Source organism: Lissotriton vulgaris, chromosome 5, assembly GCF_964263255.1.
Source record: "Lissotriton vulgaris chromosome 5, aLisVul1.2, whole genome shotgun sequence".
Taxonomy (NCBI): domain Eukaryota; kingdom Metazoa; phylum Chordata; class Amphibia; order Caudata; family Salamandridae; genus Lissotriton; species Lissotriton vulgaris.
The window spans coordinates 1,425,097,080-1,425,198,461 of NC_141693.1; the positions used below are offsets into that span (position 1 = coordinate 1,425,097,080).

General features: G+C 45.8%; 1 protein-coding gene across 1 annotated transcript; it reads right to left on the reverse strand.

Annotated features, from left to right (window-relative positions):
- Window positions 1–11,257: 11,257 nt before the first annotated feature.
- On the reverse strand, window positions 11,258–73,068 carry LOC147712694 (11-beta-hydroxysteroid dehydrogenase 1-like). Its single transcript, XM_086919686.1, has 4 exons — window positions 72,669–73,068; window positions 60,297–60,482; window positions 56,573–56,716; window positions 11,258–11,643 (listed from the first exon to the last, which is right to left on the reverse strand). Exons 1-4 carry the CDS (start codon window positions 73,066–73,068, stop codon window positions 11,423–11,425), a joined length of 951 nt encoding a protein of 316 aa, XP_086775812.1. The 3' UTR covers window positions 11,258–11,422.
- Between the last annotated feature and the right edge of the window lie 28,314 nt (window positions 73,069–101,382).

A 101,382-nucleotide genomic window follows, 5' to 3' on the forward strand; every position in this document is an offset into this window, starting at 1 on the left:
TCCTAGGGGACCTCAACTTCCACCTGGAGAACAACAAGGACCGCAACACCGGTCGCTCCCCAAGCTGCCTGCTGCTTTTGGTATCGTAACTGCTTCTCTGTGCCTCCCGCTACTGCTGCCTGACATAACGCTAGAGCGTATTTAATTAATTAATTAGCGCGCTTTTGTACTCCTCTAGCTGCCGCTAGTCTCTACGCCTCACCACTCTTTTGCCTCATCGAGTGCTCTTAACTAATAGTGCTTGCCTGCCAGCTGCCACGTGTAATAGCGCTTTACTATTTAGAAGCTCTGCAGAGTGTTTGGAGCCGCTGCTGACGATTTCCCTACTCTCACTACTATTAGCAATCACTATTTACATTGTTGTGCGCAGGGCAAGTAGAATACGCGCTGTTGTGGCTTTGTCCCCATTTGACTGAGTTGGAACATCGATTTTTGTGGCGCTCGCTTCTCAGGGTGTTTATTTCTATCACTTACTCACTTTACCCCTTCCTGTTGCCTGTTTAACTGCAGCCGCCATTTTGTTGTTGTTGTTGTGCCTCGGAGCCCGTCTCCTACGACCCGATCCCGCCTCCCAGCTGATCCTCCCTCGCCCCTCCCCTCCCACCATCCATTTATGACAGATGCCTTTCCGTGCAGCGGTCGCGCCCCATGCGCACCGAAGGTGCGCCAAAGGTAAGCCCGTCTACGCCGTCCGCGCCTGGACCGCGCCCAGCGCCAGACCCCCTGGTCCCCGCCATACCCAGCCCACTAGACTCTCATATGATGCCGCAACTCTCCTCGCCCTCAACCCCGGCCGTACTCCACAATGCTGCGAATCCACCCCAGGACGTACCCATGGTCCCTTCGCCTGCCACTCCTGCAAGGTCACCTGCTCCAGGACCCTCACCAAATCCTCTTCCTCCACACACAACTCCTACTCTAACCACCTAAAGTGCATCCTGCTGAACACCCGATCGGTCCATAGACACGCAACTGAACTCTGGGACCTACTCGACACTGCATTACCGGACATCGCCTTCCTTACAGAAACATGGATGAACACATCATCAGCACCCGACATCGCCATAGCCATACCGGATGCTTACAAGATTACCCGTAAAGACCGCACCAATCAAACAGGAGGAGGCATCGCCATCATCCATAAGAGCACCATCAAAATCACGACCAGCTCCGACGATAATCTTGCAACAGCCGAACATCTCCACTTTCAGATCCACACCGACCATAGGACCACACTTAGAGGCACCCTCATCTACAGGCCTCCAGGTACCCGCACTCAATTCAGCGATGACATCACGGACTTCGTCAGCCCACATGCCCTCGCCTCCGAGAACTACATTCTATTAGGAGACTTCAACTACCACCTTGAAAACAAACACGACAGCAACACCACCACCCTTCTGGACAACCTGGCCAATCTCGGACTCAAACAACTTGTTGACACCCCCACCCACGTAGCCGGACACACGCTCGACCCCATCTTCACCTCCAGCAAGCACATCTCCTTCGATCGCACCACAGCTCTCCACTGGACGGACCACAGCTGTGTTCACTTCAGCTACAAAACCATCCTGCCCCACAACCGCCCACAACCGCCCACAACCTATCCCTCGAAGAAACTGGAACAAAATCACCTCCGATCAACTCCTCACATCACTCAACCAAAACCCTCCGACCCTCTCATCGGACCCAAACCAAGCGGCCACCAATCTCAAACAATGGATCACCCACAGCGCTGACGAATTAGCACCCTTGAAAAAGCACCAGATCAAATCAACCAGCAAAAAGGCTCCCTGGTTCAATGATGACCTTAAAAAATTCCAAGAAGCTATGCCGCACCCTGGAGAAAACATGGAGAAAAAACCCAACTACCGACAACATGGCCACCCTCAATGCAGCCACCCGCAAACACCACCAACTGATTCGATCCGCCAAGAAATCAGCATTCAAGGATCGTCTCGACAACAACACTCACAATAGCAAGGAACTTTTCAACATCGTCAAAGAATTCACCAACCCCACCGCAGCATCTAACGACATCACTCCCTCCCAAGACCTTTGCGATGCGTTATCCTCCTTCTACAACAAAATTGCCGACATTCACAACAGCTTCGAGAATACTCCCAGCATCCAACCCTCCCCACCCCCTCAGACTCTACTCCGCCAACCAACTACCTTAACGCCTGGAACCCAATCACCACTGAAGACACCATCCGCCTAATGAACTCAATCCAGAAAGCCGTCAACAGCCAGCTCGCCGCCTTCCTTGAATCCAACAACTCCCTTGATCCATCCCAATCCGGATTTCGAGCCAAACACAGCACCGAAACCGCCCTCATTGCAGCGACTGACGACATCCGAACACTACTGGACAATGGTGAAACAGTGGCCCTCATTCTACTCGACCTCTCCGCCGTCTTCGACACAGTCTGCCACAGCACCCTTATACAACGCCTCAGCAACATCGGCATACAAGGAAAAGCCTTGGACTGGATCACCTCATTCCTCGCTGGGAGAACCCAAAGAGTCCGACTTCCCCCATTCAACTCTGAGGCCACTGAAGTCATCTGTGGCGTACCACAAGGATCTTTACTTAGTCCCACCCTCTTCAATGTTTACATGAGTCCACTCGCCTCCATCGCGCGTCATCACAACCTTAACATCATCTCTTACGCCGACGACACCCAGTTAATCCTGTCCCTCACCAAAGACTCTAACACCGCCAAAAACAATCTCCACGAAGGTATGAAAGAAGTAGCCGAATGGATGAAACATAGCCGCCTAAAACTCAACTCAGACAAAACGGAGGTACTCATCTTAGGATCTTCCCCCTCTGCCTGGACGACTCTTGGTGGCCTTCCGCTCTGGGCATAGCACCCACACCCACAGACCACACACGTAACCTTGGCTTTATCCTAGACTCCTCTCTCTCGATGTCCAGACAAGTCAACGCAGTCTCATCCTCCTGCTTCAACGTACTACGCATTCTCAAAAAGATCTTCCGTTGGATCCCCCTCGAGACAAGAAAAACTGTCACCCACGCACTGGTCAAGAGTCGACTGGATTATGGTAACACACTATACGCCGGAATCACAGCAAAATTACAGAAAAAACTACAACGCATCCAAAACGCATCAGCGAGACTCATATTAGACATCCCTCGCCAAGATCACATCACCGGACACCTAGAAGACCTCCACTGGCTTCCCGTCAACAAAAGAATTACATTCCGCCTTCTCACCCACGCACACAAGGCCCTCTACAATCTAGGACCCGAATGCCTCAACACTCGTCTGTCCTTCTACAAACCCACCCGCCAACTAAGATCGTCTAATCAAGTCCTCGCCGCTGTCCCGCGCATCCGAAAATCCACCATGGGGGGCAGATCCTTCTCCTTCCTCGCTGCCAAGACCTGGAACTCACTCCCCACTCACCTCCGACTAACTCAAAACCACATCTACTTCAGAAAAGAACTTAAAACCTGGCTATTCGACAAATAACTAACCCCCTCCCCAAGCGCCTTGAGACCCTCTGGGTGAGCAGTGCGCTATACAAATGACCGAACTTGAACTTGAACACCCTGCTGGACAACCTCGCCAACCTCGGACTCAAGCAACTGGTCAACACCCCCACCCACTACGCCGGCCACAAGCTTGATCCCGTCTTCTCATCCAGCAAGCACATCGCCTTCAGCCACTCCACCGGACTTGACTGGACCGACCACAGCTGCGTCCACTTCAGCTTCAGAAAAACCACTACCCACCACCACCCGCAACAGGTTCCTCACAGAAGCTGGAGCAAGATCACCGCCGACCAGCTCACCACCTCCCTCAGCCAGAACCCACCTGCCAGCACACCGGACCCCTACGAAGCAGCCCGCAACTTCACGCAGTGGCTGACCGCCTGCGCCGACGACCTCGCACCACTGAAGAACCCTCCCAGGAAACCCAGAAGCAAGAAGGCCCCCTGGTTCACCGACGAACTCAAGGACTCCAAGAAGACCTGCCGCACCCTCGAGAAAGCCTGGCTCCTCGACCAGACCACTGACAACATGACCGCCCTCAAACACGCCACCCGCAAGCACCACCAGCTCATCCACACCACCAAGAAGAAATCACTGAAGGACCAACTTGACAACAACGCCCACGACCGCAAGGAACTCTTCAGCATCGTCAAGGAGTTCTCCAACCCCAGCACCGGCAACAACAACATCACCCCTTCACAAGATCTCTGCGACTCCCTCGCCTCGTTCTTCCACCGCAAGATTGCCGACATCCACAACAGCTTCGGCGCACCATCCTCGCACCCAACCGTCGAACCAATGCACCCCACCGCCACCCTCCGCACCTGGACCACGGTGACCACCGAAGACACAGCCCGCACGATGAACACCATCCACTCCGGATCTCCGACTGACCCTGCCCCCACCACATCTTCAACAAGGCCGACTCCACCATCTCACCCCAACTCCGAGACGTCATCAACACCTCCTTCAACACCGCCACCTTCCCGGAGAGCTGGAAGCATGCCGAGCTCAGCGCCCTACTGAAGAAACCAACAGCGGACCCCACCGACCTCAAAAACTTCAGCCCCATCTCGCTCCTCCCTTTTCCTGCCAAAGTCATCGAGAAGATCACCAACAGACAGCTTGCCGCCTTTCTCGAGGCGAACGGATCCCTCGACCCCTCGCAGTCCGGTTTCACAGCCAACCACAGCACCGAGACCGCCCTCATCGCAGCCGCCGACGACATCCGAGCCCTGCTCGCCAACGGGGAAACAGAGGCACTCATCCTCCTGGACCTCTCCGCAGCGTTCGACACTGTCTGCCACCGCACCCTAGTCCAACGCCTCAGCAACACCGGCATCCAAGAGAAGGCACTGAAGTGGATCATCTCGTTCCTCGCTGGAAGAACATAGAGAGTCCGCCTCCCCCCGTTTCGATCCGAGGCCACCAAAGTCATCTGCGGCGTCCCGCAAGGATCATCACTCAGCCCCACCCTCTTCAACGTCTACATGAGACCTCTCGCTACCATCGCACGCAAACACAACCTCAACATCATCTCCTACGCCGACGACACCCAGCTGATCCTCTCCCTCACCAGAGACCATGACACCGCCAGAACCAGCCTCCACGAAGGGATGAAAGACGTCACCGAGTGGATGAAGAACAGCCGCCTGAAACTGAACTCAGACAAGACGGAAGTCCTCATCCTGGGACCATCACCCTCCGCCTGGGACGACTCCTGGTGGCCCCCAGCCCTGGGCACCGCCCCCAAGCCAACAGACCACGCACGGAATCTGGGCTCCATCCTGGACTCCTCCCTCTCGATGACCAGACAAGTCAACGCCGTCTCCTCTTCATGCTTTCACACCCTCCGCATGCTCCGCAAGATCTTTCGATGGATCCCGACCGAAACCAGGAAGACGGTCACCCAGGCCCTTGTCACCAGCCGACTGGACTACGGAAACGCCCTCTACGCCGGAACCACAGTCAAGCTACAGAAAAGACTCCAACGCATCCAGAACGCCTCCGCCCGACTCATCCTGGACATCCCCCGACGCAGCCAGATCTCCGGCCACCTGAGGGACCTGCACTGGCTCCCCGTCAACAAGAGGATCACGTTCAGGCTCCTCACCCACGCACACAAGTCTCTCCACGACCTGGGCCCTAAGTACCTCAACGACCGCCTGACCTTCCACACGCCCACCCGCCAGCTGCGGTCTGCCAGCCTCGCCCTCGCCGCCGTACCACGCATCCGAAGAGCCACCGCCGGAGGCAGATCCTTCTCCTACCTGGCGGCCAAGACATGGAACTCCCTCCCCATCCACCTTCGGCTGACCCAGGACCACCTCGCCTTCAGGAGACAACTCAAGTCCTGGCTGTTCGAGCAGTAGCGAACCCCTTCCCCCAAGCGCCTTGAGACCCTTCCGGGTGAGTAGCGCGCTTTACAAGTGTTATGATTGACTGATTGATTGATTGATTGAGATGACATTAAGATCAGAACACCCACTGGCAGGGCAAGTTGGTCTGAATACAGTAGGCCCACTAAGATTACTAAATTGTTTAGGAATGCAGTCAAGACCCAGGAAGGAAAGATCTGGAACCTAGGAAGAGTAGTGAGGTATCACCCCCCCCGGGCAGGATTCCTGTAGGGAAGGAGGGCATGAAAGCAATTCCGAGGGGTGTGTGGCCCCCCCACCCCCCGGGAACAGGGGATGGTCCCTCACCCGAGTGGTAGGACAAGCCGGAGAGTGACCAGACCGCCCAGACATTTGGAGCAATATGTGATGATGTAATTTCTGTTGTACACCTTGTTTTCTTATGTTTCATTTTTGATGTCTCTTTCCGTAGGGAAGGGGGATGTGTGGTATCTCCCACCCGTTTCCCCCCCTCCCTGGCAGCTCTGCATGTAATGGAACTGCTCGCGGTGACATCACTTAGAATGTCACCGCGACCAGGGTTCCAAGGCGAGTGCCGCGGAGGCAGAGTTAAGCTGTCACCTGTTGTGGCTGTTGCGGTGGCTGGGGTCGCTTCATCCCTCTACTCACAAGCTTGAATAAACCTTTGTTTAACTTTCATCCGATGGTGTCCGACTTTCTTATTGACATTCCACACACACATCTTACAAAATTGGAATGTGCACCCATCAGGACCTGTGGCTTTAATAGATATAAATGATTTTATAGCCCGTTTAATTTCGTTCAATTGGATTGGCTGGTCAATCATCTGGAGTGTGGTGCCCTTCAAAAAATGCATCTGTCTCTCAACGGATTTGGGTTCTGGAGTGTACACGGAGCAATAGAACCGTACGAATTCAGACGATTTATAGCAATCATCAGTAAGTTTGTTGCCACCACTAGTGCAGATTTCTTTTACCTATTTCTGCCAGTGACCTTTAAGTTCTATCCTCTGCAAATTAACTAAATATGTTTATTAAACCCTGCATTTGCTCAGTTTATGGGAGGAAGCAACAGTTCTTGTTTGTGGGGAGAGACCACGTCACTTCAAAGAGTATAAGCATCAAAACTATTGTGTAAGTGGATATCACAGGAAGGGAGGGCAACCATACGAGATCACAGGAACGAGAAAATGTAATATTCATATTTAATAAACCTGTTAGAAATTAATGACAGACTGAATTGCAGTACTGGATGCTTCATGTGGTGTCATCACATTAACGACCATGAAAGACTGTGGGATGGTAGAGCCGGACTACGCTTGCTCTCTCGAGCTAGTGCTTTTAAAGGTCTCTTGCTTTGAAGAACATTCCACAGCACCACTTCTTCGGACGTAAAGAAACAGGTCATGATATTAACGTGGGCTTCGCCTAGAGCTTAGACAGTTAAGCCACAATGGGCTCATTGGCACAAGGGTGGGGAGGGCGATAAATTATCTCATGTGAAAAGACTTATCTTCAGGGTAGTAATATCTAAGAAAGGGCAGAATGCGGTTCTTTCTACTTTAATTATGTAATGTGATAGAAAATTTGGGCCACATTTATCAATGCTTCGCTTCGGTTTTCATCACATAGGTGATGCAAACCAGCGTGAATTGATTTTAGGACTTATTTTACAGTAGAAAGGTTTTTTTTGTAACGCAAACTATCGCTTTTCGCTACTTTGCTCAACTCTGCATTAAGGGGGCATTCCATGGGTGGTACACTGCTGCTCCAAACAAACACACATGGGTTTTGACGCAAACATGTTTGTTTGCATGTGTGCTATACTTTACAGCACACACTAAAATGTATAAAAGTATTAAACTAGGTCAAAGCATTGTATTTTGCAATGGAAGGGTTGCCTTCACAACAATACCTACGCTTGACATTACACACACACACACACACACACACCCTTGCACTCAGGTGCAAGGGTGCGTGAGTTGGCCCAAGGGAGTCTAAAGTGTGCTAGAGCAGGTAGAGAAAAACAGCACATCTTCATAGACATGACGCTGTTTAGCTCATTCCTTTTGACGCTGCACTGCAATTGAGCGAATTATTTGTACATTTGCCCCTTAGTTGGGAACCATAGGATCACTGGCACTCCTTTGATTTTTTTTTTTTTAATAACATTTTATTGGATTTCAATGCTTCAATCACCCGTACAAAACCATAGTACAAAACGTATTGGATCAGCACGAAACACATCAGGCAAGCAGCACAGTTCCAGGAAGACATTCCTTCCTCCGGTCACTTTCCAGGGCTAGAAAGGTAAACATTTTTCCCACTCTTTTGGTTGGTCACATATATTCTCCACAAGCATTTAAAAACTGTCTGTAGTAACATATCCACTCAGGCCACAGATTCTCCAATTACTTGTGAGACCTTCTAGCCTCATATATAACACTCTCAGCCCCCTCAGTCCATTTTGGCACACCATGTTCCACATTTCGGTTCCTCTTGACGGTCCCCAAGTTTTGCAAGATTCCAATTTCCAATACAAGCCACAGGTTCCAAAGGAGTTTTGAGGATTTGATGGGGCGCTGTCGACCCATTTAGCTAGTATTTTCGTTCGACCATCCTTAGTTAGTTTATTCAGTGATCACTTTTAGAACGCCCTAAACGGATGTCCAGAAACTATCAATTTTAGGATGGTACAGAAAACGCTGAATGTTGCATCTCCTAAGACATTTGTCAGACCTATCATGTTGAGAAGTGTTTTTGATATCAGATTCAAATAATCCCACCCTCCTTGGCTAAAGCCAGTAACAATGCTTGTCCCGTGGGGCCCCAAAAGGGATCTGAAACTGGTCCACTGATATTTAAATAGGAAGCCATGCATTTGTTCTCCGCAATCTATTCTGTGGTTGTCAAACTTGGTTCATATGAATTTGAAGGAGCTGTATTTGAGATTATTATCTCTATTCACAACTTTTGTCTTGTCCAGAAAGCCAACACATTATCAACCCTAAGGATTTCAAAGTACATTTTAAGGTCACCACCTAAGGCTCCTGGGGCTGTATACACATGCGCATTTTCCATGATTGTGCCAGGAGTACCTTTTTCAAAGGTGTGCCTGCCGCAATCAAGAAAAATGCGCTGTATTAGGATGAATGCACTGCCCCCAGGGATGTCGTGCACTTGTGTGGCTCCCAGATCAGCGCATTCATGTGAAACACGGAGCTGCTGCTTAGAAGCTGCGTCGTGTTTCACAGAGCAGGTGGCAACCCACCTGCACTTTTAAAGGGCATTAGAGATCCCCTTGCAGGTGTGTGCAGTAAGTGCACAGTCAGTGCGCCTCCTCATAACTTCTTTGCCTCTGCACCCACATCTGTAATATGGAGTGGGGACAGAGGAAAAGGGATTCACTTATTTGCATGGGGCCATGACCCCGTGCAAATGTGGGAACGCCTCATGATGATAGTGCTGGAGCTTTATGTGCACCAGCGCTATCAATATTACAGAAGGGGACACACAAGTGTCTGCGCCCCTTTTGTAATACCAAAATGCCCCGGGCGTACAAAGCGGGCGCTACCACCCGTTGCGCCCCTGGGACACTTAGATAATGCAGCCCCCAATGATGACCTGTTCTTAGGTCACCAAGGATCCACAAAAATGCCTTGACCTCTCTGGTGCCACAATAACTAGACTTTAATCTGAGAATCCTTAAAACTTTACCTGTTGAAGTTATGGATTCAATCTTCCATTGATTCAATGTTCTTGTTTTATGGAACGAACCGTGCTGCACTCATCAGGCAAGTGATGCTGGTGTTGCCTAGAAAAACATTTCACTCAAAAACGTGGTCACTCCATGGAGGCCTTCTTATAAAGGAATTCTGTAATATTTATAATAGTACTCATGGAGCACTATTTTATTTAGTCACGTGCCTTTATGAATTGGCACCAAAACATTTAAAATGTGACTATTTTTTATGGAATACAAGGTTTTTTAGATTTCAATACTCTCAAACTATTATATAATCTATCTGAAAATATGAGGTATAAACACCTACAGATACACAATTACCTAATTAATAAAAAACAATTATTGGAGGTCACTGAAAGCGATATCTGGACATGTTTATACTCCTCCAAAAATAAATCCACAATAAGCGAAGCTTACAAGCTCTTTGTTGGATTTAAATCAAATGATTGTATTAAACTGGCTGACAAATGGAGCAGAATGCTGGGGTCAAATATAACATCTAAACAGATTGAGAGCTCTCTAATAAATATCAATAAACGAGTGCGATCTTCAAACCTTAGACTACAACAATTTAGAACAACCTGTATGTTGTACTATACCCCGGAAAGAATCTCAAAATGGCCATCTAATAATAACATTCATAGTGATCGCACAAAATGCCCTAAATGCTCTGCCGAAGCAGCTGACTTAGCACATGTTTTATTCTCATGCCCGAATCTCAAAACTTTTTGGCATGATGTAGAAAAAGTTCTTAAACTGAAACATATTCAGCTACCTACATTTACGGCCACTTCTGTTTTGTTAGATACTTACTCGGCATCTTTTCCACAAGCTGCTTTGGCCACGATATTAATGTCCTGTGCTAAGCTAACTTTGGCCAGAGCATGGATTAGTCCAGAAATACCGAAGGTCTGGGATTGGTGGGCCCTGGTAGTCGAGATATACTCAATGGAGCTAGCTCTAGCTAAGATCAGGGGCTTACAGTCATTGAAAAAGCACCAAAAAATTTGGGGTACTTTTATAGATGTATGATGCTTTATTTTGTATATATTATATTTTCTCTTTTCTTGTGATTCAGGGGGGGGGGTTTAGAAAATGGTTTGAACTACATTATTCGCATCAACGTTGAAAAGAAAATGATATTATATATATATATATATATATATATATATATATATATATATATATATATATATATATATATATTTATTTTTTTTTTCTCTTTTTCTCTTTTTCTCTCTTTTTGCTGATTATCTATTTTCAAAACAATATTTCATGATTTAGCTGTATTTATTTTATATGGAAATAATTTATGTATGACAAAATGAATTACTTATGAATTAATTCACTCATCCCTTGTACGCCTGCAAACAATAAATGAAAAAAAAAAAAAAAATGTGACTATTAAGGTAATAGTTATGCACTTCAGGGTAAGGCTTGTACATGGACGAACAAATGAAGGCTCTCCTCTTGCTGTGACCCAAAATCTTCATATCCTTCTTTCATGGCTCCTCCTCCTGGGCGAAATCAGTAGGTATAAATTGAGGCTTTATACATCAAATGACAGTTCAAGAAACAACTCGCTCATTGATACAATTTGTCAACTTGCAGAGAAGTTCGGGCTTTAATCAATATTAGAATGTAAAACTAGTGTAGTCTAATTGTGTGCCACCTACCCAAGTAGTATGCTTCCCACAGAGCATGTATCTAGTGACATAGTACACTTGATTGGATGATCCTAAAATGTGTTTGGCTCAGGTTCTAACAATATCAGAAGCTACTGTTTGCCAATGTTCTCCACATTGTAATTTTTACGAAGAAGGTAGTCCAGGAACCCTGGTGCCCAGTCTCTCAACAAGAGAGGAATTTTGGTGGCTTGGTATTGGTAGTATACTTCTCGCTGGCGCAGGGCTCCTCCTTTGATGAGGGCAAGGGCACACTCTTCTTTTGGGGCGGCTGGCTGATTGATGACTTCGGCGACTACTTTTTTTGCTGAATCTGAAGAAAATGGAAAGAAAAAATAACTTCAGATTTGTTGAATGTTGACTTTTTTTGTCACAGCCACGAGTTGTCAACTACAGCTTTCTTAATGGAAATGCATAAGACTAGATGGGAATTTTTGTGGCAGAGTCTTTTCAGTCATGGCCCTACTCTCTCTATTTATGAACATGATCATTCAGCTACAGCACTGGTGCGATAGAAATTCAACATTCTGTGGACCTCGACCACAGCTGATACTTAGGATAGTGTGCACCTGGATATCCATTCAGATAAGGTCGTAGGGCCCTCTAAGCAAAGATGAGATCAGTGATACCAACTACTTGTATCTGCACAAGGAATATTCATGTTGAAGGGTTTTACTTTGATGTTGTCTCAGAAATATGGTGGCTCTTTTATATCGTAGTTACATAATTATATCAAAAATATCACAGGTATTCATTTTACAGGTACCATTGCTTTTTTGAGTGTTTTAATATTGTGTTTAAAATCATTATAGCCGCTTCGTAGTTATAGTTAGGATTCCTAGGTATTGGAATTCCTCAGATTTTTGCTTGCTAATAACTTTGCCCCATTTGATGAATCTCCAAGAAACTTTTCAGACCTCTAGCCTTTTCTATGTTGGCTGACGACAAAATGTTTTGTGGTAATTCATCAAGGGGGCACAAAGAAAAAAAAGGGGGGGGGTCCTAAAATCGCGTTTGTTTTCCCAGATCATTTGCAATAAACCTTCAAGTGGCACACAGCGCAAAAACAGATGAACAGATGTTAATGATATCTGGCAAGCCACTCCACTATATGCACCTCCATTATACACTGTACGCAACTCGGTTCTATGACACTACACTCAACGCTATTCCACTATAAGCCACTCCACTCTATCCAACTTCAGTGTATTTATATAACACTATACACCACTCCAGTCTAGGTCACTACAATATATGTCACTACAACTACGCTGTTCCAGTGTACAACACTCCATTTTACACTGTTCCACTATATTCCACTCTGAACAACTCTACTGTATGCCACCCACTCTAGGGCTCTCCACTCAATGCTATTTCAGCCTAAGTAACTCTACGCTATACCACTCCACTGTATGCTATTACACTGCACGCCACTATAGTCTACCCCACTACACTCTATCATGGCACACTCTACAGTATTTAACTGTATGCTACTCGACACTACACCACTCCACTGTATGCCACTGCAATGTATGCTTTTCAACTCGCTTACACTCCACTGTAAGACTTTCCACTCTACACCACTCGACTCACTATTGCAAGGCTACCTGTTCCCATAGGAGAGATTGGGGAGTTTGTATATAACATCTTATAAACATAACTGGCCCTGGGAACAAGGTAGAAAAATAAAGTTTAGTATGCCTGAACTCAGAATGTTAAAATGTATCTTTTAGTGAGGGTGAGTTTTACATTCTGTGTTTGACAATACCACTTTTAGAAAGTATGTATTTTCTTGCCTAACCACCCAGTATGGCTCTGCTAGGTTTGTATATTGGATATTTGACTTTTAGATGACAGGGGCTGGAGAGGGGCAGCAGCTCCAGAAGTCTGATGAGTCAAGGCTAGGATGAATAATCCTTGGCTGCATTTAGAGCAGGGGGAGGAGATTTCCTTTCACGTGAATGGGACTGGTCTGCCTTCAATAATGCGGTCTCTACCTCCTGCCAGGAAGCTGCACCAGTGAGGACAAAACTGGTTTTGCCTGGGTACAGACACTCTCAGCCTTCAGGGAACAAAGGAGTTTTGTGTATAAAAAGAGGGGCCCAGACTTTTAGATCACTTCTGGGAAATCAAGTGGAACCTTTGCGAAGGAGAAAAGCCGGAGAAGTTGAGTAGGAATACTGCCCCTGTGCTGTTTGCTGTCTGAGGTTGGCTTGCAGTGGCTACTTGCTGCCAAGGAAAGGAGAAAAATACTTTGCTGCTTGCTTTGACACCTGCTTGAAGAAAAGATCTCAAAGGGCTTGAAACTGAGCTTGCCTCTTGTTCTGAAGTCTCAGGGACACAAAACTTCACCACCAGCTCCCCTGAATTTCCCTGCTGGGAATTCGTACCTGCAAAGAGGTGCCTGATGCTGTGTAGGACTTCTAGAGCCTTTTGTCGATGGGAGCTGGAAAATTGACGCAACATGGAAGAAGAGTGTCACATCTGCACCGGTTTCCGACACATCGCTAAAGAAACTGTTGCAGCACCTGCCACAGGCACGAGAAATCACCGCACAACACATCGGATGCAATGTTCTCTGAAGTCCGAGGTCATTGCACCGATCCCAACGCAAGCCTGATATGCGGATGCATGAAACCACGCATCGTACCAGATTGACGCATCGCAGCGCCAAGACTGTTGCATCGTTGCGGGATGCAGTAAGAAAGCGAAGAACCCCCTCCCGATGCAGTAAGGAACCAACGCATTACCTCCTCTCCAGTAAGGACGTATCACCTCCCCTGCGTTGCAGTAAAGAACAACGCATCACCTCTCCCGAAACAAGGCACCAACACATCACCTTACCTGTGTGTAAGGAACTGACGCATCACCTTCCCTGCGGCCTTTTTGTTTGTTTTGCGTGACGTATCCAAGGAACTTTGTAAGAAAAGTGTCGCATTTACAACTTGCATTGAACTGAACCATTTCTACCATTTGAAATCCTTATTTTTAATACTGTATTGTGAATTTTTGTCGTTTGGTCTTGTTTTGGTTTAGATAAAGATTACTTATTTTTCTAAACTGGTGTGGTGTCCATTTATAGTGTTTTCACTGTATTACTGTATGTGTTCACACATGCTTTACACACTGCCTCTGAGATAAGCCTGTCTGCTCATGCCAAGAAACCAAGGGGGTGAGCAGGGGATATGTTAGGAATGTATCCCCCTTACCCTGACTAGAAGCAAGGGTCCCTATTTGGAAAAAGGTACCAACCTCTGCCAACTAGATACCCTCATTTCTAACATTGGTGGTCAGCGGTGTGGATCTGGACTTGCATTTGTGAATGACATACAGTAATTGTATACACTACTTGTATAGTGCAGACCATTACACGACCACATACATTTGGTAGAGTTTTTCCTGGGAATGTTTTGCATCTTGAGAACTGCCAATTTTCATCATGAGTAAACCAGCATCCATTGCATCTGTGGATATCAAATTTAAAGAGGAAAGCGTTGATACCTCCACTGTGCCACAACTTAAAGCTGTCTGCAAAAAAATGTAAAACCTCTGTGAGAGGCCTCACCAAAAAGGAGGAATACCAAAAGGAACTGAGGGTCTGGTTGGAATCAAGGAATGCCAGTGAGCATCCTGAAGAGCCTTTGATGGAGGGAGATAATTTAGATGGGCCGCAGGAGAGGCTGTTGGGCCTGACTGGTAGGGAGGGGGAGTTGCCTTCCAGGGTGGGCCGCAGTGTGTCTTCAAGGGGTCTGTCTCCAGAGAAGTTGGAGCTTGCTAAGCTCAAGCTTGGGAGCCAGGGTGACTTAGAGAATAAGACACATGAAATGAAAGGTCAGGGCACTCAAGACCTGCACTGGTAAATATATACTTTTGTAAAGTGTGGGTGATAGTGGTAGTGCAAGAGCTGGGAACCCAACCTCCCTAGTTCCCTCAACTTTTGGATGACCAAAAACACAAGATTCGGGTAAGCTCAGCACATACCCATATATTTAACTAGTCATCGAAAGTGTAGCAAGATTAGTGATTCTGAAATTAAAGTCATTCAAGATCAGAGAAAACAATCATTCTAGCAAATATATATACTAATAAAGAAATGTGAACTATCACTTTTTCCATTGGCATATATAAAATGATCAAAACCCTGTGAAACTGATGCTGTTATTTTCTCATCATGGAATATGTCATTGTACATTGAATATATACCACTGTATGGATATTATGTTTATAGGTCTCCTTGTATGTATTACCGTCAAAGGTAAAACCATGATAAGCTTGACTTTTGTATATATATTTGCTAATATGATAAATCCCCCTGTAGATTTGAAACTGTTCTTAATGATTGAATTTGTATATTTCTGAATGTTGTAAAACAATTCAGTCTGTATGAACAATGGATAACAAATTATTTTTTATATGCACACTTATAGTCTTGAAGAAGTCTAGTGGAAACGAAACGCGCTGCGTCGGCAATGATGGCTATGATTTTGTACTGTATTTTTAAAATAATCAAATGAATGATCATCTATCAAATAAAGAAGAAACCAGTATTTTCACAAAAAATTGGAGCTTCTAATATTTTCTTTGGGGGATTGTTTTCTCTGATCTTGAATGACTTTAATTTCAGAATCACTAATCTTGCTACACTTTCTATGACTAGTTAAATATATGGGTATGTGCTGAGCTTACCCAAATCTTGACTTACAGAATAAGAGGTTGGAGTTAGAGAGGAAGAAATTGGCCATGGAGGAGAAGAAGATGCTTTTAGAGCAGGAGAGAGGGTTGAGGAAGTTGGATATGAAAGCAAAGAGTAAAGAGATCAATCCCTCTGGTGGAAGTACACCATCAGTGCTTGGGGAAAGAAAGGTATACATTGCAAAAGATGTTATAAAAGATTCCATGAAGCATGAGGACATTGGGCAGTGGTTTAAGGCCTATGAAGTAGAGATGAGGTCCCACCGGGTCCCTGAGAGAGATTGGGGAGCAGGGTTGTAGGGCCACTTCATCAGTGAAGGGAGGGAGACATTGCTAGCTTTGCCCACTGAAGATCAGATGTCCTATGAAGGAACCCTTGATAGCTAGGTATGGCTTGACCACAGAGCTTTATAGGCAGACATTTAAGAACTGCAAGAAGCTGGAGTCAATTTCCTGGGTGGAGTATGTGTCCTACGTTTGCAGAGCACTGGATGGTTGGGTGAAGGGTAGCAAGGTGAATGATTTGCAGGGGCTCTATGACTTGGCTGCATGGGAGCACTTGTCAGATAATTGTTGTCCAGAGCTACGCCAGCACCTGATTGACTGTAAGCTGACTGAACCCATAAAGCTTGCTGTGGAGGAGACCGCTGGGTCAGCATCAGGGTCCAAAAGGGTCATGTGGGAGACTCCGACAAAGGTGGGCAGGGTCCCCAGCAGAAGAGTGGGGGGACAATGGTACACAGAGGAGTTCTAAAAAGGGCCCCAAAGTAATCCCCAAGGGAACCAAGGTAAGGGTTCCAAGCCCCCCTCTGAGAAGAAACCATGGGTCCCGACAGGTAAGCCTGTTCAGATGGGTCCCAAGACCAGTTTAGTTGTGGACAGTTGGGCCACTTCCAGGGGATCCTAAGTGTCCCAAACTGGCTACCACCGCACCCACTGGTGCACCGTCCTGAGAACTGGCTAGAGTAGCCTAGGGGGAGGAGTCGGGTGCCCAAGGTGGGTGGGGTCCCGCAAAGATGCCTCTGGTCTCTCTAGGAGACAGTGAGATGGTCCCAAGATGTCATCTACCCAGTAGCTGCCGCTGACAATTTAGAGTGCCTCTGCAAAGTGGCACAGGTTCCCTTGGAGTGGGGTAGGGGGTCTCAGGTACCTTGAAAATAGCTGTGAGGCCAGCCATGCCTGTTGACGGTCTGCTAAGCAATGATTTGGAAAGCTCCCCTTGGGCGAAGGTGGAGGTGAGGTCTCATTTAGAGATGCCTGAGAGGGCGTGTGTGACCACTCAGTCCATGGCAGCCGGTAAGTGCATTGAAGAGGCCGTGGAGCCTGAAAGAATGGCCCAGGTGCCAGCCAGAAAGAGAAGAGGCTGGTGGTGTGGGAACCCGACCCCCAAAGTCCCCATGGTCCAGGAGGAGGCCAACCTTGAAGGGGTGCCCTGGCACCTATAGGGGAACAAGTGGCTGCACTGGGGGACCTGCTTGAGCTGACCCATTGGCAGCAGGAAGGAGGCCCCACCAGGGAGGAATTTTGCCAGGAGCAGTAGAAGTGTTATGCTCTTGTTGGTTTGCGGCAGTCGGCTGCAAACCAGGCAGCAGATGATCAGTCTGGATCACATTGGATATATTGGGAGAATCGTCTCTTGTATAGCGAGCCTAAGGTTGCTGAGCCTGGGTCAGCCCATGTGCTGGTGTTACCCCAGCGCTTCAAAGCCTTCCTACTGGGTCTGGCTCATGATGTGCCTTTGGCAGGGCATTTCGGGCAAGACAAGAACTTTGAAAGGCTTGTCACCCACTTTTACTGGCCCCAGATACGCAAGAACTCTGATACTCATTGTAGGTCATGCCAGACTTGCCAAGCAAGTGGCAAGAGTGGGAAGAAGTGTAAGGCTCCTCTCTAACCTTTCCCTGTGGTCAGAACCCCCTTTGAGAGGGTGGATATTGACATTGTGAGGCCTCTGGATCCCAGGACAGCCATGGGCAACAGGTTCATCCTGGTCTTGGTGGACCATGCCACCCAGTACCCAGAAGCCATCCCTCTCCAGACTGAGATGGCCCCCGTGGTTATCAGGCGTTGACGGGGATTTTCTCCCATTTGGGGTTCCCCAGAGAGGTGGTGCCCGACCGTGCTACCAACTTCATATCAAAGTATATGAAGTCCCTGTGGCAGGAGTGCAGTGTTACATACAAGTTCACCACTCCTTACCACCCCCAAGGTAATGGGCTGGTTGAGAGATGAAACCGGACCCTGAAGGGCATGATTATGGGTCTTGGTGAACCCATGAGGTGTAAGTGGGACATCCTCTTACCATGCCTTTTGTTTGCTTACAGAGAGGTGCCCCAGAATTCCTTAGGGTTCAATCCCTCTGAACTGCTGTACGGACATCCTGGAAGAGGGCCTCTGAGTCTGGTCAAAGAAGGCTGGGAGAAAGCTCACAGTAAACCTCCCCAAGATGTATATAGCTACATGCTCGCCTCCAGAAACCAGACTAAGCGCTTCAGACAACTCGCTTAGGGGAATCTGGAACCCAACCAGGAGGAGATGAAACTGTGGTATGATCAGAATGCCACTCTGATCGAGTTTCAGCCTTTGGCCGTCCAGGATAAGTGGCCCGGACCATTTGAGGTGGTGGAGTGCAAGAGTAGCGTCACCTACTTGGTGGACTTGCAGTCTCCTAGGAACCCTTTGTGGGGCCTGCATGGGAACCACCCGAAGCCCCACTAAGTGAGGTCCCAAGTGAGCATGCTCCTGGCAACAGGTGCTGGAATGGAAGAGGAGACCTCCTGTCTGCAAAGGTGCACGATGGGTCAGTGTACGGTGTATCACTCTCCCCCGCCCTGACTCCTGAACAGCAGGGTGACTGTCGCCAACTGTTGGCTGCTCTGTTCTCCCTAACCCCTGGTGTCACTCAGTGGTGTGCCCATGATGTTGACACTGGGGACAGTCCTCCTGTAAAGCTCAACATTTACAGAGGGACTGACAGGGTCAAGGCTTGCATCAAGGAGGAGGTGTCAAAGATGTTGGAGCTAGGGGTGATTGAGCACTCAAACAGGCCTTGGGCCAGCCCCGTGGTCTTGGTCCCAAAGACTGCCGCACCTGGTGCCACACCAGAACTCTGGTTTTGTGTGGACTACCGAGGGCTCAATTCGGTCACCAGGACTGATGCGCACCCCATCCCCAGAGCTGATGAGCTCATTGATCGGTTGGGAGTTGCCCGGTACCTCAGCATGTTTGACTTAACGTCTGGTTACTGTAGATTTCCTTAACTGATGGGTAAAGTAGAGGTCAGCATTCTCAACGCCAGAGGGGCACTTCAAATTCTGGTTTATGCCCTTTGGGTTGAAGAATGCCCTGTCACCTTTCAGAGGTTGGTCAACCAGGTGTTGGCTGGACTGGAGGATTTCAGTGCCGCCTACCTGGATGACATTGCAGTGTTCAGTGCCACTTGGGAGGAACATCTGCAACACCTCTGGGAAGTGTTGAAGGCCTGCAGAGGGCAGTCCTCAGGATCAAGGCGAGTAAGTGCCAGATCGGGCAGGGTTCTGTGGTGTACTTGGGACACCAGGTAGGGAGCAGCCTGGTGGCACCCCTACAGCCCAAGATTGATACCATTCTGACTTGGGAACCCCTCAAGACCCAGACAGAGTTGAGAGCCTTTTTAGGACTCACAAGGTATTACAGGTGATATGTCAAGGGGTATAGCACCATTGTGGCCCCCTTGACAGAGCTGACTTCCATGAAGCAGCCCAAGAAAGTGAACTGGACTACGCCTGCCAGAGCTATTCCTTGAGGGAATTCATTGTGGAGACAGATGCTTCAGAGCATGGTATGGGAGCTGTGCTCTCACAGCTGAATGAAGAGGGCCTAAACCAACCTGTAGCCTTCATTAGTAGGAGGTTACTTCCACTGGAACAGAGGTGGAGTGTGACTGAGCGTGAGCCATTTGCTGTGGTCTGGGCACTGAAGAAGCAGAGGACATACTTGTTTGAGACTCAATTCCGGGTTCAGACACACCACAGGTCCCTCAGATGGTTGATACAAATTAGGGGTGAGAATCCAAAGGTGTTGAGGTGGTACATTTCCATACAGGGGATGGCCTTTATGGTGGAACAATGCCCTGGTACAGAACACGCCAATGCTAGTGGCCTGTTCAGATTTTTCCACCTTAGTGAAGAGAACTCCCAAGAGAGTGGGTAGTTATCCCCACATTTCAGCTGGAGGGGACATGTGTTAGACCTGGCACCACTGGCGAGGGTCTTCCTTGCTTTTTTTGCCTTTGCCGCCTGTGTTTTTGCTGTGTGTTGGACTCCGTTTTGCTGGTCTAGATGCTTTGGGCACTTTGCCACTGCTGTTCAGTGCCAAAGTGCAAGTGCTCCCTTTATACATTGTTTTATGGATTAGTGATTCCATGAGTGGCATATTTGATTAACTTGTCAGGCCCTAGTATAGTGCAATGTGTGCCCAGGTCCAGTACATCAAATGCTGCTAGTGGGCTGCAGGACTATGGTGCAACCCACAGAAGCAGCCTGAAAAATGTAACTCTGGCCTGCCATTGGTGAGCCAGTGTGCATTCTGGGACTGCCATGTCGACTTGGCAAGTGCACACACTTGCCTGTCACTAAACCTTCCCTTTTCTACATATTAGTTACCCCTAAGGTATCTTATATGTGAAAGGTAGGACATGCCCTGATGTGTGTTGCATGTCCGGATAGTGAAATACTGCCAATTTAGTTTTTCACTATTGCAAGGCTACCGGTTCCCACAGGACAGAATTTGGAGTTTGTTTATAACATCTTATGAACATAACTGGTCCTGGGAACAAGGTAGAAAAATAAAGTTTATTATGCCTGAACTCAGAATGTAAAAATGCATCTTTTAGTGTGATTTTTACATTCTGTGTTTGAAAATGCCACTTTTAGAAAGTAGGTATTTTCTTGCCTAACCATCCAGTGTGCCTCTGATAAGTTTGTGTGTTGCATTTCTGGCTTTTGGATGACAGGGGCTGGAGATGGGCAGCGGCTCCAGAAGTCTGATGAGTCAGGGCTGGGCTGAATAGACCTGGGCTGCATTTAGAGTAGGGGAGGAGATTTCCTTTCACATGAATGTGCCTGGTCTGCCTTCAACAATGCTGTCTCCACCTCCTACCAGGAAGCTTCATCAGTGAGAACAGAATTGGTTTTGGCTGGGTACAGACACTCACTGCCTTCGGAGAACAAAGGAATTTTGTGTATAAAAAGAGGAGCCCAAACCCCAGACTTTTAGATCACTTCTGGGAAATCAAGGGGAACCCTTGCCAAGGAGAAGAGCCCGAGAAGCTGAGAAGGAATACTGCCCCTGTGCTGTTTGCGGTCTGGGGTTGGCCAGCAGTGGCTACTTGCTGCCAAGGAAAGGAGAAAAGTACTTAGCTGCTTGCTTTGTCACCTGCTTGAAGAAAAGATCTTTAAGGGATTGAAACGGAGCGTGTCTCCTGTTCTGAAGTCTCAGGGACACAAATAATTCACCACCAGCTCCCCTGAATTCCCTTGCTGGAAATTCCAACCTGCAAAGAGGTGCCTGCTGATGTCTAGGAGCTCTAGAGACTGTTTGACGCTAAGAGCTGGAAAATCCACGCAACATCAAAGAAGCATGGCGCAACTGCACCTGTTTCCGACACATCACCAACGAAACCATCGCAGTGCCTGCTGGGGCTCACGAAATCACCGCACAGCGCATCCCTGAAGTCTGAGGTCACCTCACTGATCTTGACGCAAGCCTGCTGTGTTGCTGCACGAAACCACGCATCGTATCGAGACACCAAGACTGTCACATCGTTGGGGGACTTAGTAAAAAACCAACGCATCACCACCCCATGCAGTAAGAAACCAACGCATCACCTCCTCTCTGGTAAGATACCGACGCGTCACCTCCCCTGCGCTGCAGTAAGGAACCGAAGTATCACCTCCCCCAAAGCAAGGAACCAACGCCTCACCTTCTCTGCACCTGACGGATTCAAGGTATTTTGTGAGAAAAGTGTTGCATTTACAACTTGCATTGAACTGAACGATTTCTACCATTTGAATGCCGTATTTTTAATACTGTATTGAGGATTTTTGTCGTTTGGTCTTGTTTTTGTTTAGATAAAGATTACTATTTTTCCAAACGGGTATGTGTCCATTTGTAGTGTTTTCACTGTATTACTGTAAGTGTTCACAAATGCTTTACACACTGCCTCTGAGATAAACCTGTCTTCTCATGCCAATCTACTAAGGGGGTGAGCAGGGGTTATTTTAGGAGTGTATCCCCATAGCCTGATTAGAAGCAAGGGTCCCTATTTGGACAAAGGTACTTACCTCTGCCAACTAGAGACCCTCATTTCTAACAATCGGCCACCTTGAAAAAATATCAATCATGGCTATAACATACCTGGGGGGGTGACCTAACCTGTCCCATAATGTCTATTGCTACCTTATGCCAAGGTTTTTTTGGAATAATGGGTGACATGTTTGGTCTTAAAGTCTTAAGAGATTTGTTCAAATTGGCACATACTATGCAGGTCCCCACCAAACTCTGATAAATTTCCACTACCCAAGATATCAAAAATGCTTAGCTTAGTGAAAAAGGCGAATTGGTTTTCAACTATCGACCTTTCAGTGGCATACCACCAGGTTCGCCGTAAGGAAGAAAGCAAACACATCACTGCATTCATAACACCTATTGGTTGTTTTCAGTATAAAAGATTACCTTTTGGATTAGCTGCAGCAGCAGCAGTTTTTCAAAGAATCATGTATCAGCATTTTGGTAAACATCCTAAACTACGATGTTTTCAAGACGATACCTTAGTTTTTGATAAGGACACATCTGAACATGACAAAGCTTTAGAAGAAGTTTTAGAAAAGAATGGGCTCACAGTAGAACACTCAAAGTTTAAATTTGCAGTTAAGTCTATTTGGGACATGTTTTGTGTGTTGAAGATGTAGCTACCAAAACTAGTTGAAGCCATACCTAATGCACCTCATCCCTCAAGTACGGAAGAACTCAGATCCTTTTTAAGTCTTGTAGAATTTTACAACAAATTTGTGAAAGGTTTTTCCAGCAGAGTGTACAACATCAGACAGTTACTAAAAAAACAAAGTCAAGTTTGCGTGGTCCGATAAATGCAAAGAAGAATTTATTGATGTTAAGAAGGCCATTGCCGAAGCACCTGTACTTAGTGGGTTTGACCCTGATCTTGAAAATTTCATTTTACTGTGGATGCAAGCAATAAGGGACTTGGTGGTGTCTTTTCTCAGATTGATTGCAGTGGGAATGAAAGTATAACAGCCTATGCCTCACATGCCTTATCCCCTACAGAAGAGACATTTTCTGTTATAGAAAAATAAACGTTAGCTTGCGTATGGGGTCTGGAACATTTGCATCCTTTTGTGTGGGGTAGACACTGTACAGTCTGCACAGACCATAAACCCTTAGTAAGACTTTTAACCACTTAGGGACTTTTCAATGCTTTAGTCCGAATTGCAAGAATGTTCATGCGTCTCCAAGATTTCATTTATAACATACTCTATGTTCCTGGGAAAAGTAATGTATTAGCAGATTTTCTTTCTCGTATGCCTATTGAAATGCAAGAATACAAGAGTGTGAGGAAAATGAGTTGGACGATTTGAGTGTGGGACTCGTACAGGACCATTGGGCTACTAGGGTGTCAGAGGATGTTTGGAGAAAAGAAAATGTTCAGGATAAAGAGGTACAACAAATCATCAAGTGGATCAGAAAGGGTTGGCCAAACAAATCGGGTTTGTAAGACCAGATGAGAAATTTATGGGAGATTAAGGAGGAGTTATCGGTTAACCACCAAACTATTTTCCGAGGAGATAGTGGAATTCCCCTTTGTCCCTTAGAAATGACATTTTTCTTTCAGGAGTAATGTCTGGTTCAAATACATTACTGCCTAATTTTTTCACAAACTTTGAATTCCAAACTGTTTCATCAACTATGGTTAAAGGTGAACCAGAATCAGCATAAATGTGCACGTCCACACCACCAATATTCATAATGCATACAGGTTTCTTTTTCTCATCAACCAACTTATCGTTGATGTTCAAAAGAAATGAATCATGTTGAACTTTGTTATTTATGTCACAATGCATAATCTTCTTGACCATATCATCCTCCTCACTGGAAGTACCTTCATCAACACAATCGACTTTGATATCTTTTCTTTTCCTGTAAACTTTTGCAAAATGTCCAACTATATTACAGATTGAACATTGTTGTTTAGGTGCAGGACAAAACTTATAAGAAGCTAAATGTGCAGAACTGTCACAGCGGTAACATCTGAGACCTTCTTTTTTCATGTTATCAACAAATTTACCCTCTACTTTTGTTTGTTGCAATCTTGTGCCTTAGAACCTTCGTTTCTAAAATTTCTCTGAATTTTAGTTTTTTACCTTACAGATGACTTCATCACTTAAAGTTCTACTTTCAGCTTTCAAAACATTGGCACTACGACTAGAGAGTTTCGCTTTTCTTACAATAGCTAGAATTTCATCTAAAGCAGCATATCCATTAACCCACAATCTTTCCAAAATTGTTGGGTCACATGAATGAATAACAATTTGATCACGTATGAACTGCTCTTTCAAGTGATCAAACTTACAATCATCAGCCGATTTTTAAGTGCAGCAACATACTCATTAATGTTTCCACTAGGCTCCTGTTTCCTCTGAAAAAACTTACATCTGACAATATCAATGCACACTTTGGGAGCAAAATGGTTAGCAAAACCATGTAAAGCATCTTAAAAAACATTAGAATCCCCTGAGCATTTTTTCATGTGTTCATAAATTTTTAATCCTCTGGTCCTACAGAGTGTAAGTTTCTTTTTCCTTTCCGGTTTCATTTTCCCATCTTCATCAATGGCGTTAAGGAAATTGAGGAAATGAGATTTCCATTCACTCCACTACATACAAGGATTTGCTCCAGCAGGTCAACATGTTTGTGGAGACTGAATGGCAACATTTTGATTAGCCATGGTAGAAATAACAGTGTCCGCTCTTCACCCAGGGAGTGGGAACTAGTGCACTGTATTAAAAGTATTGTTTGTTACAATAATAATATGGTTAACCAGGAAATAAATGCCATCTTCATCCAGAAGAGAGGGACTAGTTCACTTTATTTAAAGTATTGGTGATTATGAGAATGTTGTTGACCATGGAATAAATGCCAAAAGAATAAGTAATGCCATGAAGAAGAAGGTTGACCAGGAAATAAAATGCCACTTTAAAACGTAATGCCACGAGTAAATTCCAAAATAGAAATGAATAGCTTGAAAGTTGCTTGAATTGTGTTATTCGCGTTGGAATTTAAGATTCTTCGCTTCCGGAGATACTTTGTGCTGCTCCTTAGCCTCTGGAGATACTTTGTGTTGCTCACGTTAAAATTGACGAGCTTGTGAAATTCCAAGATGGCGCCCGTACGGAACTTGATGACTTGTAGAAGTCTACATGTAATCCCAAAGCAGGCTGGCAATGATGTCAGAGCTGCATATCTATAGCCGCTGCGTGCATCGCGTTTGGAGAAGGAATGCTCAGTGTAAAGAATGCTTGCCACACACTCAAAATTAAGCGTTATCCTTTTTTAAAAAGATGCCTCATAGGAGGTTCTGAAATCTTCTGAAACTGTACGGAAAACAAATCGGACGGCTTACCGAGTGGAGGGAAGAGTCGTCTGTGGATGTTTCTTAATTGTTGAAATCCCAAGTTAAATGCAACTACAGATTCTTGTAATCTCAAAATAGACGAGAAGGCAAAAATTCCTAAAAATTGTGTCCACGGGGTTCAGGTGTGCCTTTCAAGTTGCCGCCAAAATTGTAGAGTCAAATAGTGCAATAAAACTTCTTTATTTGTAGGAATAGGAACACCTTTACAACCACAGGATAGCGTACCTTCCTTCCACTCCAACTGCTCCAGCTGCACTAGACACACACTCCAGAACCCGCAAAGGAGAAGATGGAATGGAAGCAAGGATTCACAAATAAACATATGCATGCAAGGTCACATGCCATAATATACAAAATAAAACATTTAGAACAACAACAGAACATTTTAATGAATTGGGATGGCCTACATTCACAGTTATTTAATGTGCTGTATTCGGTGTTGACAGGCGTGAAAGTCAATGTGAGAGTAACTGGATAGTTACAATGAGCAGCAGCTTGCACGGGGAAGACTAGGAGCAGAGTGCACTTCGGTGATAGGCACACCTGGACATGCTTACTGGACTGGGAGGTAACACATTTGTGTGCTGATTACGAGATGAAGCATAAGGAAGTCAAGAACGGAATTGTCCTGGTACTTTTTGGTTTCGTTAGAGTTGGTGAAACAGTGATAAGCACACCTTGGATATAAATGATGGTGATAGGAACACCAGGTGTAATGGAGCAGCAATGATTCGTTTTAGTGTGGCAAGGAAGAGATCATTGTTACTAAGTGCACTAAGCAAAGAAGGCCAGCATTTGTTTAAGTATTTGTCTTTAACTTGCTTAAAGAAAATCTGTGGAGTTATCACACTATTCATTGAGAGGAGAGTCTCCTTATTTTCTGATGAGGGGGAGAAAATGTTGTACCTTTTTAACTTCTGATTTTGATACCAGTCTTCACAAGAATTCTATGGCAGGACAGGAGGCTCAGATTATGCTTTCTCGATTTCTTTACTACAAACAGCAGCCAATAGGAACACAGTAAAGAAAAAGTAGACTACAAATCCCATGAGCACTTAGGCAACCATAGAGACTACATCCTATATAAACAACCATAGAGGGCAATACTTCCTCTTTCTTTGCTGCTTCGGAGCCAGTTAAGTCCATTTCTATGCTTCTTGTGCTATTTGCATGTTATTGTGTATTTTGCTTACTTGCATTGAAACGCCGCTTATCTGCTGCTTAATTGCCATCTCCTGACGCTTCGCCGTATTGCTTTGCCGCGTTGCCTTAGGCGTTTCTATCCCGTTACATTGTTCCGGTTTCCGGTTGTCTTTCTGCTGTAGAGAGCGCGGGTCGCCTCTCTTTTCATATCGGGCGCTTCGTGCCCATGTTTTTTCTTTGTTGAGTGGGACCGGGACTCGGAGGCTCGTGCGCTATTGTCGCGCGTTGCTCCTCTTCCGGGTATTGCAGGCGAGCCACCGCGCATGCGCGTTGGCTTTGTTGACGCTCCGTGTTCCTCACTGAGCCCGGACACGCTGAGAGGCGGCGTTTTCTTCACAGCCTCAGCCCACTGCCTGCCGGAGAGTCCCTTGTGACGCCCTTTACCTCAATATAGATTTTTGGGCTGTATAATTCATAGAGGTGTTGCCTAGAGTGGCTGACTATTGCAAGCCTGTCCCTCCACTCTTTACATTTACTGTTCTTTAGGTTGAGTTGTTGCTCTGCCTTTTTGGCTTGCTTGGGGCTGTCACTCCCCCTGACAGGGTCGCTTGTATTTACAATTTGACCTTTGCTATATTGTTTAGTGGGCATATTTTCCTCAATTGTGCTGTCATTTATTCAACCATGGCTGGTTATGACGATTCAGAGGAGTATTATTATGATGAAGAGCCTGAGGAGTCTTTTGAATATGATTTGGTCGACGCCCTTGACCAAGGGGTCCAACATTCGGTCAATACTGCGCTGGTCCACGCGTATTGGACCGTTAAAACGTCATTTGACCGACTATGCACAGCAACAAGGCTGGATACCGTCCTCTTCAGGCAAGCACTCCTCTAAGTCACCTAAAAACCTGCATAGATCTGACTTTGTTAAATTGGCCAAGTCTTTGTCTGCCTCCACTGTTTCCAAACAGTCTCGTCCACCTCCGCCGGACACTGATGACACCTCCTCCTCCTCTTCCTCAGGTCCCTCTGGTCCTCCCCCTGCTAAAAAATCTAGAAAAGAACATTTTTTTGATGCCTCTTCACTTCCGCCAGTCCTGACCTTTGAGCCAACTGATATAGTTCACCCAAATTCTAAGTCTTGGCTCCCTGCACCTGAGGTAGCGGAATATATCCAGGCACACATCCGTGAGCCCTTTGATCAAGAAGTGCGCTCTCGTCTCCGCTCTGAGTGCCCTCGCCCGGAGTTGGCGTATAAATTGGCTGACACCCCGGAGGTGGATCCCACTATTCTGACCTACCTCAAGAAATTCACCAAGGATCCCAAGAAGGGCATTGACCGCTCTTGGCACCTGTGTCAGGATAAGTTACTTGATCTTCTTGGCCCCCTGACCAAAATTTTGGACTTAGGTTATCAGGCTCAGGGGTCTGCATCTGGCATCGACCCCGATGAACTTATTGGTTGGGCCCAACGGGCTATTTGTCAACTAGGGAACGCGAACTGTGCTCTATCCACCGAGCGTCGGCGTTCCATCTTGTTGAAGATGGACCCCAGGCTGTCTGAACTTACTACGTCAGAATCGGGACCCCTTGCACAGGGTCTCCTGTTTGGTCAACCTTTCCTAATAGAGTTGACCAAGTTTGTGGCCACCTTTAGCGGCCTTGACAAGGTGCAGTCTTCCTTACGCAGGGCGTTCTGCCCGGTTTTTGGCAGGGCCGGACGTTCCAGGGGATGTTCGTTCGGCCGTGGTTCTGGCCAGCAGCGTGGCCAACAGTCCCAGCAGGGAGGAGGACACCAGCAGTCATCCTATTCAGGTTCAAAATCGAATTTCTATCCCTCCCGCAAAGGTCGTGGACAAGGCAACAAAGGAGGCTATGGTGGAAACCAGGGAGGTCGCCAGGATTTCTCCTCTACAGGTGAGCTTGATTCCCTACGACAGTGTTGTTCTGGGGGCAGGGTGCAATTTGTTCTGCAAAATTGGCGCACAATCTCAAACGATGCTTGGATATTACAGACACTTCAAGGGTATCGCATCGAATTTTACCACCCTCCCCTTCAAAGTCACGTCCCTTCTCCCCTTGTTTTTTCCCCAACTAGATCGAGACGTGATATCCAGGGAAATCGAGTCTCTTCTGCTCAAAGGGGCCATTGTGCGGACTTCCCTGCATCCTCAGGGGTTCGTCAGCAATGTGTTTCTGGTGGAGAAGAAGGGGGGAGGTTCTCGCCGAGTGCTCAATCTCAAGGAGTTCAACAACGGAGTGGTCTATCGCCACTTCAAGATGGAGGGCATCCATCTTCTCAGGGATCTCCTTCGCAAGGGCGACTGGATGGTTCGCCTGGATTTGAAGGACGCTTACTTGTCCATCCCCATCTTTCCGCCTCATCGCCGCTTTCTTCAGTTCCAATGGTCAGGGGAGTGGTTCGAGTACACGGTTCTCCCGTTCGGTCTCTCGTCCGCTCTGTGGTGCTTCACGAAGCTCCTGAGACCAGTCATGGAATCGTTGAGGGCGTGCGGGGTGCGTCTGATCGTGTATCTGGATGACATTTTGTTGATGGCTCAGTGTCCTGTACAACTACAGTCCCATTTGACATGGACGGTCGACCTGTTGGAGTCTCTCGGATTTCTAGTGAATCCTCAAAAATCTCATTTACATCCCACTCAATCGATCGAGTTCCTGGGTTTCCTAGTCGACTCAGTCTCTTGCCAACTGCTCTTGCCCTCCCAGAAAGTCAGGTCTATCAAGAGGGAGTTGAAGTTACTGTTGTCCACACAGAGTGTATCCTTACGATCGATCGCTCGGATTGTCGGACTGTTGGCCTCATCCATTCAGGCGATCTTTCCAGGTCCCTTGCATTATCGGGCCCTGCAACGTCTCAAGATCAGGCATTTGCAGAAGGGTTTTCGCTATTCCGATCTTGTTCCTCTGTCACCAGACGTGAAGTCTTGGAACGGGAAGGCCCTGTTCGGCTCGACTCCGGATGTGGTGCTGGAATCGGATGCGAGTCTTTGGGGCTGGGGAGCCAGATGCGGGAATGTGACGACGGGCGGCCGTTGGTCTCAGGACGAACTAAGCCTTCACATCAATTGTCTGGAGCTTCTGGTGGGATCGTTTGCGATCCGCAGCCTTGCTCCTCAGGCCACCAGCTGTTGCATACTGCTCCGCATGGACAACATCTCTGCGGTGAGGTATGTGAACAAACTGGGAGGAACGAGGTTGAAACTTTTAGCAGAGATTGCGAAGGACTTCTGGCACTTCTGCCTTCAGAGGAAGATCACTCTTATTGCAGAGTATCTTCCGGGTCGCCAGAATCAGGTGGCCGACTGGAACTCTCACCATCTGCTGGATTTCAGCGATTGGCGGCTTCCTCCCCGCGCATTTCGAAATCTGTCTCGCCTCTGGGGTCGGCCTTGGATCGATCTTTTTGCCTCTCGCCTCAATGCTCAGTTGCCCAAGTTTTACAGCTGGCGTCCGGATCCGGAGGCTCTTGCCACGGATGCCTTTCTCCAGACTTGGCCCCCTCATCTTTGCTATGCGTTTCCCCCATTCGCGATGATTCCGCGAGTCTTGGCCAGAGCAAAGCACTTCCAGTCGGAAGTCATTCTGATAGCTCCTCTTTGGAGGGCTCAGGCATGGTTTCCGGATCTTCTGTAGATGAGTTGCTCGACACCGTTCCTGCTTCCACAGAAGTGGAACTTGTTGTTGGATCCTCTGCTCCACCCGCATCCTCTGGTTCTGTCGGGCCAGCTCCTGCTGGTTGCGTGGCGCCTTTCGGGGAACGCTGGAAAATCCCTGGCTTATCTGGAGACGCTACGCGATTTATCGATGAAGCTTGGGCCCCCAACACGCACAAGCGTTATGCATCAGCTTGGCGGCGATGGTGTGGTTGGTGTTCTGAACGAAACTTGGATCCCGCTTCAGCGGATGTTCCTCTAGTAGTTAATTTTCTTGCCTCCATCGCTTCTTCTGGTTCTGCTTATAGGACAGTCAATTCCTTTCGCTCCGCTGTTTCTGCGGGCCACAATTTTGTTGACGGGAAGCCTATTGGGGAGCATCCCTTGATTTCTAAATTACTTCGTGGCATTCGGCTGGTTAAACCGCCTTGTCCAAAGTATGTGGCTCTTTGGGATGTCTCTATTGTCTTACGTTTTCTGGAGGCTTGGCCTCCCAATTCTTCCCTGTCTCGTAAGCAACTTTCAGCGAAGTAGACGATGCTCCTGTGTTTGGTGTCTTGTAAACGCATTTCGGATGTACGTGCATTAGACCTCGCGGGACGTTCGTTTTCTCCGGATGGGGTCACTTTTACGGTTTCCCGACGCACCAAAAGTAACATGTCTTCTGTGACTTATCCAGCTTTTCCTTAGAACCCAGAGTTATGTGTGGTCCAGTGCATAAAAGATTATGAGGTGAGTACTGCTCCTTTTCGACAAGATTTGTCTGAGCAGTTGCCGATTGCTTTTCAGAAGCCTTTTAGGCCTGTGGCGCCGGCTACCCTGGCCCGTTGGGTACGTTGGCTTATGTCTGAGGCGGGAATTGATATCTCCATTTTTGGAGCTCATTCCGCTCGGGGTGCCATGGCCTCTAAGGCTTTTACTGTTGGTGTGAGTTTGACAGACATTATGAAGGCCGCTGATTGGTCTTCCGATACTGTGTTTAAAACGTATTATTTCAAACCCATTGTGGATATTGCATCTGTTGTGGTGGACCAGCTTTGAACAAGCATAATCTGAGCCTCCTGTCCTGCCATAGAATTAAAAATTTGCAAACATTCGTGACAAGAATTTTCAATTCTATTAAGGACACAGAGGCGAGGATTATCCCACCCAAATGTATTCTACTGCATTGCTTATGTCTTGCATCATTGCTTTGCTATGACTCTGAAATGTTTTTGCATTGTTTTTTCCCTACCCTTTGTACTGTTACCTTCCAGGGTATTGAGATTGTGTATTACGGCTCTGATTTTCTTTCAGGTTCAGACCAGAAGTGAATCTTCGTCGCTGCTCTCCTGCCTCATTTCCAGCATTTTGGATTTTGGCTCTGGAGTGTTTTCCTGCTACGGTCTCTTCGCCCTTGGATGGTTGCAATGTCGCCTGTTGGTCGTTTTGCAGTTGCCTTCAGATCTTTTCCTCCAGGCAGTTCTTCGATACCTCTTCAATTGACTTTTGACTGTTTCGATTTACTGGACAAAGAAAGAGGAAGTATTGCCCTCTATGGTTGTTTATATAGGATGTAGTCTCTATGGTTGCCTAAGTGCTCATGGGATTTGTAGTCTACTTTTTCTTTACTGTGTTCCTATTGGCTTCTGTTTGTAGTAAAGAAATCGAGAAAGCATAATCCTCGCCTCCGTGTCCTTAATAAAATTGAAAGTTCTTGTCACGAATGTTTGCAAATTTTTAATTATGAGGATGTTGTTTGAAAAGTCAAGGAGAACTTGAATGATGCTCAATTGAAAGACAAAAAATATCATGATGAAGTGCATAGGACCAAATCCAAGTCGATTTGTGCAGGGGATTGGGTTCATGTCACAAAACCTATTTTACAACGCAAGGGGACTTCTACGTTTTCTGCACCAGTGCAACTTATCAGGCAGTGCAGTGTTTTCACATAAGAGAGGTTGGTGGAATTAAAGTTTCATAGTGGTCCTTAAACCAGGTCAAGAACATTTTTTTAAAGCCTCGGATTCTGATGATTTTTTTTATGATGTCTCAAAGGAGAAACATATAGAAGGGAGTCTGGGGTTGCCTGCTCCAGGGTCGGCCAATTCAGTTGTTAATTTTCATGACACTATTTTGTCATGAAATATCTGTATCCATCAGTTCTCTTGCTCCGAAGAAACCTGGACATCAAAAGGATGGCTGTTCTGTTCAATCCGAAATGATTGTTAAAATACGAAAGTTAGAGGACATTTTTGAGTAATAACTCTGTATCTGTTCAGTCTTAACGGGATTGTTAAAATACCCAAGCAGGTAGAGGACTTCAGTTTTAGAGTATTAAGTTTGTATATTTTCCTGTTTTGGTCGATCTTGACACGTGTATATTTTTCTTTTTGATTTTACTGTTATAGTTTGTCTTCATACCATGAGTAAAAAAAAACAGAAGGACATGTTGTATGGAATGGAATGCATACTATCCCCGTAAGTATGTCATTGTTAAAAATGTATATATGTAATCGGTCTGTTGTCAGGTGATGGTGTTGGAATGTAAGTGAAGGGAAGGGAGAGTAACGGTTTGGAGCTGGCTGGCTGAAGATTTGTACTCCGTTTGTCCTCGCCTGTGGGTGTATTTATATACTTGAATAAAACCCTTTCTCTATCAACTCTTCAGATTTGGCTCTTCATTACTCTGTGCCTGTGCAGGATAAAGTGCGGAAGGTCCCTATTTATTGCAAGGCATGAAGTGAAACATAAGTTTGAGAAGATGGTTGAACAGGGGATAATAGAACATATGGAAACTTCTATTTGGATTTCTCCAGTTGTTATCACGGTCAAATCTGATGTTAGTTCAATGGTGGCAGGCATGGCTCACGGGAGGGGGTGCAGGCGCTGGGGTCGCAATGCAGTGTTGTGATTGGTAGGCACCCAGGCTCCCATGACCAATCACAATGCTGCACTGCAGCTTTGTGATTGGTTTTGAGCATCCTGGTTCAATGCTCAAGCAGGGAATGGGGGAATGGGTATGTTTTCCACGCAGGTTGTAATGCAGCCTACATGGAGAACGGGGAAAGTGCTCATTACTGGTTTGGGCTGTCCTAGAGCAGAGCAGCCCCGCCCACCCGCAAAGCAGCAAAAACATAAAATGATAATAACTTAAAGTTATTATCATTTTATATTTCTACTTCTCGCACCGCTTGAACGCAGTGGGGCAACACTCCTGCGCGGTATACAACGTTTACCACGCATTTTTTACCACGCACTGCACTTACAACGCAGGCATTACCACGCATACCATTACAACGCATTGCGCTGGGGGGCGCTCTAGGATAGGGAATAAGTTTAATTTTATATCCAACACCTTCCCTAGTATCCACGGGGACTGGAGTTGGAATATAAATTATACTTACCACTATCCAGCACCTCAAAGCGCTATGCGTTGTAACGGTATGCATTGTAAATACCGCGTTGTAATGGTATGCGTGGTAATAGTATGCGTGGTAACGTCATACATCCCTCCTGCGCCATAGCGGGAGGAGGCGCCACTGTGGTAGTTTGAGGTTCTGTATGGACCTGCGCACCTTAAATCAAAATATATTTGTGGATAATTATCCACTTCCAAAAATTAACGAGTTGGTGCTACCATTAAAAGGAGGAACGTTTTTTTCTAAGCTAGATTTGCATAATGCCACCATCCGATTAAGTTGCACCAAGATTCCAAGGCCCTCTCTGCATTTATCACCTAGGTTGTGCTCCAATTCACAAGGATGCCGTTTAGCCTTGCGTCAGCAGGCAGTATATTTCAAAGGATGAGGGGTACAATTTTGAAAGGGTTGGAAAATGTAGTATATTTTCAGGACAATGTGTTAGTGTTCGGTGATGCGAAAGAAAAGACACATAATATGGTTTTAAAAGAAGTATTGGATAAAATGGCTGATGCAGGTTTAACACTCAACAGAGAAAAATGCTAATTTTATGTGGAATAAGTAGAGTATCTGGGGTACATATTTTCAGTGGCAGGATCTCTTAGAGGCCATAAGGAGCACGCCCACACCAATGGATAAAGCAGTGGCGTCTCCTCCGCTAAGTGTGGTTTTCTTATTTCTTTGACTGTTATTTTTTTGTGTATTCCGTTGAAAAGGAGAGATGTATTAGTTTTGGCAGTTTATTAATTAGTATGTTTTCTCTTTGTTAGTCTGATTTTCAATCAAGCAATCAATCAGTACTAGTAAGCACAGCTTATCACCCGTGAGGGTTTCTAGGTGCTGGGTTGCTAGGCTTAGTAGAAAAGCCAGGTCTTGAGTCTCTTCCTGAAGTCCGTCAGTGAGGGTGATGTTCGGAGTTGGAGGGGGGAGTTCCAGGACTTGGCGGTGAGGTGGGAAAAGGAGCGGCCTCTGCTTCGGCGGATGCGCGGTGTCTGTGCGAGGAAGCAGAGCGTAGGTTTCTGGATGGTTGGTAGAATTTCAGGCAGTGGTTCATATATGCTAGTCCTTCGTTGTGGAGGATGTTGTGTCAGTAACTTGAATTGCCATCTTTTCTGGGTAGGGAGCTAGTGGAGGTTTTTTAAGTGTTGTGTGATGTGGGTCTATCTGGACAGGTTAAGGATTAGTCTATCTGTAACATTCTGTCCAGTCTGGAGCCTTCTCATGAGTTCAGTGGTAGCTCCTGAATACAATGTGTTGCAGTAATCCAACTGGCTGACGATTAAGGATTGCGTGACTGTTTTCCTTGTGCTGATGGGGAGCCATTTGAAGATTCCTTGGAGCATGCAGAAAGTGTGGAAGCAGGTGGAGGAAACTGTGTTGATCTATCGTTTCATGGTGAGTTTGCTGTCAAGGATGATGCCAAGGTTGCAGATGTGGTCTTTTGGTGTGGGGTAGGATCAGAGTTCGGCAGATCACCAGGTATCGTTTCAGAGGGAGGCCTGGTTGCCAAAGATCGACACTTTGTTCTTGTAAGTGTTGAGCTATAGACTGTTGTCCTTAATACAGGCTTCAACATTCTTCATGCAGTTGTGGAAGATGGACTTGGTGGTGGGGTCTGCTGAGAGCAAGAGGATGAGCTGGGTATTGTCGGGGTAGGTTTGGATGTTGAGGTCGCGGGCTCTGACCAGGTCGGCTAGAGTCGTAATGTAGGTGTTGAAGAGGGTGGGACTGAGGAATGAACCTTGAGGGACGCTGCAGATGGTGCTCGTGAGTTCCGACGTGAAGGGCAGTAGGCAGACCTGCGTTCGTCCCATAAGAAATTATGCAGTGCACCTGGGTTCATTTCCTTTGATTCCAATATTGTGCAGTTTCTTGATAGGTGTGTGGAGGGATACAGTGTTGTAGGCTGCATAGAGGTCAAGGAGGATCAGGGATGCTGATTCTCCCTTGGAGTAAGGTGCAGATGTCATCTGTGACAGCGATCAGGGTAGTTTCTGTGCTGTGGTTGGAGCGGAAGCCAGATTGGAAAGTGTCAAACATGTTGTTTCTCTCCAGGTGAGCTCGCAGTTGATGGCCTTCTCCAGGACTTTGGTGAGGAAAGGAATCAGCGAGATGGGGCAGTAGTTCTTGAGTTCGCTTGGGTCGGTGGAGGGTTTCTTGAGGAGATGTTTTTTGTGTTTCCATAGGTCAGGAAAGGGGGCTATGGCGATGGATATGTTGATGATGGTGGTGAGTTGGTAGCTGATCTTGTTGCTTCCTAGGATGGAGAGGCACTTGTGGAAGTAGTCCGTGCGTGCCCCCAAGTGGATGGAGCTCATGGTGGTTGTGGTGTTTGGTGTGGTGAGCTGTTCCTATGCTGTGAATTGCTGGTTTATGGAGGCTTCCGTTGGAGTGAGGAGGCTGTGGAGGTTGGTGGGTAGGGGCTCAAAGTTTCAGTGGGAGTTGGATATCTTGAGGAAGTGATTTGCAAGAGTGCTGCAGAGTTCCTGTGAAGGGGGGGATCATGCTTTTTGTGGCTGTTGGGCAGGAGAACTCTCTGACGATAGTGAAGAGTTCCTTGGTGTGGTTGGCGCCTGCCTCGAAGTGGTCTGGAAGGGTGTCCTTTTTGGCATCTAAGAGTCGTTAGTGGTATTCGTTGAGGGCTGACTCGAAGGTGGCTCGATCTGTAGCGTCTTTTCTGGTGCACCATCTTCTCACCAGTTGTTTGCAGATGCTTTTCAAGGTCTTGAATTTTGGTGTTTACCAGCTGGCTTGTTTAGTGGGTCTGTGGGTTTGGCTGGTTTGATGGGAGTAACAAGGTTGATGGAGTTGGTGGTCCAGGTGTTGAAGTTCTGGACTTACTTGTTTCAGGTTGGTTGCGGCATTGGGATGGGAGATGTTGAGGGCATCCATCCAGTGGGTCTGTGTAACTTTGCTCCAGCTATGGAGAGAGGTGTTGGGGGTCGTGCACTGTGGTCCCGTGATATTGAAGTGGACAAGGGAGTGGTCGGTCTAGATGAGTTCAGTGGCATGGTTGTATTTTACTCTGTTGCTGGACGTGAAGATAGAGTCCAGTGTGTGTCCTGCTCTGTGTGTGGGGTCTGGAACCAGCTGTGTGAGGCCGATGTACATTTGTTCCAGGAGGTTGGTGGAGTTAGTGTCTGTGGGGTCTTCCCGGTGGAAGTTTAGTTCTCTGAGGAAGGCGAGTGGGGCGATGAACTCTGTGATGCCATTGCAGAGGCTGGTGTGTGGTCCTGGGGGTCTGTAGGTGAGGATGCCTATGATAGTTGGCTTCTCATTGATGTGGAGTCAACAAATTAAAGTGTTTCATGATCGCTACGGTGTTGTCTTCGGTGGTGGTGCAGCAAATTGTTTCTTTGTGGTCCTGGTGTGTCATACTGTAGTCTGTGGGCATTGCGGTGGCTATGTCAGGGGCAGAGGAGGGTGTGAGCCAAGTCTCTGTGATGAAGGTCACATCGGGGCGAGGGTGGAGATGATGTCCCATACTTCAGTGCAGAGAGATCAGGAGGCATCGAAGTGGTTCTGGGGTGGTCTTGGCCGGCGGAGTCGGAGTGGCATGGGTTTCTGTGAAGACAGGAGGTCCTAAGTTGCAGGTGAAGCAACAGTGTGCTCAGGGGAACGGTCCTGCTGTGGAGCGAGGAGATGTGAGGCAACAGTTGTTTTAGCGTCTAGGGCTCGAAGATCTGCGGGGAGGCTAGAGGCCAGGGTTCCTGGTGCTAGCCGCGGTCCAGGCACAGACGGGAACAGACGGGCATGCCTTAGGTGCACCTTTGGCCATTCATTAAGTAGGTTCTGGGAGACGGCAGGGCGGTGGCTGTCGGGAAGCTGGAGAGCGGGAAGGAGAAATCTACGTGGATAAAGAGGCAGAAAGCAGACACAATCACCTGATCATGCAGGCAGTACAAGGCAATTCAGGCAAACTCAAGGCAGGACACTAGGCAGAGTAGAGACCTCATGCAAAGTCGGGGAAGCTGCAGTGGGCCAAGCGGATCAGAATCTGCTTAATGGGGTCGTGTTTCGGCCTCCATTAAGTAGGTCCTGTGAGGAGGGCGGGGTGCTGGGTGGCAGGGTGGGGGAAGGAGCGATTGGCGCTGTAAACAGGCAGCAAACAGACACCAAAAAGAGCAATTAAGGCAGAAACAAAAGTTTATTAGGGGTACAGTGGCAGAAAAAGTTTTCCTTTTTTTCTATTATACGTTTTTGTAGGACTTACTTTTTGAGTGACTCTTTCCTGCAGTTGTGTCTTTTTTCTGAAGCATTTTGTTATACATTTTCGTGTCCTTTTTATACTCTTTTTTTATTAAGAAAGCGTTTCCATTTGTTAATGGTTTTTAAGTTTAGTTTCATAGGCTGTTTTTTGTGTACTATTTAACATTAATTATTGTTTTGGTTTTAAATGTTTTATGTGTTTTATTTATACATTGGTTATGCCATCTATATTGTTTTATTAATTATATTGATATTTTTGTCTTCAGTATTTTGGTTTATGTGGTTATCATGTTTAGTTAGTTTTATTGTAGTAATACTGAATTGTATTTCTTTGTTTACAATATTATTATATTGTTTTCAACTTTATTTTTGACGTCAATATAAATGTTTATCTTTATTAAGTATAGGCTTGCAATATCATAAGTGTAGATATTTTCTAGCTGATAGTTTAGTTTTTCGATATGATATTGGTTCAGAGAAGCAGTGAAGGCACAAATATCAAATAGCAAAAATACAATAAGGGCCCTACTGTTAAAAAGTATATAGATGCGGAAAATTTAAAATAATTCCACAACGAATACATGCATATAATTTGTTGGCCACCTGGTTGTAGCAGCAGAGTAGGGAGTACAGACTACAAGGAATTGCAATACCATGCTAAAAGCAGTGAGTGCTGTGGGGTCAGGAGGATGGATCATTGTTTACTTCTTGCTAGCTCCACGATGTAAAAAGGGCAAAACACATGAGTGAGAAAAATAACAATAGATAAGCTTTCACAGCCAAAAGAACAAGCTCAATTTTCATTATTGGCTCACTTACACTATGTAATACAAGAGGATGCTGATTCAAAGACAATAATGATAGACATGGCTATCAGTAAATTAATTCTGGCAAAACATCAGGGGCTAAAGATGTGGATGAGCCTTAACAAACTAGCTTAAGGCCATTAAAGTGGAAGACCTCCCCTTTCCATTCCCATTCCCATTCCTGATCATGCTGCCTTTAATGTATCATAATGATAGAAATGCTGGACGGTAAACTGGAGGGAAAAAAACAAGAAAGCCTGCCAGTCACTGCACTCAACAGAGGGTGCTGTTTTGGTTCAGAATAGGAATTCTATTTCTAGATCATCGACGACGTAAAAACACAATGTAGATTTATTCATATGAAAAACACATTGTCAACAAGTAAACCAAGGCAGAATTCATTTCAAGAAGAGGGACTTGATGGGAGTGACAGATTCCATGTATTTAGACCGTCGAAAAGTCTCACCTTCTCTCAACCCTCGAACGTAAAACAGTAATTTCAGATTGGTTTAAAGCTTGACTATTTTATCACGCGAAAAACCTGTGGCTTCATTTGTTGTAGGACAGTAATCACAGGTTTTATATTTTTTTTAGTAGGCACCTGGATGCAGCCCTACTTGAGTGCTGAGGGAGTGAACCAGGTACATCAACATCTCAAGGCAGCCTTCGTATTGTACAGTACATGGAGTAACTTATCAATTGAATCAAACTACCTCAAATAAAGAAGGGATCCACTTAAAGAAACTCAGGTGAGGTGAGTTTCTGAATCACAAGACATATAAGAGACACCCATTGGAAATATGCCACTATTCATGAACAATGCTCAGTTGTTAAATTCAAGTAAATAGAGCTACAAAACAAGTTTGTTGCCCCAGGATAAAGTTCTTAGACCATCACCGAAATTCAGTCTCTGCTTTTATTTCTCTGTTGGTATAACCTAGATCAAGGAGATTCATCTAACAGAGTTAGGAGTTGGTATCCAATAACATTTTTACCATCTGTACTTTTTGGTTTGAGCTTCGACCTGTTTTATCCTCTTCTGTGGACTTTTCGCACACGCACCTATCGCCATTGGCTATTGTCTGTGGCATTCAGAAATGCTGGCTTCCTGTTGGTGTTTGTCAGTGTTGATCCCTCCTTTCTGTGTCTGTTTTGCCCTGTGGCGAATTCACTAATGGTTTCCTTTGGTCGCGATGGCCATTCTCCAGTCTGAGCATGTTTTGCATGATTGTTTCCTGACGCAGAGGTTCCTGCCCAGCCTTATTTTAACTTCCTGCTCCGTTAGCTCCACACCCTCCCTGGCCTCTCTCCTGCCATCACTTCCCCCCCTTGTTGCTTTTTTCCCCTTTAGGAGTGCTTTTCACAAGTGCTGTTTAAACTCACAGCGCCATGTTGCTCTCTTGCACCACTATGTGAGGGGTCACAGGTTACTTTCCTGTGCATGTGCACACTAACAGACCACAAACATGTGCAGCAACACCGTGACCTAAGGGGCTGACTAGTGCCGCGTTTCTCTAGCACCAGAGCTCACGCACATCCCCAGTTGGGTAGGGCCAGAGGGCAGGTACGTCTGCATCTCGTTTTCAAGCTTGGGGTTATAACAAGCTAGTATAGAACAGAGCAACTCTTAACAAGCTACCACTCCCCCCTCCCATCTGCCCCCTCCCCCCAATGCTGCCGACACCCGCTCCCACCCCCCCCGAGTCACACAAGATCCGTCACGCGTCGCCCACACACAACACAACGTGCACCGATTAAATAGCTGCATACGCACACCCACCCTCTAGACCCCCCCCACACCCCATTCCCCTGCGCCTATCGACCCCGGTATCACACCCCGGGAAGTCTTCCAGCTCCACTGGAGGCTCAAGCCACAGGCCCCTATAATCAGCTCAGCGTTTCCAAATTTTATAATGTATTTGCAGGCACCCCCTGGCCTAAAAATCGGCTGCTCGAGCCCCATACAAAAATCCATCCCCTTTTTCCATACGGCCTCAGATGGCGCCCGTGGATCTTTCCACACTTTGGCCACGTCTCTCTTGGCCAACATGAGGCCTAGTTGCATCAAGTGCCTCTTCTAAACGTTGCCACCCACCCCTTCCATCACATGCAGCAAAACAAACTGTGGCGTACGTGGGAGCTCCCACCCCAATACATCGGACAGACAGGCCAATAACCCCCTACAGAGCTGGTCTAAGGATCCGTAACTCCAGAGTGTATGTAAGAACGCCCCTTCCTCCCTGCCACATCGAAGGCATTCCGGTGGTGCAATCATTCCCGCCCGCCACAGCTGAACCCTGGTGAAATAAACTCTGTGTAAGTATTTAAATTGGATGAGACGGAGGTGCCTCTCTCTAATCCTCCTCCTCAAGTTCGCCCACATCCTCCTCCCATGTCTCCCGGAGCTTCTGCAGTGTGGGGGAACAATGCGTAACTAGTAACTGGTATATGCGTGATATCTTCTTCGTCTCCAAATCCCCCATGAATACCTTCGGTTCTAAAGGGCCAAACTCAGGTAGGGACTCCAAACCCTCTATGCTGGGGGACAGTGCATGACGGAATTGGCGGTATCTAAAAAAATTTGAGCGGGGCACACCAAATTCCTTACAAAGATCGTGAAAGGACTTAAGGGTCATACCTTTCAGTACATCCCCCAGAGTCGAGATGCCAATGTTGTCCCATCCCCGAAAGCCCTGTAGCGTCGCGAGGCTAGGTAACCGCCCATTGTTCCACAGGGGGGGTTTCACCAGTAGGGTATTCCACCATCCCATGCGGCGCAGAGCCTGTCTCCAAAATTCGAAACACCACCTGCGTGGCCGATGGTGGATTATTGACTTGTCAGCAAATCACAAAGAATTGGAAAAATACCTCTAAACTCACATTTTTAGCTTGGTGGTATTCTGTCTGCCACAATCACAGGCTCGATACAACCTTTGTTTATCTCCTCTCCATGAAACACAAAAGACTACTTTTATGGTCTCCAATAAAATTGTTTTTAGATGAAAGTGCTGAAAGATCCTTTGCTCCAGGATCGTGTATTCAGGAAGTTTTACAGCCCCCTTGATTTCACAAAACTCATTACTTTCCTACTTTTCAGAAAATATAATGCACTGTTCTATATGCATAATTATTATGATATGGACTTATTTTTCTCTCTATTTATATAACCTTTATTTATTTATTTTTTCTCTCTAAATCCTATTATAAATCTGAGCCTTTTATATGATTATATATCTACTCACTATTCATAGTTCACTTTCTAATATTGATGTGGGATCGCTTGTATCTATTTAAAATAATTTCACTGGTAACCATCTTAGAAAATGCAGAACCGTATCAGACAATATCTAGAAGGCAGCACTTTCAACATGCTCCAGCTTTGGTATTTGATGGAGCGTTACACAGTGATACATTTATAGCCAAGGAGATCTATGCCACACTAATCTAAAATAATGTGCTTCATCACTAAATACTTCCACTTATTAGGACCCAAAGGTGAGGCCTATTGCATTGCAAATACTTGTATTCTAAAGGGAGTGCAACTGTGGGATAACTCTGTGGGTAAATGGATCTATTGCTTATTTCAAATTGGTTTTCTCCTTAGTGGCAGTTGCATTTCCTGTTTCTTTCTCTTTGATTAGGCGTTTGAAATGGCTATTTGGTTGACTGAATGCATTTTGCGTGTGCACTCAAGATCGCAATCCAGTGGATGTGGTCTTGCCTATTCATTTCCTGAATGTTTTTAATTTTTTTAATTTTAGTTTTTCATTTTAGTTTATTTTGAATGATACTATTTTGAAAGTCATGTGTTGTGTCTTAATTTGCAGTGTGACATCTTGTTTTCAGTTTGTGGTTATACATGTCTCGAAAACTGGTTTGTATGGGCTTTACATTTACGTTCTTAATGAAATAAAACAACATGCGTTTGAAGGTGTAGGGCTGTTCTCTCCAAAGGGATATTAGTTTAGTGCTGTAAGAAAATGGGTTATTAATTGCTGAGGATGCGAGTCCTTCATATGTAATAAGCCTGCAACCTTCCATTTACTAGAAGGTTGCACACATGAGCTTGTCTTTATAATTTTGTTTGCATAAATGATGGAGCACTGATTTAAAGCCCTATTTAGGTTGAGCTTCCACCTGTTGTATCCTCTTCTGTGGGCTTTTCGCACACGCACCTATTGCCATTGCTGATTGTCTGGCATTCAGAAATGCTGGCTTCCTATTGGTGTATGTCAGTGTTGGTCCCTCCTTTTCAATTGTGCCCCTTGGCTAATTCACTAAGGGTTTCCTTTGGTCGGCAACAACGCTCCTTCATAGGACACGATGGTCCCTCCTCCTGTCTGGGCATGCTTTGCATGATAGTTTCCTGCCTTAGAGGTGCGTGCCTAGCCTTGTTTTAACTTCCTGCTCCGTTAGCTCCACACCCTCCCTGGCCTCTCTCCTGCCCTACCCATTCCTTTTCTGGCATCACATTCCGCCCTGGTTGCTTTTTTAAGTCCAGTTTACTCGAACCTATTGTTGTCAACCCAAAAGCTGACTTTTTCCGATCCGGATTCTCAACAGTTCACGTGAAATCACGTGACCACAAGCTCCTTCGTGCACGAGCTTGCATTTCCCCACAGGCTTCCCCCTGCCAGCAGCAATTGCCACATCAAAGGCTTCCCCCGCCGTCACTTATTCACGGCCGCAGGCCGTGACTTCAAGGGGTTCCACTGCCCCGCCCCCTGCTTCACGGCCATCTGTTCCCCAGCACCTCCCCTCTCTCTCCCCTAATTATTCACTGCTGGCCAGCCGGCACATCTAGTTTTCCACGGCTTTCGTTTTCCGCTTGATTGGTTGCTTTGCTTGTTTTCTTTGCTGCTTGCAGCTGGCAGCTTCCTTAACTTACCCGACCCCGTTTATTTATTCACGTTTAATTTATTCATAATTAAATCACGCTTAAATGATGCAGCCCACGCCGAGGTTCGAACCCTGTTTTCCTACTCCAAAGTCAACAGCGTTATTTGTTGAGCCACCTCCTCGCACCGTTTGTTGTACTTGGTTTCAGATGTTACATTTGTTCATCTCAGCCGTGTTTTTTTTTTTGTTCTTCTCAGCCGTGTTTTTTTTTTTATTGTATCTGTCTCCCCCTCAGTGTGTATTATTTTTATTTTATTTGTTTCTCCCCACCCCCACTCCGAGATTGCGGTTTACTTGTTTAGTAACTAAATAACGGTGTCCACGCCGAGGCTCGAACCCTGGTCTCCAGCTCCAAAGTCAGCAGCTTCAGCAGAGCGCGCAGCTGGCCATCTGTTTTAGGTCAGGTAACAAATGGCAGCTTTGCTGCCGCGCTTGTTTTCCCCAGCGAGCGCACACCACTCGTTCACTTTCTTGTTGTCCTTTGCGGTCACAGAGATGCAGTAAACTGCCTCATCTGAAATAGCTGCAAACACATTTCCCGAATAAAGGCATTGTAGCCATCTATGTAATGTTAATACAAAAGTCAGATGAATGTACCTAATCCCGCGCTGTCTCGCGCTCTGCTCATTAGAGCCACCATCACCTCTTGATTAGAATGAAAGTCGTTGAATTCCATGAGCCAGTCACAACAGAGCCACCTTCCTGCCACGGTGTCATCCTGAAGATGACAACGTTGGCTATTATGAATGACACTCCAAAACCTGGGGCAGCGCGGGCCCAGTGCAGGCTCAACATTAACATCCGCGGAGCCGCAGCCTGGCCCTTGATGGAGCTCCAGACTGCGGCTTCTGCTAGGTTGGTGCTATATAGCTACCTGGTGCACACATAGAACAGTGTGCAGCCATTCAGCTTTACCACCACAGTCTGCTTTAGTTTGATCCCGCCTGACTCCCTCCTCACTCTGGGTCCCTCGCGGCAGTACTTGGGCTGAGATACTGCAGTAAAATATTCCCTGGCTCTACCGTATCAGAAGATGAACATGCCCGGGCTCCCACTTTGGAGAACACTTGTTTATCTCTCTTGGATAAGTAACTGTTATTGGTCTTTAGCCATCTAATGTGCTTCAGTCAGTTTGAGTGGTGACAGTGTTCTTTCTGCTGTTTCGTGTGAGAATCCTTTGTTCCACAGTCTGTTGCAGTGCCGTATCTGTCAGGCACCTGCAGGGCTGTGCGCACTGAAGGCAGCACTGTGCAGCGACCCCACTAAGATGGCTTCAGCAGGGAGGGCGTCCGTGCGTGTTACCCCAGGGATGGGGAGTGTTCACACATGTATCAATACCCAGGGCATGCTTGCTATGCACAAATAAATGGCTATATAGCTGCACAAGTATGTGTTTGTGCTTAACAATAAGACTGTAAATTCAATGTTTAAGGTCCAAGATATAACAGTGCAATTCAATTAACTATGTGCCTTGATTCACTGCTCTCATTCGCAGAACAACCTGTTTCCACATAAAGTGGTGCGGAGTGGCACCTCCTGTGTGTGCACGTTTACACTGTATTTAACTTTCCTGCTGGCAGCTGGAGGTTTTCTGTTTATGTTATTTAAGTCTGCTGAAGAAGGGAGGCACTGTTTTTTAGTGGCGTTGTCTGGCAATGTGCAGTACAGGCAATGGTAAAATGTGCCCTCTCCGTTCTGCACCACACCCTCTACCGCATACAGCCGTGCGCCTGCTCTGTGTATTGGTCTAGATGTTTGCCACAGATGTTTTGCTCAGATAGGAAGCTGTGCTGTCTGCGTTGGTCTGTGGTGTCTGTGTGCCTTTGGGAGGACCAGTGTGTATGTATTTTGTGAGAATGTGTTTGTGCGCACCTCCAGTGAACGGGTGTGTGTATCTCTGTGTCTCTTTTCATATGTGTGTGTGGGTGTAACTTTCCGGGAGCGTTCAGTATCAATGCTTGCAGTGCTGTTTGAGTTGTCTTTGTGTGATGTAAAAAACTAGCACAAGTGTGTACATGTGTTATTCGTGTATACATTTGTAGGTGCAGGTGCTATGTGTGGATTGCAGGTACTGGAAAGGGATATTCCACGGCGCGGTTTAAAATCCTCTTGAACTCCTCATATGTACTCCTGTGCTCTGTGAGGGTTACCAGCCTGTGATGGCTGGAAGCCGGTCGCCCCTCCATCAGTGGACGTAGCAGAGGGCACTTGATCGCACACAAGACAGGCAAAGATTAAATAGGGCCCTGCACCAGCCGGATACCCGAATTTCCAGGAGACTAGCTTAATTTGTTAAATAGGAAGTGCCAGGTAAGTAAGTTCTCAGGGGGCCACTGTACCTTGAGGCCCCAATGCCCCCGCCAGTGCTGCCAGTGACAATACCAACACAGTTACTAACCATTGCACTCCTACAATTTAGCCTATTCTAGGCCACCCACAACTATAAGAGTGGCATGGCGTCCGATATTATTTATTTGCAATGTATTGTGAGTTGTTAAACACTTGTTTTACTCATCTCAAAATCAAACACACAGCGCCACCATGGTCTGTGGCATGGGAATGAGACATTGTATACTGTCTGTTGCCATGCGATGACTTTTAAATGAATGTTCGTTTGGGAATTTTCTATCGCCTTTGTGGTGCATGTAAATCCCAGAACATTATCTCAGAGGTATAGTGTTTCTGCCTGCTCATTACTAGAGTACAGTACAGGTGTGCACTCAGCATTATAAAGGGTAGATAGCTGTTCGAAAATGATTGCACTGCCTGAAAATACTGTCAGACTCGTCTTGCTTAGTACAACTTAACAATGCTCTAATACACTCAAAAACTATGCTCCACTCTATTTACTGCAAACAACACTACACCCTTCAACTAAACACTATACTCCATATATATTACAAAACATAACATGCAAATCCATTACATACCATACCACTCATCTGAATCAACGCCACTATACTACACACCACTCCATAATACTACACTCTACTCAAATTTACCACACTCAACATCCCTGTACAACAAATAGGTATACACTCAATACCACATAATTACTATCCACATAATTCCACTGCACACCATGCCACATAATTCCACTCCACACCGCACAAGTCAACGCCACACAATTCCACAGCTAACAATTCCAAGACAACCCACATAATTCCACTACACACCACATACATACACTCCATAACACATAGGCAAAAGACATTGCCATTTACCGTGCCAATATCTCTGACTCAAACAAATGCGAGACCTACTGCATTTCCAATGCTTGTTCCCCTTTAGGAGTGCTTTTCACAAGCGCGGTTTAAACTCACAGCGCCATGTTTCTCTCTTGCGCCACTGTGTGAGGAGTCACAGGTTGCTTCCCTGTGCCTGTGTACTTTAACAGACTACAAATGTGTGCAGTTAAAGTGTTGGGTGAGTGTTGGACACCTGCACTCACTACAGATTACTCTGCACAGAAGTGACACCGATATGGCCACTAATTAGTACCTTCGGGTGAAAAAAATACCCTTGTTTCAACCAGACACCATGCAGAAAGACTATTTATATTTGAAAGTACTTTATGCGAGTCAATAAACCTTGGTCTTGAGACCTATGTTTACACATCTGGCTTAGTTCAGCATTCTGTGCCCAGTGGCCTGGTGATGCAGGCACATTCCTAGCACACGAGTAAAGTCTGTCTTTCCTTCCTTCAGCAGACAAGTCGGATCTTGTCTTTCGCTGTCTATAACTGTCCTGAAAGAGGCAAATATTGGAACACAACAATTCACATGCATTTAAGTGCAAGGTGGCTTGTAAATTCAAACACCATCATATTTGTTGTCACTCATTGTAACTAACTGATTGTGTCCTTTTAAAATGCAATAAAGATGATTGGTGAAACAAGAGTCCAGCTCGCCTGGGAAAGCACTAAACGTGCAACGGACATTGTTCAGCAGGACCGTCCTCACCTTTCTGAGGGAGGATGCAAAATGTTCTGCTGTGTTGTGCACATGGTAATGCTGACCGGGCACTAGAAGTTGTAGAACTTTTTGCAACATTCTGAGGACTTTTTAGGAATGCAGTCTGTGTTAAAACCCCTTGAAGAAATACCCTCCATTCAAAGGCAGTGTGCTAAATGATGGATACCAGTTCATAGAACGGTGATATTAGATAGAATAAGGGAACAGAATCTCCAGCAGCTCTCCATGGCATTCAAAAAGAACAAATGATGGACAGAAGGCAGAACAATGTCATACATTCACCCCAGTACAAAGATCTCGGCCTAAATCCATCCTTTTTTGGCTCACCATGCCATTCCATATTGGAACCAGCCATATGCTATTCAGTCTTGACCCAGCACCCAATGGGAACAGTCCACCCCGAATTGCCAGGCCAGGTCCTCCCTGGACTGGAAACAAGCATCCAAGGACCGGTATTTGGCTTTCAGCCCTCATCTGCAAGGAAAGCTTGACTCTAGTGGCATGGAGAGCACAGGACCCAGGTCTGGGCATTTCCGTCCCACTGGGGTGGCAAATGCAAAAAGAACAATTGATGGACAGAATGCAGAACAATCTCATACATTCACCCCAGTACAGAGATTTGGGCCTAAATCCATTGTTTTGCTCACCATGCCATTCCAGTTTGGACCCAGCCATATGCGAATCAATCATGACCCTGCACCCAATGGGAACAGTCCACCCGAACTGCCAGGCCAGGCCCTCCCTGGACTAGAAACAAGCATCCTAGGATGGGTTTTGGGCCTCCAGCCCTCATCAGCCAGGATAGCTTAACTCCAGTGGCATGGAGAGCACAGGACCCATGTCTGAGCATACCCGTCCCACTCGCGGTGACAAATGCAATAAGAAAAATTGATGGACAGAATGCAGAACAATGTCATACATTCACCCCAGTACAGAAATCTGGGCCTAAATCCATCTTTTTTTTTGCTCAACGTGCCATTCCAGTTTGGACCCTGCCATATTCAAATCAGTCTTGACCCTGCACTCAATGGGAACAGTCCACCCCAAACTGCCAGGCCAGGCCATCCCTGGACTGGAAACAAGTATCCTAGGACAGGTTTAGGGCTTTCAGCCCTAATCAGCCAGGATAGCTTGACTCCAGTGGCATGGAGAGCACGGGACCCATGTCTGGGCATACCCGTCCCAGTCGGGGTGACAAATGCAAAAAGAACAATTGATGGACAGAATGCAGAAAAATATCATACATTCACCCCAGTACAGAGATCTGGGCCTAAATCCATAGTTTATTTGCTCACAATGCCATTCCAGTTTGGACCCAGCCATATGCAAATCAGTCTTGACCCTGCACCCAATGAGAACAGTCCAACCGAACTACCAGGCCAGGTCCACACTGGACTGGAAACAAGCATGCTAGGACCAGTTTAGGACTTTCGTCCTCATCAGCCAGGATAGCTTGACTCCAGTGGCATGTAGAGCACAGGACCCACGTCTATGCATACCTGTCCCACTCGGGGTGACAAATGTAAATACAACAATTGATGGACAGAATGCAGAACAATGTCATACATTCACCCCAGTACAGAGATCTGGGCTTAAATCCATTGTTTTTTTACTCACCATGCCGTTCCAGTTTGGACCTTGACATATGCAAATTAGTGTTGACCCTGCACCCACGGGAACAGTCCACCTCAAACTGCTAGGCCAGATCCTCCCTGGACTGGAAACAAGCATCCTAGGACCGGTTTCGGGTTTTCATCCCTGATCAACCAAGATAGCTTGACTCCAGTGGCATGGAGAGCACGGGACCCACGTCTGGGCATACCCGTCCCACTCAGGGTGACAAATGCAAAACTGGTCCCAGGATTCTTGTTTCTGGTCCAGGGAGGACCTGGCTTGGCAGTTTGGTCTGGACTGTTCCCATAAGTCACAGGTTCAAGACTGATTTCCATATGACTGGGTCTAAACTGGGGTGGCATGGTGAGCAAAAGAACAATGGATTTAACCCAGATCTCTTGGCTGGGGATGAATGAATGATTCATTCAAGCATTCCGTCCATCATTTGTTTGCTTAGCACTTTTCGCCCTAAGTGGGATGGGTATGCTCAGACGTGGGTCCCTTGCTCACTGTGCCACTGGATTCAAGGTTGCCTGGCTGATGAAGGGTGACATACCCTGAAACAGGTCCCACGATGTTTGTTTCCAGTCCAGGGAGGACCTGGCTTGGCAGTTTGGTCTGGATTGTTCCCATGAGGCACAGGGTCAAGATTGATGTTCATATCGCTGGGTCTCAACTGGGGAGCATGGTGAGCAAAAGAACGATGGATTTAACACAGATCTCTTGACTGGGAGTAAATGTATGATTCATTCAGCATTCCGTCCATTTGTTTGCATAGCACTTTTCGCCCTAAGTGGGATGGGTATGCCGAGACTTGGGTCCCTTGCTCAATGTGCCACTGGATTCAAGCTAGCCTGGCTGATGAAGGGTGACATACCCTGAAACTGGTCCCAGGATGCTTGTTTCCAGTCCAAGGAGGACCAGGGTTGGCAGTTCGGTCTGGACTGTTCCAATGAGGCACAGGGTTAAGACTGATTTGCATATGGCTGGGGTGGCATGGTGAGCAAAAGAACAATGAATTTAACCCATGGGGTGAGTGGTGGAGTTTGTTTGCTGCTCCTCAGGCTGTTGTAATATTTTTAATCTTTTAAATTTCTGAATCTGTGTTCGGTATTAACTGCTGGTATTGCTGAAACCAATATTTACTGCTGCTGTTCACTTACCCGCACGTCTCCAACACGCATTTCAGGACTCCTTCAAGGATGGGGAAGCATTGGATTTTGCCCTCACCATCTCTCCACATTTTCTTCTTGCGGCCACTTTAATATTTAATAAATAAATCTTTGGATAATGATGCCATTGTACCTAGGGCCCTACACTACGCTAATTTTTTGTTACTTGACGATCTTAACATTCACTGGGACTGTAAAGAGATGGCCGATACGAGTGAATTGAAGGATACCTTAGATCTTGCCCATCTGATACAATGGGTCAATTTTCCGTCCCATAGTGGGGCCCATACTCTTGATGTGATATGTTCTAATTTCTCTTTAACAGTTCAAGATCCTCTGCCGGTCACTTGGTCTGATCACTCCTTAATCCATTTTTCTTGGTTAATTACATCTCCAGATCCACCATCGAAGTTAATTGAAAGTAGACCTCCTCCTCATCTAGAGCCGGTAGCTTTTGGCAGGGTCTTGTCAGAGTCACGTCCATTGGTGGGGGAGGGACTGTGAGGCAGTAGGAAGCTTTCACAATTGGATTGTGAGAGCAGTGGATCAACTGGCTATACCTCAGGATCATAAGAGAGTTAGAATGACTCCATCTAAGCCCTGGTTCTCCAAGGAACTTAAAGATAAAAAAATTATAAACCAGCTGGCGACAAGCATACTGCCCGCTAGCCAAATTAGCTCTTGGGAAATGTCAGAACTGTTATTATGATGCAGTTAAGAGCGCTAAAGGTCAGTTTTATGCGGAGCGCATCGCTCAATCCAGGAATAATTCAAAGGAAATCTTATTAATTGTCCAGAGCTTTTTAAAGCCAGTTGAAGAAAGTAAGGCTGCCCCTGCCTCCAATTCCTGGTGCGAACAACTCTCTGATTTATTTATCAACAAAATACAAGCAATTCAGTCCAGTTTGGGGCCAGCTCACCTGGGCCCGACTGAATATCCGGCCCATGCCGTTAGCGAGCCGGATCGCACACTTATGACCTTGACAGGATTGACGCCCATTCCGCTGGCCAATACTCTGGCCAATCTTAAAGCACTCAAATCAGGATCCTTGGCAGACCCCTGAATCACCAGGCAGTTGGCAACAGTGGCAACTGTAGTTAAACCAGAAGTTAATATTATCATTAACTTGTCCCTGCAGTCTGCCGCGGTGCCTGTGGAATGAAAACAGGCTAAGTTATTACCCTTGTTAAAAAAAACCCTCATTGAAACGAGACACCCTGGCTAGCTATCGACCAATCTCTCTCCTTCTAGCTGTGGCGAAGGTCTGTGAGAAGGCAGTCTTCAAACAGCTGTCTGCGTTTATCGAAAGCTCTGGTGCTCTTCACCCGGCCCAGTCCAGTTTTAGAGCCTCTTACAGCATCGAGACTGCTTTGGTCGCTACAACAGAGGCTATTAGGGACTGTTGTGATTCTGCTAGCAGAGCGGCCCAGATTTTATTGGAATTCTCTGCCGCATTTGATACGGTTCTACACCAACAGCTGTTACCTCGCCTGTCTAATATTGGAATTTCAGGCCAGGTGAGGGACTAGATTGAATCTTTTTAGGCCAACAGATCGCAACAAGTGTGGGTCCCGCCTTTTTCTTCTACACGTAGAAGCATAACTACAGGTTTCCCTCAGGGCTCTATATTGAGCCCTTTGCTTTTTAATGTGTATATGACCCCAATGAGATATTTGGCAGATGGATTGGGTGCCAAAATTATAGCTTACGCTGATGACACTCAGTTGCTTTTCACATGGAAGAAAGATGAGACTTTTGTGGAATCAGCTAGAAACTGCCTGATGGATGTTTTTAATTGGCTGTCCATGGCCCAACTTAAATGTAACAAGGAAAAATCAGAGTTTCTCCTTTATGGGACCTTCCCACCAAATTTTCGTTATGACTTGTGGCCAACAGGCTTCCCCAAACCAGAAACCCAGGGTAGTCCAGCAAAAAACCTGGAAGTTTGGTTCAGCGACGAACTTAGATTTCGAAATCAGATCAACAAGCTGGCAGGAGTCTGCTTTGGGACATTGAAGCTTCTTAGGAAATTCCTGCTGCTCCTGCCAAAAGCGGCCAAAGAAATGGTGACCCGCGCTCTTATTCTGTTGCGGCTTGATTAGGCCAATTCTCTTTATATTGGTCTTCCTTGCTATCAGATAAAAAAGCTTCAGACCATTCAGAATGCGGCCGCTAGAATTCTTTTAGGCATTCTGCGTAGCCTTTGAATCAAGCAGTCTCTTCGCGACTTTCATTGGCTCCCTGTTGACCAGGGCATTTTGTTTAAGGCACTATCACTCACAGTGCCATTTACAAGTCCGGACCCCGTTATCTCAAGAGGCGTTTCATTTCTATACACCATCCAGGCTTCTCCGGTCAACAGGTCAATGTCTTGTTGCCATTCCTCGCTATTTCCTTGCCAGAACAGGAGGGAGTTCCCCCTCTGTAAGGGCAGCTAGGGCCTGGAATAATCTGCCCTTTGAGTTTAGAAATAATCACGATTTGAGGACATTTAAGAAGCAATTGAAAACCCTACTTTTTAATTAGATGGCTTGGTTCCTACTTCTACTTCCGCTCACCCCCGTGCCGTGACACATCCGGGTAGCTGCGCGTTATAAATGTGTGGTAACATAACATAACATAACAGATCTCTTGACTGGGGTGAATGTATGATTCATTCAGCATTCCGTCCATCATTTGTTTGCATAGCACTCCATGGCATTAAAGCATGGAACACAGCAAAGGTGTTTTATGGACTCACAACCACACTTCCTGAGGTGTTGGGCGCTCTTCCAACCAAACCAAAGAAAACCTTGAATGTCCGTTGTTTACAAGAGTAACGCTTTACCAGTCAGTGGCTTTGCACCATCTTGCACGAGAACAGCCCGGCGCACTCTAGCTCAAACAGAGATCAGAAATAAGCACACATTTCCCATTGCACTTTCATCATCTAATGCAGAGGCTTACACTACACTCTCTGGCCAATTGAATGTGCACCACAGATTGACGTACAATATCCTGCAGCAAAGAAGTAAATGCTTTTTACCATGTGATTTGCACTTCATCAAAGGCAGTGGAATAATAGTGTGTTTTACTGGAAAGTAAATAAATCAAAGCACACCCATTCAATAGAGGAAACCGTCTTAGACTCCCATGTAACATTTGGTCACACTCATTCCCCCACCACTCTGGTGATTTTCCAAGCTCTCTACTTTGTGGTGAAAGGTTGTGGTATGAGGGGGAAGTGCACATAGGTCGCAGGAGTTCACGGAGAGCTCGGTTCGCTCCATGTGTGGGGCGAGAGAATCCCCAAAACGGCCTTAAGTTCCTCTTCACACATCAAAGCAACCGCAGCAGGCATAGGAATGCGACCATGCGTTGAATCTACAAAGTAAACTGTCACCGGTATGTGAGGGGCTGATATCACAACAAATGGGCCTAGCCTCCCCCAACAACACTCATCAGAGAGGAATAAACACGCACTGCAAAAAGGTAGAGCTGTCAGAAGGAATAGGGTGACAGTGGACTACTAAGGTGTGATTTTTTAAAAATCAATCATGGAACCAGAGAGATGGCGTTCATAAGTCTGGCCATTTCACAGCCCTGGCCTCAGCACTGATAAACTCTCCAATACTAATGATGTCCAGAACTCAACGAATGTAAGAACATGTGCGGATTTTTTGCAGCTTCATTTAGCTTGTCACCATGAAATAAGCTAGATGCTGGAACAATATCCTTTAGTGGGCTCTATTAAGGATGCAGTACCTTATGCGGCTAATAGAGGCCCCTTTAGAACTCCAGAGGGAAATCTAGAAACAGCCTGTAGTACTGCACCCTTTCCTTGCTTCGTGGATTTTATTTTATTGTTTATGCCACTGTTTCGTCTTTCCCCTTTCTTTTAAAGCACTATTCGTACCACCCCAACTTCCACTGTATCCTCACCATTCTCTTTCCTTACTATCTCTTTAAATAGGTCAAACAATCACTCCACTGCAAACTAAAAACATAACTATGAAACATTTTCATTTGCAACGTCAATAGCTCTAACTTTCACTAATCGGAGACCGATTGCATTGCAAATGCTTGTTTAACCTTTTAGCTTCTTCATTTTCTCCCAAATCACATATCAGAAGGCAAAACAGGTACGATTTTCTTTGAACTCATTTACTGGTGCAGTGTCACATCCCTTTAAATATATTTGACTGCTCCAGCCATGTAGTTCCATCACACCACTTAAATTGTAGCAGCAGGCTGGCTATTCGTGCAAAAGGCCAAGAGAGACGAGTACATTACCAAAGACATTAGCAAAAGAAAGACTAGCACAGAAAACGTTTATTAATTTTAAAACCATTGCCGTGAGTAACACCTGGTTCCCTGGTGACTGCACTTCTGCCCTACTTGAGCGGTCTACAAACATTATACATAACTGAGATCAGGTAAACGTACAAATTAAGGATCGGTGACTATTATTTATCAGGAGGGTTTGTGGGTTATCAATTGAAACATGGTGGCCAGGCATTATCTGATTCCCTGGCTACTGAATATATGCAGAATGCAACCGTCTATATTTCTTCAAACACCAGAAAAAGGTGCACACTCCTACAAACCAGCTATTAACTTGCAGGCGCAATGGAAATCTGGGTTTTCTAGTTCTTCTAATATCTTCTGTTGAAACCTTGTATAAGAGGTGAAGTAAGGTAATGTTTCATTGACATTACGTTCATGATACTTTTAGCCATATTTCTTCATTTCATTGAAAGCTAGCATCAAGGACAAGCTGTTTTGTAAATGCTCACTAAGGGCAGGATCTAAATTGTGGAGGACAGGTTTTATTTTATCAGGGGGTGGGGTAAATGACTGTATTTCCTTGAGGTATTACTCGTTCCCCTACATTTAGAATTGTCAGACAGCCCTGCAGTCATCTAATAACTTCGTCTTGTCAATGTGTTAAAAGTGAAATAGACGACTCTGTCAAACATTAGACAGGAGGGGAGGAGCGTCGCCTCACTTAAGTGCCCCCCAAAACCCCAGAGATGAAAAATAAAATAGGACGGGCGGGGCTTGTTGAGTGACAGCAGGAGAAGTGGTGTGCAGAGGACTTTGCACTGTTTAAAGTGCGTATGTCTCTTTGGCCAGCCGTCTTGCGACTGGCAGTCAGAAATGTACACTTAAACCTCTCAACCCAGCTGTCTTAACACTGAGAGGTTGAGAGCAAGTACAGGCATCCAGTGCACTTGGGAGTGCCGACAAAGGCCATTCCCACCGATCAGGGCACTGCTCACATGCTGGTTAAAAGCACGTGAGCAGACCAAGATTGGCTGAGGGAGTTTGCTAGGGCCTGCATTGCAGCCCCAGCTGAAGATGTCAGAGTGAGGAGGACGTCATCTGTCACAATCCGGAAGTGTTTTTGCCACGTGCTCACCCACCCATTTGCCTGCCCGCCCGCCCGCCCACCAATCAGTAGATGCCAGCTGCCTGTCAAACTTTGAAGTTGTTTTTGTTTTTTCAAAAACAAAATCCCAAAGTGGGATTTTGTTTTAAAATAACTAAAAGTAATGACCCCATTAGGATAGGAGTTGTCTCCTATGGTGTGGAGGTCATTCAAACATTTTCACTATCCCTTCCTGCAAGTTTTTTCACCATAGTGAGAGTTAAAACTGGCCATTTGACCGCCCATTCTAAATTGGATGGGCGGTAAAATGGGCAAAACTCCCCGGGCCATCAGAGGAGTATGTCGGGGATAGAGCCAGAGTAGGTCCTATTGCTGACATACTTAAGGTCTGACTGCCTGTAAATCCGGCAGGCGGACCGAAGGTGTGGTGCGACTAAGTACCCTATCTGCCAAACTCTAAATCAGGCCCTAAATCATCTGTCATTATAAGTGTTATATATACTCCTTTTAAGACTTCATGCATACAAAACAGCCCCTTCCACATGTACATACTCAGAAAGGGAACAATCCCTCTCTTCCCCGGTGCGTAGTCTTACCTGTGTCAATGTAGCTCAGGACACCGAGCGTGATTGAGACATTTGTCTTCTGAAAGTGAAACTCTTGTCTCAGCGAACTGAAAAACCCATCAAGGGCGAACTTGGTTGTGGAATATGGAACAGTAAAAGGGACTCCGATTTTCCCTGAAAAGAGCAAAAATGCATAATTTATTATAAATCATTAATCTTCCACGTACAACATAATTTCCAGTTATAGCCAAAAAATACAGTCAGAAAGTTCGCAGACTATGAAGCATGAACCAAATTAATGCTGGAACAGATTTTTTTGTAAACTGAGCCCACTTTGCATGGGAACAAGAGAGAGATTGTACTATTAAATATTGAACCCTAGAATATTGCGGTACAAGAATAGCAAAGACCGAATATGGTGGGACAAAATACTAACAAGTAAGTGCATATAGGGAAGTATTGTTACACTACTCCTAACTCCACAGCTACCTAACTTGAAGATATATGTACTACATAGGTAAATATATGTGGAGCTTAGAATAAAAAGATCGACTTACCTGTTGGTATTTTTTTTTATATTTGTTTTCTATATTGCCCTTGAGATTGTGCTCCATCAGTATTCTAGGATTTATATTCAGGGTGCACACTGTAGAGGGATATTCCCTGGGCAATGGTCAGTCAATATTGTTTTTTCCAAACCGAGTGGACTGAACTCAACGATATTCCCCAAATGTGAGGCTACCGCTGATCTCATTTGTATTGACCATGCTATAGTTTGCATTCTCTTCCACTGTTGAGACATTAGTCTGATTTCTTATCATTGACCATTACAAAAAACAATTTGATGGACAGAATGTAGATCAATGTCTTACATTCACCCCAGTACAAGGATCTGGGCCTAAATCCATCGTTTTTTGCACTCCACACCACCCTGGGTCAGATAATGGCTTTATGCAAATCAGCTCTGACCCTGTGCCCCATGGGAACAGTCCAGTCCGAACTACAACAGCCATATCTTTCCCAGACCGGAATCAAGCATCCGAGGACCGGACCGGTTTCGAGGTAACACCTCTCATCAGCCCGGCTAGCTTGACTCCAGTGGTGTGGAGGCTCTGGGACCCACGTCTGAGCTACCCCAGTACACTCAGGGAGAAAATTACAAAAAACAATTTGATGGACAGAATGTAGATCAATGTCTTACATTCACCCCAGTACAAGGATCTGGGCCTAAATCCATCGTTTTTTGCACTCCACACCACCCTGGGTCAGATAATGGCTTTATGCAAATCAGCTCTGACCCTGTGCCCCATGGGAACAGTCCAGTCCGAACTACAACAGCCATATCTTTCCCAGACCGGAATCAAGCATCCGAGGACCGGACCGGTTTCGAGGTAACACCTCTCATCAGCCCGGCTAGCTTGACTCCAGTGGTGTGGAGGCTCTGGGACCCACGTCTGAGCTACCCCAGTACACTCAGGGAGAAAATTACAAAAAACAATTTGATGGACAGAATGTAGATCAATGTCTTACATTCACCCCAGTACAAGGATCTGGGCCTAAATCCATCGTTTTTTGCACTCCACACCACCCTGGGTCAGATAATGGCTTTATGCAAATCAGCTCTGACCCTGTGCCCCATGGGAACAGTCCAGTCCGAACTACAACAGCCATATCTTTCCCAGACCGGAATCAAGCATCCGAGGACCGGACCGGTTTCGAGGTAACACCTCTCATCAGCCAGGCACTCCACACCACTTGGAGTCAAGCTAGCCGGGCTGATGAGAGGTGTTACCTCGAAACCGGTCCGGTCCTCGGATGCTTGATTCCGTTCTGGGAAGGACATGGCTTTTGTAGTTCGGACTGGACTGTTCCCATGGGGCAACAGGGTCAGAGCTGATTTGCATATCGCCATTGTCTAACCCAGGGTGGTGTGGAGTGCAAAAAAACGATGGATTTGGGCCCAGATCTTTTGACTGGGGTGAATGTGTGGCATTGATCCACATTCGGTCCATCACTTGTTGTTTTTGCAATTGCCGCCCTAAGTGCGCCGGGGATGCCCAGACGTGGGTCCCAGGCACTCCACACCACTTGGAGTCAAGCTAGCCGGGCTGATGAGAGGTGTTACCTCGAAACCGGTCCGGTCCTCGGATGCTTGATTCCGTTCTGGGAAGGACATGGCTTTTGTAGTTCGGACTGGACTGTTCCCATGGGGCAACAGGGTCAGAGCTGATTTGCATATCGCCATTGTCTAACCCAGGGTGGTGTGGAGTGCAAAAAAACGATGGATTTGGGCCCAGATCTTTTGACTGGGGTGAATGTGTGGCATTGATCCACATTCGGTCCATCACTTGTTGTTTTTGCAATTGCCGCCCTAAGTGCGCTGGGGATGCCCAGACGTGGGTCCCAGGCACTCCACACCACTTGGAGTCAAGCTAGCCGGGCTGATGAGAGGTGTTACCTCGAAACCGGTCCGGTCCTCGGATGCTTGATTCCGTTCTGGGAAGGACATGGCTTTTGTAGTTCGGACTGGAATGTTCCCATGGGGCAACAGGGTCAGAGCTGATTTGCATATCGCCATTGTCTAACCCAGGGTGGTGTGGAGTGCAAAAAAACGATGGATTTGGGCCCAGATCTTTTGACTGGGGTGAATGTGTGGCATTGATCCACATTCGGTCCATCACTTGTTGTTTTTGCAATTGCCGCCCTAAGTGCGCTGGGGATGCCCAGACGTGGGTCCCAGGCACTCCACACCACTTGGAGTCAAGCTAGCCGGGCTGATGAGAGGTGTTACCTCGAAACCGGTCCGGTCCTCGGATGCTTGATTCCGTTCTGGGAAGGACATGGCTTTTGTAGTTCGGACTGGACTGTTCCCATGGGGCAACAGGGTCAGAGCTGATTTGCATATCGCCATTGTCTAACCCAGGGTGGTGTGGAGTGCAAAAAAACGATGGATTTGGGCCCAGATCTTTTGACTGGGGTGAATGTGTGGCATTGATCCACATTCGGTCCATCACTTGTTGTTTTTGCAATTGCCGCCCTAAGTGCGCTGGGGATGCCCAGACGTGGGTCCCAGGCACTCCACACCACTTGGAGTCAAGCTAGCCGGGCTGATGAGAGGTGTTACCTCGAAACCGGTCCGGTCCTCGGATGCTTGATTCCGTTCTGGGAAGGACATGGCTTTTGTAGTTCGGACTGGACTGTTCCCATGGGGCAACAGGGTCAGAGCTGATTTGCATATCGCCATTGTCTAACCCAGGGTGGTGTGGAGTGCAAAAAAACGATGGATTTGGGCCCAGATCTTTTGACTGGGGTGAATGTGTGGCATTGATCCACATTCGGTCCATCACTTGTTGTTTTTGCAATTGCCGCCCTAAGTGCGCTGGGGATGCCCAGACGTGGGTCCCAGGCACTCCACACCACTTGGAGTCAAGCTAGCCGGGCTGATGAGAGGTGTTACCTCGAAACCGGTCCGGTCCTCGGATGCTTGATTCCGTTCTGGGAAGGACATGGCTTTTGTAGTTCGGACTGGACTGTTCCCATGGGGCAACAGGGTCAGAGCTGATTTGCATATCGCCATTGTCTAACCCAGGGTGGTGTGGAGTGCAAAAAAACGATGGATTTGGGCCCAGATCTTTTGACTGGGGTGAATGTGTGGCATTGATCCACATTCGGTCCATCACTTGTTGTTTTTGTTCTTATCATTGACCAGCAACAGCAACTGTAAACCACAGTTCACTATTATATACAAACTCACCTGCCACTGATGAAACGACGATGATGCTGCCACCACTTTCCTTCAACTGTGGCAATGCTGTGACAGTCATAGTGGCATAGCTCAGAAGATTGATCTCCAGCAGTTTTCGAACGTGGTCAACATTCCCATCAAAATAGTTGAAGTAAGTATGTCCAATGTGATTCAAAATCAGGAAATCTAACCCCCCTGCAAGGAAAGATATCGAGCATATGCAGTTTAGATATTCCCAAAAATTAGATTATCTACACGCACCGCAACAGAAGCAGTCAAGGAGTACCCTTCTTACCGTAACCACGCTGGAATTGACAGTTGGTTCAGTACTACATCTGAAACCCATTTAATAACCACGTTCACTGTAGTTCACAGACTTTCGACTGTAAGAAGACATTATGGGTCTGAGTCACAAAAGTAACTTACAAGTTTGAGTAGGTTTACTAATTTTTGGTATTCAGAAACCGCACTTTTGTAGTAAATGACAGTTTTGTCATAACTTACACTATTATAGTATGTCCTGCACTGCACAGAGCCAATGACTGGTACTTAATATAAAACCACATAGAAAATAATGTTAAATTAAATTAGTTAAAATTGCAAAAAAACTAATAAATATAAAGAATTGCTAATAAAAATATAAAAAATAGTACATATTTATTAGTTAATTATAAAATATGTATAATTAAATAATAAATATGTCGTACATATTTATTATTCAACCATACATATTAAGTATGTATAATTAAATTATACATATGTACTACATATCTATTATTTAATTAGACATATTTTACAATTAAATTATAAGGTTTTTAAATAAAACCCCCATATGAAATAAAGGTAAATTAACACAAATTCTTTAAAATAGCAAAATTAAATATAAATTTAGGTTTAAAAATATATAAAAAATAGTTCTTATTTATTATTGAATAATAAAATATTTTATAACTAAATATTTCCAAGTTGGTGGAGCATTTTGGGACCCCTCCCTTTTTCTTGCTCCATGCTTGGCTTATCACCCCAAAACTTCCAGTAAGGAGCTGAGGTGCATAAGACTTTTTTGGGGAAAGTGTTGCACAGATTTGTCAATCGGCACCAAAGTTATATGCAAGAGATTTTTTTTTATTGTGTATGGAAATGTGATTCTAACTATAACTACACACCACTATTTATTTATTTAAGTAGAGTGCGGAATCGCCTCCGCGAGTAGTGGCACCCATCACGAAAGTGGGCAGCGCGTCTTTGGCGACTTTGGCGACCTGGGAAAGTCGCCAAAGACGCGCTGCTCACTTTCGTGATGGGTGCCACTACTCGCGGAGGCGATTCCGCACTCTACTTAAATAAATAAATAAATAGTGTGTGTGGATTGTTGGTATGACCAAGCATATGAGGGTTAGATACTTTCTTTTCCTGTAACCTTCTTGTAAGGTTGTTTTTGGGTGACTGAGCGATTATCCTTTCCCCTTTATTTTCTCATTTCACAGACTATGGATTGTGTGTTGATCAAGGTATCTCTCTGTATTGGAAGGATCACATTCCACAGATACCGGAGGTAGGATCAGAGTGTACAACACTGGTCTGAATGATAATGGGCCATATGTGATCTACATTAATCAGGTTTGAGATTAATTGCACATACATGTAGAGGGTTTGTTTTATGCCACATGTGCCCGCCTACGAAAATGAGTCAAAAGAGACCCCTCTTGTTCTAGTTCACCCCTCAAGACGCACTGGGCACGCCGACTATGGCGTCCACCTAGAGGTACATCACACATACCTTGCTGTGTTTCTATCTAGGACCCTAATTCGATATTCCCAATTTATGGCCTTATGTGGTTATAATTAATAATATCCTTATAGAGGCATAAGAATCATATCCATATTCAGTAATAGCCCATGCATTCCAAAGCACAGCACAGCTACTCCCATCGACTCCTAGAAAGCACAACGCGTTCTTTAAACCAACCAAGCCTCCAGCAGCCTGGGAAATCCCCCCTGCTTTTGTTTTGATTTGAACAAGAACTCCTGGAGTCCAGAAAGAACTGTTAGTTCTTAGTGACGTCTTATGTCCAACCTTACGTCAAACCCGGCACCTTCCAGGTATAAATATACCAACAGTTGCCTTAAGCAAACACACAGTGGTTTGGAGCAGAGCGGCTATCTACTTGCCCGAGAGCCCAGCTGATGCGCGAGCCCACGGAAGCCGTCCCTCCCCTTTGACGCGCTGGAGAATCTGCTTTTTCTCACGCCAAGAAAATCCAGCTCCGGTTCCAGAGTCACCCTTGCGGGTTGCTGGGAGATGGAGTCCTGAAGAAAGAGATACCAGACCTCCCACATTCTATTACCAAGGTACGGAGCGGACTAAACCCTTAAGAGAATTCTTGATTCAGATTCTTGACAAAACCAACTTAACTTAAACTGCTACTTACTAGGCGTAGTTAAAAGCACCAGTTGAGTACGTTAGGCAATGTTTTTATGTATGTATATATTTTATCCATTTTAAAGTATCATATGGCTAAGAAACCATATCATTGCTTTTACAGTATTATTTCATAATACTACTTTTACTGTACGCACTTTACTTTATGATAAGTATTGCAATTGTGGCAATTCATTTCTCTTGCATGAGAAAGAAGACTGCTCAATAAAATACCACCTTTGATTGAAAACGCCCGTCTCTCTATTTCTCTGCACTCTGGTGAAACTAAGTATGCACGGTTGACTGAGTGAAGTAGCTGCCTATTGTTTTCACACTACTCTAGAGACACACTCTTTTCCGAGGGAGCAAAGTTGTCATGTTTGTATGGTTGTCAGAAGCTAATCCCTTCTTGTCTAAATCCGGAGAGTTAACTCTTTCCTGAATATTCAAGAAAGTTTCTAGTGACCTCTGAGCTAGCTGGCAAAACTAATTAAGTCTAATATAGTCAGTAGAGACCTAGTCGACCTCAGTCCTACGTCTACACTGCTGTTTATATTATTCCAATACGCAGAGCCTATTGGGAATATAGGAACTACACTACATGGCACCCAATGTTTGATAAGGTGATAATCTAACGCAAGAAACTAGAGTAACTCAGTCATGCTTTTTCACACAGAACCCTTTTCCCGTAAAAACTCCAAAAGACGTCTGGAGTGGGTGAAAGGTTTATATCCGCCGGAACTTAGTAGGAAGAGATTCCCATGTATTAGTTTTTGGTTTAGTCAACGTTGAAGGATACGGTGTTCCAAAATATTGTGCACCTAATCTTTGTTTCCTAGAAACTTGGCCTGCAACAAAGAGCTTTCTGTCAGTAAAAATGGTGGAAAGTGACGATGAAGCAGAAAGAGCTAGAATAGCGGCTCAGCTCGTAGAGGATGACACAACCATCCAAGACAATGACCCGAATGCTATAATCATTCCGGTAAATGTAAGAAGAACTATAACTCTTAAACTTATAGAGAATGGACTATCACCAAGAGGTGGTACAGTCATGGATCCATTTTCCAGCAGCACACGCTGTAACAAAATAATTCCACTATTACAAAATAGAGGAACCTCCGGATATATACACTCCTTTCGAGGACGTTGAAATCCCACTAAATTACCAAGAGCACCTGCTCTGGTTTAATGGCGCCCTAAAACATCAAAATCACATCACCAGGCACGGTCCACTAGGAAGACCAGGAGCAACGTGACCGGTTCCAGCCAGCTACACACCACATCCAGACATTGATAAAATGTCAGACCAGGAACTTTTAGTTCATCTAAAACTATTAATTAAAATACACAGACAATTGGTCCAATATGTCATGCGGACTTCAACAGTCCAACCCACAATTATTATTCCACAGCCGACCCCTCATCAGGGGAACACAAACAAAATTACACCACAGAACATACAATCATGTCTTGATAAAGTACCCACAAAACGGGAACAAATTCCATTCTGGTTAGCACAGAAAATTACTCAAATAGAGGCAGTATTTCCAGATACTACTCCTACTGAGATTGGCTATAAAAGAACTCCGTCTTTCAGGTGCAATGGGGCCTGATGAGCTCCCTATATCTGTCCTGAAGCAGGACCCAGCTTCCTGGAGTAAAATATTGTTCATCATATTTAGATTTTGTTTCCTAAATAAATCCGTCTCCTCATCCTGGAAAGGGAGCATTTTGGTGCCATTGTTCAAGAAGGGAGATAGGAACGAACCTAAGAATTATCGACAAATCGCCCTTCTCGATGCAATTGGTAACATTTTCTCCAAATGTCTCCTATATATGATAAATGACTGGGTCGAGAGGAATCATATTTTACCTTTAGAACAGACAGGTTTTCGCAAGGGCCATGGCACATTGGACAACCTCACTGCACTGCAGATAATCTCTGATAAATATGTTAGGGTTCGAGGAGGACGAGTATATGCGGCATTTATAGATTTCTCCATAGCGTTCGACAAAGTGGATTGGCCGTTGCTGTGGAGAAAACTAGCGGCTCTAGGTATGCCTCCTCTCCTGTTAGATTTGGTTAAGGCCCTTTATTCGGATACTTGGTGCCAAGTCCTGCAAGGGGGGAAAGGGAGTTTTACCAAATTATTCTGACTATCAATGGATTAAAACAAGGTTGTCTTTTGGCGCCTCTGCTCTTCTCCTTATACATCTCAGATCTCCCTATGGCCCTATCTGCTTGTGAAGGTATCGCTCCGTCATTAGGGGGAACTCCAATTTCCTGTCTGTTATATGCGGACGATCTTCTTATATTGGACCTCACGCCCAAGGGGTTAAATAATCATCTACATGCCCTACACCATTTTGCAGAACTTCATTATTTAAAGATAAATACGGCCAAAAGTCAAATTATGAGTATTTCTGGGAGGAAAAAAAACAAAATATGAGAACTTTGGTTGGTCCGTAGGGGGTCATGAACTGGAGGTGGTTAAATCTTATGTCTTCCTGTGGAAAATAATATCGGATAACCTAAGCGACAAGGCCCACATCGATAACAACTCCCGGAAGGCCCTGTACCAGGGTAAAAGTTTGAGTGCATTGTACTCTGCCACTGGGAGAAGACATTTTTCACATATGCTAGAGGTTTTCAGGGCAAAAATCCAGTCATCCCTTCTGTACGGTATTGAAATAGTTTATATAGGGCAATGGGGTTTTTTACATGTTGCAGAAGGAAAAATGTTACGGTTTTTAGCCTCCACTAACACTGCCTGCACAGTGGCATCCCTGAGACTTGAGTTTGGCATCCGTAGTAGTTGGATGCCGGGCTTGGCAGGGCTGGTGCGTTGGGCAACCAGCCTGGCCAGAGGGGATGTGGGTACCTTGAGATATTTAATGAAGTCAGAATTGTTGGGCACTTTAAGGGAGTTCTCCTCTATTGTAAAAAATTTCAGGAAAGCGGTTGTACTTCTGCAATTGGAGGAGAGCACTCTTTTCACTGTCTGCTGTACAGTTAAAATCACTTTTGAAACAGGCCTCGTGGGATCTCAGCTTTAGGCTGGACAGGGAATCTATACTTGCAAAGAAAAAAGTATCCCCCCTTACGGATACGTGCGTATTAAAAACGTATGCAACCCTATGTCGCCTGGAATATACCCCATGGCATACGGCGTTTCTGGCTTCTCTTGAGGCAGGATCTACTCCCTCTTAATAAGCTTATGGCTAAGTGGTATGGTTGCTCTGCAACTTGCAATTTTTGTAATTTGTCAATTCAGGACTTCATACATGTTCTTTTTATATGTCCTGCACTTCGTTTATTTCGTCGTTAGTGGTTTAGACACATTTGTTTGAAATTGAATATCCTTACAGCCAATTCTTTTTTATGTGCTTTATATAATCCTCCTAATGAAATGTTTTGCTTCAGCATTTTTTATTTTTTTAAATGTTTCTTAGATATCTATTAGAAGGTTTTTATCCAACTGTGTTGTGCTGATTACTTAGGATTTTGGTAAAAACTTGTTAATGTTTGTTGTATTTGTATGCGCACTTTGTATCATATATTTTCTTTTTTATGTGGACCTCTTTGGAGATCCAAAACATAATAAACAAACTTGAAACTCATGCTCCTACTGAGAAACACAGAATTCTGACTATCGGTCTATCAATGGGGATCGCACCACATGTGGAAGACTGACACTTGGGGCACAGTCTTTGCTTCAATATACACAAAAACACATGGTGTTCCGTCTATGGCGGTTATACCAGATGTACTAAGACAGATTCAAAATGAATACGGTCCAGAACCTGCTTTAACTCTGGGTATGAAATTATTGAAAGACTTCAAGCAGGTCTCGGCTATATTATTAGCCAACATAATAGGAGAAGCAGCATCTGTGGCGATCCGCCAGAAATTGAAGGAGACATATATAGTAGACCAACCATTTGAACTTGCCACAATCATAGAAGAATCCTATGAAGAACTAGGAAGAGATAGTTTGGGTGGGAAACCAGTAAAACCCCAACTAACTGAAAATCCTGAAAAAACCTTTATTAAAAATAATCTGAATACTCCAAAACGGAGTTGGGATGGTAATAAACAGTCCACTCCCAGGGAAAAACGATTCCAGTCCAGAGGAAGGTCTCCCCAATGGAGAGAAAAATCTCCCCAAAGGGAGCCCTCTGAGAAAAGATACAACCTTAGAAATAGGGATAATTTGAAAAAACCTGATAGATATCAAGATGTTCATACACGTCCCTCTTGATCTTTGCAGACTTCCTCACAGAAATCGGAAAGAAGAAGACGGTCAGAACACAGAGAAGAGCACGTCAAGACCAAAGACAAGGAACTTGCTCATCAAAGTAAAAAATTACAATATCCAAGAAAGAAGGTAGCTAGTATTAAAATTAAACATGCTGAGGATACTGAGGACACAACTGAGAAACGGAGAGTGGGCCCAGACAATGCTAGACAGCGCAGCAGAAGTGACCATAGCTCGCAAGATCGTGATGAATCTTCTGGAGACAGTGGACACGAATGAATACATTCAGGTGGAAACTGCAGACACCAGGGTTAGCAAACCTCATAAATTATATATACGAAATAACATTGCATATAGAGGGGGACAAGACAAGGAAAGTAAGGGTTCTCTTTTGGGATAACCATTCGAAAGGCTATGACATCCTGTTAGCTGAAAAAGACTGGCCACCAGAGTTTGTCAGGGAGTGCCCTCATGGCGAAGAAATGATTATGCCTGCCTTCTCTAATCATATACCAAGTCATAAAAAATATACACTTGCAACAAAATGGGCAGTAGCCCAAGCTCTTGCATTATATAAAAATCATGTAGGATGGGATGAGGATTCGCCTCACCACAAAATCCAGTTAAAAAATCAGCCCACTGCACAAAGGCAGTACCCAGTTAAACAAGAAGCTAAAAAGCAGGTCAAGGCGATCTTACATCAACTTGAATATCAAGGGGTGATTGAAGCATGCACCTCACAAATGAACAATCCTTTGTTTCCTGTCTCCAAGCCAGACGATTCATATCGTCTAGTTTTGGACTACAGACACCTTAACTCCTGTTGTAAAACATTTGCAGTACAAAACTCACACAATGCAGCACTAATGAATAACATCGTACGCAAAAAATATAAAACAACATTAGATATCTCTAATGGATTCTTCTGTCAAAACATTGCACCTGAAAGCAGGTATTTGACCGCTTTCTCAATAATGGGGTCACAAAAACAATTTTGCCGACTCCCACAGGGATTCAAGAATAGCCCAGGATTATTCTCAGCAAGGGTAACAGAGTTACTTCAAATATATGACGATGAGGCATTATCCTATGTCGATGACATCTATCTCACAGATGATGACCTGGAGACTCACTTAAAAAGAGTGAACACCATAATACTTGGGTTCGCATCAGAGTGTTACAAATTCAACTTTAAAAAGTCACGAATTGCCCATCTAACTGTCCTGTTTCTAGGATAAGAATTATCAAGTGAAGGCAAGAGCCTAGCTGACAATTTCTTTGAGAAATGTGCTGTACTCCAAGCACCAAAACGCTGAAGAATTTACAATCAATACTAGGTTTCCTGAATTTCGGAAGAACATACATTCTAAATTATGCAGAGAGGCTAAAACCTCTCTATGAATTAATAAAACCAGATTTCAAACCAATCAATTGGACTCAGAAACACACAGAGATATTGAGATCATTGCAAACAGACATGTTAGCTAAAACAAAATTATAAACTCGCGAAAACATACGCAACCTTGTAATCCGAGTCCTCCCAGGAAGACGCGGATTCACATACCTGACCTCCAATGAGGGAGAAACGGTACCTATTGCTTACAAATCACATTTGTACACTCAAGCTGAAATAAAATTCAGTTCTACTGAAAAATTCTGACTGTGGTTCAAACTGCTGTAGCAAAAGAAAGAGCCCTAGCACAAGGTAAACTAATAATAATCGTTACACCAGTACCTGCCTTAGAAGCAGTAACAAAAGCAAGCATTCCAAATGCTAAAGCATTACATCAGAGATGGATACAATGGGTTAATTCTCTTGCTGCAACAGACGTAGTATACGAATTTGATCCTAATTTAAAAACACAAGAATTTCTCCAATATGAATATGAATGTCCTCTGCAGACTGAAATCCTGCCTCTGGAACATTACGGTTGTATAATATATACAGACGGATCAGCACAACCCGCAGTTGGGGGTAAACAAGCATATAGTGCTGCATGCGCGAACGTTAAAGGTCGTTGGCACGAAGGGAAATTTAGACCAATGGTCACTAAAACTCAATCTCTAGGAGATTGTACAGCTCAGCGAGCTGAACTACTAGCATTTAAGATGGTGCTTGAAAATACAGATCGCGAATTCCCCACACTAATAGTGTGCGATTCATATTACTGCGTTCAGTCTTATAATGAATACTTGCAGAACTGGGTTCAAAATGGCTTCAAAGATGCAAAAGGTGGCACAATCAAGCATAAAACGCTTTGGGAACAAGTAGTTCTTTTACAGAAAGAACTACAAAAGACTCACGTGATACATACACTGAGTCATCAACGTGATGGCGTTCACGTTGCGGGTAATTCATTGGCTGATGAAGCCGCGAAGGTAGCTGTGCAAACGGCTTCCGTAGCTGCTATCACCCGGTCAAAAACAAAAATAGATATCGATATACTGCAAGCTGTCAGTGCTTCAGTAAAAGATGACAGAAAAACGCTCCCGAAAGGCTTTCCAGTAAAGTTCTCATACATAACTGATGCGAACAATGTTCCATTTGCTCGAATCCCTGGAGTGGGGGATAGAGAAATTCCAAATATGGAACACAGATTAGGACTTATTTCAGCGGCACACGAAGGGCTAGCTTCTGCACATGCTGGTATTTCCGCCACCACATCATTATTAAAACAGAGATATTGGTGGCTGGGATGAGAAATCAAACTAAGAACTATGTTCTAGAATGCAAAATATGCCAAAGAATGAAAGTATCAACAGTAAAACGACCAGCACAGACGCCCCTTGTAATCTCAGATAAACCATTAGCATGTGTTTACCTGAACCACTGTGGTCCCTTACAAAGGGATGGCAACTATAAATATATCATGGTCGCAGTGGATTCCTGTACGAGATTCATTTGGATGTGGCCCCAGCACTCGGCTGACGCGAATTCCCCACACTAATAGTGTGCGATTCATATTACTGCGTTCAGTCTTATAATGAATACTTGCAGAACTGGGTTCAAAATGGCTTCAAAGATGCAAAAGGTGGCACAATCAAACATAAAACGCTTTGGGAACAAGTAGTTCTTTTACAGAAAGAACTACAAAAGACTCACGTGATACATACACTGAGTCATCAACGTGATGGCGTTCACGTTGCGGGTAATTCATTGGCTGATGAAGCCGCGAAGGTAGCTGTGCAAACGGCTTCCGTAGCTGCTATCACCCGGTCAAAAACAAAAATAGATATCGATATACTGCAAGCTGTCAGTGCTTCAGTAAAAGATGACAGAAAAACGGTCCCGAAAGGCTTTCCAGTAGAGTTCTCATACATAACTGATGCGAACAATGTTCCATTTGCTCGAATCCCTGGAGTGGGGGATAGAGAAATTCCAAATATGGAACACAGATTAGGACTTATTTCAGCGGCACACGAAGGGCTAGCTTCTGCACATGCTGGTATTTCCGCCACCACATCATTATTAAAACAGAGATATTGGTGGCTGGGATGAGAAATCAAACTAAGAACTATGTTCTAGAATGCAAAATATGCCAAAGAATGAAAGTATCAACAGTAAAACGACCAGCACAGACGCCCCTTGTAATCTCAGATAAACCATTAGCATGTGTTTACCTGAACCACTGTGGTCCCTTACAAAGGGATGGCAACTATAAATATATCATGGTCGCAGTGGATTCCTGTACGAGATTCATTTGGATGTGGCCCCAGCACTCGGCTGACGCCAGAACGGTTATAAAAGATTTGCGAGTCTTTATCGGCACATACGCAATTGGCATGCTACATTCTGATCAGGGTCCTTCGTTTAGCTCTCGAGCTTACAAAGAGGCCATGAACAGCATGGGCATTGCATTGCGGTACTCTTCTCCCTTCCATCCTGAGGGAAATGCGGTAGTGGAAAGAAAAAACCGGGACATAAAGCAATCTATAACGGTGAGGGTATTAGGTTCGGGTGATGGGTGGGTCAAACATTTAACAAGTGTCCGACGTAGTCTTAATAATCTGCCAAGAAATTCTCTAAAAGGCCTCACTCCCTACGAACTATTGTTTGGTACTAGAATGCACATTCAGGATCTTGATTGTCACACTTCAGTGGTAGAAGAAAAATCCTTTGATATCAAAGACCATTTGGCTGTTTTACAGGATTTAAATGAAACAAGAATAAGCCTGAGTAACAAAGTTGAAACAACAGCCGACAACCACTGAAGAAAAACCATCTGTCCCAGCAAGACCTGTCTGGATTCTAAAGATTGGGGATCTGGTCAGAGAGAAGATCGCGGTGAAGAAGGAATTTGGGCCTTCTTACAGAAAAGCTGTACCTGTCTTAGCTGTCAGCGGAACGAGATCATTTGTACTACTGCCCCTTGCTGGTAAAAAGGAGAACCAAGTTGTATCCATCGAACTGGTAAAACCACAATCATGTGGCCAATAATAAGTAATAGGCCCAAGAAATAGCAGAATACCGAAATTTGCTACAATCCAAGAGGCTCATACTGAGAGACTAATCAGATTTGATAAACCTGCAGTGAATAAAAAAGGACTATACAATAATGCCATGGAACTTGTGCCTCTTGAAACCCAAATTGCAACAGTTCGTCAAGAAACACCAGTCTACAATGATGTAGCCTCTGACTATGCTAATGAAACAAAGAAAAATGCAAAAACAAATGAAAATCCGGAAATAATTCCAATAATTGACAGAACTGCATCTGGCTACTTCATCAACTTCGACAACTTTTCTGAAGATCCAAGCGAGCATGAAGAAACGCCTGCAACAAAAACTTTCAAAGACGAAGTAATTGAACTTTCTCTCCAAATAAAAGAAACATATCTGATTTCACCATGGATTGAATTTTGGATTGTGTTAGGTGTACTTACTCTCCTGCTTTGGCTCATCATGGTTCTATGTTTGGGAAAATTCATTGATGGAAAATATAGTACAATGGACACAGCAAGTCAGAACATCAACTTGGTCCTAAAGCCTCACACATCCTCCCACATCGAGAAAAGAGAACTGTCATCAGTAAACATCTCAGCCAATCCAATACCCGGTGGGGTAGCATGGGACAGAACTGATTTTGACATTTTTGGCCCGGTTGAGCTCTAAGTATCCACACCAGTTCAAGGTTTCATTAAGTGACTTTGTGACACCAAGTACTTTCTCTGATGATTGGGACTTTGAAAACATTAATAATATGATGTCAGATTTAGTAATGAAATGAATGAAATGAAATGAAATGGAAAGGGGATTTGTATAGCGCGGCTGCTGCCCAAGGGCGTCCAAGCGCTGAATAGAGGGCGTAGTACTCTGAGGGGGGATGGGGTGCTTAGTTTCTGAAAAGGAAGGTTTTTAGTTCTTTGCGGAACGAAGAGAGGATCTGATTAGATCTTAGAGAGGGGGGAAGGGAGTTCCAAAGCTTGGCAGCGTTGAGCTAGAAGGACCTGCCTCCTGCCCTGGATCTTTTGATTCGGGGAACTGTAGCAGGCAGGCGTTTGATGAACAAAGTTGTTTACCGGGGCAGTAGGGGGTGAGAAGGGAGTGGCTGATCTGGGGGCCAACTCTATAGAAGGCTTGGTGGGAGATACAGAGGGCCTTGAATTTTATTCTTTCCCTGACAGGGAGCCAGTGGAGAGATCGAATCCCTGCCTTAACTGATTCTCTGTGGGGTATCTGGAGTAGGGTCCGGGCTGCACAATTCTGGGTCCGTTGAAGCTTTTCTAATACGTATTCTGGTGCTCCCAAGTAGAGGGCATTGTTGAAATCAAGCAGAGATTGAATGAGGCCCTGAATGACGATTTGTTTGGCTTCAAGGGGTAGGATAGGGAGGATTTTTTCCAGCATCCGGATTAACCCAAAGCAGATTGCTGATGTCTTAGTTGCCTGAGTTTTAAGAGTCAGGGATTTATCAAGCCAGACTCCTAAGCTCTTGATGTCCTCCTTCGGAGATGGGGGTGGGCCCAAGCTGGAGGGCCATAGCTGGGTGATGGTGGTGGGGGAGGGGGGACCGAGGAGCTGGATCTCGGTTTTATCCCCATTCAGCTTTAGAGAAGATGCCGTCATCCAGCTTTTTATCTCTTCCATGCAGGATGCCATGTTGACTTGCGGGAGCCTGCTGTTTTTCTGTGCCAGGGAGACCACGAGCTGGGTATCGTCCGCATATGATATGATCTTGACACCATATTGACGAACGATCCCAGCCAGCGGTCTCATGTACACATTGAACAGCGTGGGGCTTAGGGAAGAGCCCTGGGGGCACCCCGCAACTCAGAGGTTTGCTGGTGGAGCAGGAGTCACCATCGAAGACCTGGAAGGTCCTTCCGCTCAAGAAAGATCTTAACCATGCAAGAGCATTTCCAGAGATTTCAAGATTGAGCAGTCGATGCAATAGAGTTTTGTGGCATACCGTGTCAAACGCGGCACTGAGGTCGAGGAGGACCACTGCCACTGATCCCCCTCTATCTAAGATCTTTCTCGATTCTTCCACCACGGCTAGAAGAGCTGTTTCCGTGCTATGTTTTGAGCGGAATCCTGTTTGGGTGACATACAGTAGGAGGTTTTCTTCGAGGTGTTTTGTTAGGTGGAGATTAACATGCTTCTCCAGTATTTTACTTGCCCAGGGTAACAGAGAGATGGGACGATAGTTGTTAGAGTCGTTCACGTTGAGATTGGGTTTTTTGAAAAGCGCTTTCACCATCGCCTGTTTCCATATGGGAGGTACGACTCCCTTTTCCAAGGAGCAGTTCAATAGCTCTAAGAGGGTGGGGAGAATGGTTTGGCTGGCCATGGTCTTCTTAAGGGGGGGTGCTGGGTCAGAGGGAGAGCCAGACTATCTGTAGTGCGAGAGTTTGAAGCGATTCCAGGTCTAATGGTGGGACGTTGCTCATGGTTACTAGGCGCGTAAGTGCTGTATCTGTTGAGAGCTGAGGCTCATTGATGTTTGGGTCGGGAGCGGAGGTGGTGATGGAAGAGTATATCTTATTGATTTTTTGGTGGAAGAAGTCAGCTAGATCATTGCAGCGGCCGATAGGGTTATCGGCTGGCACTGCAGAGGGGGACATTTTGGAAAGGGTTTTGACGATTTGATAAATTTCTCTGGGCTTGGATCTGGTGGAGAGGATTTTTCCTCTGTAGTAAGTGGATTGGGCTATAGTGATCCCAAGTTTGTATGCCTTTATGGCTTCCTTGTATCTGGTTTTGTCAGTGGTAGTGTATTCAAGGCGCCATTTCCTTTCCATCCTTCTGCACTGACGTTTAAGTTCCCTGAGTTCTTCTGAGTACCAAGGGGCCGTTTCTTGAGCTCTTTTTAATACTGTTTTCCTGATGGGAAGACCGGTGTCAAGGGAATCCTCGATCCATTCATTAAAGATCCCACTATCCAGTAGGGGGTCCTGGGTTAATGAGGCTGTTAGTTGGTTGTCCCACTGCTCTAGAGGGAGTTTTGACCAGTTCCTCCTTGTACGTGAGGAGGGGATATTAGGAGTATTTTTGTGGGTGGACCAGGTGAGGGGGATGAGAAAGTGGTCTGTCCACGGGAGGTGTGTGATGGACCCAACTGAGAGGTTGGGACAGTTACTAAAGACAGGGTCAAGCAGATGACCTTTGTTGTGGGTGGGGGTCTTAATTAGTTGCTCCAGTTGGATGGCGGCCAGGCTGGAGACTAGCTCATTGGCAGTGTTGTCAGACCGGTCGTCAAAGTGCAAGTTAAAGTCGCCAAGTATAGTGAAATTGGAGAAGGACTTGGTGGAAACCGCCGCTTGCGAAGGTAGTGCCATGTGAAAGTTGTCCAGAGGTCCTGGGGGGCGGTACAGGAGTACTCCTGTTAGGCTATCATTAGGGGTGAATTTAAGGCAGAAGGACATACTTCGCAGTCCGGGATCGGATCCGGCGTGTAGTGACACTGATATGCGGATTTGTATATAACTGCAATGCCTCCTCCTTGTCGCCGGGTGCGGTCTCTGCGGGCGATCTGATAGCCAGGGGGAAGTGCTTGGACTACATCTGGGTCGCCGTCAGGTGTTAACCAGGTCTCGGTTAGTAGGACAGCGTCGGGGTTTTGCTCGTCAATTAGTAAAACGATTTCTGCGCTATGTTTAGGTAGAGATCTGCAGTTTAGGAGTAGTATGGTGAAGCTCTGCTGCTCCGGGGTATGCCGGCGCAGTTTGAGACCAGTGTTACAATGAAGGCAGGAGATGGGGAGGGCAGGAGGGTGGTGGAGATGATGTCAGCCAAATTTACAGAACATGATTACTTACAGGGTTCATCAAATTATGAAGAGTTATACTGTTATAATCATTTTGGTGATCACTATTTTCATAAAACTGCACAGCCTAGAAATGTTTTATCTTATAACCTATGGGAACACTATCCAACACCGCCAAAAGGCAGCTCGAAAACATTTTATGAGAAATTCCAGTACTTCTCAGGGTTTAACAACAGTGATCCAGAAACGTTTTATTTTAAAATGTTAACTAGGAACGGAATGAAAATACTAAATTGATTTATTCTGAAAAATTTTATGACAAAATGTGTACATTTGGTTTTGAGATTTTGGAAAAACAACATTGAAACAAAGCCGATCTGGGGTACCAAAGATTGGCAAGTACAAGGCCTAGAAGCATTATTTAGAGCCTGCATGATCCCAGAACAAATGATATTCTTGAATGACAATTCAACAAACTACTTGTCTTGGCCTAGCTAAGATAAAAGACTTAAATACACCGTCTATTCCGAAACCCATAACTGATAGTGATAGTACTACAGATGTGGAGATAGACGTATCCCATATTTTACACCAAAACAGAACACATCCTGATTGGAAAAAGTGGTTGATCTGGCCAACAGATACAAATAACTCTCAAGATAGATTCCTGAACAAAACACAGGGGTTCAAAATGACCAGGCCAGACCCAAGATACTCCCAGAGAAAACATCCAGGGACCGTTACAACATACAGTGTAGGGAAACTATTCCTTGAGTGGCTACAGAAATCCACACTGGCTGAAATTAAGCAACACTTGACTTTACTTAAAGACGGTGCTGACTTGCGTGATTTCATTCTGGGACCACGCAAACAGCGTCAAAAACGTTTCATAGCGGCCGGTATATACGCTGCGTACAACGAAGCTTGTAAAGTAATGCAAATTGAAACAGCAGAAAAAATACGAGAAATGATTGTATAAATTTGGAAAAATCACTTTCTGTGGTGGACAATGGGTTAACGACTCTGTCCTCCAGAATATATTCATTGGACAGCATCGTATCATCTGCTATTGATATAATAGAGCAGGACATGCTAATGTTACAACATGGCCAGTCTCAATTACGTTCTATTGTACAGCTTGGTTGGACGTTGCAAAATCTGCGTTCAGGCTACGTACCATGGCTTTTAATCAACACAATGTCATTTTTCGGTATCTTTAACCTTACTGATAAACAAATCAGTTTGGCACAAAAAGGAGCAGACTATACGATTCTGAGCATTGAAAAACTTGAAAGATTATCATTGACAATGTCAGTGAGACCTGTCATTGAATGGATAATAGAATGAGAAAAACAAGTACCCCCTGGGTAGTAGTGTAAATAGACTCCTAGGGCAGGGTGAATAATTTATGTGAAAAAAAAAATTCCTAGGCAGTCTAACTAGTAGGCAAACAATTGATCTGACCCAATAGCAAAAGGAACATTCAAGAATTAAAACTATGAAACAAACATTTTTAATAAACATGATAAAAATCATATAGAGACCTGAACACAAATCAGACTATATGATGAGATTTAACAAATGTCATAACAAGTGCATATAATAATCAAAAACATATATATTTCATACATAAAAATTAAAAACAAAGGAAAATAGCACAATATAATTAAAAAGACACCCTAAATCATAAATGGTGTCTCAGGTGCAAAATGGCGAATAACTCTTTTTTAAATCTCATCATATAGTGATCAGCTTCCCTGGTACAGACAAGAACGGATTCAGTTTTCCAACAACCGTGCAACATGACAACTTTGCTCCTCAGATAAGAGTCAATCTCTAGAGTCGTGTGAAACAATAGACAGTTATTTTACTCAGTCAGTTGTTGTGCAGATTACTTTCACAATATGTAGAGAATAGAGAGACGGGCGTTTTCAATAAAAGTGTTATTTATTGAACAGTCTTTCTTCTCATACAAGAGAAATGAATTGCCACAATTGCAAGTCTTGTTATTATAAAAAGTACGTACAGTAAGATGAGTATTGCGAAATAATACTGTAAAAGCATTGATATGGTTTCTTAGCCATACAATGGTTTAAAATGAATAAAACATATATACATTCATATATACATTAGGCTAACATACTCAACTGGTGCTTCTAACTACGCCTACCCCAGTGTACCTGACCTAAGCCTAATACTTGGGAGGGGAGCAAGTAAGTAGCTTTAAGTTAAGTTGGTTTTGCCAAGGTTTGCTTCAAGAATTCTCTCCAAGGGTTTAGTCAACACCATACCTCTGGAATAGAATGTTGGAGGTCTGGTATCTCCTTCAGGGGACTCGATATCCCAGTCACTCGCAAGAGTAGGCTGGAAACGCCGGAGCTGGATTTTCTCGGCAGGAGAAAAGACAGCGTCTCTCTCAGCGCGTCGAGGAAGAGGAGGAGGGGCAGCGTCCGCGGGCAGCTTGCATCTGCTGGGCTCTTGCAGGGGACGGCTGTTCAGCTCCTGTGTTCACCACACCATCGTTCGCTCGTTAGCAGCGATAGCAGTAGCGATAGTCAGCATTAGCTTGACAGCGATAGCTTCAGCGTTTGCTTAAGGCAACATTGGTAATATTTAAACCTGAAAGGTGCCTTGTTTGACGTAAGTTTTTGGACATAAGACGTCAATAAAGATGTCACTAGGAAGTGATCGTCTATCAGTGCTCATTAGAGTTCTATTACTAATCAAAACATAGCAAGCGGGGCTTTCCCAGGTTGCTGAGTTTTTATCTTGTTGAAGAACTCGGAGTGTTAATCGAGGAATCTTAGATAGTAACTTCTGCTATGTCATTTGCACTAATGAGCTGCAAAGGAAGTTGCAGAGGAAGCGATTCTGAAATGTGGCTCTGTTCGTGTGAGGCCAGAGACGAGTTTCTGAATATTGCATTTGATCGGTTATGCCAATATAGGGAATAAATGGATTTATAGCCATATAGGGGCATAAGGTCACAGTATCGATCAGGGTCCTAGATTAGAACGCGACAGGGCCTCTGACAGGGGCAAAGTGGAGCGATCTAGTACTATTTCGGCCACACAATTAAAGTCTCCCCACACCCCCAGAAGCACATCCCGCACTGTAAGAGTACCGAGCCACGGAGAAAGACCATTGAAAAAAGCCAATTTACCCTGATTTGGTACACTGACAGAGCTCATCACCAATTGTTTACCATCCAGCCTTCCTTTGATCAGGATATATCTGCCCTCTCTGTCAATAGTAACGCTCGCCCCCACCATGTTCCAGCTCATCGACCCTCTAGCAAATGCAGAGTAATCCATAGTGTATACTTCTCCCCGCCAGTGCCTCGGAAGCCGCTGTGTCAACTTTAGTAAGGTGTGTCTCCCGGAGTAAGGTGCTCAAAACACCTCTGCTCTTGGCATTGTGATGCTTATCCGCAGACCCCACACCTCTGATATTCTACGTCCTTACCTTAATCCCTTTACCTGATACCGCCATGGTAAATCAAGCACCCAGTGCCTCCCCCCCTATCTCGGTCATTCCTCCCCAAGGCGGACAACTTTCAGACACACAACCCAAATAAACAAAAACACAGATCCCAACTCCCCAACCCCAGAGCAGGCCAGCAGCGGCTAGCCCCCCAAACACAGGCATGATAAATTATGAATATAAAATATTACCGCTATCCACTGGGTCATGTACAAAGGTAAGGGTGTGAGCCAATCACACTATCAGCGCACCCAAGCACCCCACCCCTGCCTGATCTGTCAACCTGTGCCAACAGCAGTATCGGCCATCTCAGTGGAAGAGCCCCTGCAATAGCACCGATCTCTGCAGCCACAAGAGCGTGGGATAGCCGCTCATGAGCCATAATCTAGCGGGTGTATCCCTCCTCCTCCCAAGGCCCAAGCACCACAGCTGGCCAGTCTAAACCATTCACATGTTAGGCCACTGCAATGCACAGGTTCCCCAGCAGGGCTGCCATCATTACAAGTGTGTTTCCCTCTTTCATTACACAGCACCATCCTACAGCATCCACGCCCCAAAAATATATCACTCACAGAGGTAATGGTACTGCATCAGATCAGTTCTTCCGCTGTCTGTGGGGTCCCTCGAGCATGCTCTCATTGCTGAAGGTTGGATCCTCCGAGGCAGGCCCCTCAGACTGGGATCTGTGTGACCTCCACCTGCTATCCTTGTCTTGCAGCGCTGCTGCTCTGTCCTCATCTGTCTGTGCTCTCGTCGGCTTCTGTACTGGGTCACGATGTGCTGTGTCCCATCGAGTTCTACTCAGTCTGCGCCGTGATCGGGTCCCTCCCTTTGCCACTCCTTCACATGGCTTTTCAGCCTGATATTGTTCATACCAGTCCCAAGTGTCAGAGGGGTTCAGAGATATGCGGGATTTCTTCAAGTATCGCTCAAAGGTTTGCCAGGAAGAAGAGGGAGTATCTTATCACCGCCTCCCGCAACACACTTTTCACAAATAGGAAGGAAGCTCTACTAGCCTGGACTGTAGCAGTGAAGTCCAGCAACGAGGTTACTGCTGCATTCTTGATGCAGAGCGATCCCTCCATGTGTGTTTTCTGAAGTAGGGTATCTCAATCCCTATAGTCAATAGCCTGGCTACCACTGGGTGTGCTGGATGTCCTGGGGCTGGGGCTTTGCCCAGGACCCTGTGTGCCTTTTCCAGAGCAAAGAAAGGAGAAAGGTCACAGGGTGCCTCCTCCCACTTCATAGTTTGCTCAAGGAAGGCGAGCATATCACTGCACTCCGCTCCCTTCAGGAGTCCCACAATCCGGACATTATTACGCCACCTGTGCCCCTCTGTATCTTCGGTGCGCTCAAGAATTTTAATGTGGTCCATCAGAGCAGCTAGTTGTTGCAAGGAGCTCTGCACTGGCAGGTTCACGTCCAAGATTGCTTCTGAGGCCCTCAACCTGTCTGCCAATTTATGATGATGTGTCCTAAGCAGGCCCATTTCTGTCACCACTTCTTCAATCTACTGACAGAGAGATTGTTTTGATTCTGCAATGGCTTCCACTATTTTATCCAGCATGAGTTGCAGGGCAGGGGTCCGGTGATCCATGCAGGGTCCCGGCAGTAGTCCCTCTGCCCACCGTCCCCTGGTTTTCTATTGTTTGGCCACATTCCCTGGGCTTGGCTCTACCCATCGCTTTAATTGCCAAAGGGTGCAGCCGGGCCTCCAAGTAGAAAGGCACCAACCCAGTAGGTAGACAGACCACTGTCTACCTACTGGGTGGATAGTGGATTACCTCTAGTTTTCTGGTCCGTGTCTGGCCCCATGTCCTTGCTCCAATAGTATACAGTCTCCAGGTTCCCAATAGTGGCACATTCTAGGTCAAAGTCGTTATCGGGCCAGAGTCTTGAGATTAGTTCGCCTACAAATCTGCTGCTGCCAAAAATCACACAAGGCGCGTGGTCAGGTCGGTTACTTAGTCCCCACACCCAGTCTAATAACAACTCCGGGAGGCTGCAGAGTGTGGCTAGGTTGCCTGTACACCCCCAATGTCTGTAGAGGTCCACTTGAGGTGCCACATGCAGTAGGTCCCTCACAATAGCCAGGTGGCCCGCGCCCCAGGGCTGTCAGATGTCACAGTCATCGCTCTGGCCTAGTGTTGTCCAGGTTAGGGCCTCACCTGAAGTTGGAGGGGGGGGTCACTCGAAGGCGTCCCAGAGGTGTATAACCCTCACAGTTCAGGCATTACCTGCACCTCTGTGCCCCAGTGGGCTAACAGTGTGAGCCAGTTAGGGTCCCAGCTCATCTGAAAGAGCATCAGGAGCTGCCATTCGTGCGTCTGCAGCCTTAGTATCCCACATGCAATTTGAACCACCACTTTGGGAAACAAGGATCAGTGTTTCAGCACTCGGGGGGGGGAGCCCCATATCAAGTTCTTTAAAAGCCTGCAAGGCCAGACATGCAGCTCTCCCAATCCTGGCTTCCAGTGCCCCTGTCCAGGGCTCTGCAATGTGATGATGCAGGCCGAGCTGGGCCTTGTGCAGCCCAGTTCAGTGAGATCTCTGCCTACTACATGCCTCACATCTGCCAGCCTAGGTTTTCAGGGTTTACGGGACCCATTGGCCCCCTCTGTTGCTGAGATACCCGGCCCAAGGCCTGGCTCACACGGGACCCTCTCTCAGCTCTTCATATGGGGCCAGTACTCTGCCACTCGGCTGCGCCTCCACTGTCTTTAATGGCAGCCGCATCCCCGTGATCCAACTCAGCATGGAAGGGGTAGTACTCCAGCTATATCCTCACGGCACCATGTCTGCCACTGCGGGGGCCCTACTGGACCTTCCAGGGAGTCAGATCTTGCTTTCTGCTGCCCACAGGATCATGAGGTCAGATACTGAAGCGAGGGGTTCACATATCCATCATGTTTGCCGTCATACCCTTGTCCCCTGGAGCAACTATGTCTATCCCCACCCACTCAAATTGAACACCTACAACTTGGTGAGGCATTAACTGTGCCTTTGTCCTCCTTCCTGATTTACCACTTACCCAGGAAGTGGGACAGGTTCTACAGAGCCACTATGCATCCCTGCACACCGCTGGCCAGTAGAACAGAGGTTCCAACTTGGGGTGGGCAGTGAACTCCACTCCGCCGGCGGAGTTCAAAGAGTTTTTGCTACTCCGCGTTCTGCTTGGAACACAAAGTTTGGCCAAAAAACTCTGCTCCACTGCGTAGCGGAGTTGATCAGATACCCTTAAACTGAGCAACTATACTTTCTTCTACTTTCATTAATTAGGATATTTAAGAAGAGTTTGTACCAATTGCTCTAAACAGAAAGATCTCAGACAACCAAATCTGTAGAAGGTGCCCACACTAGGAGCAGCTATCCAGATTTCTTGGTGTGATATTCACCCGCAACTGACTTTTGTGTGACCCATATTTTATTGAAGTTGTTACAGCAAGGTGGTATCACGTTGAAAGGTTCATGCACACTCAGGTGAGACTTTGGTTGAGACCATGGCCCTATCTACAGTTCTCCTTCAACGGCATCCCAGACGGGGGCAGTGACAGAGTCTACTGACGCCATGATGGGGAGCTACTGTGGCGGATGGGCCAAAGAGGTAAAGCTTCAGACAGCAGAAGCCGCTGGGTCTGCCCTTGGCATCCCAGCAGCTCCCCCACCTCAAGGCCGCAGTAATGTATCGCACAGTCCTGGTACCCAGCACCTGTAACTGACAGTTCTGTGTGGAAACACTCCAACACTACTGGGCAACGAGCATTCAGACTGCTTAGAATTGGGAATAATTGCATTGCCACAGCGTTCCACTCTATGAGCTATATTCCCAAGGGTTGAACACTCCCATTCTCCCCCTACCCCCGACCACCCTCCCTCCCTCCCACCCGCCACTCTGATTGAAGCAGTTAATAGGTGGGAGCAAGGGCTTCTCTGCTGGGTGGGAGTGATGACATGGGGGGTTTGGGAGACTACGAGAGGGAGGGCGGAAAGAGCCCTGGCAGGGAGAGCCTGGCATTCTGCAAGCTTGCCCTAGAAAGAGGTGGGACGTCGGCAGGGCAGAGGTTTGGCAGCCGAAGTCTCAAGCAATGTTACTGGCTGTTCCTTCTGGCCTGTAACATTGGGTCTGGTTATTTCTGCACCAGAGTCACCTTCACACGTGGCACCCAGACCAACGTGGGTCACACACTGACCCGAACAGGGGACTACATGGCAACTCCAGAATTATATATAACGTGCACCAGATTTCAGACACACCCTGAAAGGTGGCACACAGTCCCCAGCAGCCTTCGTACAAACGCCAGCAATTTTATATGCACAGCTCCGCAGATTGCACACACATCTGGAGCTCACACACTGCAATTTGCACACGCACCTGCAGTTTGCACATGCCTAGGCAACTATCACAGTGCAGGTTGCAGGCAGCTTGCACGCACAACTGCACTTTTCACACATCTCGGCCGCTAGGCACATACATGCTGTTTGCACACACCTCTGCAGCTTTCACGCATATCGGCACCTTGCACACACACCCCACACACTTGCAGCATGCACACACTTCAGCAGCTCACACACATCTCAGCAGGTTGGTGAACACATGCGGCTTGCACGCATCCCTGCAGCTTTCACACACATGGCACATTGCACGCACACACACCAGCAGCATGCACACACACAGCTCACATAACCTACATGCAGCAGCATGCCCACAATCGCACGTGTGCACACACATGAAGATTGCACATATAGAGACGCAGGCACACACACATGTACACAGCCAGCTCACAAACAAATACATACAGATGCATGCACACACAGCTTATGCACAGCTTGGGAGCTTGCAAGTGCACCCCGGCAGCAGGGCTGTCCACTTACCTTAGGGCAGAGGTCTTCAAACTTTTTGATGCCGAGACCCCCTTGTAAAACCTTTTTAGGCGTAAGGACCCCCTTCCGACAAAAGTTTCTAGAAACTGGTACTCCTCATCATCAACTTTTGACAACCATAAATGCGCCTGTTAGACCTCATCAAATCCCTCCATCATTCATCCACCCACACTTTCACACATCCATCCATCCACCCTTTCATCCTTCCATCCATACATCCATCCTTCATCCATCCACCCTTTCATCCTTCCATACATCCATCCTTTACCCATCCACCCTTCCTTCCATCCACCCATCATTCATCCACCCACCTTTTCACACATCCATCTATCATTCATCCATTCAACCTTTTATCCATTCATACATCCATCCACCCTTTCATCTTCCCATCCTTCACCTATCCACCCTTTCATCCATCCATCCACCCACCGTTTCATCCATCCATCTACCCATCATTCATCCCCCCACCTTTTCACACATCCATCCATCCATCATTCATCCATCCACCCTTTCATCCATCCATCCTTATCTGTCCACCCTTTCATTCTTCCATCCATACATCTATCCTTCACCAATATATCCTTCATCCATCCACCCTTTCATCCTTCCATCCATACATCTATCATTCATCCATCCACCCTTTCATTCATCCATCCACTCATCATTCATCCACCCACCTTTTCACACATCCATCCATACATCCATCATCCATCCATTCACCCATCCTTTACCCATCCACCCTTCCTTCCATCCACCCATCATTCATACACCCACCTTTTCACACATCCATCTATCCTTCATCCATGCAACCTTATATCCATTCATACATCCATCCACCCTTTCATCTTCCCATCCTTCATCCACCCACCCTTTCATCCTCCCACCCATACATCCATCCATCCTTCACCTATCCACCCTTCCATCCATCCACCCTTTCATCCATCCATCCTTCTGTCCACCCTTTCATTCTTCCATCCATACATCTATCCTTCACCAATCTATCCTTCATCCATTCACCCTTTCATCCTTCCATCCATACATCTATCATTCATCCATCCACCCTTTCATTCATCCATCCACTCATCATTCATCCACCCACCTTTTCACACATCCGTCCATACATCCATCATCCATCCATTCACCCATCCTTTACCCATCCACCCTTCCTTCCATCCACCCACCTTTTCACACATCCATCCATCATTCATCCATGCAACCTTTTATCCATTCATACATTCCCCCTTTCATCCTCCCATCCATACATCCATTCTTCATCCATTCCCCCTTTCATCCTTCCATCCATACATCCATCCTTCATCCATCCCCTCTTTCATCCTCCCATCCATACATCCATCCTTCATCCATCCACCCTTTCATCCTCCCATCCATACATCCATCCACCCTTTCATCCATACATCCATCCACCCACCCTTTCATCCATCCACCCATCATTCATCCCCCACCTTTTCACACATCCATCCATGCATCATTCATCCATGCAGCCTTTTATCCATCCATACATCCATCCACCCTTTCATCCTCCCATCCATACATACATCCATCCTTCATCCATCCACCCTTTCATCCTCCCATCCATCCATCCATCCATCATTTATCCATCCACCCTTTCATCCATCCATCCATCCATCCATCCTTCATCCATCCACCCTTTCATTCTTCCATCCATACATCTATCCTTCACCAATCTATCCTTCATCCATCCACCCTTTCATCCTTCCATCCATAAATCCATCATTCATCCACCCTTTCATCCATCCATTCACCCTTCATTCATCCACCCATCTTTTTACACATCCATCTATCATTCATCCATCCACCCTTTCATCCATCCATTCTTCCGTCCACCCTTTCATTCTTCCATCCATACATCTATCCTTCACTAATCTATCCTTCATCCATCTACCCTTTCATCCTTCCATCCATACATCCATCATTCACCAATCTATCCTTCATCCATCCACCCTTTCATTCATCCATCCACTCATTATTCATCCACCCACCTTTTCACACATCCATCCATCTTTCAGCCTTTCATCCATCCATTCACCCATCATTCATCCACCCACCTTTTCTGTGCCTCTCTCATGGGGGAGGGGGGGGGGGGTGGAAATCAGTATCTCTCTGCGTCGTCTTCATTCTTTTTTCCCACTCATGGGAGGGCTTCTCTGTGCCTCCCTGCTGGGGGCGGGGGACGTGTCACGGGACCCACAGCTCCAGGTGCGCAACATCCATTGAACTGAAAGGGCTACACTACAGCCTGCTTCCCCAGACCCCAGCCCCCTTCCCCAGCTCGTGTATGTGAGCCCAGCTGTAACAGCTTCAGGGACACACACACACAGTCACACCCAAGTACTTGACACGTCTTTAAAAGACCTTTTACTTCTTAATGAGGCGTTGATGTTTTTCACACCTCGGTGTGAATCAGGCCTCCGCCGTGAGCACCCTCAGTGCAATGCCAGGAACTGCACTCTGCGACCCCCTTCCCAGGACTCCACGACCCCCCTGGGGGTCGCGCCCCACAGATTGAAGACCGCTGCCTTAGGGGAAGATGGCCTGTATCTTGTGCCAGCAAGTATTCAGATGAAGCTAAATCCATACGTGTTCAGTGCAAGAAGAAAATTATTGTGGAAGTATCAACCACCATATATTAGCACGTTCGTAATACCCCAGGAGCTAACCATCACAAGACAGTGAACTGCCGAATTCGTACCTCACAGAGAGCCACAACACCGAGCCTGGCTTATTATTATTAAGGGTAGCTTATAAAGCGCATGGTTACGCCAAAGCGTGTCCCCGCGCTGCAACTGAAGAACTCTGACCGAGGTGGAGACCAGTGATCCGTTATCTGGCGAACAGGTGTGTTTTTAGGTTCTTGCGGAAGCTGGATTCGGAAGGATCCAGACGGAGATGGAGAGGGAGGGAATTCCAGCTTTTCGCTGCCAGATAGCGGAAGGAGCGTCCGCCCATACGGGCTCTTTTGACCCTAGGAACCTTAAGTAGGCCCTCATATGAGGAGCGCAGCTCGCGTGCAGGTGTATACCTTGTCACTAAGTTCTGGAGTGGAATAGGGGATTTCTTAGCCAGGATGCGGTGGCATGTACAGAGGGCTTTGAATTCCACTCTGCTTCTTACTGGCAACCAGTGGAGGGTTTTGAGAGCGGCTTTGGTGTCTGCTTATGCTGGATAAGCTGGTCACCTCCTGCGTGCGTCTGGCATGAAGCAGAACCAGTCGCAATTCTTGACGTGAGCCTGGTATTTACACATAAATAAAATGACAGCATGTTCACTACTTACATGGACCGCCTGAGAATGCAGCACAATGTTCGTAGTCCGTTGTTGATGTTTTACCTTAAACGGATGTCGTCATGTGCAGGTTTATCACTTCTGGGCAGTATACCAACCAATCCCACTGCTGACCATTTCTGAGAATCGCATGAGAGTGGGCGGCAGAGAGGTTGCTGGAAACAGAGTCCGAGGTGGATGGCACACAAGATCCTTTGGTGGGTGCTTGGCAGGGAGCTGCAGAATCGCCAAGGCAGGAAGAAGGATAGACAGGGGCTTCAACGCTTCCACAGGTGCTAAGGGAGCAGGAAACAGGTACGTGCCTAGCACTGTAAGAGCGAACAGGTCTGTGGCTGAGAAGAGGGCCTTAAAGCAGCATCTCTGATCTATGCAGTCCCGCCAGTACACAGTGCAGAGCGGAACTCCACAAGGAAGAGTGGAGTTTTGGGGGGCACTTCGCGGAATCCCACGTTGCGGAACTCCGCAAACTCCACCCACCACTAGTTCCAACCTATCTTGGGTATTTTTAATGACCAATGACAACAGTGACAACAGGAAATTCCTGTGCACCAATGGAATCACTAGCTTCTTGCTAGATCCTGGCTAAGGATTCACTGCTTCATGGTACAGTAGGCCATCCTCCCAGGCAAAAATAGTGTTTTCCAACCACTCTTTTGTTGACATATTCGTAAGCTTACTTCAGAAGTTCCACAAGCGTAGAGCACTCTTTCTGTGCCTTGTGGAAAATATCGCTGGTAGGCCTCCAGCAGCTATCAAACCTTGCACCTCCAGAAGTGAACCAGACTACAGCACATGGTCCGATTCACGAGCCTCATCTTCCCCTGCTTCTGGAGCATAAACAATGACCTCCATGGCTAGTGGCTTCCCAGAGTCTGCCCTTTCCTGCAAACAAATTTGTCTTGGCTCCTGCACACAAATTTGTCTCGGCTCCTGCAAACAAATTTGTCTCGGTTCCTGCAAACAAACTTGTCTCGGGTCCTGCAAATCAGGAATGGGTCTGGTCTTTTCCAGAGACAGTCATGTAGTCTATGCAGCCTGTGTTCTGGTCAACACAGCGGATGTGGTCAAGGCCATAAATGCTTTTGGTCCTGGTCCCAATCCAGGAGCAATCAAATCATTGCCCACTACAAGCACCTTGCTTTTCCCTTACACCAACGCTGACAATAGCCACCTTGCAGTTGAGGTCAATCTCAACATATGCAAGCCGGTTTGACATGCCCTCTCCACTTACTACTAAACCTGTATCCTTGGTAGCATGAATAATCTCCACAGGCTTAGAAACTTCTGCTCAACCATTATGCAGAAGGCTCCAGTATACCACAGGGCATGCACCTTTCTCCCATTTACACTAATTTTCTGCACAAAACTCATCATGTTGTTATAAATGTGCTTCAGAGCATCTGAATCCCTCTCTTAGGTGTCTATAGCAACTAGGTGAGGCACAATCGAAGCCTCCCAGGTCCTTCACCCACAAGAAGCATACTCGCAATCATGGGAGCAGCTGGTACAAGTTCTTGTACTTGACAGTCTCTTTGAAAATGTTCCACCTAGTGACACCTGTAACAAGTCACCACCTGGGATGTGGAAGAACTTCCCTGTCCACCCTTCTCATGATGATCCTTACTGGACACACCATTGCCACTCCCATTTTTCCTGAGCCCTCCTTAGATTCCATGTGAATTACCCTGGCCCTTGCGCTTAAAGTTGGTGATGAGACTTGGGAGAGCGCTTCTCTTCCTTTGGCTTGGAACCATGCTGTTCCACACCCTTGTTCATCCTGCACACTTTCCCGGATCCTTCTCTGTCTGATCAGACAGCTATTGCCTGAGTGAGGTTTTGCGCGCTTGTTTGAGTTGCTCTGTGACCATCTACTGACTAAGGGACTGAAAATCCTTGCCCACCATTACTCTCACCCATTCATATCAATCACACAATACTCCATGAATCCATGTCTCGAATGGAACACCATCTGCTCTCTTGCATTCAGTGAACCTTTGAAGGTATTGAGCTGGCTTCAGTCAAACCCTCAGAATTGGAGCTTCCTTCATTCTCACATAGACATTCTGGTCTGTCATAGGCATTCTTCCCATGACAGCTGTTCCTTTCAATGAAAAGGGCCCCATTACTGCAGCTACCTTGGATCCTCATTCAAGGCCTGAACCTTAAAAGCAACCTCAAAGCTCACAACCCATTCCAAGATGTCCTGACCTTCCACATACACATGTACAAGATCTCTTGGAACCTCTGTCATAACCTGGCCTGAACTGAAGTATAGTCACTTATCCCAGATGGAGCTGCTCTTTAGCCTTCAAGAAAGCCAATGGCACGGTCAGGGTCTCTGCTAAACTCAACCCACCCAAGTATTGACTCTTGGAATTAGTGACAGTGATACCCTAGAAATCCAAGGTGGTGTACAAACCTGGGGCATTCAAGAAACTAAAGGGGGTGAGTGTATCTGAGAAACTCTGGAAATTTCATTAGGTGGCACATTCGGCATGTGTCTGGGATAGATCTGTTCAAAGGGAACCCAAGATCCTCACTCCACAACACTCTCCTATCCCTCCTAGGCTCCTAATATAGTTCCCTCCAGAGTCTACCACAATCTTTACCCTTTTACCCATTGCCTCAAACTAGCCTCTAATGAAACCAGCAAGGACCTCCATGTCCTTACTCCCGGGAACCCTCCACCCTCTCTACCTACATAGATCTTCCATCTGATCTACCGACATGGCACTAAGGTTGAATTCCAATCCTGTGTGTTCCATTATTTAAGTGTGCAGATTTTGTGTGCTAAACTAGAAATGAACAATGCCACACCAACACCCTGGACTACTAATCGTTAGACGTTGCACCGCTTGCCACAAATTAACACAACCTAGTGGTGGAGGCCATTTACTCCTGGGCTTGTTTTACAAATAGGGCATACTTTCCCTGTTTGTGACACCATATAACTGGGTCTATTCTGAGGTGGCATGGTGAGCAAAAGAATGATGAGTTGGAATGTTACCCGACCAATTGTCAGTGTTTAGAGTTGTTGCATTCACCCTCCCATAACCGTTTGGTATTTAACTGTTGATGTACAGGCAGAGATGGGGAGTTCATGTAGAGGTAATGCTACAACTACCTACTAGCAATATCATTACTTCAATTCTACTTCATTGTCCCTGGTGTTGAATATACTTTGTTGGTCAGTTTTGATGCTATCCTCAGGAAAATTCTGGGTAGGGATTGACCTTAGTTGTTTTCATTGAGTAGGAAGAGTTCTAACATTTTTAGGTCTGGCATTAGCCAAGACCTTTTGATGTTACAAAAGTCTATGTATAATATGATTACTTAAAGGGGCTTTCTGTCAGCTCTCCTCATTCATTGGTTGGTTGGTTATTGTCTTACTCAGTTTTTTATTCTGCCCACTACAGTATAGAGCAGGGGACAATAGGTTAGCCTCTGGTTAACTTCACTTTGGGTGACTGTATTTTGCTCTGTCACAGTGAGCACATCCACGCACAAGGTAGTTCCCTTCAGTGCCAGTGGTTGTGTTTTTACTTTATTACTTTAGTATTGCCTTTGTGTTTAGAGCCTGATGTGATAGCAGTTTTCTACCAGCTCTTCATGCAAAGAGCACCTTCCGGCTTTATCAGTTCCTGTCCCCTGCAAATGCTGTTGTACATTTCTTTTGGAGTGTCCTTTGTTTATCTGACTGTCGCTTTTACACACCATACCAGATTGTCTCAATTTGAAACTGTTCTATATTAAGTTATCCTCTTTTTACTACAAACGCAGTACACAAAGCAGAACCCATTTATTCTGGACTCACTTTCACCAATTGTTCTTTAATAAACTTCGGCCAAGAATAAAGCAGCAGTTTATTGTGTTTAATTTGCAGCAGTTATAACACTTTTTTCTTTCTTTCTTTCTTTTCTTACTACTTAATTTTTTGCCTTCTTTTTTGCTTCCTTTCTTTCTTCTTTTCTGCTTCCCTTCTTTCTTGCTTGCCTACTTACCATTCTACTGTTCATTTCCTTCTTTCTTTTTCTTCCCGTCTTTCCGCCTTCCTTTCTTTTTTCTGTCTTTCGTCCCTCTTTTTGTCTTTCTTGCCTTTTTTATTTCCTTCTTTCTTTCACGCTTTCTTTTTCCTTCCTTTTTCTCTTGCCGATTTTCTTCCTTTCATGCCTTCTTTGATTGTGCTTTCTTTCGGCCTACCTTGCTTTCGACTTTACTTCTTTTTTCTTTTTTTCCGTCTTTCTTTCTTTTATTCATGCTTTCTTTCTTTCCATCTTTCTTTTTTCTAGCCCTCTTTTACTTTCTTTATTCCTTTCCTTCCTTTTTTATTTCTTTTATGCCTTGATTTTTTCTTTACTTCTCAAAGGCAAGAGGATGGGACCCAATGGCATAACAAAACACAACATACAGTACCAAGGTAGGCATGTGCAGCTGAAATGTACATGGAAACAGTTAGTTAAGCAAAGTATAGACAATGCACTAGACCCATCACATCATAATCTGGTCCAGGGCCTATTTACACCACCACCCAACACATCCCAACCCTCCGTACTCCAACTTCGGAGGGAAAATCCACCCACCGAGAATCTACAAAGAGGTATACTCTGTAGAACATGGCTCATCTGTGAACACAATTCAATAATTTAGAAAAAACAGCATTCCAATGTCAAACAGAGGAACAGCCCCACATGCTAACTCAATGAAAAATTCCCAAGGCCCGCCAACGTGAATAGAGTACTATGTGCGCCAAGTCCCTACTGAGCATATCATATACAGGTTTACATTTAGGGGTCGATTCCGATGTCGGACGGACTCAGGTCCGTCCGACATCGGTCAGGAGCAGTAACCCACCGATCTGTCGTGGGTTACGGCCCTGCTAATACGATTCGTATACTTCACAATGCAGGCATGCATTACGAGCGGAATGCATGTCTGCATTGGGAAAAGCAGGGGTGCAGTTCATCCCTGCACCCTGTGGTCAGCGCCCCAAGGTGCCTGCCACCGTGTGCAGGGATCCACAGAGGGGCTTCATAGGTGCCCCCAGGCTGCCATTCGGCAGCCTTGCACCCATGGGGGCCTTTCTGGGTGCCCCCAAAGACAGTTCCCGACTGCCTTTTTGTGCCGGACAGACCGGCACAAAAAGACAGTGAAAAACAGCCATCGTACTCCCTCGGTCGTAAAGAGGTGACCAGGGGAGTACTGAAAGATTTCTGGATGGCAAACGGGCTTTCCGAGCCCGTCGTAGATGATCCGGAAATCAGAGTCGGATTCAAATCCGACCGAGCCCATCGGAATGGCTCGGTCGGATTGGAATCCGGCCGGCACTGTCCGATTCGGTCGGTTGCGATCCGAACCTGGTCGAATCGAAATCGACCCCTTAGTCTCATAGCGAAGATGGTTGCAGTTCAAGTTGCTAATTAGTCTCTCCAGAGGCAAAATAGTCCAAAGATCTCAATACCAAAGAGTCAACAGAGGGCAGTCAAAACAGTGCCAGTTGTGGGTCAGCAGGTTTTAGGCCCAGAACCATCACTTTGGGCGTCAAAGGGATAGGTACACCAAGAATGGTTTGAGGAAACAGATAAAATCAGTAGCAAGAAAGCCTCTATTCGGAAAGTAAACTATAAGAGCACGAGTGGGAAGCGGGGGAAGAATCAGAAAGCTGTAAGAAAACTACAAGTCCCAGAATCCCCCATAACAGAAAAGGCTGAATCTGCGGAATCTTCTACCTCTGGTATAGAAAGTACCAGGCTCAACCAACAGGCTAAGGCTGAGGTTAGGGGCAAAAAAACCAAGGGTGGTCATCAAAAGGGGCCTAATAAATTAAGTTCAACTAGTGCCACTGGAAATATTACCCCCTTATTGCACTCATACTTCAAAGTTTTGCCCAAAGGTGTTGGATTTGTTACCTGCCGAAATCCCAGATAATTCCGTTCAATCACCTACATCTCTCCCGAATTCACCTACATCTTTGGGCATTCTCACTGATAATATCAAGAGTAAAATTCCAACACTAGCTCCAGAAATGGCTGAATCACCGCCTCTCCCAGCAATAAGTGATGAAGACAACGATGGGTGCGAGCAAGACCCAACAGGTCAAGAGAAGTTAATCGATCTAGAGGAGGGAGCTGATGAAGGGGCCAAAAGTGAGAAGACAACTAACACCGAGAGCGCTTTAGAAGCCTCGCAGCTTCAATAGCGTCAATGAGAGAAGAAATTAGGAATGATTTCCTGATTTCTAAGGCAAATCAGAATGATATTCGGGCATCTTGTGAGGTGTTGGAGAGGAAAGTAGATGGGCTGAGTGAAAGGACAGAAATACTTCTCGGTTCCGTTGGGTTGTTGAAGGTAAGCCTGGAAGTAGCTGAACTAAAGATCCAAAATGTACAGAGGGAAGGAGATGCCATGAAAGAGAGAGTCGAATCGTTGGAAAACTATTCGCGGCGAAACAATCTGAGACTCCTGAAGATACCAGAGGGGAAGGAAGGGGGGGACCTCAAGGCCTTTGCAAATAAAATATTGAAGGACTCCCTTAGTCTCGAGGAATCTGTTGAGGAGCTCGACAAAGACGTACAAGGCATTCATCGCCATCCATTTCGCTTGAATCCTGGCAGAACAAAGCCTAGGAAGATCTTGATTAACTTTCTTACGTACTCTCTGAAGGAGAACATTTTAAACCTCTCATTAAAAGCAGAATCGCCCTGACTTCTCTTTCGAAGTACCTTCTGACCTCTCCAAACCCACTCTGGATAGACAGTGGGAACTGGGCCAGAGGATGGACAAGTTTAGGTCTGCCGGTGCAACTGTTCAGATGAGGTTCCCCGCATTTTTGCGGGTTATGTACAATAATAAGATGCACAACGTCAGATCCCCTTTGGAGGCCGCTGAATTGTTGCAGTCCATTAGTAATCACTCTCAGGGTCGAGTTTAGTACTGGAATAATTAAAGCGGGCTGGGCCTTGTTGCCCATACTCTCCACTCATAGATAGGATATATTCGTTGATTGTGTTACCATTTCCCTCTTCACATGCCGGCTAACGTTCCGATATGTAATGTGTGTTGAGAACGCTAGGGTCGAGTATAGAGGTTGAGGGAGTGGAAAGGGAGTAAAAATGTATTTAAAAAAAATAAAACAAAAAAGGGAAAGAAAAGATGAGAAGGGGAAAAAAAAGGGTTGAAAGGTGAAAAATTAAGCTTGAGAAATGAAAAAAACAAAAAACTAGCCACGTGTGTTTGCTCCAGAGTGGTCCAAGGGGCACTTAGCGGTGCGAGAGGGAATGGTGTTATAAGACGCAAATCCGGCCTCACATCTGGTCGGAGTAAGTATGGGAGGGTTCTTCAAGGGTGGGGATGAGGGTGTGGGGGGCGGGGGGGGGAAAGAATAAAAAAATCAAAAATCAGAGTCAGGCCTTCCTATTTTTGTTTTTTGCCCTAGCTGGGTATACTGCCAACTTTGGATTAAAAACATTTTTTTTAGGTGGAAGGAAATGGGAAAGAGGATAAACACCAGACGATGACCTCAGTTTAATTCTTATCATGGAATGTCAATTGTCTGCGCGTGAGGGGCAGAAGAGAGCGCATTTTACAATACTTACGAGATTCCCCCGCACAGATCATTGTCATGCTGGAATCACATCTTCTGAAGGCAGAGGCCAATATTCTTTTAAAAAGGCAGAGATGGATAGACAAATTTATCAGTACTGACCACAATGCCAATATAAGAGGTATACTCCTAATATGTAAAAAATCAGCGAAGGCTCAGATCCTAGATTATAAGGAAGATCAGAGCGGAAGATGGCTTTTGGTGAAAATGTCTATTGACAGTTGGGTGTGTAACTTAGTCGGGTACTACGGACCTAATATTGATGACCCATCTTACTTAGAGATAATAAGGAACCACTTGTTGACCTCCCAAGTTCCTATCATCTGGGCCGGGGATTTTAACATCGCACTTAACCCAAAATTTGATAAATCTACCAATTCTAGAGCCTGCATGCCTTCCAAAGCCAGACAGTCCCTTATAGGAATAATGACACAGCTGGGTTTGGCAGATCTATGGAGAGAAAAGGCGGGTAATAAATTAGGGGTTTCTTACAGGAACCTCAAATACAAACACAAATCAAGAATCGATTATGCGCTATTTAGTTATTGTCTCAAAAATTCCCTTTCTGGGATAAACTATGTTCCCTCACACCTATTGGACCATTCAGCTCTTTCGGTTGTTCTCAAACTTGAAGCCCAGACTAAACATCCATCTTGGTCATTCGATCGTACTATCCTATTGGAAGAAGAGGAAGTTAGGTTTTTGGTAAGCGAGACAACTTTGTTCTTGGATGTAAATCTAGATTCTGCAGCACTAGACACGGTTTGGGAGACTCTGAAAGCATTTCTGAGAGGATGCATAACAAACAGAGCCTCCTACCGGCATAGTATGTATCGAAGGAAGATCAAGAATCTTGAGCAGGAAATGGAGATGATTGAGCAGAGGCTTGGGGCATCAATTGTATCACCCGACGACCAAAAAAATCTGGGCGAACTGAAAAATCAATTAGAGAGCATATTACAAGAAAGAGTCACGAAGAGATGGGAGGCGAGCAAGATCTCCCATTTTGATTTCGGAGGGGCAGCGGGCAAGATATTGTCATGGAAGGTTAAGGCAGACCAAGCCCAAAATTATATTAGAGAAATCAAGGTTGAAGGTGAGAGCGTAGCTAGGATTTCTAATCAGGAGATAGGTACTGCTTTTAGAGAGTTTTTTGAGGGGATATATAGCGAAGATACCCTGGATGATCAGCTGGTAAGGGATACATGGTTGGACCTGATCTCCCTACTGTCTATCTCATTAATACAGAGCGGAGGTATGGAGATGGAAATATCTGAGGCCGAAGTTAGGAAAGCTATTAGGCAACTCAAACATGGGAAGGCGGCAGGCCCTGACGGGCTACCAGGTGAACTATACCGCGCCTTGGGGGATGTCATCGCCCCTACACTGACTGCCCTCTTCAATGAAATCTTAGGGAAGGGGTAAGATACCCCAAGATCTTGGGGCGAGGCGACCATAGTACTGATCCCCAAACCAGGAAAGGACCCAACTTTATGTGGGTCATATCGCCCAATATCGTTATTGAACAGCGATTATAAGATCTTTGCTTCCATTATGCCAGCTAGATTGGGGTCAGTAATAGGGGAAATCGTACATCAGGATCAGAGGGGATTTATCGAAGGGCGCCAGCTATCTGACCTGACGTACGACTTGGTGGGGGCAATAGATATTGCTTTGACCTTTTCTCTTCCATTGACTACACTCACCCTAGACGCGACTAAAGCATTCGATAGGGTCAACTGGCCCTATCTGGCTGCAGTTCTGAAGAAGTTTAACTTCGGTGAGAATTTTTGTCGGACCATATCCCTCATGTATAATGCTCCATCAGCAAGGTTTCTAATCAATGGTGCATTGACAGACTCTTTTAAAATTATGAGGGGCACGAGGCAGGGCTGCCCGCTCTCTCCCCTCCTCTTCAATTTGTACATCGAACAGTTTGCACAAATCTTAGGGGGAGATGAAAATATTCCATCATTCAGATTTGGGGAGTGGGAGAGGCGGGTCGCACTCTATGCAGATGACATTCTTATTTTAACATCCGACCCGGAGACATCATTAGAGGGCTGAAGAGTTTGGTCGCTTCTCGGGGTATGAGATAAATGCCAGTAAAACTGACATCATGGCATGGAACATCCCCAATTTACAGCTGGATGTGACCAACTCAATGCGATATCTGGGAATCCGGGTGGTTCAAGATGTTGAAGGCATTGCTCAAGCCAACTTAGAGAGAGTGTACAATGAGTGTAGAAAACTGTTAAAAACTTGGTCCAATCTTCCATTAACCATATTAGGCAGAGTGAGTTTGATAAAGATGTCTATCCTTCCTAAATTTACATTCATTTTTAACACCATTCCCCTGGCCTTTGATGGTAAAACCTTGGATAAGTGCCAGAGAGAGATAAATTCCTTCATCTGGAAATATAAATCGGCAAGGGTGGCATGGAAGAAGTTGAGGAGGAGGAGGGAAAAGGGGGGGCTAGCCTTGCCGAATTTACAATACTATGCATAGGCCTTTCAGTTATCCCACTCCAGAATGCTTTAAAATCCCCATCAAATACATCTGCTGGGGCAATGTTTAAAGCCAGGCTGGCAGGTGCTACATTACCAACCGACGGATATTTGTTTAAATTTGGGGACCAAAAATACTTTAAAAAAGTCAAGTTAAAAATCCTTATGTCCCAGGCAAAAGCTTGGCTACAGATTAGGTCTGCCGTATTTTTCAAACTATGCACCTATCTGGGACTCCCCGGGCTGGCCGCTTTGTCTGAAAGACAGACTAGCAATTCCGGTGAGGGATGGAGGAATAACAAGATGGGGAGAACTGTTGGCAGGACGGTCCTTGAGGTCTTGGGAGGAGCTACGGGAACAGTTGGGCCCTGGGTTCTCTAGATTTAAGTTTCTACAATTAGACAGTTGGGTCAAAGCTCTGTGCAGGACAGGGGTAACATTTGGGAAGATTAGTACCATGGAACAACAGTTGGTGGAACAACAAGGGGGGGTAAAGAGGTGACTCAGTGGTATTGGAGTTTGATAGAGGAGGCTGATGGAGAGTTCACTCTCCCGGAGGAATTGTGGGGGGAAGAGTTAGGTGCCCAAAGTACAGAAACTTGGAAAAGATCTTGCATCCTCCTATACAAAACTGTTAAACCAGCATGGCTGAGACGTAATCATTTTTTTACGATACATCGAGCCTACCTCTCACCCTTGAAACGGTCTAAATTTATCCCAGGCAAGAAATGCAATAAGTGCAACTACATTGAGGCCTGTTCAAGGACTGCCCTTACATAGCCCAGTTCTGGGAGGAAGTGAAAGAAACCCTAGATTCTATCTTAAACATATCTGTGTCCATCACACTACCATTTATTATCTTTGGCTGGGATGCTAGTATAACCGGTCATGCAAGGTCTCTCTTGTTCTATGCAGTTTTGCTGGCCAGGAGAAAGATATGTCTGGGCAGAAAATACGGCACCACTACACGCAAACTGGTTGTCATCTATGTACGAAACATCTAAGATGGATATGGCCAGATCTTGCAGTAATCGCAACTTGGCTTTTTGGGACCTTTTGGTTCAGTGGAACTAGCTGCAGAGTTTTTTTTTTTTTCTACACCGGTCCTATGATTATGCCATTCTACTCCAAGGACCAGACCAGGACCAGACCTGTAGGACCATGGTTGGTCCTACAGGTTATTAATACCAAGATGGAGTAAGTGCAGGCTCGATCCTGTTTATTCCCTATATCTCTTAAGGTCCATCTACTGCCAATCCTCAGAAATCGTGTCACCGAGTGGGCAACAGTAAACACCTCGTATCTCGGAGCACGACACGCATGGTGGTTGGCAGCTTATTATTAAGAGGAGGGCAAGGCAAATGAGGACAAAAAAAAAAGAATGGTTTGAGGCGTGGCAACCACCTGTTCTCAAAAAGGTCAAATACTGGGAGATGCCTATCAAATACATATGGCAGGCGTATCTACGTTTCCTAGCAACGTGGCTCCAAGCCACGTCACGGCGCCTCAGGCGTGACAGAGCCGAATGCACCCGGGTTGCGTAGCAACTGGGGCACCACAGGTGCTCGAGGTCTCATTAATATCCTATGGTGCACCTCGTCAGTCTCCCTTGGCAGCGATCGTGACCGGACGGACTGCCTACTTGATTCACTCGGGGTAAGCTAGAGCTCTGCTTAAACCATTCCCGCACTTCTCGGGATATTGATCAAATGGGCACTCGGCACCCGGCTCCCCTTTTCAACACGAGCACACGCTGCTCATAGCTGCCCATTGCTCTGCTTAATAGTTCTGCTCAATAGCTCTGCCTAAACCATTCCCGCACTTCTCGGGATATTGATTAAATGGGCACTCCGCACCCGGCTCCCCCCTTTTTCACCACGAGCACACGCTGGTCCCTTAGGAGCGGCCCAGCGAGCACGTTTATTTGGTGCTATCTATAATTAACTAATTTGTTAATTTTACGGCGATGCTTAAATATTCGTTTTTTAAACCACTTCAAAACGCCCGCGCCCGCCACCTTAATTTACCCGTGTTTGACCAAAGCATATATGCCGTACAGTGGGCGATTTCTACGGGGGTTTTCACCTGTGCGAGCACCAGCACTACACGCTTGTGATATGAACCCGCAGTAAGAGCACCTCCATTCACGTTGCTCGACTCACCAGAGCTTGGCTTAATCACCATGTCCTACACCCCTCGTGGCATGCTAAGTGGGTGGTTTAGTGACTGGGACGTAATTCACTTTTCCCCCAGTGTAAAGGGTTACATTTCCACCGGGTCGTTTGTCACTAGTGACCCGCAATACCCTGGCAACAGAGTCGCCCTAAAATAGTTCATCTTATGTATTCCAGGTTGGCCATTTGGCTGCCCCCCAGGCTGTGATAATTCCCACCTGCTCGACCCATTCCCAATGTGAGTATTTTTCGCTCACACTCGTCATGTCTGACGGTCCAATCCCACACCTCTCTGAAAACCCTCTCCCTTCATTTTTTGACCTTCCCCTGTCTTGATAAAGACCCGCCGCGACCACCAACTGGGGCGCCATAGGGTCGAAACGTCGACGCTCAATATTGGCCGAGATAACTCCAGGCACCTGCAAAGCTACCTCTTGTCTCCTTGGAAGTATTAACTCAACACTCTCGCAGTTTTAACAATCCCCTTGTATAAATTGTATATATGTGTCACTGAACTCAATGCACTGATCACTTTGTTCACCAACAGTCACGTTTATCACATGTTTTCGTAACGGTTCCTCGCGTATTGAAACTTGTGTCATCATGGACTGAAGTAATTCCTGTATATCGTGATTGTTTTTACTTTTTACTGATATAAAAAAACTTGAATTTCAGTTGTTTTCAGAGAGGTTTATTAATTTCAGTGTGTAATGAGCTAATACAGCCATTTTTAAAGCAATTGTTCGTTGCCCAACAGAACCACTTTGTTCTTAACCACGCTCACCCAGGTTCTGAGGGACACAGGGTTACCCCATTTAACTATCAAATACGCAAAGCTTCCCCCCAATGCCCCACAATCCCTCTAAAACCTGGGAGATGCATTGTGATACATGCAATGTAGGCAAAAGGGAGTGTAGTACCAGTCCAACCAGATTTTGAAATGGATTTCACTTTCTAGGACCAAAGTTGATGATGAGTGAATGTCCGTGCCCAGGTGCTCCCATTGATTAAGTTTGATCTCTTTCCCCAGGACTTGCTACCCCTCCTCATCATTTTTCCATACATTGGGCAAGTCGGACATTAGAATCAACTTGTAAAGCCTATAGAAGGCACCTCTAAAGCCCACGAGGGAAGGGAAGAACAAGTTACTTAGCTTCAGTGATGCCTTATCTGGTAAAGAGATGATCTAGCTGCAGATTCCTAACCTTAGAATTTCCCAGGCGCAGACTGGATCCAGAAGATTTTTCCTAGAGCAATACCCCTGTGCGCCAATAGCGGACATTGGTCGGGCCAACGTAAAATTGTCAGCATTGTCTGCGCCCGAAGTGATGACATCAGTTACTTTTTCACGACTTTCCACACTGGAAGACCAGAGCCATGCAGTGAACTGATTAAAGTATCATGGAACAACTAAGGCCCTGAACGGGATCAGCCCTGATACTAGAAACCTGTCTGCCGTGCGGGAAGGATGGGTAGGTCAGTAAGGAATTTGCAGCTAGATAATGTCTCTACCAGGTAAGGGAACTTGTTCATCTGATAAAGACATCGAGCTGTAGAGTCCTTACCTTGAATGGATACCCAAGAAATACCGTCCCTGGAGGAGGAGCTGCAGATAAGTTTAGACCAGAAAGGGCTGCAAAACAGAGTGGCCAAAGAGTTCTTCCCTGCGGACCTGACTGTCAAAGGCAGTAAATGTGTGCAGGGATACCCACGTAGCTGCCTGACAAAAGTCGAGTACTGGAACTCCATGTTGTAATGCTATGGTAGCAGCCTTTGTTCTGGTGGAATGAGCCCTTATGCCTTCAGGAGGCTGCTTTTTGGCCAGAGTATAGCACATTTTTATGCAGTGGAAGGTCCAAGATAGTCCTCTTATGCACCCCACAAACTTTCTTTGTTCTAAAATACCCCACAATGAGTTAGTCGTCAACCCAGAACTGTTTAGTGTGTTCAAAGTAGAATGACAACAATCCTTTTGGGTCCAAACGGTGGAGTTACACCTCTTATTTAGAGGGGTGCAGAGGAGCGTAGAAGGTGGGCAAGGTGACAGATTAACCACATGGAATGGTGTTACCACTTTTGGTAAGAAAGATGCCTTAGTGTGAAGCACCAACTTATATTGGAAGATGGTTAGGTAAGGAAGCTTGGATGACAGGGTCTGCAATTCGCACACCCTACTGGCAGATGTGATTGCCACTAAAAAGGCTGTTTTGATGGTAAGCGGCTGGAGGTGGCATTTG

What these genes read in the sequence shown, in the direction of transcription:
- LOC147712694 (XM_086919686.1), bottom strand. Translation starts at nt 73,068, where the DNA reads ATGGCATCCTGCATGGAAGAGATAAAAAGCTGGATGACGGCATCTTCT. An exon ending in CGTCGTTTCATCAGTGGCAG is followed by an intron (nt 56,717 to 60,296) that starts GTGAGTTTGTAT and finishes TGCTCTTTTCAG; the next exon opens with GGAAAATCGGAGTCCCTTTT. An exon ending in CCTGAGCTACATTGACACAG is followed by an intron (nt 11,644 to 56,572) that starts GTAAGACTACGC and finishes CATTTTCTTCAG; the next exon opens with ATTCAGCAAAAAAAGTAGTC.